Below are 116,229 nucleotides of genomic sequence, written 5' to 3'. Positions count from 1 at the left end.
TGGGACCATACACATATTAGAGACTCACCTTATGTGAGACGACGTCAAAAAGAACCGTTGTATCCACAAAAAAACTTTCAAAAAAGTGAAATTTGATATTTCATTTAGGCTATATTTACAAAGCATTGCATCATGCCTTTAGATACGAGCAATTACTAGTAATGAAATATGATGGCTCATTGGCAAATTCCAATTTGTAAATCTTTCTACAACATAGCAAGGAAATTGATTGGGCCGCTATGATAAGTATTCCCCCTGTCCAATTTTCTTAGCCTATGATTCCCTTTTTTGTTTTGGTGTTCCAAAATGTATGTTGATTTACATTGTTTTTATTTTTATTTTTATTTTTTTTGCCAAGCGGCATACATCAGCGGCAGTTAGAAGTAGTTAGTCAGTTAATTCACAAGGAATTCAAAAGTTGTACCCTTAAACCACAATGTCCTTGACGAAACTCGAATCCATAGCCTTCCAAAGGGAAGTACCGGGAAATACCATAGGTATAATTGTGTACATTTCTGATTTTGCCTTTTCTTTTTAAGTCACAATCACATTGAAATATTATTTTGACATTGTACTAGACGTCATATCAAGAGTATTTTGGGAAATCAAAGTATTATTTATTTATTTTATCCGAAATCAAATTATTCTTAGTTTGTAAGGTTGATGTTCCCTAAGAAGATGGATGCCCCCCAAAAATTGTGGCAGGAAGGGAGTATTTCATTTGGCAAGAGAGGATCTACCGAATCTTTCAAATCTTTCAAGGCTCCAAAAGACATTTGAGGTTTATCTATTGTTCTTGAGAATATTTGCTTTGATACTTGAATTAAGGGCTCTCACAATCTACCCTTATAAGAAGTCCCCTCAGGGCGGTTTGTTTGAGAAAGAAGGAAAGGGGAAGAAGGGAGGGAGTGAGAGAGAGAAGGTAGAACGGTATATCCTCCGATGGTGTTAGGATACACAACAACACATCACAACAACAGAATCCGCATAAGTCTTCATTCATTAGGGTATGGGTGAAGAGAATTTGAAACAGATCTAACCTTTGGCAATATACACAAAGTGACTGTTCCTCATCAGAATATCACTGAAACTGTAACTCTCAATACCTGTTTTACTGCGGAACCATGTCCCCAAATCAAAACCAAAAGACATCAGAGATGGCAGACCTAAAAATCCAATTCAATTTCTGTGCACATTATCATGCTTCCTTCATTTATAGTTCAGAGAATCGGTATGCGCATAGGATACATGACTATCAATACATAAAAATGTTCGTGAAAGAAAATGAACGATTCAGATTTCTGCAAGTATGAATCGTTCATTTTCAAAGAGCGAGTGGTAAGAGACCGGATTAGCCCCCAGACCTTGTGTTCTCAATGCAATGATTTAATGATGGCAAACAAGTAATTTTTCGAACATTACTGGTAGTAGAAGAGTTTTGCGGAAAATGTTCGGAAAGCATAGGTCTCTCTCTCTCTGTTAGGGATTACGGTTGAGATGCCGAACCTTCCCGACGAGATCATCTTCGACATACTCTCTCGACTCCCCGTCGTCTCCCTCTGCAGATTCAGGTGCGTTTCCAAACCATGGCGATCTCTAATCTCCCACCCTCATTTCATCCGAACTCAAATCGCTAACAACAAACACGAGCGTGTGATTCTTCGGCGCGATGACAACCTATACTCCGTGGACTTGGAATCGTCTCAATTTGGTGATAAATCGGTGCAAGCAATCCTGAAAATCCCAACCGAGTACCTAGGTTTCGACGTCTACGGTTCGTGTGATGGCTTGTTATTGATTGGCGATTATTTAGGCGTCCATTACTATTTGGCTAACCCGTCCACTAGAGAATTTAGAAAATTACCGCCATCTCCTTTTAAACTCCACTCTTGGAACTTTCTCAATTTTTACGGGTTTGGTTACGACTCACGGAGCCACGATTTCAAAGTTGTAAGTATTTCTCGTTACAGCAGGGACTCAGCTGATTGCGTAGTCAGTTTATATGCCTTGAGGACCAATTCTTGGAAAAAGATTGAGTACTCTCCTTGTGGCCATTCGGTCATGGGAGATAATTCTGGGGTTCTTGTTAGCGGGGCACTCCACTGGTTTGCGAGAACTAGTATGAGTACGGTTATTCTTGCAGTTGATTTAGCAGTTGAAAAAATTCGCACCATTCCAACTTTGGATTGTACGGGTTTTGATCTTTTTGTTCATGGAGGGTGCCTTTGGGTGAAAGCTAAGTTCTATGATAGTAGTCGTGCAGATTTTTGGGTGATGAAAGAGTATGGTGTTGGTGAATCTTGGACTAAATTTACAGTCACTTACGATAGATTTCATAATTGGAGACCCTTGAGTTCATTAAGCGCTGACCGAGTTTTGTTCCGTGTAAACAACAAAAAGTTGGTTCTCTATGATCCGCAGGAAGAAAAATCCAAGGAGCTAGTGGTTCACGGCCTTCCAATTGATTTTGTTGGAGGAACTTATGTGGAGAGCCTTGTTTCACCCAATGGGCAATGCTAAGAATCACAACAAACTAACTTCTAGATATGGACAGGTACTATGTATGAACTTAGCTGTATTTTTTCATTTCTTCTGGATATGGTCAAGTAATATATATATATTCGTTGAGGACAAATTCTTGGAAAAAGATTGAGAACTTGCCTTATGATCATTCAAGTAATGGACATAAATACGTTTAAGTTAGTGGGGCACACTGCATTGGTTTGCTAGAACTAATACGTTTAAGTTATTGCTGCACTTGATTTAGCAGATGAAGATTTTTGTACTGTGCCATCCGTGGATTGTAAGGGTGACGAACTTACTGTTCTTGGAGGGTGCCTTTGTGTGTGGGTTAAGTGGTGTAATGATTATCAGGCAGATGTTTGGGTGATGAAAGAGTTTGGTGTCAGTGATTCTTGGACTAAATTTATGATCCTTTGTGATAGTTTTCCAGATTCTTGGAAACCCTTGAGTTCATCAAGGACTGGCTGAGTTTTGTTCAAATTACATCGAAAAGTTAGTTGTCTTTGATCGGCATGAGGAAAAATAATAGGCAATGCTAAGAATCACAAAAAACTAACTTCTAGATATGGGCAGGTAATATGTACGAGCTTAGCTGTATGTTTTCATTTTGTTGTGTCTTTGTTGCTCCATTGCTATCTCTTCTTCCTTTCTGATACCACTACCACTATCTGATACAAGTGCAATTTGTCTTGTTTTGAATAGTTGTTTATGTATTTGGCCTATTCATGCTGATTCTTTATGGTGTTTTAAAATAGTGTTAAGTCTTGAAACCATTTGTCAGCCCTTGATTCAATACTCCATTAGAGTAGGATTCCTAAATTCCCTTTTTTTGTTGCTGGATATATTGGGAGCCTTTGGGGCCTGTACATAAGAGATTTGGGGTTAGGTTTGTTTATAATCTTGAGATCCCTAGCTGTCAAGGTGTCTTCAATCACCAGTGATGGAGCGTGGAAGTGGCTTAGGGAGAGGAATGGGGTGACATAGGAAATCATTCACCGTACCCCTGCATCTCTAATGCCAGACATCTCAAAGGAGGACTAGCCAAGAATGATGACTACTCAATCAAGAGAGCTTGGGAGGCTATTAGAAGACCCCATGATATCAAAAAAATGGTTCCCCGTTATTTGGTTTAGGAGACAGGCCGCTAGATGGGCCTTCATTCATTGGATCACAGTCCACTTTGAACTAAATAGTTATGGTAGATTGGCTTGCTCGGGAATTTCCTGTGACCGAGGTTGGTCCTGTCTGATAGAGGAACTGTGGAATCTCATCTGGACTTGTTTTTTGAGCGATCATTCTCAGGTGCTGTGTGGATATTGAAAAGTTATTCCTGCAAAGAATCAAATTACTAGAGACCCCCCTAAGTTTAATTGATGAAATCGATTGTTTTGCCGACACGTAAAGGAGAAAGGTTTCGGGAAAGGTATGGTAAAAGTATTTCCTGTTATCATTATCTACCATACGTGGTGAGAGAGGAAATCAGAGGATCTTTCGGCGTAAATACTTGGATGTTTGTTTGTTTTTTTTTTTGATCCGCTTGGATGTTTGTTTGTTTTTTTTTTGATCCGCTTGGATGTTTGTTAGATAACTTCTAAATTGTTGAGTTCTATTAGAGACACCATTAGTGTGTGGAGAGCTGTGAAGGCAAGCACAGGCAACAGAGCTGGGTTCACCTCCTGTTATCCCGGGGTCTAGTCCTATGTCATCGCTTAGTGTGTTTGGTGTTTCCCGTCTGTGTTGTATATCTTCTGTGTGTTTTGTGGTGGAGTTTTCTCCGATTTCTTACACAGTTGCTGCTTACACTTCACTGATGAATGTGTTTGCTCCCTCCTACTTCCAGTTTGTATTTCCATTGAAATAAACTGACCGTAGGGCTTCGTCCGACTAACTAAGCTTGGTAAGCGTTTGTGCAACTTAGTTGCAACATCGGGAAAGCTCCTTTTACGTTTTGTTTCGTGAGTGAAAGGTTTGTTTGTTCTTAAGTTAATTACCATTATGTGCAAGTTTGCAACTTTAACTGTTGGTGGCTTTTTGTTTCAACATGGGGAGAAGCTGAACCTTTCCTCTTAGATTCTTTTGCCTGGTCATTGGGGGAAGTTTCAATGGAATTTTTAATCGCGTTGTTTGCTTTTACTATTTCTGTCACTTTCCCTTTAGTTTTGGTCCAATGGCAAAGGCTGAGAGCTGATCGCTTTGCTCTTTTCTAACTATGTAGACCGATGAGTAAAGTATTTTATCTGTTGCTCAGTTGTTCACTATATCGTTTTTCTTGAGGCATTTTTTTTTGTGCTGCGTTGTCGTTTGGTATGTAGGTCATATGTTTGGGAACTTTCTCTGAAGCTAGTATAAGATGTATCAAAGAGTGGACGCGGAGTCCCTGCAGTGAGGCTAACTCCCTGCACCTTGCAGCCCCACCCAAACGCCACCGTTCTGTTATGGGGAAATTAATACTCTGTACTTTCTCCCTTTCTCTCTCTCAAGACCCCCTTCCTCCTCTTTTTTTTTTCCTTTTTCTGCTGCAACTTTCCTTCCTCCACGAAAATACATAGAGGAACTAGAACATGACAGTAGTCGTACCCAAAGAGGAACTAGAACAATATGAGTAGAGATTTATTCTGGATCTGATTGAATCCAAAAGAACCTTTCGTTTTGTATTCAGGTTCCTGAACTTCTTAACCTAAATTTATATTGAGAATACAAAACTCCATGGAAATAGGGTTGGATTTCTAGATTATGAATTGTTTCCTTCTCTTTTGAAGTTCTTAGTTACGAGCATTTTTCCATGTAAGATCTGATTTCGAAATTAAAGTCTTCAAAGTAAAACTTTTTTCTATTTTTTTCATTATCAATCCGATTCAGAAATTAAGTCTTCAAGGTAAATTTTCTAGTTTGATGACCAAAATTGATTAGAGATTAGTGGAAAAGCTCGAGTCTGGATTGAGTACCCCTTTTCTGTATTTTATTTCTTGGAGAAGAAAACAAAGAAGAGGGTACAAGGGGGTTCATGTGTTTTCTATATAGCATTCTTAAATTACCCAAAACGGTGGAGTTTTGGTGGGGCTGCAAGGTGCAGCAAGTTAGCCTCACTATAGGGACTCCGCGTCCAGACAAAGTACTATGTTCATGTTCTAATTGTATGGTATTTGTACATTCTGCAGCATGAGCTATGGTGCTTGGGGTAAAATGTGCCTCCGGTTTCAAGGATCAATTATTTAACCGTTCTACCAAAACTGATTGCTCGTGGAGAGAGAGAAAGAGACATGGAGAGTTGTGGGTTGCAGCTGAATAGAAATGAAAAAGTGAGAGTTGTGCAAATGTTAGTTTGGATTTACTCTGTACAAGAATTTGTTTCAAGTCGGTATCTCATATTGGTTTTTTGTTTTAGAAGGGACTGTTAATTGACCTGCATATTGAACGCCATCTCCCTCTCGTCTTATCAAATGTGTGTGGATTATAGCTTCGTCATTGTATTTTGCTACTTTTGATTAGCGAAAATGATCAACAAACTAGAAAATGTTTCTCCCTTATGCAGTTTGCAAATAGTACTAGAAATGCTTAGCGAAAATGATCAACAAACTAGAAAATGTTTCTCCCTTATGCAGTTTGCAAATAGTACTAGAAATGCTCTAATCCCACCAGAAAACCTCGAGAATCAAGAGCAGACCCCATACCCGGTTATCATGGCTCATGCGCATTATGACAAACATAGCATATCGTTGTAGACAATCATCGATTGTATGAAATCCAGATGAAAACATGTTTCAAAGGAACGAGGCACCAAAAATCGAAGCATACCAAAACATTGTTGGAACCAAAAAAACGTATCTAAAAATCCTCATGTGAAGGAACAGAAATGACTTCTTAAATCAAAAAGACATTTCTTTTGGGGTTGTGATTTTGCCACATCCTTTTTTGATAATGTCACACCCTGCAAGTATATTTTTTTGGTGCAAAAATACACTTGCAGGGTGTGGTAGTATCAAAAAATGGTGTGGCAATATCAATTCCCTTTCTTTTGGGAGGAAAAAGACATTTAACTCTCTCAGCTGCAGAAAAACTTTCAAGATCAAACACAACGGCCGCATTGGAGGCTACTTTCATAAGGCATCCTGAACAGAGAGCAATGCATGTGTGAGAAAATGCATCAACTTTATTCCAAAATGATGTAACTTTTCTTATACCTGTTATCAAATGAAGCTTCAATGTCTGAAATAGACCTGTCAATGGACCGGATCCGATCCGAATCCAATCTGAAAAATCTGATCCGAATCCAATAACGTCGATCTAATAATCCGAATCCGGTAATCCAAATACGGATCGGATTCGAATCAGATTAAATCCGTTATCAATCCGAATCCGAACTTTATTTTTTCAATTTTTTTTAAAAAAACAGTAAATTTTTTATTTTGAAAAAAAAATGTTTAAGAAGTTGTATTTTTATTTTAAATTTTTAAAAAAAAATTTCGAAAATATTTATTTTTAAAAAAAAATTTGTATGTTTTTGAAATTTTTTTTTTTTTTGCTAAAATTTTTGAAGTACAAGAGTTTTCGGATTGGATCCGGCTTTTCCAGATTCGGATTACCACTATCGTATTCAAATTTTATCGGATTCGGGTCTTTTTGGATTCGGATCGAGTTCTGATCTTATCATATTCGGATCTGCATCCGGATCAGGCCCATTGACAGGCCTAGTCCGAGGGTTTTGGCTTTGGGCCTTTAATTTCTACTGGGAACAAAATTCACAATGATATCTCTAACAAAAGACACAGCAGAAATATAGCTTACTGTAAACTCGAACACTTGTTTAATTGTACTCTTCGCATCCGAAAGGGCGACATCTGCTTCAGTTGATTCCTTTTGAATTCATAAAAGCAAAAAAAAAAAGCAGACTTTTTTATTTTTTGGCTTATTCGGTCAAAAACATTAAAGAGAGGGAAGGTGGATGGATAAATTACCTTGTGCCAGAGACTTAATTTCACCGGTGACAAGTATAGTTGCTGGACATGATTTTGTCCTTTTGCATGACTCGTGAGGCAAATCTTGAAATGGAAGCAAACGGAACCTCGCAGCACGATACTCGGGGATCGGTATTTGCAACAAAGGTGGGTTTTCCGGCGGGCTGGGAATCCCATCTTTGTTAAAAGCAAGAAATTTTGTGATACAAAATTGGACAAACTTACATCCATTTCATCTAGTCTTAACATCTTCAACCTCCACTTGTTGCAAGTGTTGATGACAATGGATATATATTGCAAAAGTTCTACTAATATTTAAGGCTCTTGTGATTCTACTTGCTGGATGTCGATGGCTCCATAATAAGATGTTTACTTCAATAAATCAGGTGCAACTTTCAAAGAAAGAAGAGCGCTGATTACTAAACCCTCTCGGATGCTTGGGCTGCGTTGAAAGGGCTCAACCGAAGAGTTGGTTTCATGTTTTGCCTCATGATTCTTGTGCTTGTGAACTGGATGCCTCATGAATCTGTTTATAATGTTCACAATAACCGTCATCAGCAATTTGTTATTTTGAACATAAACAAATTCTTTGTCGCACTATTCTGGAATATCAGCATTCAGTTCACAAGAATTATAAGGCAAAACATAAAATCAACTCGGCTGAGCCCTTTCAATGCACCCCGAGCATCCGAGAGCGTTGAGTCTAGCGCTCTTCTATTCTTGAAAGTTTCCACCTGATTTGAAATAATTAATGAAGGGCTAACCTCAACTATATAAAACGAAAAAGGAAAACAGCAATAGCCTTTTTAGAATCTGTGAACAGATTGAAGCCTTAAAGGCAGAGGAAAAGGTATGGTCAGGTGTGGATTATTCAAAGAGAACAAAGACTGAGTGAAATCTAAGGTTTGCGCGGTGGTATATATATATGCATTACACCTATGATGTATAAATAATTTGTTAGGGTGAGATTCTAATATTGTGGAGAAAATTAAGGTGACCAAATCTCACAAGATTACTACTAATTAATCCCAATAGTTTGTTAGGGTGAGATTCTAATATTGTGGAGAAGATTAAGGAGACCAATTCTCACAAGATTACCACTAATCCCACGGTGTACTTGGGTATTCTATGATGAGGAGCACACCTAGTTTAAGGGGGAGGAAGCTACTAAAGACTATTACTGGCAGTTAAATGTTATTCTAAGAAAAATACTAATAAATGTGACGTTGGCGGCGGGGCGGACCTAATGAGGGGCACGTGACCCACTCATTTTTTCCGACTTTGTACATATAGAAATTTTAGAATTCACCTCAGGTCTCGTGTAAATGATCGCAATCGCTCATTTATAGAGGACAATGTTTAAGCCTTATTTGAAAAACATCAGCTTAATCAGATATCGCTAAGTGTTTGATCCATTCATTCAACTTTCAATACAGAAGTTAGGACTACGAATTCTGAATGAATAATCAAGCACTCATCGGTATTCGATAGAAATAGTTTTTTTACAAGAAAAGCTAAGAATTTGTTCTTTACAATATGAACGTCTAGGATCATTTGTGTGGGACTCAAAGTGAACCCGCACATTGCATTTGTACACTTTTAGTCTCCGAAATTTGTATGCGTAGAGTTATTACTAGGAAAATAGATGATGAACACGTGATAATTTTTCTTTAACAAATAAAGTCGAGGTGTACAAATTTGCTCAAGTAACAGGCCAATTGAAATAGACATATAAACTTTAAACGTTATTAGTTTATCACGAATGCTAAGATTATTTTAGTGTGATTTTGCTTAATTGCAACTCACATATATTTTACGGTTACAACAAAATTGGCGCTCTCACAAAGTCAAATTCCTGGATCTGCCATTATATGATTCAGACCCCATTACCCTAAAGTAGTACTGTACTAGCACAAATATGGTTCCCAAAAACATACCTAGACACTGCTTTGTTATATGTTTTTAGCAAGTGAAAGTGTGAAACCATATCTCATCTCTTCTTCGATTGTCCTTTCTCAAGAGAAGTCTGGCAGCAAATTTGCAGCCTATGTGGTAAATACATGTAAGGTGCAGCATTCTTGGGATATTCCAATTTGGCAAATCTTTCTGCAACATAATAAGGAAAACTGCTTGGGTAGCTATGATATAGTACTCCATCCGTCCAATTTTTTTAGCCCATGATTCCATTTCTTGGTGTTCCAAAATGTATGTCCATTTTGTCTATATTTATTTTTTTAGCTAAACAATATATATCAGTGGATGTTAGGGGATAGTTGGTAAGTTAGTGCACAAGGGTTCCAAAGGCTTTCCATAGTCCTAAACTACAACGCCCCTGACGAACTCAAACCCGTAGCCCAAGGGAAAAACCAGAAAATACCATGAGTATAATTGAGTACATTTCTTATTTTGCCTTTTCTTTTTAAGTCACCATCAACATTGGAATATTATTTTGACATCTTACTAGATGTCAAATTAGGAGTATTTTGGAAAATCAAATTGTTTTTAGTTTGTAACGTTGATGTTCCATAAAAAGCTGGATTCCCCCAAAAGCCCAAACATTATGGCAGGAAGGGACTACTACATTTGGCAAGAGAGCATCAATCGAATCTTTCAAATCTTTCAAGGCATCCAAAAGGCATATCTCTATTGTTCTTGAGAACATTTGCTCTGATACTTGAATTAAGGGCTCTCAATCTACCCTTATGAACAGTCCCCTCGTGGATATCCAGATTAAAATATATATCTTTCACGACCTAGAAACCAAAGCATACCAAAAAATTGTTTGCACCAAAAAATGTAACGAAAAATCCTCATGTGAAGGGACAGAAATGAACAATGTTCGATTTCCGTAAGCACACATTTCCCTCCCAAGTACCTTAAGATAGAGTAGATTATGTTTAACGAATGACAAAATACATAAATAGAAGGAACATAAATGACTTCTAATACTCGTTGTTGGCTTTGGGCCTTTAGTACGTGCTTGCATCAACGCCGTTCATGTAATTAATTTCAAAAATTTAGAACACAGATCCACCAATTTGTAATCGCTTGAAAAAGTTTGCATGTGATAGGAATTTCTGATTGAATAATAGTAGTAGTAATTCTAAATAATACTATATTCATCAATCATATTCAAGAAATAAATGGATAGAAGAAGGAATAGAAAAGCTCGTGGGGGTGGTCGAGGCAGCGCTCTCCTTAGGAATGATATACCTCATTTTCCCCCGTGTTGAATGGTACTCCTTTCCCAAGATACAACGATCTTCGAGTTTTCTTTTGTACAGTGAAGCAATTACACAAACCAAATATAGTTTTGCCGCATCCAAATAATTAGAGGTGGTAAATGGGCGGATTGAAACAGGTCATGGATTGAATATGGGTCTATAGTATGAAGGTTGAAACGGTTCAGGTCAAATATGGGACGGGTCATACTCAAAATCGACCCGACCCGACCCGACCTTTTTTTGAAGGTGATATTTAGCTGTTACTTGTTAGACTTTGTTTCTTTTCGTTTTCGGATAATCATATTGGGCTACCTTATAACATACTTTGGGGGCCCGACAGTTTAAAATCTGCAAGTCGTTCCCAGGTGAAGTCTACGACTTGATAGCCCTCAAAGGCCCATTTCTATTCCAATTTTGGACCACATTATTGTTCATTTTGGTCCACAGCGGGTTCAGAGGCTGTCCATAGCCCTGAACTCCAAATCGCCCCTCGCGAGGCTCGAACATGCCTGCACTAAGGGAGACGTATCAACTGAGTTAACATATTAATACCCTACTAATCTCCGCTGATGTATATAATATTGGCAAAAAAAAGAAGAACACAATCAAGTACAACAAAATTTTTTTAAAGAAAACCAATAATCGTAGGCAATTAGAAAGGAGAATTTAATTGTCAAACAATGAAGACACGAAGGATGAGATCTACAAAACTAGAGCCAATCACAATTGATTCCATTCAAACAAAAAATTCAAACAGAAGAAACATGATAGGTGGAGCACGAAAATTTCTAACTAAGAAAAGTGATAATTTTTGTTTTTTTGTTTGGGTAAAAAACCGCTATGATTGAGGTGGGGCAGGGCAGGTTGAATTGACATCTCTACCTTTGTTTTTGCCATGTCGTTCCTTATTTGTTTACTTGTGCAGGAGCACGGTGGTAGAACGTAAAACTTGTCTTTGGTGTTATAAGTGTCCTGATGTAGGCCGTGCCCGTTCGCGTGGCTATCAACATTGGGCTGTTTATTCTCTCCCATTTGCTGGCGTCTTGGGAGCCCACTAGGGCGGAAAAAGATCACTATAGCGAAATCTGGAGAGGATTGTGGGCGGCTTACATCATCAACACAGTCGTGAAGCTTTAAGGCTAAGAAGGAGGAGGTTCAGCTTGTTGCTCCACCGAATGATAACTAGGGCAAGAGCCGCCGTTTTCCGCAACATGAAATGTCCTCTCCAGATTTCGCTATAGTGATCTTTTTCCGCCCTAGTGGGCTCACTAGACGCCAGCAAATGGGAGAGGATGAACAGCCCAATGTTGATAGCTATGAGAACGGCCAACATGATCAGGACACTGATGACACCAAAGACAAGTTCCGCGTTCCACCACCGTGCTCCTGCACAGGTAAGTAAATAAGGCACGACATGGCAAAAACAAGAGCAATATGGGACAGAGGTAGAGACGGCAATTCAACCCGCCCTGCCCCCGCCTCAATCATAGCAGTTTTAATTTCTGCGTGTATGCAACATTATATTTATATAGGAATTAATTATGATGTAAGTTTGTTGGGGGTGAGATTCTAATATTGTGGAGAAAATTAAGGAGGCCAAGTCTCACAAGGTTACCACTAATCCCACGGTGTATAAAACGTCAACAACAAGCAACGTACCCATGCTATGCATGGGAGTTTAACATAGGTCTCTGGCTCTCTCTCTCTGCGCTAGCGATTAGGGTTGAGATGCCGAACCTTCCGGACGAGATCGTCTCCGACATACTCTCTCGACTCCCCGTCGTCTCCCTCTGCAGATTCAGGTGCGTTTCCAAACCATGGCGATCTCTAATCTCCCACCCTCATTTCATCCGAACACATCTCGCTAACAAAAAACATGAGCGTGTGATTTTTCGGTACGGTGACAACCTGTACTCCGAGGACTTCGAGTCGTTTCAATTTGGTGACGAATCGGTGCGAGCACACTTCAAATTGCCAACCGAGGAAGGCCAACATTTCTACAAAATCTACGGTTCGTGTGATGGCTTGTTGTTGATTGGCCTTTGGGTGCGCGATGATGAATGGGAATATATCTGTTACTATTTGGTTAACCCGTCTACTAGAGAATTTAGAAAATTACCGCCATGTCCTTCTGCATTCAACGGCAACCCTTGGAAATGTTTCGATGGTTATGGGTTTGGTTATGACTCACAGAGCGACGATTTCAAAGTTGTATGTATTTCTCATCACCAGGAGTCCGGTGATAAAGAAGCCAGTTTACATGACTTGAGGACCAGTTCTTGGAAAAAGATTGAGAACTCTCCGTGCGATCATTCAGGTGTTGGACACGTATCTGGGGTTCTTGTTAGAGGGGCACTCCACTGGATTGGGAGAACTAGTACGAGTAACGTTATTGTTGCACTTGATTTAGCAGATGAAAAATATCGTACCATTCCTACTTTGGATTGTATGGGCGATCAACTTGTTCTTCTTGGAGGGTGCCTTTGTGTGTCTGGTAAGTGGTATGATCATAATCATGCGGATTTTTGGGTGATGAAAGAGTATGGTGTCGATGAATCTTGGACTAAATTTACAGTCACTTATGAAGGGTTTAATGATTATTGGAAACACTTGAGTTCATCAAGGGCTGACCGAGTTTTGTTCCAAGTACACAACAAAAAGTTTGTTCTCTTTGATCCGCAGGAAGGAAAATCCAAGGAGCTAGTGGTTCACGGCCTTCCAATTAGTTTTGCAGCAGGAACTTATGTGGAGAGCCTTGTTTCACCCAATAGGCATTGGCATTGCTAAGAATCACAACAAACGTACATCTAGATATGGACAGGTAATATGTATGAACTTAGCTTTATTTTTTCATTTCTTCTAGATATGGACATGTAATATATATATTCCTTGAGGGCAAATTCTTGGAAAAAGATTGAGAACTCGCCTTATGATTCAAGTATTGGACATAAATCTGGGGTTCTTGTTAGTGGGGCACTCCACTGGTTTGCTAGAACTAGTACGAGTTATTGTTGCACTTGATTTAGCAGATGAAAAATTTCGTACCGTGCCATCTATGGATTGTATGGTTGACTTACTTACTGTTCTTGGAGGGTGCCTTTGTGTGTGGGTTAAGTGGCACAATGATTATCAGGGAGATGTGTATGTATTTTGCCTATTCATGCTGATTCTTTATGGTATTTTAAAATAGTGTTAAGTCTTAAAATCATTTGTCAGCCCTTGATTCAATACTCCATAAGAATTCCTAAATCCCCCTTCTTCTTTTCTTTTCTTTTCTTTTTTTATTTGTGGCTGGATATATTGGGAGCCTTTGGGGCCTGTACATAAGAGATTTGGGCTTACGTTTGTTTATAATCTTGAGATCTCTAGCTGTCAAGGTGTCTTCAATCACCAGTGATGGAGGGTGGAAGTGGCTTAGGGAGAGGAATGGGGTGACATAGGAATCATTCACCATACCTGCATATGTAATGCCAGACATCTCAAAGGAGGACTAGCCAAGAATGACAGACTAGTCAATCAAGAGAGCTTGGGAGGCTATTAGAAGACCCCATGATATCAAAAAAATGGCACCCCGTTGTTTGGTTCAGGAGACATGTCCCTAGATCATTCTTCATTCATTGGATCAGATGACCTTTCGACGTAAATGCTTGGATGTTTGTTAGATAACTTCAAAATTGTTGAGTTCTATTAGCGACACCATTAGTGCATGTAAGATGTGAAGGCTAGCACAGGCAACAGAGTTGGGTTTACCTCCTGCTATCCCGGGGCCTAGTCCTATGTCGTCTCTCAGTGTGTTTGGTGTTTCCAGTCTGTGGTGTATATCTTCTGTGGGTTTTGTGGTGTAGAGTTTTCTCCTAATTCTTACACAGTTGCTGCATACACTTCACTGACGAATGTGTTTTCTCCTTCCTACTTCCAATTTATATTTCCATTGAATTAACCGACCATAGGGCTTCGTCCGACTAACTAAGCTGGGTAAGTGTTTGTGCAACTTAGTTGAGACATTGGAAAAGCTCCTTTTACGTTTTGTTTCATCGTAAGTTAATTACCATATTGTGCAAGTTTGCAACTTAACCTTTCAACCTGGTGGCTTTTTGATTCAACTTGGGGTGAAGCTGAACATTTCCTCTTATGTACTTCACTGATAAAATTTTTAATCGCGTTATTAGCTTTACTATTTTCGTCACCTTTCCCTTTAGTTTTGGTCCAATGGCAAAGGCTGATCGCTGATCGCTTTGCTCTTTCTAACTACGTAGACCAATGAGTAAAGTATTGAATCCGTTGCTCAGTTGTTCACTATATATCTTTTCTCTTGAGGCATTTTTTTTTGTGCTGTGTTGTCATTTTTTATGTAGGTCAGATGTTCGGAAACTTTTTCTGAAGGTAGTATAAGATGTATCAAAGAATATGCTAATGTTCTAGTTGTTTCGTTTTCTTAGGTACATTCTGCAGAATGAGCTATGGTGCCTGGAGTAAAATCTGCCTCCGGTTTCAAGTATCAAAATTATTTAACCGTTCTACCAAAAACTGATTGCTCGTGGAGAGAGAGAGAGAGAGAGAGAGAGATTGATGGGTTGCGGCTGAATAGAAATGAAAAAGGGAGAGTAGTGCAAATGTTAGTTTGAATTTACTCTGTATAAGAATTTGTTTAAAGTCAGTATCTTATATTGCTTTTACCGTTAATGGTCCTGGATGTGGAACGCAATCACCCTTTCTGCTTATCTAATGTATGCGGATTATAGCTTCATCGTTGTATTTTGCTACTTTTGATGGGATTTCACGGTGTCTCTTTAATTTTTCTGATTTGAATCTCGGTGTCACTAAAGGACTTTTGGTCTTCTATCTTTGACTTGTGCCGCTATATTCTGAAAATTGAAAGATTTGATCAAATACCTACATTTATTTGATTGATATAATTTTTTACAAGCCAATCAAAAAAGTATTGTAAAATATTAAACTGTTTAAATTATCTATAAGAGACCTTGGATGAGCCCCACAGCCGATCTTTGCACCAATGGTGAACAAATCATCGGGGGATTCGGTAACATTTCGCATTGTTTATTTTTGAAATGGAATTCTCAATCACAATAAACAATTTAGGGTAAAATACTGTTTACCCCCTCTAACTATAGGTCAGACACACTTTACCCCCTCTAACTATAGGTCAGAAACCCTTGAGTTCATCAAGGGCTGGCCAAGTATTGTTCGAAGTAAACTACAAAAAGTTAGTTCTCTTTGATCCGCAAGAGGAAAAATCCAAGGAGCTAGTGGTTCACGGCCTTCCAATGTATTTTGTAGCAGGAACTTATGTGGAGAGCCTTGTTTCACCCGAGAGGCAATGCTAAGGTGGTGTTCCAAATCTACAGTAAAAAGAACTTTTGAAAAAAGAAGGTTTTTCAAATTCAAATATAATGAAAATGAAAAATAATTTTTAAATTTTTTTTGCATCGTTTAAAAGATCTCGATGAGATCTATCAAACATGATCCATATTGGTAGAAAAATTATTTGCGTGAACACATGATTTTTAAGCTTGAAAAACCTTCTTTTTTCAAAAGTTCCTTTTACTGTGGATTTGGAACACCCTCTAAGAATCACAACAAACTAACTTCTAGATATGGACAGGTAATATGTACGAACTTAGCTGTATTTTTTCATTTCTTCTAGATATGTACAGGTAATATATATATTGCTTGAGGACAAATTCTTGGAAAAAAGATTGAGAACTCGCCTTATTAGCATTCAAGTATTGGACATAAATCTGGGGTTCTTGTTAGTGGGGCACTGCACTGGTTCACTAGAACTAGTACGTTTAAGTTATTGTTGCACTTGATTTAGCAGATGAAAAATTTTGTACTGTGCCATCTATGGATTGTATGGGTCTTAGTAACATGATCCTTCTATAATGGGTGCGCTCCCTAGATGGGTGCTCGAATCAGCGCTCCCAAGATTAGTGCTTGAGGGGAGCGCGCTCCTAACTAAGATGAGAAATTATCAGGCCGAGCAGTTATTCTCTTATTTTTTAGGGAGTTATGCCAGTTGTGGAAATAAGATTATGAGAATCATATTAGTCAAGAAGTTTGTTTTGCAAATTGAGAATATAAAACTTCAAATAATTACACTTTAAGATCGAAATTTTTTCCAGTAAGTATCACTTTTCCTTTAATGTTTAAGTATTTAAAAATATTATATATACACATTGTTATATAATTCATATACGCTCCTTAGGTGCTCCCAATCTTAGGAGCTTCTAGGTGCCTCTGCTCTACCGCACCCGCTTTGTGCTACTAAGGTATGGGTGAAGAACTTACTGTTCTTGGAGGGTGCCTTTGTGTCTGGGTTTAGCGGTATAATGATTATCATGCAGATGTTTGGGTGATGAAAGAGTATGGTGTCAGTGATTCTTGGACTAAATTAATGGTCACTTGTAATAGTTTTCGTGATTCTTGGAAACCCTTGAGTTCTCCAAGGACTGGCAGAGTTTTGTTCAGAGTACATCAAAAAGTTAGATGTCTTCAATCGGCATGAGGAAAAATCCAAGGAGCTAGTGGTTCACGGCCTTCCAACTGATTTTGAAATAGGAACTTATGTGGAAAGCCTTGTTTCCCCCAATAGGCATTTTCTAAGAATCACAAAAAACTAACTTCTAGATATGGGCAGGTAATATGTACGAATATAGTTGTATGTTTTCATTTTGTTGTGTATTTGTTGCTCCATTGCTATCTCTTCTTCCTTTCTGATACGACAATCTGATGCAAGTGCAATTTGTCTTGTTTTGTATAGCTGTTTATGTATTTTGCCTATTCATGCTGATTCTTTATGGTGTTTTAAAATAGTGTTGAGTCTTAAAACCATTTGTCAGTCTTTGATTCAATACTCCATAAGAGTAGGATTCCTAAATCCCCTTTTTTTGTGGCTGGATATATTGGGAGCCTTTGGGGCATGTACATAAGAGATTTGGGGTTAGGTTTGTATATAATCTTCAGATCCCTAGGCCCTAGCTGTCAAGTTGTCTTCAATCACCAGTGATGGAGGGTGTAAGTGGCTTAGGGAGGGGAATGGGGTGACATAGGAAATCATTCACCATATCCCCCCTGCATGTGTAATGCCAGACATCTCGAAGGAGGACTAGCCAAGAATGGCAACTACTCAATCAAGAGAGCTTGGGTGGCTATTAGAAGACCCCATGATATCAAAAAGATGGCACCCCATTGTTTGGTTTAGGAGACGGGTCCCTAGATAGGCCTTCATTCATTGGATAACAGTCAACTTTGAACTAAATAGTTATGGTAGACTGGCTAGCTCGGGAATTTCCTGTGACCAAGGTTGGTCCTGTCTGATAGAGGAACTTTGGAATCTCATCAGCACTTGTTTTTTGAGTGACCATTCTCAGGTGCTGTGTGGATATTGAAAAGTTATTCCTGCAAAGAATCAGATCCCTCCCACCCCGCCCACACCATCACCGCGCTCCCCCCCCCCCCCCCCCCCCCCCCCCCCCCCGAAGTTTAAATGATGAAATGGATTGTTTTGCTGACATGTAAACGGGAAAGGTCTGAGGAAAGCTATGATGAAAGTATTTCTTCTTGTTATTCTACGATACGTGGTGTGAGAGGAAATCAAAGGACCTTTCGGTGTAAATGGTTGGATGTTTGTTAGATAACTTCAAAATTGAGTTCTATTAGTGAAACCATTAGTGCGTGGAGAGCTGTGAAGGCTAGCACAGGCAACAGAGTTGGGTTTACCTCCTGCTCTGGGCCTAGTCCTATGTCGTCTCCTAGCGTGTTTGGTGTTTCCCGTCTGTCATGTATATCTTCTGGGTGTTTTGTTGTGGAGTTTTCTCCAATTTCTTACCCTGTTGCTGCTTACACTTCACTGATGAATGTGTTTTCTCCTTCCCACTTCCAGTTTATATTTCCATCGAAATAAACTGACCATAGGGCTTTGTCCGACTAACTAAGCTGGGCAAGCGTTGGTGCAACTTAGTCCAGACATTTCCTGAGTGAAAGGTTGTTTCTTCTTAAGTTAATTACTATGTTGTGCAAGTTTGCAACTTAACCTTTCAACCTGGTGGCTTTTTGTTTCGACTTGGGGTGAAGCTGAACCTGTCCTCTTAGATTCTTTTGCCTGGACATTTGGGGTAGTTTCAATGATATTTGTAATCCCGTTGTTAGCTTTACTATTTCTGTCACCTTTCCCTTTAGTTTTGGTCCAATGGCAAAGGCTGAGAGCCGATCACTTTGCTCTTTCTAACTATGTAGACCAATGAGTAAAGTATTGTATCTGTTGCTCGGTTGTTCACCATTTCGTTTACTTGAGTCATTTTTTTTGTGCTGCGTTGTCATTTGCTATGTAGGTCAAATGTTCGGAAATAAGCAACGCCTCCGAGCTGAACAGTTTCGATCATAGGGTTCCCACATTTCAACATCCCGTCCAAAGGTGCAAATGTGGATCACTCGCCCAAAAAAACCACCACACTAAATGTATAGACGCGAACCCCCCTCGTTACCGTGCGTGCAAATTTCGATTTGAAATAATGCATGCACCAAACGGAAAAGAAACCAGTGGGTTGTAAATGGGTGTTCACGGGCGTCGGGGCAAGTGCTTGGTCTCGATGAGTAGGAGGCCACTACGGTTGCTCGATTTTGGCACCTTTTTCATCTTCGAGTAGTGGGTATTGAAAGTGTTCAAGTAACTACTCCATGTAAAACAATCACATACATCCATGAACAAGTTCCCTATGCCCCACCAATCAAATTGCAGCACCTTAGGAGAATAGGTAGTTGGCAGTGCGTCGAATTTCGCGAAGGTACCAATTTAGCATTTTTCTTGCGAAAAGAAACTTCGAGGTGGAAATTTGAAACATTCTCCATAAAAGAAAAGCAATCATCAAGACATCAAGCTAAGCCCTTTTTTATCAAAGAATATGTTTATGTTCTAATTGTATCGTTTTTGTATGTACATTCTGCAGGATGAGCTATGTTGCTTGGAGTAAAACGTACCTCCGGTTTCAAGGATCAGAATTATTTAACCGTTCTACCAAAACTGATCTCTCATTGAGAGAGAGAGAGAGAGTTGTGGGTTGCAGCTTAATAGAAATGAAGAAGGGAGAGTAGTGCAGAACTGCAAAATGCTAGTTTGAATTTATATACTCTTTATAAGAATCTGTTTCAAGTACGTATCTCATATTGCTTTTGTTTTAGAAGGAACCGTTAATGGTCCTGGATATTGAACGCCATCACCCTAGCTATCTTCGTATCTAATGTATGTGGATTATAACTTCATCATTGTAGGCTCCGTTCTGGAAATTAAAAAAAGCTCTTATTTATTTAAGAAGGCAATTTCAAGCTCAAAAATTATAAATTTATTGAAATTTAAAAATATGCAATATGGATCTTGTTGAAAAGATCTCATTGAGATCTTTTATAAGCTGCAAAAAAAAATTGAAAAATTATTTTTCATTTTTATTATTTTTGAGCTTGAAAATATGAAATAAGCTGTTTATTTTTTAAGAAGGTTTTTAGAACGGAGACTTAAGTATTTTGCTACTTTTTGATGGGATTTCAAGCTCCGTTTGATAACAGTGATAGATAGTTGAGATTCGTAAGGAGATAAGATTAGGATTGCGATTGGTAATGAGAAGAGATTGATAATGAGATTAGATTAGTGATGAGTATGTTTGTTTAAGATGGAATTAGATGATGAGATTATTAGTCCACAAGCCCTTATTCACCTCAGAATACAACAATACCCCCTAATACCAAGTGGGAGAGACCTCTACTGATACCCCCTAATGGCCAGCTCCAAAACCCATTGGATTGTTAGTCCACACCTCTTTTTGATTACCAAACAAGTTATTGTGAAACTCATGAGATTGGTATTCCAATCCCAAGGCCTTGTATGATTATCGAACGAGGCCAGGCCTCAGGGCGCCTCCTTAAGTAGTCTGATTTGAATCTAGGTGACGCGAAGGGACTTTTGGTTTTTATCTTTGGCTTGCACCGTTATATTTTGAATGAAAATTGAAAGATTTGATCATGCTCCTGCATTTATTCTATTGAGTTGATTTTTTACGTGTCAATCAAAAAATTATTTAAAATATTGATGAATGGTTCAAATTATCCATATGAGACTCGGGGTGATTCCCATAACTGATCTTTGTACCATTGGTGCGCAAATCATAGGTAGATTCAGTACCTTTAGCATTTTGCCCAATGTTGTGAATTTTGTTCCGTACCGGCCGGTAAGTTCCGTACCGGATATGAACCGGTACACAGAAGTTGGTATTCTGTACCCCTCCAAATACCGGTTGTACCGGGCATATTGGTTGGGACAAATTTTTTTTGTATATATATTTTCTTTCGCTTAAAAAATGCTTAAATTTTAAGATAATTCAACAAAATTTGAAGTCTATAGTATGTTAATCATCTTAATTTCTTATTAAGACTAATTTTAAGGTAAAGGTATATCAAAGTGTTAGAACTGTTTTACACCTCTATTTTGAGTTTTTTTGTACATACCATCCCAAGAAAAGAATGGTACGCTTGCAGGTAGGGGTGGCAAACGGGCGGGTTTGGGTTAAATTGGGTAAGTTGTTAGTGGGTTGGGTCTTTAATGGGTCATTGACCCATTTAGACCCATTAACTATGAGTCTAATTACCCATACCCAACCCGACCCATTTATTTTAAAGCAAACCCGACCTGCCCATTAACCCAATTACATATATACTAAAAATTATGATCAAAAAATTAGAAAAGTAAAAAAAAATTATGATCGAAACTCATAAATTTTTTCAAAAAGACGAGAATAAGTAATTTTTTTTGTCTTATTGATTTTTTTTTGTTTTTATTCAAAAAATTATAAGTTTCGATCAAATTTTTTTACTTTTCCGATTCCTCTCATCAAAACAAATTAATAAGTCACAAAAGTTTGACACAAAACAAAAAAAAATTTGAATGACAAAAAAATAAGTCAATTTTTTAATCCAAACCCTTTGCGGGACTACCATGAGAGAAATTTATTCACGGCGGAGCACAATTTCAAAGGTCCATTCGCGCAATTAATGGATGAGATGTTATTTTGCTACCGGTCACAATTGATTTTTAATTCGGACCATTCAAAATATTTTTGGACGCGTGCGATTTAGTACAAAACAATTGAATAAAAAAGAGAGAGAAAGCCATGCTCCTGGGTGGAATGGGGTGGGGCGGGGGGAGAGAAAGAGAGGGGAGAGAGAGAGAGAGAGAGAGAGAGAGAGGCAGGGAGGGAGGGGGCGGTACTCCTCGGGAAATACTTTCATTGCCCAATTGCCCCAATTGCAAGGGAAGGGGTGGGGTGGGGTGGGGTGGGAGAAAGAGAGGAGAGAGAGAGAGAGGAAGGGGGCCGTACTCCTGTGGAAATACTTTGATTGCCCAATTGCAAAAGAGACAGAATTTGGTGGGTTACTTTTATTGCTTATTGGGTCATTTAAGTTAACCCAATTGATGCCCAATTATGACCCAACTAATAATGGGTTAGCTAGGTTTGAACTCATTCTTACCCAACTAATAAATGGGTTGGGTTGGATTTATTTTTAGTTGATGGGTCTGAATTTGTTAATGGATCTGGATTCAATTTGTCACCCCTACTTGCAGGTATGAAATTGATAACTTTGATTTCGCCTTTTGTATTGTTATTTTCTTAATGGAAAATTCTCTGAAGGTCAAAATATGTTTTTTTTGAACTATTCAGGTCAAACTAGTAATAAAAAAAAAATTACTCGTACCTTTCGAACATCGACCATTAATCCACTGTTTGAAGAAAAGTTTTGCAGAAAACATTTTGGACCACAAACATAGTACTCCTTCCGTCCCTTTTTAAGTGTCCTGTTTCGTAACTCCAACTTATTAAAAAGACATCATCATTACACTTTTCACATCAACTTTTTCCTCCATTTTTCTTACTTACCCATCATCATTACACTTTTACTCACTAACTTTTCAAAATAAAATCTACTTTTAAGGACAAAATAGACAATACATCAACTTTTACCCCCCTAACTTTACAAAATTGACACTTATTAAGGGACGATCCGAAATGAAATACTGAACACAAAAAAAGAGACGGATGGAATATAAACAAACATGCGACACATGTCCATTCCTTATTTCCCCTTAAGAGCATCTCCAAATTCCAATAGACTCAAACCAATACTAAGCAAAATGACTAGAAAAAGTGCAATTTTTTACTTTAACTAGCACCTAAATGTTTGTATTACCCACCAGCCTAGTTTTTTTAAGCTAGTCAAATCCCATTAATATTATTATATTAACATATATACGCAAAAATATATTTTCTACACACAAAATATATACATAATATGTATTGAAGAAGAACCCAGATCCACAAAAGCTCTATCTCTGGCACTGTCATCCCCAATCTCCATAGCAACCACCACCATCCACCATACCCACCTCTTCCTCTCTCTCGTACCAGACCCATTCCAACTTTTTTTCGCTGCCGGCGTCGTTGAGTTGTTTCCTTAGCCGTCGAGTTTGATTCCGGAGTCCGTCGTCGAATTTAATTTTGCCTCCGCCGCCGTCGTGGAGTTGGATTTTCTCATTGCTGCTGTAGCCAAGTTTGATTTTTCCGTCGTCGAGATCGATTTAATTATTCGGAGATCTGAAACAAGTCTCCTTTGTCTTCTTCCTCCCGAAAAGCTGCAACGAAAATATAAAATAATGTTGGCTAGTGAACAAGTACCTCGCTGGTACACGAGAGGAGCTGTAGTAATATTCTAAGAGGCGACCCTCTTGGTTAGGCTGCTGGAACTTGATTTTGTGGTTCAACCTATTCAAAATAGCTAAAAAGAGGGTTTTGTTTAGTCTATGAGAGATGCTCTCAGCCTTACTTACCCCAGTTGGGGGTGTTCAGACAAATAAGCCATTTTGGCTTATTTTTTGTTTTTATTCAAATTTTTTTCGTATCACTTGGCTTATTATCATTTTTTTTTGGGGATTATTGCATCCTCACGACAAGAGGAATCTAAAAAGTAAAAAATTTTGACCGAAATCCAATTTTTTTTGAATAAAGACGAAAGTAAATCAATAAGCTAATTTTTTCGTCTTTATTCAAAAAAAATTGAATTTCGGTCAATTTTTTTTACTTTTTAGATTCCTCTTGTCGTAAGGATGCAATAATTCCCAAAAAAAATGATAATAAGCCAAGTGATACGAAAAAAATTTGAATAAGGACAAAAAATAAGCCACTGTGGCTTATTTGTCCGAACGGGGCCTTAAACTCTAATTCCTTTTCTGATAAAAAAAAAAAACTCTAATTCCTTTCCTTTTTTTTATTTTATTTTATCCGCAACTCCTTTCCTATTCCCTTCTACGGTTTCCCCCCTTCCTAGAAACTACTCCCCTGTGGCACTCCTCTATTTTGCACCGTTTTTTTCTTTCTCTGCACTAACCATACTATAAACATAGTATAGACAAACATTAAGACCAAAAAACATAGAATTTGAAAAATCAAAGTGATAAGTTAGATTGGTACATCACAAAAGGACACATGAAGTTTGCCCACTTTTGGTAATTAGCGTAATAATAAAGATCATAGCCACTATATTAACTTTTAATCTTGACAGCCCTGTCGATCACCAAAAAAGAAGAAGATCATAACCATTGCATTAACTTCTAATCTTGACAGCCCTATCGATCACAAAAGAAAAATTGATCATAACCACTACATTCACTTCTAATCTTGACAGCCTTGCCGATGACAAAATAAAATTTCATCATAACCACTACATTCATTTCTAATCTTGACAGTCCTGTCGATCACAAAAATAAAAAATAAAAGGGAAAGCTATTGAACCAAAAGTCATCATTCAGTGATTGTGACAATGAAGCCTACAAAATGGGGTGGAACTACAATTAAAGTTGATCGAGATTTAGAATTATATATAAACTTGAAACATGTTAGTGCTGCCCAAATTCCTGCAGTAATTCAGTCATGCTAGTAGGGACGGCTTGAGATGATTGGGTGGGCTGGAAAGGTTGGTTAAGCATCCGACGAATTGCCGGAACACCCATGCTAGTTGAGGAGATGCAAGCTTCATAAAATGAAGTTAGAGTACAAAAGTGCATATTATAACTGGCGTTTCACAAATTAAATTGATAACAAATTGCCTAGTTTAAGAACAGTATACCTGTGACACTTGTGAAAATGGACTCGATAAATTCTTCTCGTAAGGAAAGTCGATCTATATGAGCACCAAAAGTGACACCAGGGAAACCCATTGTAGCTTCCTGATGCAAGTTTTCAAGTATTAGGACACAACAAATTAAAATAGTGGACAAAATACTAAATTATGTCAACTAAGTAAGAACAAAAATTAAATAACAGAGATCAAAATATAAACTTCTACCTGGCTGAAATGTGAAGGCGGATGTAATCCACTTTGTTGAATGGCTTGTAGTTCTCTTTGTTGAATGGGATTATCCATGGAGTTCAAATTATATACTGGAGTTCTTTTAGACTTAATGGCCCTTTCAAGAGCATTTCTTGCCTTTCGCTAGACCTTCCAGTAGCTCTCTCTTTAACTTTCGACCCTATAACTCTTTTCTCAATTCCTTCACCAAGGGTAGCTTCATTCTCCAGAGATGCACTATTATCGGCATTCAAGGTTCCATGAAAACTTTCTCCGGTCAAACTTGCATCCACTTCTTCCGCAACTTTTTTAAGACAATCCAAAGCAATATTATAAGTTTCCTCTGTTTCCGCAGCTCTTGTTGCCAATTGGGTACACAAGCGACACAACTCCTTGTATCGTCTTCCCATCATTGCCTTTGGATCTTCTATCAAGCTTGTCCATGCACAAGTAGTTGTACTCCCTGATTTTGCATTCTTTGTCCACCTTTTCAATATGTATTTCTCCGGAATTCTCATAACGTGGTTTGAGGAAAGAACTTTAAGTGCATGTGAACATAACAATCCTACAAACTTAAATTTCTTACAGCTACACAACGCCATATCTGTTGATGAGTCGTATGTAACAAGATGGTGTTGATCCTCCTTGCCATAAGGACTGATATCATATTCAGTTATTATTCCACTCTCACCAAGTTTGTTCAAGTTACAATCATGACCCTTGCTTAGCTCCTTCTGAAATAATACAAACACTTTTGGGGTGTACATGCTGCATGCTTCAACATTTCTACCGGAATAGGACAAAGATAGAGTACTTTGAGTTGCTCTAAAATCAGCTTTTATAAATACTCCAAAACACCGCCGGTATCGCCTATCTTCATCTGCATAGTTCACTTAGAACGCAAGTAATTTTTATAATCTTGAGGGAATAAACCCAAGATTCTCTCGCCCACCAACTTGTCTAGCCATAAACTCAATTGTTGCCTTTGGAGCTATCCCACAGTCATTTGCCATATCTGCTATAGCTGCTTGGGCAACACCAAGCTTCCTATGAGACTTGTGTAAATGAGTCTTACTTGAAATACAAACCGTGTCAATGCAAAAGCCTTAGGTAATATCAGCATTATAACTCTGCCACATTTGTCAATTCCACATGTAGGGGTCTTTTTGCACCTAAGTTCTGTTTTTCACAGGTTTTCCCGTGTCAAAACTGTGAGCACGGATGTGTAACGCTTTGTACAGGGCCGGCTCAACCCCAAGGCTCAAGAGGTTTGGGCTTTGGGCATCCCAAAATGGGCAAATTTTAGGGGCATTCCTAATTTTGCTATTTGGGCTTGAGTAGAAGTCTTTTTGGGCTCAAAAGAAGGAAAAAAATGGCCCATTCTAAATTAAATCAGCTAGCAGTCCACACAAATCAAATGAGGCCCAAAAAAGCACATGGTGGCATTTTTGCAAATAATTGATCCAAATGGTCCATTAAATTAAAACACTCCTCAGCTTTCTCACCTCTTACATTTACGTTTTGTTGCCCCAACACAAAAGAAAAAAAAAATGAAGAAAAGAAGAAAGATGAACGATTCGAAATTTCGAAAACCAAAATCGGCATCCAGTTGAAATTGTTGAATCACAAGGAGAATCCAAACCATAGAATCGAACACTGCAGCAACTTCGTCCCCCACGGTCCCACCTATCGCCAGCTTCGACAACGAACAGGTTACAGGTACGGAGGTACCTCTCTCTCTCTCTCTCTCTTAAATATGCACACGAAGTGGGTGCCGGAGTCCGGAGGCCCGAAGAAGAAGGGGAGGCCCAAATGCTGAATACCTTGGAGGAGGAATCAGGAATGGGTTGTTTGTTTACTGGTTGAGATTAGGGGTTTTAAAATTTGTTAGGACTTTTGAAAAAATTTACACCGCCAAATCAGGACGGCAGGACCACATAAGTTTAAGCATTTAAGCAGTATATTCTTCAGCCTCTCACCATCGATGAATCGTAGTTCTTCAAAAGTTCAGGTTTTTTTAATTTTATAGGCAGGACCGCAGGACCACATAAAATTTGTTAGGGCTCTTTTAATATTGCTTATGAGAAGTGAGACTTTCTTTAATTAATAATTTTATAGGCTTTTTTTTTATTTCTAAGTTCAATTGAGTAGTGATAGTCATACTAGGGCATTTTTTTATTCTCCACTTGATTTATGTTTAAGCTTATTGGAAATTGAAATGCAGGACCAGTATATACACTACACATTGCGGAGTCTTAGAGTATCTCTCTCCCATTCGCTTGCGACTTGTGAGGCTTCAAATCGGTAAGTATTCTCTTCTTATGCAGAGCCTTGGCTGGTGGTGCTTAGATTTGTGCTGATTTAGTTGACATTAGTTGGGGTGCTTAAATTTAAAAATATGTATTTAGTTGAGATAATATGTATTTACCTATTTGGAAACTTTGTATTTTGTGTTCGTATATAATGATTAGTAGAACTTTATATTGATTTGGCTTTTTCGTATTGTGATTGTTGCTGTAAAAATTGTTAAGCATTAACTCTTTAAGGACACACTTTTTTTTATTGGCCTTGGGCACCCCAAACCCTTGGGCCGGCCCTGGCTTTGTAGCATCTTCGGTACGTGATATATGGCTCGCTTCTGGAAATGATGGTGGTGTATAGGTTGGATCGAGTTTTCATTTCTGGAAGCGTAAAAATAGTACTAGTATGTATGCAAGGAATGTTGTAACATTGTGTATTTGCTGTACATATGAACTTTGCTATTGAGTATGCACGAGGGAGGAACGAAGGGCAATGAACAGTGGCGGATCCAGAAATCTCATACAGATGGGTCACCTTTCAAGCATGTTTTGAGTAAAAATACTTAGTAATGAATAACTTTTAAGAAAAAATTAATGGATTATTTGTGTTTTTGTATTTATATTTTATTATATCTTATATTTAGTTGTGTAATAGGTGCATAGGTATTTGTGGCTTTGTGGTACTATTACTACATAAGCCCTTGTTGGGCAGGATTCAACTCTTATAATTGGAAGTTTTGAAGAATTTTTTGTTCTTAAAGCATTTAAGCACAATTTAAAAAAAAAAAAAAAAAAAAACAATCCTGAATGACACTAGAAGGATTTGAACCTACACCACTTACCTTGAGGCACGAGAACTTACCACTAGTACAAGAGTACCACATTTGCTATACTTCAGGAAATTTTATACATGTTACTTATATTTTTTTTGTAAAAAAAATTACTACATTACGACAACTTCAGGTGGGTCACTTGACCCACCTGTTCCTTTACTAGATCCGCCCCTGGCAATGAACCAGTGTGTTATTAGCACTGCATGTAATGGTATTATAGTAGATGGTAAATCTATGGAGAAATGTATGTTGTGGCTGTATTTAGATCAAGGTTTTGAATCCCATTGCGTACTAGCCAATATGTATTGGTATTGACCAAATTCGGTACCCTACATCTCTAATTTCGTTCCAGCTCAAATACTAGTCGGTGCCCGACGTTACCAGCCGATACCTATTGGTACTGTTAATATTGGACAATATCAGTCAATACCAGACAGTACCAGACTACTTTTAGATTTATTTTTCTCTTCTAGAACCAATCAATACCGGACTGCTTCTGAATTTATTTTTTCTTTTTAATAGTTGTAATGGTAATACTACATAAATTCTTTGGTGAGGAAAATACCACTAATAGCAAAAGATCCGAAAAAGGTACCAATACCAGTAGGAACATCGATACTCTTGCCGGTACATATTTAGAATCTTGATTAGATCAAGAATTAGTGGACAAATTTAACAAGATGAAGAAGAATGATCTGAAAAGCACATACTACTATATTCAAAAAAAAATGAACTTTTTCCCCTTTCCCATCCCAACTTTCTAAACAAGTTTTAATACAACTTTGTAACGTAATTGGAGGAACATCCAGTCATAAGATTGGATCAATCTAGTTAAGATGATCCGTTATTTCAATAGTGGTTTTTCACATATTTTACTGTATTTATGCCAACGAAATATGAAAAACAAGAGTTTTTTTTTTTTAACGAATTTATTCTAATTTAAGACAAATATGTTGACAACGATGATCTTTGTGGGAGCAGCAGTAACTGGGCTTTGCCTTTGCCGGAGCCACTGAAGACGACGGCGACACAGTAGCTTTGAAAGCGGGGGAAGACCGAGGCTGTTGGAGATGCTCTTGCAATTACGAGGGCGGTGGAGCTCGCCCAAAACACACACACACACACACACACTCTCTGTCTCTCTCTCTCTCGAACCAAAAGAAGAAAAGGAGGGGGTTCGGCCATTGCCGACTCTGAGCTAAGCCGAATAAGGCGGCGGACTTAAGCCCCTGAAATTTGGCGGAAAATTAGGGCCCCTAGACCTAGGTACGTAATATATACTTAATCAGTGGCTTCCAATAACCAAAGGAGATAACTAGCCAATTGGTAAGTTTGGGTTTTGAAATCCAACAGATTCAAGGTTCAATTCTTAGCCCAACCAGCTCTTAACTTTTTTTCCCCTTCTTTTGTTTTCCTTGAGGTTTTTTTAAATTTTTTTTAAAGAAAAATAGGGCCCTGTTTTACAAGTTCGACTTAGGCCCCAAGAATCTCTAGGCCGGCCCTGGGTTCGGCTCCTGTCCAGTGTGGTCCATTTGATGGTTGGGATCAACTCTACCAAAATTAAAGCTCTAGATCTTGCCATGTCAAGCCCCCATTTTGTTGCTCTCTAAAGAAACGGAAGATCCAAACGGAAGTCTTGACGTTAACTCTGCAAAATCCTAAAGAAAAAAACTCCCACTCAAGCACGTGTCTTCTCACATAGGAGTACTTTCATGGCACAGACTCATTTTAATTTAAAAGTCCAGCCAAACTGATATTCTGGGTTCTTGAAATTCTTTATTTTGTGTGTTTTGCTCATTTTTTTAAATTTTTGTTAGATTTGCATAATTTTTTTGGATTAATCATCTATCTCGAGAGTCTAAAAAGTACTCCCTACATTTCTAAATGAGAGACTATTTTCGACACATGTGATGCTCAAAAAAATCGTTTGTATCTCACAATTTGTGATATTTTAAATTTTGGGAATTTTTGGGCTTTTGTTCTTATTTTAAAAAAATTCGCGTTTATTAGTTTTGAGCCTAACTTTTGTGATTTTCTGATTCGTCTAGTCAAAAAAAATCAGAAAAGTAAAAAATTATGATGTCTACCTAAAAGGCTCAAAAGCCGATTTTTTAGACTTTATCTTGGATATATTTCAAAAAATATTTGGGTAAAAGTCATAATTTTTTACTTTTCTGTTCGTCTAGACGAGATGAATCAGAAAAGTAAAAAGGTTCCTCGCAAAACTAGCAAACCCCAAAAAAATTTGAATAAGTACAAAAAAGAAAAAAAAACCCAAAAATCTCTTAGTGGAACGCTACTCTAACCAATTTCACCTCTATGAATCCAGAAATAATACTTACCGATATATGTTTAAAGTGATTTTTTACCGAACCCCATAAAATAATATTTTAAAAAATCTATGAATAATTAACACTATATAACGTGGTGGCAATATTTTCGCAAAAAAGCTTCCAAAGTGGGCTAATCTAAATACACGTCGTCTATATTTTAAGGAGGAGAGGGGGAGGGATTGGGAGATGCTGCCAAGCAGAGGTGCTTGGCAGCGGTGCCGAGCGCATCTCGGCCGTCCAAAAGTGTTTTGGATGGCCCGGATGTAAAGGTACCGAACGGATTTAAAAAAAAAGAAAAAGAAAAGGAAAAAGATGTTTCGATTCGGGCCGTTGATTCCGAGATGAACGGCCGGATTGGCCGCTCGGCACCCGCTCGGCAGGGGTGCCGCTCGGCAGGGTCCCCGGGTCCGAGGGGGAGACGTAATGATTTGGTTCACGTTTACACCCTAGCCCGCCACGTAGCCCACAAAGTCCAATAAGTCAAATGACCACTCTACCCAACCCACCAAGAACAATATCCCGGCAACTTAGGGCAAAATCGTCCAAATTCACCAAAAATTGGCTAGCGAAAGAATTGCAAAAGTTGTTCTTCTTTATAGGAGATAGGAGAAGAGGAGAGGAGAGGAGAGAGAGAGAAGAGGAGAGGAGAGAGAGAGAGAAGAGAAGAGGAGGAGGAGGAGGAGAGATAAAGAAGAATGATCTGAAAAGCACATACTACCATATTCAAAAAACAATTGAACTTTTTCCCCTTTCCCATCCCAACTTTCTAAACAAGTTTTAATACAACTTTGTAACGTAATTGGACGAACATCCAGTCATAAGATTGGACCAATCTAGTTAAGATGATCCGTTAATTCAAAAGTGGTATTTCACATATTTTTACTGTATTTATGCTAACGAAATATGAAAAACAAGTGTTTTTTTTTTTTTTAACGAATTTATTCTAATTTAAGACAAATATGTTGAAAACTGTGAAATCATGTGTATGTAATTACGATCATATTTGTCCTAACTGCATGATTTTCCACAAACTAATACAGGTTTAGAGCTTTCAAATTGGAGCCCATGAGTTAGGTTTTACCGGATAATGATCACGATGTTCTTTTGCTTTCCTCAAAATAGTGGGGGAGAGATGGTTTTGTACTTACAAGGAGGCGGGGGGGCTGCCCCAAGGGGGCAGCAGCGTGCTGCTGTCCCGGCTTTCCGGGCCCGCTCCGGTCTCGCTCTAATGATCTGAAACGTTCACTTTGTAGAGCTCGTCGAGTAGAATAACTATGCAAAAAATTAGCTTAATTGGATATCATTAAGTACCTGATCGGAGCCCATATAACTCTCGGTCCATGGGTTACAGTGGATTTGATCCAGTGTTTCGGATCCATTCTTTTTAAGATAAAAAGATTCCGATCAGGCACTTAATGATATCCAATTAAGCTGATTTTTTGCATAGTTATTCTACTCGACGAGCTCTACAAAGTGAACGTTTCAGATCATTGGAGCGAGACCGGAGCGGGCCCGAAAAACCGGGACAGCAGCCCCCCGCCTCCGTACTTACAATGAGTGGTAGTCCAGTTGGTATATAAGGGAGCTCGTACTTGATTCATAAGATCGTGGTTTCAAACACGAGCAAATTAACGAAACAACGAGACTCCAATTAATCATGAGAGACTGGGGTCTTATGTTAATTGATTAGGGAAAAAGATTGTAATATTTGTAAGGTAATTGGGCAAGGTATAACAAGCTCTTGAAAAAATTCAAACCAAATAAAGTATATCATCGCTTGGAAAAATTTAACAAAATATCCAAAATACGTAGAGCTATCCTAGGGGCAATTTCCAACTCGCGGTGAGGTTAGTTGATCCCACTTGTCATAGTGCACAACAGCACAAGTATAACCCTTGTGAAGAATCCCTTTAACAGAAGTTTAAAAAAAAAAAAAAATCCCATTAACTAATTTTTTTACTTACAATTTGAATTAAGTTTTATATTTATCTAAATTTGTATATAAAAATTGAGAATTAAAATGTTCGATAATTAAAACTTTATGGATCCATAGTATATTTTTGAAAACGTTTTAAATATTTTAACACCGAAAAATCCATAACAAATATAGTATGAAGAAAGATCAAAATGATTATAATAAAATAGGAAATTCAATTTTATATCAAACTTTCAAGCAGATGCAATATTTTTTTCCCCAAGAATCATCAAAATACTTTTGTAATTTTAATAATAACTTGAAACTCATAATTCACAATACAAAATGTGAAATAATTTCACATTCCCTTTGTATCCCTTTCCAGTTTCCATTCTTTTTTTTCCGTATTTATCCATGTGAAATTATCAAATTGCCCCTAGTATTTACAAAGTGAAAGTAAAAGCAAATATTACCAATTTCACGTGAATACTGACGAAAAAAGAATGCATGAGAATAAGAGAATAGTGTGAAAATTACAGTCCTTAAGAATAGAGGTGTCAAATGGTGCCGGCACGGCCCGTTTAACTTCGTGCTAACCATGCTTCGTGCCGTGTCGTACCGTGCCGGCCCGTTTACTTTATTTACTTAAATCGTGTCGTGTCGTGCCGTGCCATGCCGGCTCGTTTGTGTAAATCATGTCGTGCTGTGCCGTGCCATTTGCCAATCGTGTCGTGCTGTGCCGGCCCGTTTCTGAAATCGTGTCGTGTCGTGCCGGCCCATTTTCTTAAATCGTGTCGTATCGTGCCAGTCCGTTTTCTTAAATCGTGTCGTGTCGTGCCGGCCCGTGTTCTTAAATCGTGTCGTGTCGTGCCGTGCCGTTTTCAATCGTGTCAAGATGTGCCGGCCCATTTACTTAATCGTATCGTATCGTGTCGGATCGGGCCGGGCCGTGCCGTTTTAAGTCGTGTCGTTTTAGTCTGCCCTAACGTGTGTGGGTTGACTTAAGGCATAACTAATCTTGCATCAGATATGCAACCATTGTATACATTTGGTATTTGGGCATATTGGAAACTCAGCGACATTGGGCAAGGATAGAGAGATCCTTGTATTCACTGCATCCTCATAAAAAACAAGAGATGAGTGTGTGTGTTTGAGAGAGAGAAAGAGAGCAAAGTTGCTATTCAACTTCGGTTGCCCCTTCTTTTTCTTTTTTTTCTTTGAACGTCCTCTCTTTTTCCTCACTTTTCCAGCTTCCTACTTAATAAATCTCAGACAACTTTTTCGTTAGTATACAAGCGAGTTTGGTAAAGGGCTCAATCAATCTGCAGTTGCGCTTTCAATTCTTATTGTCGCACATTTGAATAGTTTGAGGTGTTTTCTTCAAAATGCTTTTACCGTTTTACGCTCCTGCTAGTGCACAAGAATTATGTTAGGCAAAAGGTCTACACTCGGTCTCAGAATATCATAATCACTCTGTAACTTGCAGAAGAGAAAAATGAGACGACAATTCACAATGAAAGGAGAAAAATAACAATGGACGCTGCATTTTCATATACCATGGCACGCCAAAAAAATTTAACAATTAAAAAAATAACATATTACAACCCCTAATTAAAAAAAAATTCTTGGTCTTAATGAAGTAAAATTTAACAATTAAAAAAACAACATATTACAAATGGTCCTATTGTTCTAGTCCAAGCTGTCCAGCTAACCCTTATATATATATTAGTGTATGCTCGTGCCTGAAGGCACGGCGCTACGTATTATGAACCCAACCTAAATGACTACCCTTCTCTATTATTAACCACCTCTACCAGTGAACCCGACTTTTCCGGAAAGAATATAAGGCTCTGAGTTTTCCTACGGGGCTAAGGCCGAGTTTTCTCTTTTAGCCCCGTAGCGAAACTAAGCTTAATACTATCTAATCAATCAAGCAGTGATTCATATCACACCCATGTACAATATAATTCGCCCAACAACCAAAGATAAGGAGAAAAATGACAACTCGACCACATTTTAGAAAATAAAACACATATTATTGTTATTCATCAACTCAACGAAAAACACAGGTAAGGAAATTGTATTTCAGTAATCTTGCCACTTGTACATTAAACTACTACCTGGAAACACACACACTAAAAAAAAAGACAAATAAGTAAGCATCTTCCTTTAAACAAACGTGATTCTAGAGTAAAATTCAACAAAGCATAAACCATTTTATCTAGCAAATTGTCCGTCCTAACCAATGACCTTCTCTACTATGACAACCCATGTTAACCTAACTCGCCTTGCGTAAAAAAATACTAACTCTAATTTACTCAGCCAAATAGATGCAGCAATGCTATAGCTTGGAGTAGAACCAAGCTAATTGTCATAGACTTGTTGAAGAAATGCAAATGCAACCTGTTCCATTTCCTTTTAAAGTTTCACTGCACATCGTTAGCCAGTTAGAGCTTCCAACCCATGGAAGCTTAGTCCTGAATATACCATCTTCCAAGAAAAATACCCAAATGTGAACAAAATTGAAGAAAATAACCAAACGTGTCGAGTACTCTCTATAACTCTGTGCAAGTGGGCGGTGGAGCCCATAGGATTAGTTAAGGTGCGCGAAAATTGGCACGAACATCTGAATTATCAAAAAGGAAGCACGTTTCAGGAAAATAAAAAGGTTTTGGGTGGAATTTTGATCAGAATTGCAACTATATTGATCATAATTTAGCAAATCAAAATCTGACCAACAACCAGTCTCACACAAATTCCTCATAATAAGTAGTAAAGCCTTCATTGTGGATAAGCAAGATTTGTATCAACAAAGAACTGGAAGACATATACAACTATATAGGTCATACACCAAGCCACACACATTTAGGAATATAAAAATCAATATCATCGCAAAGCAAACCACTAATTCAATTGACAACAATACCGTCATGACCAAAGAAAAGCCTCCAAAAACAATAGTAATCATGGTCATAATGCATCAATGCCCCCATGCTAGCACCAAACTCCGAGTGTAAAGCACTTTTGTAATGAAGAATTCGTGACCTGTGTGGTTACTCCTAGCTAGTCACCAACCTGCTAATTAGAATAACAATAGCAGCACTTAAGCACTTAAGATTGCACTGGTATTGATCACAACCGACACCAAATGCACCCAACCACATTGCACTTGTATTGATCACCATCGACCAATCCGACGCGACCATACAGTAAATCTGACTCACAACTTTAAAAAAAAAAAAAAAACTCAAGTAAATATCAAAGAAGTCCATCCATTCAAGAATAACATGGACTTCGATGAGGAAATTCTAGACTTCCTGCACTCTTTTCCTCTTTGCCAACATTTGTTAATTGGGGTTCACGTGAATAAATGCTAGACTTCTGCACTCTTTTCCTCTGTTTGTCGGCATCCAAGGCCTTTGTAAGGTTAAACTCCAATTCTTTTTAGAAATTTCACAAACATCCAGTTTTCTGTATTAAACACTATGTTCGCAGTTGATGCCAAAATGGTTTCAAGTTTCAACACAAATACATACTTCAATCGCCTATTAGAAGCCTCATTAGTTTAATTAGTTTAGTACCCACTCATACAACTCTAACTTCCATGCTAGTTCTTTCGAGTTCTAGTTCAATTGTAGCAATTTGACAATAGATCCAAAAATGATTTCCAAATCAGGTGTCTAAGGTTGAGGGCTGTCATGGCCTTCAAAGGATCCCACTTCACTGTTAGATCATCAAGATGACAGATTGCACAACGCATCCTACTAGTGTTTGATGAAAAAACATCCTAAGAAACCTATTGAAGAAATCTAACCATCAAAAACCACATAGAAATATCTGCATTTGGTGCTTAAAAACCAAATTCAAGAGGTACCGAGTGAAATAGATCCGTAAAATGCAGGAAAACCCCAAGGAAAATAAAATTAGAGAAAGCAATAAAAGAAGAGAACCAGAAATTTCTTACCTTCCTATTTTCTTTGCACTACTTTTATGCATGACGTGCGTACCTAGAAAAAGGAAGGGAAAAATCACCTTCATCAACGCACAGAGTTTAGTGAAAAAGTAGACAACAATAATTTTTTAGAAACCAAAAAATAGATAAGAAAAAATGAATTAAGGGGGGAAATGCAAGGTAAACTTTTATCGGTGACACTGCATTTCCTATAGTCCTTGCAATTTGCATCAAAGACTTATCTAAATCTCTAGATAGATCCCCTCGAAGACCTGAGGACAAAAGCGATAAATAAGGGTAAGAAGTTGAAAATGAACAGATAGATCATCACGATGTAATGCAATTTAATACAGTAAATCTGTAAATAAGTGTTGACAATTGGCTCACTTTGTCACAGAAACATGTTCGATTCAAGTTGCCAACCAAGCATTATAAGTAGTGACATTGCACCAAAAAGACAACAGAATTTCAATTAAGGCATCATGATTAACAAATATCTGTAAACCAACCCAGCTTAATTTGGAGCATAACTAATAAAGATAAAATTTTCGAAGCAAAAAAGTTATCCAAAGGGTGGAAACATTAATGATTACCCCTTCACCACGGATGTAACCGCCACGGATCTGTTTGTCACAGCAGATGGCTTTGATGAAATTATCCCCAATACTGCATCCCTAAAAAATATCACCATTGGAGCTGCAATTCAGGAAAAAAAAACAAATTTGTAGACAAACATACAAAGAATGATGTTGGTGACATTAAAGTTAAAACAAAAGCAAACTAAAAAAATTAGAAGTTTAAAACTAAAAAAGAAAAAACAATTATACCTTTAGATCCCAAAGAGCCTTCTTGCAGCCTAGATCACTATATTGAAGGTGAAAAAACACGACTAATTAGAGACACACGATTGGAAACACCAAATACGACATTTTAGAAGAAAGGTTACAGAAATAGCTGGTTTCAAACCAACCCAAACTTATGCACTGCATTGTTCCTTGACTGTCCAACCAGACATAGAGAGCAACATGGGTAATATAAAGGCCGAGATTGTGTGTAATATATAACCGACCTAGAGAGCCTTTCCACTTGTATGAGGCATTTTCACAAACACATTAAATACAAACACAGATAAAAGAACCGAGGGCTGTGATTCTTGCCATCTAAATGGATAAAATACCGACAACACACACACACACAGAAAGGGGTACCGGTTCTTATCGCCGCTGATCGTTGCTGGAACTGCAGCTTAGGGCAGAAACGGACCTTTCATTCACCAAACGCCATGGGTTGAGATTTCTTGTCGAGAAGAGGGATTGAGGAGATCTGGTTTGAATCGGTTATCTAGAATAGGAGTAGTTTCCATGGTGGAACCAGTGAGGGAAAGACGTGGGAGGAGAGAGAGAGAGAGAGAGAGAGAGAGAGAGAGAGAGAGAAGACATGGGGGTGTGAGGAACTGCCGTGTGTTCATGAGCGCCAAAATTGGAGAGGTCAAATCCATCTCAGCCGTTGCTCAATCTGGCTTTTAATATCAGCTCTTGATAAAAGAACGTATCTTTCTGTGATTTTGGAAAAATCTTCCCGTGATTTCGGGAAAAAAAAAACGTACAGTATTTGTTACCATACTTGTAGCCGCAGATGTAGAAGTATAATAAATCTTCTTGTTGTGATTTCGGAAACATCTTGCTATGATTTTTGGAAGTAGGAGTATCCTTTCTAGATATACTTCTAGCCTTACTATACGTTAATCTCAACCGTTGATTTCGGAAACATCCCATATTAAGGAAACATGTAGGAGTAAAATTTAAAAGGAATGTTGAATGGAGGGCGGAGATTTATGTAGAAGGAAGGGATAAATCTGGAGCGTTGGTTGTCTTTTAGATTCAAACACAACTCTGTTTTATTATATATATATATATATCTATATATATATATATACATACATACAGTCGGGTTCCGGTGAGGGATCCCGCATTTTTTTAAAATGCGAGACTCCCCTTCCCGATTGAATTTCGATGATCCGAGCCGCTCAAAGTGATCAGAACGTGATTTTAAGGGTCCCCGCAAGAAATCAGCAAAAAAGATGACCGGGAAGGGCTTCATCCGAGCAGTTTTCATTGAACGGTTCAAAAAAAACTGCTCGGATGAAGCCCTTCCCAGTCATTTTTTTTGCTGATTTCTCGCGGGGACCCTTAAAATCACGTTCTGCACACATTGAACGGTTCGGATTTTCAAAATTTGATCGGAAAATGAAAGTCCCGCATTTTAACAAAGTGAGGGATCCCTCACTTGATAATTTGTGTGTATGTATGTGTGTGTGTGTATATATATATATAATTTTTTTTTTCCCTTATTTCTATTATGTATTTTTTTCCTTTTTGTTTGACAATTTTTTTTATTTCTTGTTAGATTTGGGGTAAATAATATATGACTTTTGCACATTTCCTTTCATATTAAATTATTCTTGCACCATAAATATTTTGATAAATTTTTTTAATTTTACTTGTTATCTTGTATTGTAATATTAAATTTGCAAACCAAAGGTCCAAAGCCTATTTAATTTTACTAACAAAAACAAAACAAATATTTTTACCGAATAAAATTTGATAGTTTTTTAAAAGTGAAAAAATAATTTTTTAAAAACATGATTTTTTAATAAATTATTATTTTTAAAAAATTAAATATCTTAGTTGTTTATCTTTAAAAAAGGGTAAACAAATATTTTTTACAGAATAGAAATTGTTTAATTTTTTTAAAATTAAAAAATAAGAAGCCATTTGGCTTATTTAATTTTTTTTTCCGTGCCCTTTCGTGCACATGTCGTGCCAGATCGTGCCCATGCCTTGCTAGAACCGTGTCGTGCCGTGCCGTTTCTGTCTATTTTTCGTGCTCGTGCCCGTGTCATGCCCGTCTTACGACCGTGTCGTGCCGTGGCGTGCCATGCTAACTTTTGTGCCGTGTCCGTGCTGTGCCGCCCACTTCCGTGCCCGTGCCGTGCCCCGGGCCCACTACAATCGTGCTGTGTCGTGCCGTGCTGCCCTGTGCCGTGCCGTGCCGGCACAGCCCATTTGACACCTCTAATTAAGAATGTGTGTTTTTATCTCGGCCATGGGTGTAATCAAGCCCAAAATTCAAAAAATGAGCAGAGCTTTTAACTAGCTGAACCTCTCGCGAGCTGAGCTTGACTAATTTACTCCTCGAATCTATATAAATGAACCCAGATTTTTAATGTTGATCTCGGCTCGTTTAACAAATGAACCAGAAACTTGAGTTCGAACTCGGCTGGATCACTAAATGGTTCGGGCCGAGGCATGAGCTGCTTATTTGTTTGCAGCCCTAAATTCTCGGCCTTCCAAAAATCATTAAGGGGGTGTTTCCGATGGTGAAAAAATTTGTAAATTCTTAGTTGTGATTGAAAAGTTGTTAGATATTTTCGATAGTGAATAAGTTGTTAAGAACCTTCTAATTGTCTAAATGAACGGCTCGGATGATGACCGCTTCATGGCCCAATTCGAAACTAGTGGGCCCATTCTGATTCGGAAAGTAATAAATCGGACCTTACCACCCACCGCCACATCTTTCTTATTTAAATGACTCCCTTCCAGAATATTCTTAAATCTACGGAGTATAAATTAACATTTCCCGTCGCTTTCCCCTTTCTCTCTCTATCCTCAAATCATCTCTCTCTCTCTCTCTCCTCGGGTTAGGGTTTTCAAGCAGCGAAACCAGAAACCATGTCGACCCGAAAGAAGATCGTCCTGAAATCCTCCGACGGGGAGACCTTCGAGGTCGAGGAGACCGTGGCCCTGGAGTCCCAGACCATCAAGCACATGATCGAGGACGACTGCGCGGACAACACCATCCCCCTCCCCAACGTCACCAGCAAGATCCTCGCCAAGGTCATCGAGTACTGCAGGAAGCACGTCGAGGCCTCTGGCGCCGGCAAGGCCGCCGACGACGTCGACAAGGACGCGGCCGACGAGGAGGCTCTCAAGAAGTGGGACGCCAAGTTCGTCGAAGTCGACCAGGGCGTGCTCTTCGATCTCATCTTGGTTTGATCTCTGTGCCTTTTTTTTTTTTTTAACGATTTCTCTGGATTTTTGATGTTATATTGCAGTGTTCTGAAAGTCGGTCTAGTTGGCGCTAGGTGGGTTTCTAACGCCTAGATTAAAATTGTCTGAGTAGTTGGTTTTTCGATGTTTTGTTAGTTTGATCATGTGGTTTATTTCGATTTGCGGTGCGGAGAGTATGCCTCCATCCCCCCCACACCCAGTTTTTGTGACGGATTTGTTATGTTGAGCATGTATTTATTGTGTATTTCTATTTGTGTACTCTGGCTCTCTGAGGGTGATTAGACAAGTTGTTTCTGCTATTTGGACTATTAGTTGATGTTGTGAGGAGAATGACCTGTCTCGAAATCCCTGTTTTTGTGGTTTAGTCTGTTTGGTCGGTTTAGATGAATAGGGAAACTTGGGCTGAATGTAGATTGTTCCAAGAATTGTCTGCTGTTATTTAGGAATTTTGGAATGGTTTTTCCGTTAGTAGATAATAATTGCAAGCAGTAGAAGAGTTTTGTTTAGAGAACCAAGTATATTATAATGGGTTTTAAACGTTCATCAGTTTGTTAGAGAACCAAGTATTGTAAAATTCCAAATTCGCATTGAGGCTTTCTGGTTTCTTGGTCAAGGAAAGAGAGCAAGAGCCCTCAGCTTATTCATGCAAAACACGATTGTTATATGTTTTTTTTTTCTATTCAAGCCTTAATAATGGATTGAGGTTTGGTTTTCTTTAAATTATTTGATTATGCCATAATTATAATTAAGATCAAACGATTTAGAACACATTTTGGGTTCCGCTTCTTAAAATATGGTCCGACTCTTTTTTACGAGCAACTGTAGTATACATATCGAATCAGGATATGCGATTGTTGGAGACGTCATTGCATAAGTGGAATTTCAATTTAAAAATGATACAGGGTGGGATATGTTTAGTTTTTGGAAGGAGACGATACGGATGATAAGATACACGCATACACATGCCGTATCATAAGGTTTTACTGACTTATCATGCTGGGATAATTTGGACTAAATCAGGTAATATTTTAAATTGTGTACTAAACTGCTCTGTCTACTGAGCAAAATCATTTGGATGTAGTTCTGGTTTCTGGGAAGGCTTAAGAACTGTATCTGATGATTTTCTAGACCTTAAGCGCTTGATCACCTAATGCGCTCTATGTTTTCTTTTGCTTGTGGTATGGATGCCTCCATTTGTTTTTGTTATTGTTTTTTTTTTTTTTTGGTTTTGTTACATTTTCTGCTTCTGTTTCAACTCTGAATTTTTTTTGTGGGATCAAGTATTGTCTAGAATCAATAGGAGCAATGTTTAATTAAATTTACCACAATATTTTGTGACCGAGTATGATGTTCTATTTTTGGTAGCTTACTAGAAACAGTTGAAGAGGTTTGTATTCATGATTGTTACCTTGTTGTGCACATTCTTATTATTGAACTGATATCATTAGTTTTTTCTATTCTTGTTTGTGGATATGAGATATGGGGTTGGGATGTCTATAAGCCGACTGGGGGGAAATGAGACACTGTATAGGCGATACTTTGTCATCTGCAGGAACTATTACCCTGTATAGCTGTTCTTTGTATTGCGTAAAAGTGTTTCTGGAAAGAGTTAAGAAATGAATTTTGGTCCTCATGAACAACTTGCGTCGGGATGTTGATGCAGAGCATTAGCACATACTTTTATGAAGCATGTGTTGCTGGTGTCAGTACACGTTTGTTTTTCTAGGCATCCCAAATCAGTAGTCTGTATCCAGTGAATGTGTATGAGTCCTACACATCTGTGCATACGAGCAAGTTTGTTTTATGCACTAACACATAGCTGTTCTAAAAGCGTTTCAGTGAATGTGTATGAGTCCCACGACTCCCATCTAGCTGCATGAATGTGCTTTATTTGACGATTTTCTGTGGATGAGAGTTCAGCCGTATAATGTTAAGCTGCCTCTTGTCGCATTTACATGCATGCATGTCTATCTGTGTATGTAAGTAAGACTACTTATTTTCTCATATACTTTAGCTTGTTATATTTTTTCTTTACAGGCGGCTAATTATCTGAACATCAAGAGCCTGCTAGATTTGACATGCCAGACGGTGGCGGACATGATCAAGGGAAAGACTCCAGAGGAAATCCGCAAGACCTTTAACATCAAGAATGATTTCACTCCGGAGGAAGAAGAGGAGGTTCGCAGGGAGAATGCTTGGGCATTCGAGTGAAACACCAAATGGGTTGGGCAAAAATGTTAGTATCAGAGGAAATGCATTGAAGTGAAACACCAAATGGGTTAGGCAAATATGTTAGTGTCAGAGGATTTCCTTCTTTTTGAAAGCTGCTTCGTACACATTTTGTTTATGTTAGTAAATATGTGTATGGGATAACAATTCTGAACCATCTGTTTTCTTATGAAGTTGAACCGCTTGTTATCTTTCCATTGGCCGTGGAGTTAAGATTCTTAAATTGTTTAGATGTTTTGCACTTTTCTCTTCAGTTAATTACTGATATGCTTGCTCTCCCTTGTGTGCGCGAGCCCCCCAAAAAAGAAACCGAATAGATTAGTGAGCATAATGGGGACTGAAAAAAGAAACGAAATGGGTCGTCAACAGGTCTTTGGCGGCAGATAACTTGGCAACCAGTCTGCTTCTCTCTTCCTCCCACTTGAGCTGATCCCTCTTCGTTTTCTCTCAATGTTTTTCTTCGTTAACTTCACCCATTGTTCGGTTATCTCGAGCTTTTCCCATGAAATATGTCAAGCAGGATCATGTATCTTGGAGTAATTTATTCAATGCTCCGAGTATCGCGTGGATTTGGCTACATGGTACTCTAGCGACAATAATGCGGTAGGAATATTTATTATTCACTCTTGTTGGCTGATTGAGAGTTTGGTGGCAATTTCCTACTTGCGGAGAGTACATGTCTCGGTGCCACATGAAGTACCCATTAATTGTCCTGTATCTTGGTACTATATATTCATCTATATTTTGCTTCCGGTTTCTGCAATTTCATTCCTCGTAGAACTCGCTTCTGCGAATGGATGTTAAATGGACCAAATAGCCAGAGCTACCAGAAGTTCGTTCAAGATCGGTTCATCCAAGAAGTAAGCCAAAGTCGGATACATGTTTTGGGGTCGTTAAGTTTGCAAATTAATCTCGCGCAACTTATTTCAAACACTTTTATAAAACTCAGATGAGTTTTAAAGCCAAGCTTAACCAGCCTTGTTTGTTTGGTTCGTTTGTAGACCCTATCTCTGACTCTTGTTTAGCTTCCAGTGTCTTCAATTCTTCCCCCCTTTCATGTACATTTTTTTCCGCTTCTTCCTACAAGCTGCTTTCGCTCGATTGAGACGTCCACAAACCGGACAAACCAAGCAACACAATTATCATGAAAATAAATAAAAACTTAGATATTAACGACTACAACCATCCTAAAAAAAAGAAGAAGCTGTCCTATAATTAAATTGAGCAGAACAAGCTTGACCAAAAAAATTGAGCAGAACAAGAAGATGCAAAAAGGTAGTAAGCAACTAATTAAGAATGAAAATTACTAATTATTAAGGTTAAAAATCATCTGAACCATGAAGAAGCTCTCTGTAGATTTCAGATGATGCCCTAGCAGCACCAAGCTCTTTCATCAGTTGGCTTCTCTCTTCCTCCCATCCATGGCACTTATCAATGCACTTTTGAAGTAGGATTTCGTACTTGGCATGGTATTTAGCTTCCAAGCTCTGAAATTCTTCACTAGTACAACTCCTCCTCCTCCTTAATTCTTCCTTTGATTCCTTCAAACTAACTTCGAGTTTAGCTTTCTGTTGTCCGGTAAACTCCTCGTCTATTATGTCGTTCCTTTCTTCTTTTGCTTGCACTTCTTCCTTTGATTCCTTCGAGCTAAGATCAAGTTTAGCTTCCTGTTGTTCGGTATTTTCCTTGTCTATTTTGTTGTTCCTTTCGTCTTTTGCTTGGAGTGCAGCTCCGAGTACTGCAGCTCCGATAGGCATCACTGAAATCGCGCCTCCGGCAAGGCTCCCAAATCTTAAAGTTTCAATGATTGCAACCCCGATAGCTATCACTAATGTCGCGGATCCGATTACTGCAACTTCACTTGCATTTGCATCAATCCGATCGTTAGCCATCTACACAAAGAATAAACTTTCAAACACAATTATTGGAGAAAAGTACAGAAGCACCACAATGATTTTTCCATTTGCATGTGTAATCGTAGTGTTAACTATGGATAAATAATGGGTTAGAGCAGCAAAATAAGAACAGACCACATACACATCAAACCACAATCAACCCATAAACAGGGCTAGATGAAAGAACAGAACTACATACATACAAGCAAGCCACAAGACAGATTTCTTTTTGTTTCTTTTACTGCAACATAAAATTCTTGGGCTGCATCATGCAGGGCATTTAGGCTCTCACTTTTTCATAAGTTTCAAACAGAGCATTTAGTCTCTCTCTCTCTTGCACTCTTTGTCTGCCTCTCAGATACACGATCTCACACACGGACGCACACACACGCTCTATATACACCGTCAACCATACATTACTAAAAACAACTCTTCTATTATGATATCTATTACTTGGTTACCACTCCACTTGCTGCAATATATCACTACATTTTTTGTTATCCCAAAATGTATGTCCATTTTTACTTTTCAATGGACATGATGGAGTGCATTTTTTATGTTGCCCTTTCTTTTGACTTCATTCAAGATGTTAAAAAGATAAAAAAGAGAGGACTTCATTCAATATACTACTCTCTCCGTCTCTTTTTAAGTGTCCTGCTTCGTAACTCCAACTTATTAAAAAGACATCATCATTACACCTTTCACATCAACTTTTTCCTCCACTTTTCCTACTTACCCATCATCATTACATTTTTATTCACTAACTTTTCAAAATAAAATCTATTTTTAGGGACAAAATAGACAATACACCAACTTTTACCTTCCTAACTTTACAAAATGGACACTTATTAAGGGACAGCCCAAAATGGAATACTGGACACAAAAAAGGGACGGAGGGAGTATCAAATAAGGTACTTTGGGAAATTAAATTATGTTTCATTTGTAATGATGATGCTTCTTGAAGAGTTGGATTCTTCAAAAAGCCCAAACATTGTGGGACGGAGGAAGTATGACCAACAATTGTCCTAACCCAGTTTATCCGACGGCCTCTTATTTTGCTTAGAAAAAATTGCCATATCACTGTAATCTTGTCTTTGTCGTCCTCGTATTCGGTTTTCAAATCTGTGCTTCATAGCCAGATTTGGGCATACGCCAAGGAACGTGTATGCTTGTGTATATAGGGTTTTGATGCATGTACGTACCTGTAGAAGTGAGGAGAAGAGCGCAATGAGGTAGAGAGAGTTGGAGAGAATAAGAAGGCTGACGGCTATAAACAAGATGCTGCCCCAGACGTTTGGGGGAAACCGGTAGAACGATAACACTAGAAAGGCTGCAGCGCCTCGTTCGATCCAGAAAGCTAGGCACACAAGGTTTTCGGTGAGTCCTTGAGATTTGTTACTATCATTCCCTACAGAAGGAGGAGGAGGAGACTCTACTCTATCTACCTGCTCCTTCGCCATTGATGCTCACCCAAATCAAAAGAGAGAGAGAGAGAGAGAGAGAGAGAGAGAGAGAGAGAGAGAAGGTTGTTGCGGGTGTGTATATGTAACACAGGGAGAGAGGAATGTATATTGGAGCTAATTTCCGTTACTAGTAAGGAAACCGTTATGGGGAATATACAGAGATTCCATTTAAGAGTTTTAACCCACGAAAAACGGAGTAATGCCTGGAAATAAAACCTTTAGAACATGATTCTATGAAATATTATTCAATTTTCCTGGGACACATTCACGTAGTATTGTCTAGGCCACTTTTGCGCCACGCATTTGGCGTGGGTCCACGACAACTGTGTAAGTTCCACTCAGTATATGATAAAAAATGGATTCAGGGCACCATGCGGTGATATCCGATGAGTGCCGACTAATCTCACTAATTAATTCCAAAGTCAAAAACTTATTCAACTGTCAGGAAGAGAAACAAGTAACTGAAATAAAACTTAATTAAAAAGCTAGTAATTAATCAAAAACTGAATAATCTCGTGAGATCAGTGAATGTGTATGAGTCCCACGACTCCCATCTAGCTGCATGAATGGGCTTTATTTGACGATTTTCTGTGGATGAGAGTTCAGCCATATAATGTTAAGCTGCCCCTCTTGTCGCATTTACATGTGCGTCTGTCTGCGCATTTACAAGCGAGTCTGTCTGTGCATTTACAGGCGGCAAATTATCTGAACATCAAGAGCCCGCTGGATTCGACATGTCAGATGGTGGCGGACATAATCAAGGGAAAGAGTCCAGAGGAAATCCGCAAGACGTTTAACATCAAGAACGATTTCACTCCGGAGGAAGAAGAGGAGGTTCGCAGGGAGAATGCTTGGGCATTTGAGTGAAACACCAAAAGGGATTGGCAAAATGTTACGATGATTGATGAGTACGTTTTTGGACACTAATAACCGAGCATGGAGAAGCAGCCATGCGTAGCTAATAATTGCTCGGTCTTACTACTCTGGTCGGCCAGTGAGGCTTGCTCGAAATGGCACGATGTCTGTTCGGAAGCGCTTGCTAGGTCGAGTATCTTTGTTTCGAAACTCGAGCATCATGGGAGGCAGTTGTAACTCCCCCCGACTCCTTGACTAACGGTTCACAAGTCACAGGGCACACAGCTCTCACCCACTCATGGAGTAACCGCTGTCCACGATGAGGCAACCGCCATCCACTCCCACGATCTAAGTCCATGATCTCAGGGATTATCTGACACCGTAAATTGGCCTATAAATATCAATGATAACGAGAAGGAAAGGTATGTGCTCTGTTCTTTTCTCACTTTACTATTCTCAAACACCGCTGTAACTTACCATTGGAGGGTCCAGGACTTGTTTTGCAGAACTCTTCGAAGATGGAGCTTATATTGACCGACCAGATTTTAACGCCAACAGTTTGGCAGTGTCTGTGGAAAATAACAATTTAAACTATTTGAGATTGAAACCATGGTCAACACGCATGGTTAATCTTAGAACATGTGTACTTCTTTCATTAAATAAATTAACCTTTAGGGTCTGATTGGATCCGTCGAGGGCAGATGACTCTTGCGCCCGGATGAGAGAAGCGGGGCCACCCTTTACCTTGGTTTGGATCAATCAAAACTCACCCTGACAAAGTCGTCCCCTGATAAACTTATTCGAATGAAGCTAGGCACAAGCGGATGAATTTAGGATGGCTTTCGACCAGTCCATAAATTATTCGGGCTAATCCAAGTGTTTTTTTGACCAAAACATCCTTCTTCATCCCCTCCCGGCCCCCAACATAGACCACCACTGCAAAACCAGAACCACCACATCCAATGGCGGATTTAAAGTAAGACCAGTGGGGGCACGGGCACTGCATTTTTGAATTATTTCATTTTTATCCCTAACTTATAATGGTCATGACATTCGTATCCTAAAAAATTATACAAATTTCTCTTTTATATCACTTATATCCCTATCTTTGTCAACTTTCAAAAAAGTTTTTTTTTTTTAACTTATTCGTTTTACATAAAGACCTGTTACCTATATATGCATTGTAGTAAATTTTACGTTTTAACTTCATTTTTTATAGATAATTGTTGTTCATTGTGAGTAAAAGAAAGGAAATTGTAAGCATTGAAGCCACTAAAGGGTTTGTCATGCCAATAATTTCATGGTTCGGAATTAGATGATGTATGAACTAGTTGGTCGGAACATCCTGCTATCAAAAGAAAGAAAAAGAAAAAGAAAAAGAAATTCTAAGACCATGTTTAATGGTGTTCCCACCGAGTTATTTTCTGGCTACGCCACTAACTACATCTTCCCCAAAACCAATGTGTGTGTGAGTTAAAGCTATACCTGTTGCCGGAGCTGCTTCATTTAACGGAGCCGGACCAAATCTTTCCCTCCTTTTTGATCCTGGGAAATCAGTGTGTGTGTGTGAGAGAGAGAAGTGGGTGCTAATATTTGGACGAAAAACAAACAAACCAAGTCATATTTAAAAAAAGGAAAGTAATATTAATAGATTTTGGGGGGTTTCATGCCTATTTTTCTAAATATTTGGACGAAAATTAAAAAAATTAAAAATATAATTTGGAATTGCACAAGGACAAAAGAGTCATTTGATAGCTTTTTACATCATGCACCCAACTTATCTCTCATCCAAATATCCAAACTAAAGTCATATTTTATCCTCCCTTTTTAATACATCATCAACTACTACTTTTTTATATTATTTATATCTCCTCTATAAATGGGACCCGGGGACCCTGTCCAGCGGCACCCCTGCCGAGCGGGTGCTGTTTGTGCCACAATTAAGATTTCTATTTTTACCCGTCGATTAGATGACACGTGGCGGGGGTAAATATGAGCAAATGTGAGGATATAATGGACTTAACGTAATGATTCAGCGTGAAGGTGAATCGATGGCGAAACTATAAAAAGTCTTGTCCATCGATTAGCCTCCACGTGGCGTATTCCTGTGGTATTTTGGACCGTCGATCGAGTGACAGATGTCAAATGGACGTGGATCCCATGTTTCCACGATTGAAGAGGATGGAAACCGCAATTAACAGGGCAACTTTCTCAACGTGGGCATGATCGGCAGTTAGAGAAAGTTCTTAATCAGAATTCGAGGGAAAGTTCAACTGCCACTTTGGAGGGAAGTTTTGAATTCAAATGTAATGTGAGGAGGCCTATTTAAGTACAAGTTAATAGCAGTTTCAGGGACACACAAACAACGCCAATCAGGCCTTTATCTTTTCTTTTCTAGGAGTAGAATTAACTTGTAATTGTTCACTCAATCATCTCGATTGATTGTTCTTCTACTTTGAGGGTTAATAAAGTCCATTTTGTTAATCTTCTTTCATACTTCACCCACTTCATTGTTTGTTTCCAAAGAAGTCCTGAAATACGGCAAGGAACCAAACTCCACTTTTCACATCCACATTCCAGCAAGCTTTACGATACAGTTTCCCGTCGATTCTCCGTCGATTGGAAAGAAAACAAGAATTTTTGATAACAGGTGCCGAGCGGCCAATTCGGCCGTTCATCTTGGAATCAACGACCCGGATCGAAACAACTTTTTCCTTTTCCTTTTTTTTTTTTTTTTTACATCAGTTCGGTACCTTTACATCTAGGCTGTCCAAAACACTTTTGAACGGCCGAGATGTGCTCGGCACCCCTGCCAAGCAGGGGTGCTTGGCAGGGTCTCCAGGTCCCTATAAATGTGCAATGGGGTTCGAAAACTGGTGTTATCTGTTTTAATATCTATCTATCTATTCTATTATGTAAAGAGGGAGCACCACTTTGGTGTCTCTCCTGTCATATGTATTTTTTTTTTCTATAAATACCCTCCTAAGAGAAAAACACATAATACAAAATAGTTAATTGTGAGGATATATTAGATATTTTAAGAGAAAAAAATCATCCAAAAACAGTTATCACCCCACTGCATGCACAACTTTCTCTGCTCCCAATTGGTAGGAGAAGTTTTCCTTTTTACCTTACCTCGTTTCTCAATCTCTGCAACTTCTCCGAATTCTTTGTTAACTCTACAACAATGACCTTTCCTTTTTTCACTTTTCGTTTCTTCCCATATTTACACTGTATTAATGGCACACCTGTTACTTCTTTTTTTTTTTTCTACTTCTTTTGCTTTATCACTTTCTTTTTCTACTTCTTTTGCTTTATCTTTGTCAAGTTTCAAATTTTTTTTTATAAAGTTATTTGTTTTACATAAAGTCCTGTTACCCATATATGCATTGAAGTAAAATTTATGTTTTAACTTCACTTTTTTTAGATAATTGTTGTTTATTGTGAGTAAAAGATATATAGGAAATTATAAGCCTTGAAGCCACCAGAGGGTTTGTCATGCCATTAATTTTATGGTCCCAAAATTAGTTGATGTATGAACTAATTGGTCCAAACATCCTACTATCAAAAGAAAGAAAAAGATAAAGAAAAAGAAAATGACCGTATTAATGGTGTCCCCACCAAATTATTATCTGGCTATGCCATTGACCATATCTTTCCCAAAACCAGCGTGTGTGTGAATTAAAGCCATATCTGTTGCTAGAGATGCTCTGGTTGTCAGTGTGTCTATGCGTGTGTGAGAGAGAGAGGGGTGGGTTCTAATATTCGTACGAAAAATAAACAAACCAAGTCATATTAAAAAAAAACAAGTCTTATTAAAAAAAGAAGAAGTCATATTAATATCATGTTTGTTTTGTACAAGTAGGATATGATTAAAACATGGAATTTTCAAAATTGCCCTTCTCCAAATTTTTTTTTTCCAAGCATTACCTGTGTCCAATGGTGACATTTTGGTCAATGTAGAAAAAGGTGCTGGGAGTGGACTAGCAATACCACCTCCCCCAAGGGATTCCTAATACCCACATTTTGGGGGATTCATACTCACATCGGTTTAATAGTCCATTTCAATTTTGTGAAACCAAACATAGTATTAGGAATTCCACTATTTTCATAATCCAATCCCTTCACCCATACCTATTAACAAACGGAGCCTTTATTTCTAAGGTGCAATAATGATGTTTTATTTTACATAAGAAAATGTTCACGAGACATAAGACATCATATCTTGCTTGACGCAGCAAAATTTAAAAAAGATTAGTTAGCGTACTAATCTAAACGAGATAGTAACTCGTAGGAACGAGCAATTTCTTTAATCCACAAGAAAAAAACAAAGTCTGTAATATTATTGATGAAAAAGTGATACAAACATTAAGTTACAACTCTTTTATAAGCCCGAAACCCACGAAACCCTAAAAATAAGTCGAAAAATAAAAAGTCCAAAAAATTGGGGCTTTTTCTAAAATTGAAAACGGGAAAGAAAAACCTGACTTTTTCAAAAAGAACTAATTAATATCGAATTACGGTCTAAGAGTTATTAACGAAACAAAACTTTTATAAAACGGCAAAAAACGTAAATTGAAGGTATAAACGAATGAATTAAGTCGAAAAACACTAGGGCTCATGTTTAAAGACGTGAACTTTGATCGCAGCCCGAAAAATATACTAAGTTTGGGTCCATTCCAAGTACGTCTGAATTTTGCCAAATCAGATAATCTGAAATTAAATACCGTTTGGACTTCCGAGACTTGGCACGGTCTAGCTGGTTATGGAATTGGGCCTCCACGTGTTCTACATCACTGTTGGAGCCTCCGTGAACAAGATGTATGTTCACGGAACTGTTCAATCTCGCGTGCTTATTTCAGTTTTGGACCGTTCAAAACACTTTTGTATGATTGCAATTCACTTTCCCGTAAACTTACTTTACGGAAACTTCCTAACGAAGTTTTCTGACCCTGTTGACTAAAGTAGAACTTTATTTTTGAAAGGACTAAAGTAGAATTGACTGATGACATTTCACAAAATTAATCCACAGACCATGAATGACCATGCTTCAGGCCCCGTTCCAAATTTTTTTTTAAACATAAACAGTTTATTTTATATTTTTAAACTTAAAAATAATATAAATAAAAATAATTTTTTAATTTTTTTTGGTATCGTATAAAAGATTTCATTCAAAATTTTCAAACAAGATCCATACTGAATATTTTTGAATTTCAATAAATACATAATTTTTTAGCTTAAAATTGTCTTTTTAAAAAAGGGAATTGATTTTCGCATTCCAAGATTTACTGCAAGCGCTCCACCTTTTTGTTTTTATACTGTGATGTTGCTGGCAACATCAGTGTGTATTTTGTTTTTACACTGTGATATTGCTGACAACATCACAGTGTAAAAACAAAAAGATGGAACGCCTGCAGTAAATCTTGAAGCGCGAATATCAATTCCTTTTAAAAATAAGGACTTAAAAACCCGTTCGGGAACGAGACCTTAACATTTCTTTCTTATCATCAATTACCATCACATACCACTTCATCTGCTTTTTCTCAGATTTATATATATACATTTGCGAATTGGGTGTCGTTTCTGTTTTCACTCTCAGGAAAATCTCACATAATAGAGGTAATTTACTTGTTTATTTACTTGATCATCTTCCCTCCTCATGCTGCTCTCTTTCTTGCTGTATGTTTATTTACTTGTTTCTTTCCACCTCTAGTAGTGATCATCAATTACCATCACATACTCTGTAATGTTCAGCCACAGAGTGTTTCTTTCTGCTTTCCTTTTATTTTTCTTAAGTATTTTCCTTATTTGTGATGGGAGCACCTTGTTGTATAGTTGCTTATATATACTTCTTTGTCTTGTCCAGCAGCAGGAATATTTGAGTTTTCGACAAGTGAGTGATGGCTAGTACAAGTGCATCAACGTTGATGTTGTCTTCCGGAACCTCAGAACAAAGTGGGGCACATGGGGAAAATTCAAACATGAGCGAAGGGTTAGGGTTTTCAAACACTGAACCAAAAACCATATCAACTCCAAAGAAAATTGTCCTGAAATCCTCCGATGGTGAGACCTTTGAGGTTGAGGAGACCGTGGCCCTAGAATCCCAAACCATCAAGCACATGATCAAGGACGACTGTGCCGACAACACCATCTCCCTCCCCAACGTCAACAGCAAGATCCTCGCCAAGGTCATCGAGTACTGCAGGAAGCACGTCAAGGCCTCCGGCTCCGGCAATGCCAACCACCTCGACAAAGACACGGCCGACGACAAGGCTCTCAAGGAGTGGGACGCGAAGTTCGTCGACGTCGACCAGGGAGTGCTCTTCGATCTCGTCTTGGTTTGATCTCCGTGCCTCTTTTTTTTTTTTTTTTTTTTAACGATTTCTTCAGGTTTTCGATGGTTTATTGCAAACGGTTGATTAGTTGGCACTAGGCGGGGTTCCAATGCCTATATTGAAATTAGCCGAGTAGTTGGTTTTTTGATGTTTTGTTAGTTTGATTGGTGAATAATTTTGTTCATCCTCTTTAAATATTACCCTCTCATTGGTGGAAATTGTGTAGGTTTCACCACAAACTAACCCAATTATTACTAAAAAGTGTATTGATTCCATGGACCTTATATAATTTCCACTAATCACAGATAGAGTAATTTTCATCCCCATTAAAGGTGGGTGAACAAAACTATCCTCGCTTGATATGCCTTCTTTCTAGTTTTTGTGATGGATTTGTTATGTTGATGTTTATTGTGTATTTCTATTTGTGTACTCTGCGGGTGAGTTTTCCATAAAAATTTCGTCTATAGCTTAGGGTCTTTTAGACAAATTATTTCTGCTTAGTTAATATACGTGAGAAGAATGACCTATATCTTGAAATTCATGTTTTTTTTTGAAGTAGAATTATTTTGTTTGGAGAACTAAGTATGGTATAATGGGTTTTGTTCGTTTGTTTGTTTTATTATAGTTTTTTAGGAGAATTTTTTTTTCTTTTTATCTTCTAAATTATGCTCATTTTTCTACTTCGTCTTTGAACTACCAATTTGATGATTTCATCCCTTAACTTTCTGATCGCTCCCTATGTCGTCCAATCGATAATGGCTGGGAACATTTTGGACGGAAAACGTTTCACATACCTATTACGTCCGATCCTATCCCAAATAACAGGGGCAAAAATGTCATTCTAGGTCTCATGAAATATAGGGCCACCCCTAGTACGGCATTTTTCACACCTCCTCTCTATCTCTCCTCTGGTGCGATCAAACTTAGAGTTTGAATCTGGAACAGAAATCAAAGGGGAGCAACGGTTTCGGCAAAATTTGGACAGAGTTTTAAAGATAAACCCAATTGGTTATTTCCCGTCACCACCCCCAATTCCGGCAGCCCCCCTCCATATCCAGCAACCCACTCCATGTTTGGAGCATTTCACATCCTCATCCCAACCGCTTCATGACCATATAATTGACCCTGACTTCGTTGACCCGTCCCCAGTGTACACCGTCCCGTTCAATCTACAGAAGTCTCAATCTTTGAATTTTGTTTGACATTACGACAGCATTGGCCAAGGGTTGTAGCGAACTGGGTTCACAGTTACTCTTTGATTCGGCTTTGTTTTCGGAGCTCGCAGTCGAACAATCTTCTTTTGTTTGTATCAACTAACGAACAAGTGCTTCACGTGGAGCTCTACACCCGAACACTTCAATTCGTCGCAAAGTTTCCTAACAAAGTCCTTATGTTCGTCGTGACTCGTGAGTTTCCGAACAAAAGCCCTATGTTCGGCGCCTGACCTGAGGTCCGAGCATTCTCACTTTGTTCGGTTCTGGTAGCCGAACGTCATAAATCGAAGAAGACAATTTTGTTTGACTATAGGTTTCGTTCTATTCAAATTTCTGAGTTTAATGGTTCTGATTTGCAAGGTTTTGGTTTGTTGATCTTGGTTTCTTCTTAGGTTTTAATTTTTATTTTCTTGGGTTGAATCAAGTTTTAAGATTGAGAATTGAGAGGTTTTTTTTGCGGTGAGGGAGGAGGGTTTCTTGGTTTATAGGTACAAAGGCATTTTTGCCCCTGTTATCAGGGATAGGATTGCACGTGATAGGCATGTGAAAAGTTTTCCATCCAAAATGATCACAGCCGTTATCTATTCGGTGACATAGGTAGCGATCTAAAAGTTGAGGGGATGAAATCTTCAAATTAATTGCTCAAGGACGAAATAGGAAAAATGTGCATTGTTTAGGGGATAAAAGTAAAAAAAAAAAAAACCTCTTTTTAGGATGAAAGATTCTGAGTCTCCCTAGTGGGTTGTATTTGCATTGAGGCTTTTGATTTCTTGGTCAAGGAAAGAGAAGAAGAGCCCTCAGTGTATTCATGCAAGACATGATTGTTATATGTTCATTCTTCTATTCAAGCCCTAATAATTGATTGAGGTTTGTTATTCTTTAAATTGTTTGCATTTGCCATAATTATAATTTAGATCAAATGATTTAGAACGCATTTTGAGTTCCGATTCTTAAATTATGGTCTGAATTTTTTTTACAAGGAGTAACAGTAGGATACCTATCGAATCAGGATATGCGATTGTTGGCTACGTCATTGCATACGTGGAATTTCAATTAAAAAATGATACGGGGTGGGATATGTTTAGTTTTTGGAAGGAGACGATACGGATCGTAAGATACACATGCCGTATCATAAGGTTTTACTGATTATCGATCACGCTGGGATAAGTTGGACTAAATCAGGTAGTCTTTTAAATTGTACACTAAACTGCTTCTGTCTACAGAGCAAAATCATTTGGATGTAGTTCTGGTTTCTGGGAAGGCTTAAGAACTGTATCTGATGATTTTCTAGATCTTAAGCGCTTGATTATCTAATGCGCTCTGTGTTTTCTTTTGCTTGTAGTATGGATACCTCCATTAGTTTTTGTTACTGATTTTTTGTTTTGATGCATTCTCTACTTCTGTTTTAACTCTGAGTTTTTTTATGGGATCAAGTATTGTCCACAATCATCAGAAGCAATGTTCAATTGAAAGAACCACAATGTTTTGTGACTATGATGTTCTCTTTTGGGTCTAGAAACAGTTGAAGAGGTTTGTATTCATGATTTGGTACGTCGTTGTGCACATTCTTATTATTGAACTGATAGCATTAGTTTTATGGGGTTCTATTCTTGTTTTGTGGATATTAGATAATAGATATGGGGTTTGGGTTTTACCATATGCCGGCATGGGGGAAATGAGATACCGTATAGGCGATACTTGGACATCTTTAGGAACTATTACCCTGTATAGCCGTTCTGTGTATTGCGTAAAAGCGTTTCTGGAAAGAGTTAGGAAATAAATTTTGGTCCTCTATGAACAACTTGCGTCGGGATGTTGATGCAGAACATTTGCACATACTTTTATGGAGCATGTGTTGCTGGTGTCAGTGCACATTTGTTTTTCTAGGCATCCCAAATTAGTAGTCTGTTTCTGGTTTGCTTGGTTGACAGTGCACATGGATTTAAATGGTGCTCCTTTTTTATGCACTAACACACAAATGCATTGATGAAATTTGTGTTTCTATAATTATTGATAGCTTTGGAGATTAGGCTATCAATTGGGAGTCTTGGGACGTAACATGGTCTTATGAAATGAAATAGGGAGTGTTGACATTGAGTGCCTGAAATTTGCAGCAAGTGATTGAGTTCTTTAGTTCCTCATGTTGAAGTTATTGAGTCGCTTGGCAGTACCCATTTGGGGAGTGTCCAGTGCCCAGCCCAAGTCATCGGTTTACTTTTTGATAATGGATCAATGGCCATTGTGCTGACTTCTGAAGCTACGTCACTTGCGCAATATTATACCAGTTTCTCCTGAGCTTCAGTGAATGTGTATGAGTCCCACGACTCCCATCTAGCTGCATGAATGGGCTTTATTTGATGATTTTCTGTGGATGAGAGTTCAGCCATATAATGTTAAGCTGCCTCTTGTTGCATTTACATGCATGTCTGTCTGTGTATGTAAGACTACTTATTTTCTCGTATCCTTTGGCTTGTTTAATCTTTCTTTACAGGCGGCACATTATCTTAACATCAAGAGCCTGGTAGATTTGACATGCCAGAGTGTGGCGGACATGATCAAGGGAAAGACTCCAGAGGAAATCCAGAAGACCTTTAACATCAAGGGACATTTCACTCCGGAGGAAGAGGAGGAGGTTCGCAGGGCGAATCCTTGGGCATTTGAGTGAAAACAAAAAGGGATGGGCAATATGTTAGTATCAGAGGATTTCCATCTTTCTGAAAGCTGCTTCGTACGCATTTCGTTTATTTTAGTAGATATATGTGGCGTCTGGGATATAAAAAATCTGAACCATCTGTTTTCGTATTAAGTTGAACCGTGTGTTATCTTTCCATTGGCCGTGGAGTTAAGATTCTTAAATTGTTTAGATGTTTTGCACTTTTCTTCAGTTAATTACTGATAAGTGCTCTCCCTCGTTTGCGCGAGCCCAAAACCAAGTTAAACTATGTTGGGCATTGCTAAAGCCAGTAAATGGGGAATGAGGCAAGCCTCCAATCTTCTGAGAAAAGGCGTCTTTCCCAAGTTCAGGAGTACTATTCCTCGATATTTTGCTTCCGGTTCCTGCAATTTCATTTTTGGTAGTATATGCCTTCCTCCGCGTATGGATGTTAAATAGACCAAATTGCTAGAGCTACCAGAAGTAAGTTCAGGATCGGTTCATCCAAGGAGTAAGCCAAAGTTGGATACATGTTTTGGGTTCGTTCAGTTTGCAAACTAATCTTGAACAACTTATTACTTGTCTTGATGAATTTTTACCGTGGGAAAAACCAAGCTGATAGAGCTAGTTTCGTGAAGCTTGTCCAATGTCGGTTCGGCTAATAACAAACCAATTTCAAACACTAATATAAAACTCAGATGAGTTTTAAAGCCAAGCTTAACCAGCTTTGCTTGTTCGGTTCGTTTATAGGCCCTATCTATGACTCTTGTTTAGCTAATTAGCTTCCAATGTCTTCATAACGCCATCCGGCAACGATTACATCAAAAGACAGGAATGAAACCAAAGCTGCTAACAATTGAAATGAGCGCGGCATGGTAAGGCTTTCAAGGGGCTCTCGGCTCGCAGACACACCTGCCAAAGCAGACCCGACACCTTTGGGGCGGGACTATGAATCCTATCAACGATTAGCAGCAGAGCATCCCTACGGATACCCAGCTCAAACCGTAACACAATCTAGCACATATGTAATCAAGAGAACTAACCAACAAACAAAACCAAAAAAAGAACAAAAAACAGCTAATCTGGGCTCAAATGGTCCACCCAAAACAACCACCGATTCTTCTCACCGTGTTGGATCGGGTTGAACCGAGAACAAACCAGCCGCTTCTTCAGAATGAGAACCAAGCTCCATCGCCGGCCGCCTGCGGTTTAAGAGCTTTATTGCGTTGGAGGGGGCCAAAACCACCCGAGTTCAACCCTTCGTCAAATCTACTCCAGTGGCCACGAATCAGATGGCAGAGGAAGGTAAGTGATGGAGGTGATAGTGGTGAGCAAAGGGCCGAAGGGCGGTATATGGAAAAGGTGGAGAGGATGGACGATGGGTGGAGGGGATGGACGGTGGTGAGGGGCCGCAATCTGGTGGTGGAGTCTAGAGATAGGTCGACGGGAGGTTGAAAAGGGGTGACAGGCTAGTATGGAACCGGGTGGGGGTGAGGCGAGAGGCCGGCAACCCCACCCCCACAACGTCAATCAGAAAAGAAGGGGGGAGAGGAGGTAATGGAGGAAGAGATTTGAGATGGAAAGGTGGGGTATAGAGGGGGGCGGCGACAGAGGAAAGAAGAAAACCTAGGTGAAGAAAAAACTCTCTATTCAAGAGAGAAAAAGAGGAGACGCACTGCTCCTAGATCAAGTTCAGCTTTCGCTTGACTGAATTCCCCTGCTTTTATCTACTAATTTATTTGTGCCTCTGCCTTCCCCTGCTTTTATCTCCCTATATTTTCAGTAGCAATTTGCGAGGATTCGTATATTGTTCGCTCTTTTTCTTTCCACAACACTGTAGAATTATTCTATTCTCATGATGACACCGGCAACAGAGGCTGTGTTTTCTTGTGATTATTAGGAAAGCTTTAGGAGCAGACAAACAAACTGATGCCCTTTAAAATATGAAGACTTGAAGATCGCTGAATCCAACTTTCCAAATGTAAACCATGCCACATCTTCAGCGAGAAACATGTTTGAAAGCATCTTCTTCTTCTTCTTCTTCTTCTTTTAACAGAAAGAGAAGATTTTATTCATCTGGGAGGTGAAAGCCATCAGAAAGTTGAGACGTCTACAGACCGGACAAACCAAGCAACGCAATTATCAAGGAAATAAATAAAAACTTCTACTAAAATGCCAATCCAAAAGTATTCAGCAGTCAAGGAGAGGCACTAGTAACTGAAACAAAACTCAATAAGAAAAACTTAACTAATCACGAAGATGCAAAAAAGTGGTAGTAAGCAACTAATCAAGCATGCAATTAATTATTAAGGTTAAAAATCATCTGAACCATGTAGAAGCTCTCTGTAGATTTCAGATGATGCCCTAGCAGAACCAAGCTCCTTCATCAGTTGGTTTCTCTCTTCCTCCCATCCATGGCACTTATCAAAGTATTTTTGAAGCAGGTTTTCATACTTGGCATGGTATTTAGCTTCCAAGCTCTGAAATTCTTCACTAGGACAGCAACTACTACTACTCCTTACTTCTTCCTTCGAATCCTTCAAACTAGCGTCGAGTTTAGCTTTCTGTTGTTCGGTTAATTCCTCATCTATTTCATTGTTCATTTCATCTTTTGCTTGCACTTCTTCCTTTGATTCCTTCGAGCGAAAATCAAGTTTAACTTCATTTTGTCCGGTATTTTCCTCGTCTATTTGTTTCTTCAATTTGTCTTGTAGTGCGGCTCCGATTACTGCAACCCCAATACGTATCACTGAAATCACGCCTACGATAAGGCTCCCAGATGTTAAAGTTTCAATGATTGCAACACAGGTAGCTATCACTAATGTCACGGCTCCGATTACTGCAACTTCATTTGCATTTCCATCATACCGATTGGCAGCCATCTACATAAATGATAACATTCAAACATAAATTAATGGAGAAAAGTACAGAAGTACCGCAATTATTCTTTCATTTGCACGTGTAATCGTAGTGTCGGATATGGATAAATCACGGGTTAGAGCTGAAAAATAAGAACAGACCATATACACATCAAACTATGTACAAACCATACGCAATCAAGCCACAAATCAAGCCATAAATAGAGCTAGATGGAAGAAAAGAGCTACAAATGTGCATGTGTTTAATTTTACATATACAAGAATGTAACACATTTATCAAGCACAATCTAACAAATGGCAGAGGATTGAAATTTTATATTATGGTTAATTTTGAATACTTGTAGTATTTTCTTTAAATTTGAAAAATTCTAATTTGGGAGTTGTATAAAATTGCCTCATTTGAAAAAGTTCACGTCGGGCCATGGAAAACTCAGAGCTGGCCCTGTTTATAGCTTGACATGCATAAGAATATACTGGATTGGCATGAATATTGCACTCGTACGCTTATGTATATAGGGTTTTGATGCATGCACGTACCGGTAGAAGTGAGGAGAAGAGTGAGATGAGGTAGAGAGAGTTGGAGAGAATAAGATTGCTGACGGCTGTAAACAAGATCCTGCCCCAGACGTTTGGGGAAAACCAGTACAACCGTAACACTAGAAAGGCTGCAACGCCTCGTTCGATCCAGAAAGCTAGACACCCAAGGTTTTCGGCGAATCCTTGAGATTTGTTACTATCATTCCCTACAGAAGGAGGAGGAGGCTCTGCTCTATCTACCTGCTCCTTCGCCATTGATGCTCACCCAAATCAAATGAATGAGAGAGAGAGAGAGAGAGAAGAGTTTGTTGCGGGTGTGTAATGTGTATATGTAACACAGGGAGAGAAGAGATTTTATGGGTATGTATATTGGAGCTAATTTAGGTTACTAGTAAGGAAACAGTGATGGGGAATATACAGAGATTCCATTTAAGAGTTTTGACCCACGAAAAATAGACTAATGCCTGGAATAAAACCTCTAGAACACATTTCTCAAAGAAAAATTATTCAATTCTCTTGGGTCATCATCACGTGGTATTGTCCATGCCGCTTTTGCACCACACATTTAGTCTGGGTCCATGACAAATGTGTAAGTTTCACTCCGATGTGTGGTGAAAAACAAGTCTATATATATGATTTCCACGTGGTGGTGTCCGATGAGCACTAAATAATCTCTTTATTTCCAAAGTCAAAAACTTATTCAACTATCAGGAAGAGCCACAAAAGTAACTGAAATAAAACTTAATAACAATACTTAACATGTACTATTAATTACGATCCCAAATCAGAAAGAGTACACTGCTATGGTTCAATTCAAAAGAGAAAGAAAATGCAAAAAAGTGGCAGTAGTAAGCAACTAAGCAAAGCAAATTATTAAGGCTGATGAAAGATCATGGAGAAGGTCTCCGTAGATTTCCATTGATGCCCTAGCAGCACCTAGATCATGCATCAGCTGGCTTCTCTCTTCCTTCCATCCATGGAATTTATCGAAGCTTTTTCGAAGTCGGTCCACTCTTTTTTTGATCTTGGCAAGGCGCCTTTTTTTTTTATTTTTTATCGGCAAATGTAAATTTTATTAAAAGCAGAAAAAAGAGAAAGGGGGATCCAACAAAGAGTTAGACAATAGGGCAAAGCCTGGAACACCCAAAGGTCTACAAGGGTCCAAAACAGATAAACAATAAAGCCCAACCCTATACCCAAAAAAATACATTGAAAGCCATAACATCTAAATCCGGTCCAACCCTTGGACCGGCCCACCCAAACCATCCCTCAAACCCTAACTATCTTCAACAACCACTGCCGCACAAACCACCAGATCCCAGCCTCGCCGTTAAGCCAAGCCGGCCTCTCCTAGATGTAGAGACCGGTAGCGGAAACCGGCCTACGAAGATGAAAATCGAAGACAGTCAGGCTAAGAGGAGCACACCACCACCACCAACAATCCTCAGCAAGACCCCAACAGCACTAAATCTCAATCAGCAATAGCAAAACCCGAAGCAACGAAATGTTGATCCCTCGCCCGACTGAGAAGCACGGAGTAGCCACTGACCGAACTTCGGCACACAAAGCGACCAAAGCAAATCTGCCATGGGAACCATATCCACCACACCACCACCGGAAAGATACAGTCACCAACTGAAACCTTAACTTTGTCGATCAATTTTTGGACTTTTTGAGAAACCTGCAAAAAAAGATTAGAGGAAACAATCTACTGGACATCACCCAATAAACACCTCCGCACCACCACCCACCAAAACACCGCCACACCCCCGAATCTCCTAGCACCACCCAACACCGCTAGGCTCTCGGAGGAACCAAGGAACCTTCGACCGGAGGCGGAGAGGCGGAAAAAGTAAAGCTTAACCGCCCCACTCTCCCACACAAGGGAGGGCGGTGAAAAACGAACAAACAGAAACGGAGGAAAGAGAGATGGAGAAAAGGTGAAGGTAGAGGAGAGAGATAGAGGGGGGAGGGGCAGATGAATGAGGAAAAGAGGCTCCCGGGGAAGGAGGGAAGGAGGGGCTCCTCCCCCCACCCAGGCGGCGGCACCCAGAAAAAGCCCGAGAGAGAGAGAGAGAGAGAGAGAGAGAGAGAGAGAGAGAGAGAGAGAGAGAGAGAGAGAGAGAGAGAGAGAGAGAGAAGTCTTGGGTTTAATGAAGATTGGGGTAAGTGGAAAAGTTTGCGATTTTCCTTGGCAAGGCGCTTTACTTCCGAAGAATCCGAACTCTATCTACCTGCTCCTTCGCCATTGACCCAAATCAAGTATGAGACAGAGAGAGAGAGAGAGAGAGAGAGAGAGAGAGGAGGTTGTTGCGGGTGTGTATATGTAACACAGGGAGAGAGGAATGCATATTTGAGCTGATTTCCGTTACTAGTAAGGAAACTGTTATGGGGAATATATATACAGTACTAATTAAATGGAGTAATGTCTGGAATAAAACCTTTAAAACACGATTTTAGGAAATATTATTCAATCTTCTTGTGACACCACCACGTAGTATTGTCTAGGCCACTTTTGCGCCGCGCATTTGACGTGGGCCCACGACAATTGTGTAAGTTCCACCCAGTATATGATGGAAAATGGGTTCAGGGCACCGTGTGGTGATATCCGATGAGCGCCGACTAATCTCACTAATTCCAAAGTAAAAAACTTATTCAACAGTCAGGAAGAGAAACAAGTAACTGAAATAAAACTTAATTAAAAAGCTAGTAATTAATAAAAAACTGAATAATCTCGTGAGATCAGTGAATGCGTTTGAGTCCCACGACTCCCATCTAGCTGCATGAATGGGCTTTATTTGACGATTTTCTGTGGATGAGAGTTCAGCCATATAATGTTAAACTGCCCCTCTTGTCGCATTTACATGCACGTCTGTCTGCGCATTTACAGGCGGCAAATTTTCTGAACATCAAGAGCTTGCTAAATTTTACATGTCAGACGGTGGCGGACATGATCAAGGGAAAGAGTCCAGAGGAAATCCGCAAGACGTTTAACATCAAGAACGATTTCACTCTGGAGGAAGAAGAGGAGGTTAGCAGGGAGAATGCTTGGGCGTTTGAGTGAAACACCGAAAGGGATTGGCAATATGTTACGATGATTGATGAGTACGTTTTTGGACACTAATAACCGAGCATGGAGAAGCAGCCATGCGTAGCTAATAATTACTCGGTCCTACTACTCTGGTCGGCCAGTGAGCCTTGCTCGAAATGGCACGATGTCTGTTCGGAAGCGCTTGCTCGGTCGAGTATCTTTGTTTCGCGACTCGAGCATCATGGGAGGCAGTTGTAACTCCCCCCGACTCCTTGACTAACGGTTCACAAGTCACAGGGCACACAGCTCTCACCCACTCGTGGAGTAACTGCCGTCCACGATGAAGCAACCGCCATCCACTCCCACGATCTAAGTCCATGATCTCAGGGATTATCTGACACCGGTAATTCGCCTATAAATATCAATGATAACGAGAAGGAAAGGTATGTGTTCTGTTCTTTTCTCAATTGACAGGGTTTACTTCTCTCGAACACCGCTCTAACTTATCATCGGAGGGTCCACGACTGAAAACAACCAAGACTTGTTTTGCAGAACTCTTTGAAGATGGAGCTTATATTGACCGACCAGATTTTGACTCCAACAAATTGGCAGTGTCTGTGGAAAATAACAAGTTCAACTATTTGAGATTGAAACCATGGTCAATACGCATGGTTAATCTTAGAACATGTGTACTTCTTTCAATAAATAACTTAACATTTAGGGCCCGATTGGATCCGTCGAGAGCAGATGACTCTTGCGCCCGGATGAGAGAAGCAGGGCCCACCCTTTACCTTGGTTTGGATCAACCAAAACTCACCCAGACAAAGTCATCCCCTGATAAACTTATTCGAACGAAGCTAGGCACAGGCGGATGAATTTAGGATGGCTTTCAACCAGTCCATAAATTATTCGGGCTAATCCAAGTGTATTTTTGACCAAAACACCCTTCTTCGTCCCCTACCCGCCCCCAACATAGACCACCACTGCAAAACCAGAACCACCACATCCAATGGCTGATTTAAAGTAGGACCAGTCGGGGCACGGGCAATGCATTTTTGAATTATTTCATTTTTATCCCTAACTTATAATGGTCATGACATTTGTATCCTAAAAAATTATACACATTTCTCTTTTATATCACTTATATCCTTATCTTTGTCAAGTTTCAAAAAAGTTGTTTTTTTTAACTTATTTGTTTTACATAAAGACCTGTTACCTATATATGCATTGTAGTAAATTTTACATTTCAATTTCATTTTTTTAAAGATAATTGTTGTTCATTGTGAGTAAAAGATAGGAAATTGTAAGCCTTGAAGCCACCAGAGGGTTTGTCATGCCATTAATTTCATGGTCCGGAATTCGATGATGTATGAACTAGTTGGTCCGAACATCCTGCTATCAAAAGAATGGAAAAGAAAAAGAAAAAGAAATTGTAAGACCATGGTTAATGTGTCCCCACCAACTTATATTCTGGCTACGCCATTGACCATATCTTTCCGAAAACCAGTGTGTGTGTGTGAGTTAAAGCCATACTTGTTGCTGAAGCTGCTCTAGTTGTCAGTGTGTCTATGCGTGTGTGTGAGAGAGAGAGGTGGGTTCTAATATTCGGACGGAAAACAAACAAATCAAGTCATATTAAAAAAAACCAAGTCATATTAATAGATTTTGGGGGTTTCACGGCTATTTTTCTAAACATTTGGACAAAAATTAAAAAAGCAATATTTTAAAAATATAATTTGGGACTGTACAAAGGCATATGATAGCTTTTTACATCATCCACCCAACTTATCTCTCATCCAAACATCCAAAGTTTAACTATGTCATATTTTATCCCCTTTTTTTAAGAGCTGTGCTACGTGCACAGACTGCTGTGCACAACAGTCTTTTTCTCCCGCCTCGGGTCGCACAAAAATGATCGGAGCCGCTCATGTTGTTCAAAATATATCGTTTAAGATCTCTGTAAAAAATGAGCTTCGTACGATATCGTTTGAGGCGTTAACAAAACACCCAAAATCACTTCAGAATTTAGCTTTTGAAGTGATTTTGGGTGTTTTGTTAACGCCTCAAACGATATCGAACGAAGCTCATTTTTTACAGAGACCTTAAACGATATATTTTGAACAAAATGAGCGGCTCCGATCATCTTTGTGCGACCCGAGGCGGGAGAAAAAGGCTGCTGTGCACGAATCATTTCTGTTTTTTTAATACATTATCCAAACTAGTTACTCCTTTTTTTTATCCCCTCTATAAATGTGCCACCTAAACCTCATCCCAACCTGTTTGGGCAAGTCCAATGGGGTTGAAAAACCGGTGTTATCTATTTTAATATATAAAGGGGGAGCACCACTTTGGTGTCTCCCTTGTCATGTTTTTTCCTTCCCCATAAATATCCTCCTAAGAGAAAAATACACAATACAAAACAATTAATAGTGATAATATTCTATATTATAAAATAGAGCAGTTTTTTACCAAAATGTGTACACATACAAACATAGATTCATCTACAGTCGTTCGATCGTTTTTAGTGATAAGGTTATAGCCGTTGGATTAAAGAAATGAAGGTTTCCTAATTTATTAAGTATTAACCTACATTAAACACACACACACACACACACACTCTCTCTCTCTCTCTCTCTCTCTCTCTCTCTCTCTCTCTCTCTCTCTCTTCATAAATTACTCCTATTAAGGTATTGTATTCAAAACCACCTATTAAGGCATTATTCAAATCTCTCTCTCTCTTCATAAATTACTCCTATTAAGGTATTGTATTCAAAACCACCTATTAAGGCATTATTCAAATGAGCATTATTCAAATGAAAATCAAATTCATATATAACCTTGTACAAAACCGAAATCAAAGCCACCGGGATCACGTACCGAAATCAAAGCCAAACATTCCTTTTCCTATTTCTAGGCTGTCAAACGAACATCACGGAAATCACCGAAGATAGAATTTTCTATACATCGTTCATATGATTTTCTCATTCTTCTTCTTTACTATGCGTTATTGTTTATCACATAGTTGAATTTGTTGGACATGGGTTGGTTTATTGCATGCAAGTTAGTTTTAATTTGCGTGTGGTGATTATTTGAGCCGTATATTGCACGTGAGTTCAATATTTGTTTCTGTGTGCTGATTGTTTGAGGCATGGGCATACGCTAGTATTTGACATTTTAACACAAAGAAACCACCTAAAAACAATTATCACCCCACTACATACACAACTTTCTTTGCTCTTCTCCCCAACTGGTACCAGAAGTTTTCCTTTTTACCTCATTTCTCAATGTCTGCAACTTCTCTGAATTTTTTGTTAACTCTACAACAATTACATTTCCTTCTTCACTTTTCGTTCCTTCCCGTATTTACACTGTATCAATAGCTAGGGCCGTGCTTCATCGCAACCTAACCTCTTAGAAAGGTTCACACCCCAAGCATAGGGCTAGGTCGTTGAAAGTATAATAACCGGTAAGACCAGAATCGTTCCCACAGAGAAATCTTCTTAAGCGAATTCAGATTAGATGTAGCGTAAGAGTTGCGGCGTTCAAGCGGCCAACTTTTGTATTCGATTTGAATGATGATATTTTAACTTGGAATTTAAACTAGATTAGAGATGGTCGAGTCAAAGGGATTGATTTACCCACAACTTAGCCGTCAAATGGTTCCTTCATCTAACTCAAGAGTGGACCGAAACCATCCGGATTCCACTAGAAAAATTAAAAGCTGAAGACTACTTATAACTTAACTCAAAGTTCTGATTCAAATTGAACTCATTTAATGCAGGTGAGAGACGAAAAAGAATCGTTCGCACGCGTAGGATTATCAAGCATGTAGCAAAAGGCGATAAACTTCATGATCAAAGAAGCTATTAACCCCATGATCAATATTAAACATCATGGGTTTAATTCATTCAAAAACCTTGAACTTAAGCCAAAGATAAGAGAAACCATTAAAACCACTAAGTCATAGAGTGAACCTCACCCCATGACCAAACCTGTGAACTTCTTACTCATGGTAAAAAGACTAGAAAAAAAAGAGTTAAGCGTAAAAAACATGATTCACCGATAAACACGAAAATAAACTTGAATTTATAGAAGATCCAAACCACAAAACCAACTTTAATACTCGAGAAATTAACGTAATACAATTGCTTGCTAGTGTTCTTGAAGGAAACAAGAGAAATAAAGCTTGAAACTTACCAAAGGAGCTCTAGGAATTCAAAAGACTTAAAGTATAAAAGATTACATATGTGCCATATATGGCATAAAAGGCTATTTATAAGGCTAAATAATTAGCCCTACAATAGACCAAAAGACCCCCAAAATATTCCAAAAACATGCCTAAAGTAGGCACTTTTCATAAATGGAAGGTTGATACATTCAGCATAAAAGGCTGGTCAAAGGGCATTGGTACCGGTACCTAGAAAATGAGGTATTGCTACTAACTCAACTGTCTCCCATATCAGCAACATGGTACCGGTACCATGTTTTTGAGGTATTGGTACCTTTGCTCCAAAACTGCAGAATGGGTATAGCTTGGCATTTCAGGCCTTGTGGTGTCTCTCACCAATTCTTCAATACTTGATCAACGGGACTTGACAAAAGTATGCCACGTGCCCTTGGTCTCTTGGATACCCTTGAGGGCCATGTTCGATGCATTTGCCTTCTTTCCGAAGCCTTGGCACGCTTCCTAACATTCTTGACCACTGGCCGTCCATTGAATTCACTTCTTGCAACACTGTAAGGCTCCGATGACAATGAAACGCATGCCGCCGGGCACTTGAACACTTGGTTACATCCCAGAACGTCCCTTGGCGTTCAAAACCGCCTTATTAACACATTTTACCTGAAACGCTTACAAAAATACCTTACGTACAATATCGCTATAAAAACTAAATAAACGCAAGTTAAAGCAACATAAAACGAGACTAGTCGCACCAAATATCTACTCCTTCGGTCCCCTTTTTAAAGTCCAGTATTTCATTTTGGATTGTCCTTTAATCAATGTCCATTTTGTAAAGTTAATGGGTAAAAATTGGTACATTTTTCATTTTGCCCCTAAAAGTAGATTCCATTTTAAAAATTAATGAGTAAAAGTGTAATGATGATGTCTCCATAAAAGGTAAATAGGGAAAGTGGAGATAAAAGTTAATATGAAAGGTGTAATGATGATATTTTTTTAATAAATTGGAGTTACTAAGCGGGACATTTAAAAAGTGACGGAGGAAGTACAATATTGGGTGCTCATCAGGCCGGTCTTGGGCTAAAGCTCGAGGTGCCGACGCTTTAGGCCTCCGAAATTTCAGAAAAACAAGGGTCTCATTTTTCCAAAAAAAAAAATCAAATATATTATATTTATATAAATGTTTCGTGTTTCAACATAATGTCAATTCTAGCACAAGTGGTCTATGTGAGGTACGGAAAATTGGGATAGGGTATATCCTTGGTTCAACTCCTAAGGAGGTTTTCTTTTGACAAAGGTTTTTTTCCTTTTTTTTTTTCCTTTTAAGAATAAATAATATACAGCTCTTACATCTTTTGCATTCTTATGGTTAAAGTTAATAACATGATTAGTTAAAAAAATGAAGTATATGAGTGGTATTTCGTTATGTTTGATTTTTTTTAATGGTATAAAATATTTAAAAATTTTATTTTAGTTAAATTACAAAACTAAAATACCATGTTCAATATTTTTACCTTATATTAACCACCTATATTGATTTTTTTTTTTTTATAGAAAACCTAAGGCCTTAATTTTAAAAATCGCTTTAAGTTTCTAAATTTTCAAGGCCGGCCTGTCAATGGCACACCTGTCACTTTCTTTTTCTACTAGTATCACTTTCTTTTTTTACTTCTTTTGCTTTGTAGATAGATGCTTCCTGTTCCTTTTCCTTTTCCATTAAACTGGTATGGGAAAGGCAGGGTAGGGTCGTTTTGTGGATTGGCTTTTGTTTTTTTTTTTTTTGTTTAAAAAAAAAAATTACATTCATGCAATTTTTGCTCACAAATCAAAAAAAATAAAATAAAATAAAACCAACTCCTACATTTACTTATGGCACACGTGATGCATGTGCAAGTCTAATTTTCACAATATTTATGAAAATTTGATCAAACAATAAGTAATATTGTGCAAATTTGATCAAACAATAGGTGATAAGTATTTTTACAAAAATATTGTAAAAATCCGATTGCTCGGCATCTATATCTATAATACGACACCAAATATAGAACTTGAGGCTCCAATGGTGATGGGAAAAGAGTTGGATAATGGCAAAGTTCCATACCTGGTCCCATATTTCGAACCAAGGATGACTATACTCATCCTTGACACCTCATTAATCCCAACTGAAATTTACCAGAAAATAGAGATCGGAAACTACGTGAATTTTGGCGGAACCTTGCCGGAATCTGCAAACCCTCGCCAGAATATGTATCCTCCCAACAAATCATGCTTCGACTCCTCTGTCAATCCAAACCCACATCGCTATCTTCTTATTCATCCAACTACACTTGCTCAACAACCCAACACTCTTCAACTCATCTCTCCGATCCCCAAAACAATCCCAACTCATTCACTCCATTTGGGTTTCCTCTAAATTCCCCAAATCCACTCAAAACCTCAACTGGGTTTCAATTTTCCCACCAATACGGCCAAAAATCACAGTTTCAACGCTTTTGAAAACCCCGTAAACTGGGTTTTCTTATCTGGGTGCTCACTGAATTGGAGAAATCTTGAAAATTGGAAAGGAAATGGAGTTGGGTTTATGAGGGTTCCGAGTTGAGAAATGCTAAGTGCAAAGAAAATAGGCTAAGAAAAGACCTTTAAGTGTACATGAATGGCTCAGATGCACTACACAGTGAATCTGGGCCGTTCATGTACACTTTAAGGGTCTTTTCTTTGCCAATTTTTTTTGTTCCTAACACTCCTCTTCGGAGTTTGGTGGGTTGTGTGATGGAGTTTGGCTCCTCTCCAATCCTAAGGGAATTGGAGGATCCTCAAAGTCCTATTGTTAAGGCGACACATGTCCGCTATAAAATTTGACAGCCAAAATTATTAATGGCCACATAATCCTTGTCATCTAGTGAAACACCAAATAATTTCACTTCCCCTTCATTATTCCTGACAAAATCACCGCCCCTTCCCTCCATTTCCGTCCAACCCTCCACTAGCCATCACCACTCTTTTCCGCCTCTTCCATCCCCTTTTTTCTCCTCCGACAAATCCCTCCCTAATGCCCACTACCCCTTCCCCGCAATAGCCCAACCCTAACTCTCAAATCTTTAATCATCACGGTCAACAAAAACCAATTAGCGGCCATGTTTTCTGGAGGTAAAATTATGAACTACTCATCTCATTCCAAAATGTTTGTCCGATTCGTAAAAGGGGATCTTAAAAATAATACACTTTTTTCAAGAAAAATTTCAATTTTTTTGGACAATATATTTACTCTGTACAGTGAAACCTTTTGATTTGTTTAAGAAGTTAGAATTTTTTTCGAAAAAAAATGTACTAATTTTTAAGTTATTTTATGGATCAAACAAACATTTTGGAATGGATGAAGTACTGATGAAGCAGTAGTTGAAATAGTTGATGCATAAAAAAAATTGTCAATGGCAGAGAGAGAGAGAGAGAGAGAGAGAGAGAGAGAGAGTGTGTGTGTGTGTGTGTGTGTGTGTGTGGGTAGGGATGGCATTCGGGGCGGAAAATGTGTATTCTGTCCCCGATCCCCGAACCCGAACTTCCGCCCATATTTGCCCCGAATGGGGAGGGAAGAATGAAACCATTTCCGAGCCATTCGGATTTCGGGTAACCGAATGGGTAACCGAATCAAGAATGGATGCTCTTAAAGACTTAAATCGGACATCCATGGGTATATAAACATAAATCAAGAATGAAACCAAATAAGAGCAAACAGGAAATGGGTTCTGAGAATCTAAATGTCTATCTCTGTGTAGAGAAAGAGAGAGAGGGAGAGAAAGATTACCTTGGAGAAATGGAGGGTCTTGAATAGAACTAATATGGGTTTCTTGAATGATCGAGCATTCGAGCATCAGAGAGGCGAGAGCTGTTCGTGTTCGAGTCTTCGACGCAAAGAATAACAGGAGCAGGAGGGAGGGAGAGAGAGAGAGAGAGAGAGAGAGAGAGAGAGAGAGAGAGAGAGAGAGAGAGAGAGATCTGAAATCGCCTTCGGCCTTCGCCGCCTCCCTTAGGACCCTCACTGAGAAGTGATAAGTAAAAATAAGACTGAAAAACCCTAAAACGTAAATATATAGGCAGGGGTAATTTTGTAATTTACTAGTTCGATTCGGACCGAAACCCATTCGGGTATCCTTTGTGCCAACCATACCCGTACCCACAGGGAAAATTTTAGTTATGGTTCTGGGATAATTTTGCTTATCGGTTTGGTACCCATCGGTTCGGTTCGAATTGCCATCCCTATATGGGGGGGGATTAATTATGTGTGCTCATCCTCATACCATTTACATAAGTTATCTTCAATGTTATATTCTTAGCTGTAAGATTAGAATTAGAGAATCCTCCAATTCCTCATGAATTGGAGAGGAGTCAAAATGGTTTCTGTAGTGAATCAGATAGAGAGGTAAGAGCATCTGTATTAGAGCAAGTGCATCGGCTTCTGTATTTACTTTTGTGTAGGTAAAAAAGAGAGCTCAACCCAAAAACCCACCTCTACTAGAATAGCAAAAGTACCTAACCAACTAATTTTGCTACAATTCTTAGGTAAATGTATTGAAGGACTGTACATGAGCTTTACTATTTCTTTATTATTCTCTCCCTCCCTCTCTCTCTCTCTCTCTCTCTCTCTCACATCTGACAGATTGAAGCTGTACATCACAAAAGAAAAATGGAAAATAAAGGTAATGATATTTTAATAGAAAATAGGTTAAATAGATAGTATTAGTGTGGTGTTGAAAAAGATGTAAGTAAATAAAAAAAATTGCACTGTTTATTAGCATTTTTATCCAACAACTAGTAAATTTGCTCTCAGGCTTGTTAAAAATCCATGCAAACTAAAGTAGCGAGGGAAATCCAAAAAAACTCCAAAATTTGCTCTGCACCAGACTTGCTATAATGACCCTGCAATATGAAAGAGGAACAATTCCTCGTTTAGTCAGCCGAGGAACTATTCATTAGTCACTCTATATAATACTCCCTACGTCCAAATTCTTTGTCCGGTTCGCAAAATGAAGTGTTAAAAATAATGCAATTTTTTGAAGAAAAAATTCAAACTTTTTTCATAAATTAAAAATCTTCATTGATATCTAGTAACTTGTTGAAAAACTTTTGATTTTTTCTTGCAAAAATTGTTTTATTTTTATGTAACGCCCCGATATTTTAATCGAATATCGGCAGCATTAATTATTATTTTTTGAAAAAGATTTCTTTAGTCAACCAAAAAAACACAGAAGTATCAACATAGGGATTTCTTTATTTCAACTCAAATTGAAAATACAAAACTTTTATTCAAAGGTAAACATTGGTCTGACAAGCATTGAGCCGACTTCTCGTGGAAGATACTGACTCAAAAAAAAATAAAATTATTTAACCTTAATAAAATCTAGCAATTTATTGAAATAACTTCAGAGCGACTCTAGTCTTGATATAGATCCCAAGCATACTCGGTCTCCGCCCATAGTATTCTTCATGTGTCAAACTGCTCCACCATTGAATCTTGCATACTCTGGCAAATTGATCGCCGAAGCAATCGATTTACCAGGATACAAATGTATCCGTGAGTGATAATTCACTCAGTAGAATAATCCTAACCCTACCAACCCCTTACTTTACAGCTAAGCAGTCTTATCACAATTCATATGGAAATAATAGAACGACCAGCATTAAATAAGTAAATCTATTAGCAAGCCTTTAAATTACCTTCTTTTGAATCTCACATTTCATAATTATACCTGCACCATAGTATCCATCGTCTTACGAACTCATATTTAAATATCCTGCTACCTTCAATATCACGAGGTATTAGTAGACTATCCACTCAATTCAGGTCCATCAGGCTGCCCTCAAGATCTTACTAGGCTACCCTCAATACCTGAGGTCCTGTCAGGCTACCCCTGAGGTCCTGCTTGGCCACCCTCACAATTCTAGGTCCATCAGGCTGCCCTCAAGGTCCTGCTAGGCTATCCTCAATACCTGAGGTCCTGCCAGGCTACCCTTGAGGTCCTGCTTGGCCACCCTCATAATTCTAGGTCCATCAGGCTGCCCTCAAGGTCCTGCTAGGCTATCCTCAATACCTGAGGTCCTGCCAGGCAACCTCTGAGGTCCTGCTTGGCCACCCTAGCAACACCGGGTCTTTCAGGCTACCCTCAAGGTCCTACCAGGCTACAACCTTCATCTGTTTTTCCTTTTTCATTAACAATTACAACGTCTGCAAAATTCTCATTTGAAACCACCAAGCGAACCAAGTTCTGATCCAACAAATACAACAATCAAGAATCCATAATAACGTAATCAATAATCATGATACGTTTCTACGTGAAAGCCAACATAACAATTGATATTGTGCAAATAAGTAAAACACATAGCGTTTTATGATTGGGCCGATGCCCTTACGTTATCAAAATGTGAGAGTAATTATTTAAATACGTAAATTATCAATTTTGTAATTTTAACAACACTAATCATGACTTCTTCTTTTTTTTGTTACACCGGTTATAGCTAAAGAAAGTGAATCATGGGCCAAAATATAACTCTTAAAACGCTAGGGGGACGTTGAATGGAATTTTAGTAAAGTTAATCTATTAGTTGGGCCGCAATAACACACTAATGTAATTAGAAGGGTTTAAGTGTGATTTTTCCAAAAGGAATCAAAACCCACTACGTATTACTACTGTTCACGGCAAAAAAAAAAAAAGAAGAGGATCCCGAATTCTGTTCGTGCGACGTCGGGATTAATTCTTCCTACACTGATATGTTAAACACCAATACGCAAACACTAAATATACTTAGGAGAGAGTAGGAGAAGGATTATAATATCTTTAATCCGGACAAGGCGATTCGGTGGAGTTCGGTGGGTTTTCGTTTGGTGGCGAAAGATTGATATTCTAGCAGCAAATTAGGGCTGGAATAATTTGACCAAACATCTGCCGTTTCGGATGATTCTTGTGTCTCTCGCGAAGATCTTGAAACGCTCTACGACTTTCATGAAGAAGTCCAAGCCCGAAAACCACTCTAAGTAGTAGAAAAATGGAAGTTTAGAAGGATCGCTAAATCTGCCTGGAAATCAGAATCCGAGAAAATTTTACCTAACTTTGAATGGCGATAACTCTATCAATTCTTGACTGTTTTGGGCGATTCTTGGGTCGAAATTGAAGCTCTCGACGCCCTCTACAACTTTTGTGAAGAAACTTAGGCCTAAAATCGACAGCAACTACGAGGAAACAGGCCGTGAATAGAGGGACGTGATATGGACGAAAATCGAAAGGGTGTGATCCCTCTTTTCTTTTTCTTTTGTTTTTGTAGAGGACTAGGAGTGTTGTATTGTGAGAGAGGAGAGAGGAATTTATAGAGGAGAAGTATAGAGGTGGTGGAATTCGGTAGGAGAGAGAGATATAGTTTCAATAGAATTCCAATTAGCGTTTAGATACGAAGGATAAGAGATAAATGTATATCTCTAAAGTATAATATGTTTCGAATACGATTTTTTTTTTTGTAATATCAAATATACACATAATAATGTAATTTAATTAATAAATCTAACTGATTATTGAATTAGTTTTAACATTTCAAATTTGTATTAAAAAAAAATAGGGAAAAAATCCGGGTCGTTACATTTTATCCCTCCGTTTTGCGGACCGGACAAAAAATTTGGGATGGAAGGAGTACTGTTATTCTTAGCCCCACCTTCTATTATTATTTTTTTTTATCAAAAGGTCCCCCAATTATTTGCACTGCCTCCCATGTTTAGGAGAAGCCTTACATTACTTTAATAAAGAAAAGAAAAAGCTCCAACCCCTATTATTATATTATATTATTTTAATTAAGAAGAGAACAAGAGTAAAGAGCTTGATTTTTTGTAATTATAAAAAATAACTAGTTAAAATAGAAAAGTAGCATTTGAAGGTTAATTTGGTCCAAAATCAACAGACTGATGTGAACGCTCTAATGAGTTATAATGCGTGTGGTGGTCCCCCTCTGGTCTCTAGTATGGAGAGAGGAGAGGAGAGGAGAGGGAGAGTAAAGTAAAGTAAGGGCCCATTCCACTTTCTTTTTAAGTACACCTTTTCTGTTCTTTTTTTCCAATAAGTAGGGTAATTAATTAATTAATTAAAATTGATCTCTTCCACAATTTATTTTACAGATATTCCTGGTTATTGATTGTTGTACTTTTCTTTTAATTTAACTCTCACATTCGAAAAAAAAATGAAGTGAGTAGTTGAATTGGGGTTGAGAAAATAGGGAAAAATGAGGGGGAAGAAAAGTTAATTAAATTTGAAACTGTTTGGTTGTAAAACTAAGAGAGAGACAATTCCATAAAAAAGTAAGTCTACACACGGATTTGTGCACACAAATCGTGTACAGATTATGGTATGAGGCACACTACGGGTCTTATTTAAACAATTCGAACTTTTCATTAAATATAAAATAAATTTTCAAGTGTTTTTGCAAATATCAGCTTAATCCGATACTCATAAGTACTCGATCAAATTATCTAACTTTTCATTATCTGAAAATCATCATGAAAAGTTAGATGATTGGATCGAAAACATATATCTATCAGATTGAGTTGATTTTTTGAGACAGTCTTTCAAAAAATATTTCATATTTAATTAACGGATCGGATCATTTGTGTGAAATCTTTAGTAGGCCCCACACTGTAATCTGTGCACTATTTGTGTGCAAAAAATTGTGTGTAGCAGCTTAGCCGAAAAAAAAAAAAAACTGTGTAGCAGCGTTGTTCCTAAAATCTCAGCTAGCGTACGTACTCCCAAAGAAACTTCACGCTCTGCTTCTTCAACTCTCTCTCTCTCTCTCTCTCTCTAGCGTACGTACTCCCAAAGAAACTTCACGCTCTGCTTCTTCAACTCTCTCTCTCTCTCTCTCTCTCTCTCTCTCTCTATAGTATGCTTGTGTGACTGTACATATATAAGATTTGGAAAATTGTGATCTCTCTTCCCTGGGTACTCGATTTCAGTTGATCTAGTTTTCTTGCAGAGAAAAGAAGAGTAAAATCTCCATCGGAAGCTGCATATCAGAAAATTTAGACGAAAAAAAATCAGGTATCTTTATTAACTTTCTTCTCTCTTTTTGGATTAGTTCTTGTTTTTGTCTATTCAGTTCTGGTTCTCAAAGGTATGGCTTCTTTTTGGTTCCCTTTTCCATTTGTTCTTTTTTGTTGTGAATCTTTACAGTTTCTTTGGAGGGTGCCTTTCCGCTATATTATTAGACTACACCTTAATGACAATCGTCAAATTATTTTCGTTAAATGGTAGTATTTTAGTTAATAGATGTGAGGGAAAACATGGATTTTAGCCCATTTAGTTTAGCGGAAACGGAAAATAAGAATAATTCAAACTGAAATTCTAGTACGTGGCTTATGTCGTGTGTGCATTTGGGAATTATCTTTGAGTTTACTGCTAGAGTAGTAACTACGCAGATGTGGAAGTCCCTTTGTTTTTTTTTGATCGGTTGTTTGCAAGCTAGGTTTGCGTCATGGAAGTGATCTTGGTAAATAGATGAACGTGTGTCTTGTAGGCCAATTGGTACCGAAAGGCTGTATCCAAGTATAAGGCGGCCGGGTTGTCAAGGCCCCCGAACTTTGTACCTTAGTATCTTTCTTATTCGTGATGGGAGCACCTTGTTGTATAGTTGCTTATATATACTTCTTTGTCTTGTCCAGCAGCAGGAATATTTGAGTTTTCGACAAGTGAGTGATGGCTAGTACAAGTGCATCAGAATTGATGTTGTCTTCTGGAACCTCAGAACAAAGCGGGGCACATGGTGAAAATTCAAACACACCACCTTCACAACAGAGCGGAAACTCCTCGCAAGGTCCTGTGGCTATTCTTTGGGACATTGAGAACTGTCGTGTCCCTCGTGATGTACGCCCAGAAGACGTGGCTGGCAACATCAGGATGGCCGTACGGGTCCATCCGATTATTAAGGGACCTGTTACCTTGTTCTCTGCCTATGGGGATTTTAATGTCTTCTCTAGGAACCTGAGGGAGGGATGCCAAAGAACTGGTGTCAAACTCATAGATGTACCAAATGGGAGAAAAGATGCCGCTGACAAGGCCATATTGATTGATATGTTTCTTTTTGCCCTTGACAACCCTCCACCATCTTCCATCATGCTGATCTCTGGGGATGTTGACTTTGCTCCGGCTCTACACATACTAGGTCAACGCGGCTATACGGTGATTCTTGTCATTCCTTCTGGGGTGGGTGTTTCATCTGCCCTTCGTAATGCAGGTAGGTTTGTGTGGAACTGGCCTAGCGTGGCCGGTGGCGGTGGGGAAGGCTTTGTACCACCCTCCAGGAATCTAATTCGACCGCGCGTAGGTCCTGCCAAGATTGCGGGGCATCTGATGGGGTGCCACATCAATGACAACCCAAATGGTATGAACGAAGGGTTAGGGTTATCAAACACTGAACCAAAAACCATGTCAACTCCAAAGAAAATCGTCCTGAAATCCTCCGACGGTGAGACCTTCGAGGTTGAGGAGACCATGGGCCTGAAATCCCAAACCATCAAGCACATGATCAAGGACAACTGCGCCGACAACACCATCCCCCTCCCCAACGTCAACAGCAAGATCCTCGCCAAGGTCATCGAGTACTGCAGGAAGCACGTCGAGGCCTCTGGCTCCAGCAATGCCAACGACCTCGGCAAGGACGCGGCCGACGACGAGGCTCTCAAGAAGTGGGACAAGGAGTTCGTCAACGTCGACCAGGGCGTGCTCTTCGATCTCATCTTGGTTTGATCTCCGTGCCTTTTTTTTTTTTTAACGATTTCTTCAGGTTTTTGATGGTTTATTGCAGATGGTCGACTATTTGGCACTAGGCGGAGTTCCAACGCCTAGATTAAAATTAGCCGAGTAGTTGGTTTTTCGATGCATTGTTAGTTTGATTGGTGAATGATTTTGTTCACCCTCTTTAAACATTACCCTCTCATTGGTGAAAATTGTGTAGGTCCTATCACAAACTAACCCCCATTATTTTAAAAAAGTGTATTGATTCTGTGGGCCCTATACAATTTCCACTAATCTCAGAGAGAGTAATGTTTACCCTTTTTAAAGGTGGGTGAACAAAACTATCCTCATTTGAATGTGTGTTTTGTTTCGGTTTGTGGTGCGGAGATTACGCCTTCTTTCTAGTTTTTGTGATGGATTTGTTATGTTGATGCATGTATTTATTGTGTATTTCTATTTGTGTACTCTGCGGTGAGTTTCCCATAAAAATTTCGTCTATAGCTTATGGTCTTTTAGACAAGTTATTTCTGCTTAGTTGATATACGTGAGAAGAATGACCTATGTCTTAAAATCCGTGTTTTTTTTAAAGTAGAAATGTTTTGTTTAGAGAGTCGAGTATAATATAATGGGTTTTGTTAGTCAGTTTGTTTTATTATAGACTTATATTTTTTTTTTAATCTTTTAAACTATGCACATTTATCTACTTCATCCCTAAACTACCAATTTAATGATTTTATCCCTTCAACTTCCTGATCGCTAACTATGTCGTTCAATCGATAACGGCTGGGAACATTCTGGACGGAAAACGTTTCACGTAACTATTACGTGCGATCCTATCCCCAATTCCGGCAGCCCCCCTCCATATCCAGCAACCCACTCCATATTTGGAGCATTTCACATCCTCATCCCAACCACTTCATGACCATATAATTGACCCTGACTTCGTTGCCCCGGATTAATCGATTATATAACCCCAATTGACCCGTCCCCAGTGTACACCGTCTCGTTCAATCTACAGAAGTCTCAATCTTTGAATTTTGTTTGACATTACGACAGCATTGGCCAAGGTTTGTAGCGAACTGAATTCACAGCATTGGCCAAGGTTTGATTCGGCTTTGTTTTCGGAGCTCGCGGTCGAACAATCTTCTTTTGTTTGCATATCAACTAACGAACAAGTGCTTCGCGTTTGGAGCTCTACACCTGAACACTTCAATTCGTCGCAAAGTTTCCTAACAAAGTCCTTATGTTCGTCGTGACTCGCGAGTTTCCGAACTAAAGCCCTATGTTCGGCGCCTGACCTGAGGTCCGAGCATTCACTTTGTTCGGTTCTGGTAGCCGAACGTCATAAATCGAAGAAGACAATTTTGATTGACTATAGGTTTCGTTCCATTCAAATTTCTGAGTTTTATGGTTCTGATTTGCAAGGTTTTGGTTTGTTGATCTTGGTTTCTTCTTAGGTTTTAATTTTTATTTTCTTGGGTTGAGTCAAGTTTTAAGATTGAGAATTGAGGGGGTTTTTTTGCGGCGAGGGAGGAGGGTTTTTTGGTTTACAGGTACAACGGCATTTTTGCCCGTTATTAGGGATAGGATCGCACGTGATAGGCACGTGAAACGTTTTCCGTCCAAAATGATCACAACCGTTATCTATTCAAGACATAGGTAGCGATCTAGAAGTTGAAGGGATGAAATCGTCAAATTAGTTGTTCAAGGACGAAGTAGGAAAAATGTGCATTGTTTAGGGGATTAAAAAAAAAAAAAAAACCTATTTTTAGGATGAAAGATTCCAAGTCTCCCTAGTGGGGTGTATTTGCATTGAGGCTTTTGATTTCTTGGTCAAGGAAAGAGAAGAAGAGCCCTTAGTGTATTCATGCAAGACATGATTGTTATATGTTCTTTCTTCTATTCAAGCCCTAATAATGGATTGAGGTTTGTTATTCTTTAAATTGTTTGCATTCACCATCATTATAATTTAGATCAAATGATTTAGAATGCATTTTGGATTCCGCTTCTTAAATTATGGTCTGACTTTTTTTTACAAGGAGTAACCGTAGGATACCTATCGAATCAGGATATGTGATTGTTGGATACGTCATTGCATACGTGGAATTTCAATTAAAAAATTATACGGGGTGGGATATGTTTTGTTTTTGGAAGGAGAAGATACGGATCGTAAGATACACATGCCGTATCATAAGGTTTTACTGATTATCGATCACGCTGGGATAATTTGGACTAAATCAGGTTGTCTTTTAAATTGTATACTAAACTGCTTCTGTCTTCTGAGCAAAATCATTTGGATGTAGTTCTGGTTTCTGGGAAGGCTTAAGAACTGTATCTGATGATTTTCTAGATCTTAAGTGCTTGATTATCTAATGCGTTCTGTGTTTTCTTTTGCTAGTGGTATGGATACCTCCATTAGTTTTTGTTACTGATTTTTTGTTTTGATGCATTCTCTACTTCTGTTTTAACTCTGAGTTTTTTTATGGGATCAAGTATTGTCTACAATCATCAGAAGCAATGTTCAATTATTTTGTGACTATGATGTTCTCTTTTGGGTCTAGAAACAGTTGACGAGGTTTGTATTCATGATTTGCTACGTCGTTGTGCACATTCTTATTATTGAACTGATAGCATTAGTTTTATGGGGTTCTATTCTTGTTTGTGGATATTAGATAAATAGATATGGGGTTTGGGTTTACTATATGCCGGCATGGGGGAAATGAGATACCGTATAGGCGATACTTGGACATCTTTAGGAACTATTACCCTGTATAGCTGTTCTTTGTATTGCGTAAAAGCGTTTCTGGAAAGAGTTAGGAAATGAATTTTGGTCCTCTATGAACAACTTGCGTTGGGATGTTGATACAGAGCATTTGCACATACTTTTATGGAGCATGTGTTGCTGGTGTCAGTACACCTTTGGTTGACAGTACACATGGATTTAAATGATGCTTCTTTTTTATGCACTAACACACAAATTCATTGATGAAATTTGTGTTTCTATAATTATTGATAGCTTTGGAGATTAGGCTATCAATTGGGAGTCTTGGGACGTAACATGGTCTTATGAAATGAAATAGGGAGTGTTGACAGTGAGTGCCTGAAATTTGCAGCAAGTGATTGAGTTCTTTAGTTCCTCATGTTGAAGTTATTGAGTCGCTTGGTAGTACCCATTTGGGGAGTGTCCAGTGCCCAGCCCAAGTCATTGGTTTACTTTTTGACTATGGGTCAATGGCCATTGTGCTGACTTCTGAAGCTACGTCTCTTGCGCAATGTTATGCCAGTTTCTCCTGAGCTTCAGTGAATGTGTATGAGTCCCACGACTCCCATCTAACTGCGTGAATGGGCTTTATTTGATGATTTTCTGTGGATGAGAGTTCAGCCATATAATGTTAAGCTGCCTCTTGTTGCATTTACATGCATGTCTGTCTGTGTATGTAAGACTACTTATTTTCTCGTATCCTTTAGTTTGTTTTATCTTTCTTTACAGGCGGCAGAATATCTTAACATCAAGAGCCTGCAAGATTTGACATGCCAGACTGTGGCGGACATGATCGAGGGAATTACTCCAGAGGAAATCCTTAACAACATGAGCTATTTCACTCCGGAGGAAGAAGAGGTTCGCAGGGAGAATGCTTGGGCATTTGAGTGAAAACAAAAAGGGATGGGCATTATGTTAGTATCAGAGGATTTCCATCTTTTTGAAAGCTGCTTCATACACATTTCGTTTATGTTAGTAGATATATGTGGCGTCTGGGAGATAACAAAACTGTACCATCTGTTTTCTTATGAAGTTGAACTGTGTGTTATCTTTCCATTGGCCGTGGTGTTTGAGATTCTTAAATTGTTTAAATGTTTTGCACTTTTCTTCCGTTAACTACTGATAAGCGCTCTCCCTCGTGTGCGCAAACCCACCAACTTAAATCATGTTGGGCATTGCTAAAGCCAGTAAATGGGAATGGAGCCAGCCTCCAATCTTCCCAAGTCCAATTTTGGAAATGGGAGATCTTTTGGCTCCAATGAACAGAAGTTCTCTGCCTTGCTATATTTAGGAGATAGTGGTCGATATTTAGAATATTTTTAGTAACAAAGATACGAAATAGATTAGTGGGCAAAATGGGGATTGAAAAAAAGACACGAAATGGGTCGTCAACAGGTCAGTGGCAGCAGATAATTTGGCAACCAGTTGGCTTCTCTCTTCCTCCCATTTGAGCTGATCCTCTAGTTTTCTCTCGATGTTTTTTCACCCAGTGATTGGTTTTCTCGAGCTTTCCACATGAAATCTGTCAAGCAGCTGGATCATGTATCTTGGAGTAATTTATTCAACGCTTCCGGAGTATCGGGTAGAGTTGGCTACGTGGTACTCCCAACTATTTACGTAGCGATAAATAATGTGATAGGAATATTATTATGCACTTTTGTTGGTAAAATTATATAATAGTCCGGGAGTATCGCCACGTGATACTCTGGACCACTTTACAACCACACTCTCTTCTTGTAAGGTCTACCACTAAGTGTATGAATCCTATAGAAACGTGTGGTCGTAAAGTGGTTAGTATCATGTGATGGTACTCCCAAACTATTATATAATTACTCCTTTTGTTAGATGATTGAAAGATAAGGAGTGAACACATTGTGTGGTGGTTTCTTATTTGCGGAGAGTACCACGTGTCTTAACACCACATGATACTTCAAAAGTACCCAATAATTGGCCCGTATCTTGGTACTATTCCCCTCTCTCTATATATTTTGCTTCCGGTTTCTGGAATTTCATTCTTTGCAGTACATGCCTTCCTCCGCGAATGAATGTTAAATGGACCAAATTGCTTGAGCTACCAGAAGTTCGCTTAAGATCGGTTCATCCAAGAATTAAGTAAGCCAAAGTTGGATGCATGTTTTGGGTTCGTTAAGTTTGCAAACTAATCTTGAACAAGCAAAGCTGATCGGGCTAGTTTCGTGAAGCTTGTTCAGAGCATCGTTCTGCTAGTAACAAACCAATTTCAAACACTTTAATAAAACTCAGATGAGTTTTAAAGCCAAGCTTAACCAGCTTTGCTTGTTCGGTTCGGTTCGTTTATGGACCCTATCTTTGACTCTTGTGTAGCTTCCAATGTCTTCAATTCTTCCCCCCTTCCATGTATTTTTTTCTCTTCTTCCTACAAGCTAACATCAAGTTCAGTTTTCGCTTGACTGATTTCCTTGTTATCTACTTTACCAGAATCCTGCAAGAACAATACGATCTAAATGTCTTCTCTCCTTTCTATCCATTTATGATTTTATATATTATGATCGATTTCTTTGTTCCTCTGAATTCCCCTGCTTTTATCTCCCTATATTTTCCCTAGAAATTTGCCAGGATTCATGTCTTTTCACTCTTTCCCCCCCCCCCCCCCCCCCCCCTAGAGATTGTATTTTCTTGTTATTATTAGAAAGCTTTAGGAGCGCAGGCGAACAAATTAACTGATATGAGTTGCCTTCAAAATATGAAGAATCGAAGATTGCTGAATCCAACTTTCCAAATAAAAACCATGCCACATTTTCTCATTATTACATGAAATAACCTGGCGAATAAGCATTATGTATTATTGAAATAGAGTCTTTTTATTCTGTTTACATGACGAAGAAATTTACATTCCTTTTGAGACTATATTACTCGTAAACAAACGTGCCATTAGGGAGATCAAAGCAAGAAACATGTTTCCATGATAGCATCTCTCTCTCTCTGTTTTTTTTTACAGAAAGAGAGGACATTTTATTTATCTGGGGGGCGAAAGCCAAAACATCAGAAAGTTGAGACTTCCACAGACCGGACAAACCAAGCAACGCAATTATCATGGAAATAAATAAAAACTTCTACTAAAATGCCAATCCAAAAGTATTCATCAGTCAAGAAGAGCCACTGGCAACTGAAACAAAACTCAATAAGAAAAACTGAACTATTAATTACTACTACCATGCTAAAATAAAAAAACTGTGTCCTTTATTTAAATTGAGCAGAACAAGAAGATGCAAAAAAGTGGTACTTTAGTAAGCAACTAATTAAGCATGCAAATTAATTGTTAAGGTTAAAAATCATCTGAACCATGAAGTAGCTCTCTGTAGATTTCAGATGATGCCCTAGCAGCACCAAGCTCCTTCATCAGTTGGCTTCTCCCTTCCTCCCATCCATGGCACCTATCCAAGTATTTTTGAAGTAGGTTTTCGTACTTGGCATCATATTTAGCTTCCAAGCTCTGGAATTCTTCACTACTACAACTACTCCGCCTCCTTACTTCTTCCTTCGATTCCTTCAAACTAACGTCGAGTTTAGCTTTCTGTTGTCTGGTTAATTCCTCGTCTATTTTCTCGTTCTTTTCATCTTCTTTTGCTTGCACTTCTTCCTTTGATTCCTTCGAGCTAAAATCAAGTTTAGATTCCTGTTGTCCGGTATTTTCCTTTTCTATTTGATTCTTCCTTTCATCTTCCGCTATGAGTGCGGCTCCAAGTACTACAACCCCAATAATTATCACTGAAGTCACGCCTCTGATAAGGCTCCCAGTTCTTAAAGTTTCAATGATTGCAACACAGGTAGCTATCACTAATGTCACGGCTCCGATTACTGCAACTTCTATTGCATTTGCATCATACTGATCGGCAGCCATCTACATAAATGACAAAATTCAAACACAATTATTGGAGAAAAGTACAGAAGTACCACAATTATTCTTTCATTTGCATGTGTAATCGTAGTGTCGGATATGGATAAATAACAGGTTAGAGCGGAAAAATAAGAACAGACCATATACACATCAAACTATGTACAACCTACACGCAATGAAGCCACAAATAATCAAGCCATGAACCGTTAGATAAAAAAACAAACAAAAACTGCTCGGATGAAGATCTTTCCGATCCTTTTTTTTGCTGATTTCTCGCAAATACCTTTCAAATCACGTTCTAAACACATTGATCGGCTCGAATTATCGAAATTCGATCAGGAAAGGGAAGTCCGCATTTTATTAAAATAAGGTAGTTATTACAAGAATGACTCTCTCTCTCTCTCTCTCTCTCTCTCTCTCTCTCTCTCTCTATATATATATATATATATATCAAGCACAATCTGAAAAATGGCACAATCTAAACGGTTTCGAATACTTGTAGCACCTTCTTTAAATTTGAAATTTTTTTTTGAGTTATATAAAATGGCCTCATTTGAAAAAGTTCCCGGTTGGGCCATGGAAATTAAACTCAGAGCCGGTCATGTTTATTTGTATATAGGGTTTTGATGCATGCACGTACGTACCTTTAGAAGTGAGGAGAGCAGTGAGATGAGGTAGAGAGAGTTGGAGAAAATAAGAAGGCCGGCGGCCGCAGACAATTGTCTGGCCCAAACGTCTGGTGGGGGAACCAAATAGATCGACAACACCCACATGGCTGCGGTGCATCGTTCCATCAAGAAAGCTAGAAACACAAGGTGTTCGGCGATTTGTCGAGATTTGTTACTGTCATTCACTACAGGAGGAGGAGGAGGCGGCTCTGCTCTATCTACCTGCTCCTTCGCCATTGATGCTCACGCAAATCAAATATGAGAGAGAGAGAGAGAGAGAGAGAGAGAGAGAGAGAGTAGGTTGTTGCGGGTGTGTATAGCACGGAGAGAAATTGAAGCTAATTTCCGTTACTTTTTTTTTGATTGCCAATTTCCGTTACTAGTAAGGAAACTGTTAGGAGGAATATACAGAGAAAATATAGTAATGTGTTGGAATAAAACCTTTTAAACACAATCCCAAGAAATATTATTCAATCCTCCTGGGAAACAGCCTCGTGGTATTGTCGAAGCCACTTTTGCACTAAACATTTGGCTCGTGTCCATGACAAATGTGTAAGTTCCATACAAATATTGTATGATGAAAAATAGGTTTGGGGCACCACGTGGTGATGTCCGACGAGCACTGAATAATCTCTCTAATTTCAAAGTCAAAAACTTATTCAACGAGCCACAGGTAACTAAATAAAACTTAACTAGTACTATTACCATCCAAATCAGAAGGAGTCTGCTTTAGTTTAATTCAACTGAACAAGAAAATGCAAAAAATGGTATTGTTGAGGCCACTTTTGCACCACATATTTGGTGTCGGTCCACAATAACTATGTAAGTTCCACCCGGCCAATGTATGGTGAAAAATGGGTCTAGGGCTCCACGTTGTTATGTCCGATGAGCACTAAATGATCTCCCTAAATAGAATGTCAAAAACTTACTCAAATGTAAGGAAGAGCTACAAGTAACTTAAATAAAACTTAACTAGTACTATTGCCTTCCCAAAGAAGAAAGAGTTTATTTTAGTTTAATTCAACAGAACAAGAAAATGCCAAAAAGTGGAAGTTAGCAACTAAGCAAGTAAATTATTAAGGCTTATGATGAAGATGCAAATCATGAAGAAGCTCTCTGTAGATCTCCAATGATGCCCTAGCAGCACCGAGCTCATACATCAGCTGGCTTCTCTCTTCCTCCCATCCATGGACAACATCGAGTTTAGCTTTCAGTTGTCCAGTAAATTCCCCATCTGTTTTGTTGTTCATTTCATCATTTGCTTGCACTTCTTCCTCTGATTCTTTCGAGCTAAGATCAAGTTTGGCTTCCTGTTGTCTGGTATTTTCCTCGTCTATTATTTTGTTCCTTCTGTGTTTTGCTCTCAATGATTCCCCGGCTACGTATAATGCAACCCAGAACTCTATCATTGGAATCATGCCCCACATAACGCTCTCATATCTTAAAGTTTCAATGATTCCAACCCCAGTAGCTATCACTAATATCACGGTTCCAAGTACTGCAACTTGAATTGCATTTGCATCATTTCGATCTTTAGCCATCTACATAAAGAATAAAATTCAAACACAACTATTGGAGAAAATTAAGTACAGAAATACCACAATTATTGTTCCATTTGCATGTTTAATCGTAGTGTCGGATATGGATAAATTATGGGTCAGAGCAGAAAAGAAAGAACAGACCATATACACATCAAACTATCAAATTGAACACGTACGTACGCTAGACTGGAAGAACAGAACTACGTACATTTACATACATATGTCTAATTTTATATTATCCAGGAATGTAACACAATCACACTGACAAAATCACACAATATGTATATACATTGTCTACAATGTATACTTTTACTAGAAAAACAAGTCTTAAAATATAGTGCCTACCAATCCACTTGCTGTGATGGTTAGACTTAATCTCACATCGCACTTTATTTTCGGAGGCTTTTTCCTTTTATTTGTGTCATAATTTCACTTTATTTCATTATGATCCATGTGTTTCGGATCCTTTGTTAACCTCTCCACTTGCGAGTCAGGGGTCGCACGTGAGGGAGAGTGTTAGACTTAATCCCACATTGCTCATTTAAGTCACCCAAACTTTGTTAATAAAATCTAGAGGTTACTCCATCCATTGCCAATTGATTTTAGGTTGGAATCCTCCAAAAAAATCTAACATGGTATCAGCGCTAGATTTTGAATGGCCTCACCTCACAGAGATAAGTCTCCGTCGCCTGAGTCAATCATCTAATCTCACCTCATCAATTCATACTCTCCACGTGCATCTAACCTGCATGTGAGGGATCACCCGAGTCAAATCTCCTGATTTTCTCAATTCGTACCTCCACGTGCATTCGGATTGCACATGGGGGGGGAGTGTTAGACTTAATCTCACATCGCTCATTTAAGCCACTCAAATTTGGTTAATATATTCTAAATATTCTAAAGGTTACTCCACCTACTGTCAATTGATTTTAGGTATAATCCTGTCATTGTCGTTCCTCGTATTCCGTTTTCATATTTGTGCTTCATAGCTTGACATGCAAATTGAAGACGTACTTACGCTTATGTATGTATATAGGGTTTTGATGCATGTAGGTATACGTACCATTGGTAGAAGTGGTCTTGAGGAGATGAATGCGATGAGGTAGAGAGAGTTGGAGAAAATAAGAAGGAAGGCGACTAAAACCAAGAAGCTGTCCCAAACGCCTGGGGGAACCCTGTAGAATAACACCAACAAGGTTACGACTCGTTCAATCCAGAACGCATGTCGCTCAATTAGGTTTTCGGCCATTCCTTGAGGTTTGTTCCGACCATTCACTAAAAAAGGTGGAGGCGGCGGCACTGCACTTTCTGCCTGCTCCTTCGCCATTGATGTTCGATCACCCAAATCAAAATATGAGAGAGAGAGAGAGAGAGAGAGAGAGTTAATTTTCTTGTTGAGGGTGCGTATAAGTATAACACGGAGAGAAGAGATTTTATGGATATGCATTGGAGCTAATTTCCGTTGCTGATAAGGAAACCGTTGCTGATAAGGAAACCGTTATGGACAGGGATTCCATTCAAGAGTGTTTTCTTTTCTAGACGATATACATCAGTTCGGGTTAGGGTTAGCACGTCCAGAGGCCCTAGTCTCAAAAGTCCTGGCTTTTGTGGGACTCGAACCATGATTGCCGCCAGGGGAGGGACGGGAGATGAGTTATCAACTCCATGGTTCTCTCCCATTCAAGAGTTTAGACCCATGAAAAATAGAGTCGTGCCTGGATTAAAAAAATTTTAGAAACACAATTCTAAAAATTCACTTTCACCCTTTGTGATTTGGGTCAAATACTTTCCTATGGGTCAAAAGTGTGCACATAATACCTAATTCCATTCATATTAATGTCAGGTGTGACGGGCACACAATTAAAGTGCGATATGCACTCATATTCTCTCTTGATTCATCTTTCTTCATTGAATCCAACTAATCCATCCTTTGTGTCAAAAATTGTACGGAGTATTTAAACCGTTGATGTTGTAGAGTTTGACGAATACTACATTCATATCAAAATTCAAGTCCATTAAAACATGAAAACCTCATGGTCGAATCAAATTTATTATGAAAAAAATTTTGAAATTTAAATTTACCATTTATTTTAACAAGAATTTTATATATATCTGATCGAGTTGTTTTTTTTTTATTTATTTACAGAAATGATCTTTTTTTTTTCATTAATACATGATCTATGAACGGCTCAAATTAGATTTGGGTTAGATTTAAGAGACGTGTGAGATACACCTCCATTAAAATAAATAGACGTAATTGAGTGTTATATACACACTTTTGAATCATATGAGGTATATTCACACAAGACCCAATCCACAGGAAGTCAAAGTAGACTTTGTCCTATTATTAAATCCTCCTAGGACACTGCCACTTTTGCTATACACGTTTAGTATGGGCTCCACGACAATTGTGTAAATTCCACCACAATGTATATGGTGAACAGGCCCAGGGCACCATGTGTCTTATGAGCATTGAATAATTATCTCTCTAAGTCCAAATTCAAATTAAAACTATTCAACTGTCAAAGTAACTTAAAGAAAACGTAATAATGAAAAAAAAAAAAACTTGTACTATTGTACCATCCCAAATCAGAACGAGTAGTTTACTATAGTTCAACTATTCAACATAACAAGTGAAGGCAAAAAAGTGCTAGCTAGTATGTAACTAAGAAAGAAACTAAAATTGGAAAAATGACGGTCAATGATGTGTTTTGATAATTAATATCCGTCAAAGATATTTTCAGCATTAGCAAACATTCTTAGCATATCCTTGGCATGTATTAATTATCAAAACACGTCCTGAACCGTCATTTTCCCCAAAATTTTTTTTTAAGGGTGATGATCATGATGCAAATTAAATCATGGAGAAAGTGCTAGCTCTCTGTAGAATTCCATTCATGCCCTAGCAGCACCCAGCTCATAAATCAGTTGGCTTTCTCGCTTCCTTCAATTCCTTCAAACTACTATTTCGAATTCCCTCAAACTAACTTTGAGTTCCCCTGCTTTTATTCCCCTATATGTCCTTTCACTCTTTCTTTCAGAAAACACTATACTATTCCCTCCGTCTCATATTGAATAACAATTTTTGATATCCGTGTAAATTTCAATTCATTATATCTTTCAATATGGATCTCAAAAAATATGCAATATGAATCTTGTTTGATAGTTCTCGATTAGTTTTATTATACAAAGTTTTCAAACTCATAAAAAATATTATAGATTGAAAGATATAAGTAATGAAAAATAACACGAATTTCAAAAATTGTCATTCTTTTTGGGACAGAAGGAGTATTATTTTATTCTCAAGATGACACCTTCAATAGATCTAGGTTGTGTTTTCTTGTGATTATTAGGAAAGCCTTTTTTTTTTTTAATCAGTAAAAATAAATTTCATTAACTCATAACATGAAATACAGAGATTATAGGAGTTTGGGTACATTAGTCCGACCACCCAAGACCTCTTCTTCTAACCATATAGAAGAAACTGATTTAGGCCCAATAAGTTGAGCTCAAACCTGAAGAAAAAATCCTATAAAACCCAAATACTACTGGCGAGAAGCCAACAGGAGAGAATTGTCTGGCCCAAACGTCTGGTGGGGGAACCCAATAGATCGACAACACCCACATGGCTGCGGTGCATCGTTCCATCAAGAAAGCTAGAAACACAAGGTGTTCGGCGATTTGTCGAGATTTGCTACTGTCATTCACTTCAGGAGGAGGAGGCGGCGGCTCTGCTCTATCTACCTGCTCCTTCGCCATTGATGCTCACGCAAATCAAATATGAGAGAGAGAGAGAGAGAGAGAGAGAGAGAAGGTTGTTGCGGGTGTGTATAGCACGGAGAGAAATTGGAGCTAATTTCCGTTACTTTTTTTTTGATTGCCAATTTCCGTTACTAGTAAGGAAACTGTTGGGGGGAATATACAGAGAAAATATAGTAAAGTGTTGGAATAAAACCTTTAGAACACAATCCCAGGAAATATTATTCAATCCATCCGGGAAACGGCCTTGTGGTATTGTGGAAGCCACTTTTGCACTAAACATTTGGTTTGGGTCCATAACAGATGTGTAAGTTCTACACAAATATTGTATGATGAAAAATGGATTTGGGGCACCACGTGATGGTGTCCAACGAGCACTGAATAATCTCTCTAATTTCAAAGTCAAAAACTTATTCAACGAGCCACAGGTAACTAAATAAAACTTAATAGAAAAACTTAACTAGTACTATTACCATCCAAATCAGAAAGAGTCTACTTTAGTTTAATTCAACAGAACAAGAAAATGGAAAAAATGGTATTGTTGAGGCCACTTTTGCACCACATATTTGGTGTCGGTCCACAATAACAATGTAAGTTTCACCCGGCCAATGTATGATAAAAAATGGGTCTAGGGCTCTACGTTGTTATGTCCGATGAGAACTAAATGATCTCCCTAAATAGAATGTCAAAAACTTACTCAAATGTAGGGTTGCAAACGAGCCGAGCCGAGCCGAGTTTTAACATGTTCGGGCTCGGCTCGCCTTAATTTACCTTGGCTCGAGCTCGGCTCGAGCTCGTGACGAGCTACAGAACTCGAGCTCGAGCTCGGCTCGTTCGGCTCGTTAATGAAACAAATATATATAAATATATATATAAATAAATATAAATATGTAAAAAAAAAAATATAAATATATATATATATATTTAAATATAAATATATATAATATAATTGAGCTCGCGAGCCAATTCGAGCCGAGTTTCGACTAGCTCGAGCTCGGCTCGTTTACGAAACGAGCCCAGGACTCGAGCTCGAGCTCGTTCGTTTGTGTCTCGAACCGAGCCGAGTCGAGCCGTTGTCGAGCCGAGCTCCGAGCCGCTCGCGAGCGGCTTGGATCGTTTGCAGCCCTACTCAAATGTAAGGAAGAGCCACAAGTAACTTAACTAGTACTATTGCCTTCCCAAGGAAGAAAGAGTTTATTTTAGTTTAATTCAACAGAACAAGAAAATGCAAAAAAGTGGAAGTAAGCAACTAAGCAAGCAAATTATTAAGGCTGATGATGATGATGATGCAAATCATGAAGAAGCTCTCTGCATGTAGATCTCCAATGATGCCCTAGCAGCACCGAGCTCGTCCATCAGCTGGCTTCTCTCTTCCTCCCATCCATGGACAACATCGAGTTTAGCTTTCAGTTGTCCGATAAATTCCTCATCTGTTTTGTTGTTCATTTCATCAATTGCTTGCACTTCTTCCTTTAATTCTTTCGAGCTAAGATCAACTTTGGCTTCCTGTTGTCCGGTATTTTCCTCGTCCATATTTCCATTCCTTTTGTATTTTGCATGCAGTGATTCCCCGGCTACGATTAATGCAACCCAGATGGCTATCATTGGAATCATGACTTGCATAGCGCTCCCATATCTAAAAGTTTCAATGATTCCAACCCCGATAGCTATCACTAATGTCGCGGTTCCAAGTACTGCAACTTGAATTGCATTTGCATCATTTTGATCTTTAGCCATCTACATCAAGAATAAAATCCAAACACAATTATTGCAGAAAATTAAGTACAGAAATACCACAATTATTGTTCCATTTTCTTGTACGTGTAATCGTAGTGTCGGATATGGATAATTTATGGGTCAGAGCAGAAAAGAAAGACCAGACCATATACACATCAAACTATATACAACCTATATATACACTATCAAGCCACAATATATCCATAAATAGGGCTAGATGGAAGAACAGAACTACGTACATATATACATAAATATGCTTAATTTTAAGACACATATATCAAGCACAATATAAAAAATGGCGGAGGATTTTTTCAAAATCTAGAATGGAAGTGTGGTGCTGAAGCAATCGCAGGTACATAGTAGTCGTTGAGAATCGCCGGAGAATGGTGCAGTAGAATCGCGAGATTATTGCTCTCTCTCTCTCTCTCTCTCTCTCTCTCTGGCTTTCATATACTTAATTGAGTGTTATTATATGCACACTTTTGAATCATATGAGATATATCCACACAAGACTCAATCCACATGGGGTCAAAGTAAACTTTGCCCTATTATTAAATTCTCTTGGGACACTACCACGTTTGCAATACACGTTTGGTATGGGCTCCACGACAATTGTGTAAATTCCACCACAATGTATATGACGAACAGGGCCCAGGGCACCATGTGTCGTATGAGCATTGAATAATTATCTCTCTAAGTCCAAATTCAAATTAAAACTATTGAACTGTCAAAAGTAACTTAAAAGAAAACGTAATAATGAAAAAAAACTTGTACTATTATACCATCCCAAATCAAAATGAGTAGTTTACTATGATTCAATTACACATCAAAGTGAATCTCAACCACTAGTTGATCTTTTCGGGGTACTTTCGGGATAAATTTTATTTGTCTCTAGCATTTCTGATAATTATTCATCATAACCAGTGAAGGCAAAAAAGTGCTAGTATAACTTTGAGTTCCCCTGCTTTTATTCCCCTATATATATATACTAGAAATTGCCCGTGCCTGAAGGCACGGCTCGAATATGAAATTGATATGATGAAGGATCTGTGTCAATTAAGGCCTCTAAAGTTCCTACCCGATTTGTGTCTATTAAGGCCTTTAAAGTTTCTACCCGAAACAACACATAATCGGCCGAATCTCCATTCCAATTCACTGCAATGGAACAAACACAAAATCATTGCGTAACACCCATGCCAAACGAAGCCATTTAATCCACACCTGTAAAATAAAATCATGAAGATACGGTAGATACCAAATCTTTATTTCAAATGGAATGAGATAACATAACAAATGCAACATCATATTTCAGAATGATTGTAGGACCTGTCTAAAGGCAAGACGTAACATAATTAATTCGAAACCCAACCTAAATTAACTGTGGTGCCATAATATTGACCACCCCTCCAACAATTCTAATTTCTCTAAAAATATTCTATTTCTTGTTAATAAACTTCAAAGAGGGTCTTTCTAACAAATTTCAAAATTTCAGTAAATGAAATTTAGAAGGAAAAAACTAACAGTTTACAAAATAAGCGCAACAGTCAAAACAACAAAAAATGTATAATCAAATGAAATTTCTAATCAAGTTAATTTTTTTTTAGTCTCCAACCTCGCCGGCCGGATCAATGCAGTCGCCCAATGCCACCATCATCTGAGCCCTAATTCCCTCCTACTCCTTCCTACCCGTCATAAACCTCCAAATCCCTTCCCCGCCCATCCTCCTACAGTAAAACCTTAGCTTCATCAACCAGCTCCCTTCAAGTACATCCCTTAGTAAAAGGTTTTATCTAATCTACTGAACAAAGGGAACGTGGCTGCATGAATATAAGGTCCAACTCCAACAACGAATGGGAAGCCCTAGCAATAACACAACAATTGAGACTTCTGATGCTAAGACGATTGTGATCAAGTTATTTATACCTATATACAAAGAGCAAAAAATTGTCTCGTATGTTCTCGTTTATACACGTTCACAATAGACATGCTCAATCGTGTACATGAAGAAAGGAAAAATGTATTACCTTCAGTTATAGCAAGAACCCCAAAAACTGATGACATAGCTGCATGAAAAATAAAAAAACATCAGTATTAGAAGAATCTAGGGCCGTGCGCGGAAGTAGTAGGAAGCTCAGCTTATGAAAGAGATATGTGTCCAAAAATTAGGAGGCAACAACATATAGCTCCTGCTTTATGATCGCACAATGAAGTTCAAAACTAAAGAACACAATACCTTTTGAGCGAGCAAAACTCTAACTTCCTTTTGCTGATCCAAAATTATTTTTGTCTTCAGACCAACACCAACTCACTGTACAATAACACTGACTTTACCCAAGCAGATTAAACTTCTAAGCAAGTATCAATTCTGCATTACTCTTCATCTACCCAACCCATCCGATTAAACAACAAATAGTTTAACACTTTTATCCCTAAGGCTGAAATTACATAGCGTTGGGGTGCATACGGAACTGTCGTTGATGATGGCCGCATCGACGATTGTTGTGAAATCAGTCTCGTTGAAATTGTCTTGAATCAAGTCCCCTTCTTGAGTTTGTGAAGGAGAGAGAAGCTAACCACACTGGATATATATAAGTTGGATAGGAACCCAATCACATTATTTTGCTTAGGGTTTTAAACTAAATAAAAGTAATCACAGAAAACTATGATAGAGAATAAATCAATAAACTCACCTTTTTGGATTTAACACCGCCGCGCCGTCGATCAGAAATCACTAAAAGGTAGAGATATCCAATAGCAGACGATGGTGGTTTGCGGTGGTGTACGATGGTACTGGTGGCAATGGTTGTGGTAACTTCCGAAAGGTGCTGATCGGAGTTTAGTAGTGATGGCGAGCGAGGAGCGGCACTTGAACTTTGAATGATCTGGTTTGAACCAGAGAGAGACGTGGTGATGAGTATTTGGAAAAAGGAAAATCAATTGCAAAAGGTAACAGGGAGAAACATTTCATTTAGGTAATATTCCTAAATGATGAACGATGAACAGAGGATTTATTGGGACTTGGGAGGAAAACTTGTATTTTCATTTAGGTAATATTCCTGATCGAAAAAGTATTTTATAAATCTTCATGCAATTTTTGAAAAAAATTCTATTTCCAAGTTAGTATGCTAATCGAAAATGTATACTGTAAGTTATTAACACGTGGTTTGGCTTCACAATCCGGGTTGGCTAATTTTTTTTTCCTTTACTCAATGTATTTTCGCATTTATCAATTTTGTGTTAATTTTTGTAAATTATTATTAGTTAGTCTCGAATGAAGGAATTGAAAGAGTAAAATTATGATCCACATTTAAATTTTTTGAAAAAGAAAGAAAATTTTGAGTTTGGATCATAATTTTTTACTTTTTTGATTTCTCTCATCGAGACGCACCAATAGTCTACAAATTTGACGCAAAACTAATAGATACAAAAAATAATAATGATGGATGGCATAATTGATATTATAGAAGGTACATATTTTTTCAACGGCTGAGATCTACAGGTAGAAAGGCTAACGACATATTTGGAAAGGATGGTACAAATGCAAAAACATACTTCTAATTACCCGAAATCATAGTTCGGGTAATTGATATTGTAGAAGGTGGAAAAGATTTCGGAGATTGAAAGGAATTTGGAAATATTACCTTTAGAGCCTATAATTAAAGGAATGAATTCAAATACGTGGGATTTAAAATACAATCAGCCGTAAAAATGCAATAAGGAATTAATAGTAGGTTTCCAAATATAATTTTAGCCATACTATCCGTTAATCTCAGCCGTAGAAAAAATGTGTACCGATCCTAGGGTCCAAAATATAGGAGGAAATTTAGGGGATTTGAAAACTTCCTTGTCATATTATATAGATAGATACTACTCCGTTTTAAGGAAACAACGTAATTATCAACTTTAAAAAACAAAGGATGTTTTCTTTTAGTATATGAATCAAAAAAGGTTTGTTTCGTTTTTGAATGTTAAAAAATCAACCTAAAAGGAAATTATTGAGTTGGATGTAGGAAAATTAAATAGGAAAACCTTCTTAAGGAAACAACGTAAAAGCAATTAATTGAAAGGATTTATCGGTCATAAGGTTAGGAGAGTTTATATTAGAAAGTACTCTCTCGATCAAACGGCTACAACTAACATGAAATATTAATCGGACAGTTGTAGAGGGTGCTGGATTTACACGTATAGACAAAAATCGCTCTGTTTTATATATATATATATGTGTGTGTGTGTGTGTGTCCTTTCACTCTTTTTTTAAGAACACTATACTATTATTTTATTCTCACGATGACACCGTCAACAGATCTAGGTTGTGTTTTCTTTTGATTTTGAGGAAAGCTTTTTTTTTTTTTTAATCAGCAAAAATAAATTTCATTAACTCATAACACAAAGTATAGAGATAATAGGAGCTTGGGTACAACGGTCTGACCACCCCACCCAAGACGGCCTCTTCTCCTAACCACAAGGAGGAAACTGATTTAGGCCTAATAGGCTCAGGCTAAACCAGGAGGAAAAACCTTTAAAAAACCCACAAACTATTGGGGAGAAGCCAACAGGACATCTAAAGGGCCAAAGCCCAAACACCTAAAGGGCCAAAACCCAACCACCAAATGGGCAAAAAGCCCAAACCAGCCCAATCTTAACAGCAAACAGCCCAAACACCCAAAACCAAACAGCAAGCAGGCAAACGAACTGATATGCGTTGCCTTCAAACTATGAAGAATCGAAGATCGCTGAATCCAACTTTCCAAATGAAAGCCATGCCACAAGAAGATGCAAAAAAAGTGGTAGTAATTAAGCAACTGATTAAGCATGCAAATTACTAATTATTAAGGTTAAAAATCATCTGAACCATGAAGAAGCTCTCTGTAGATTTCAGATGATGCCCTAGCAGCACCAAGCTCGTTCATCAGTAGGCTTCTCTCTTCCTCCCATCCATGGCGCCCATCAAAGTCTTTTTGGAGTAGGTTTTCGTACTCGGCACGGTACTTAGCTTCCAAGCTCTGAAACTCTTCACTACTACAAGTACTACTAGTCCTTCCTTCTTCCTTCGATTCCTTCAAACTAGCATTGAGTTTAGCTTTCTGTTGTCCGTTAAACTCCTCATCTATGTTGTCGTTCATTTCATCTTTTGCTTGCACTTCTTCCATTGATTCCTTCGAGCTAAAGATCAAGTTTGGCTTCCTGTTGTCCGGTATTTTCCTCGTCCATTTTTTTGTTCCTTTAGTTGTATTTTGCATCCACTGAAACCAAGGCTAGCATTAATGCAACCCCGATAGATATCACTGGAGTCATGATTTTGTTATGGCTCCCATACTTTACAGTTTCTATGATTCCAACCCCGGTAGCTATTACTAATGTCGCAGCTCCAAGTACTGCAACTTGAATTGCATTTGCATCATTTCGATCTTTAGCCATCTACATAAAGAATAAAATTCAAATACTATTATGAGAGAAAATTCAGTACAGAAGTACCACAATTATTGTTCCATTTGCATGTGTAATCGTAGTGTCGGATATGGATAAGTTATGGGGCAGAAAAGAAAGAACAGACCATATACACACCAGACTACATACAACCTATATACATATGTTTAAATCGTGTGTTACATTCCTGGATAATATCAGAACCTCCCATCTTTGGCCTAAAAAACATTCTAGTACTGACTAGTGAGCTTGTTCTTGATCGTAAGACGTACCAAAACCTCCCATCTATGGCCTAAAAAACATTCTAGTACTGACTCGTGAGCTTGTTCTTGATCGTAAGGCGTACCAAAATTGCACAAACGAATCAGATGTCTACAAGAAGTCCACTGGCACGTATGTTTGTGAATCCAATCCACTCACTAGTTTTCTCTCTCTTGATTTTGATGAGGTTTTGGTACTGTCTACTTTTCTTGTTTTATTTTCCTACCCAACACTGGCTATGCTATATGTATGATTATCTTGGAATGGTTTGTACATAGGCTCTACTAACTAAAATAAGAACCTTAGCGGAACGAACGGGTCCTAATTCTCTTGTTTGCTAGAGTTTAGTTGATGTTTTTGGAATAAAAGGCTTCAAATAGCTCACATATGTTGTGTACTGAATTAAAAATCTTCATGTGTCCTGTTTGATTGGAGTCCTATTTGCTTATTTATTTACTTAGAATCTGGTTGAATCTGGACCAATAGTGAATTTATTTCATTTTAGTTGTATATTTGTGAATTTTTTTTTTTTATAATCGGATGTCTGGGACCAGCTTCTTCGTGTTGTTGCATAGGCCAATTTGTCATACATCTTGTAGGGAGTGGGAATTGTAGGAATATATTGGACTAAAAGACTATTGTCTTCTTGCATGAAGCTCCTTTTGTTTTCTCTTTTGATTGGTTAGTAAGTACAGTAAAGCACTTTTCTTGTTCCTGGCTTCATCACCAACTGCTTGATGAATTTTTCACATGTTCTAGTAATGTTTTTTTTTTTTTTTTTTGTGAAACTGTGAAATAAACAAGGTGGCAGAAGATGGATTGAGGTCTAAACCTTCATTTAGGGCCATGTTCAGCTTGCGTAGTTGCTTAAAATCTGATCGAATCTCGACACAACTGTACGTGTCCAGATTTGACCAGATTTTCAGTAACGTACTAAGACGTCAAACTGAGAACCTGCTCTTAGTGATCAACTTGTTAGTTTCTTGATTTCTTTCACTCACTTCAGTATGTCTACATCTTGAATGGTGGTGGTGTTCTTAAATCATAGATTTGAGAAGGATCCAGTGGAGGCCAGTGGGAGAGATTACCACCTAACGGTCATGTTGGTTGAAGGGCACAAATTTAGCTGAATTATAATCTAATCATCTATCCCTATATCGAACTAATTGTATGGAGCAGGCACATAAACCGGGTATAAATGCGGCTTTGTTGTACCGAGTTAGGTGCTACTGGTTAGGACTTTTTTAAGAAACCTGTACCATGCACATTCACAGTTGCAGAAGTAGGATTATTGTACCATAGCGGGTGCCAAAGCAGTGTCCTCTCCCGAGTCCCTCTTCCCCTTCTCCCCGTCGGTATACAGGATAGGAGTCTTTTTATCAGATCATATTGCATCACACAATCCTTCAGACCTTCGAAGAGCAAATAAAAAGTCATGACGTACAGCTAAATCTTTTTCATTGATAAATGCTGCGATTAGGATCTTCTGCGGTTTGATAGATTAGTAGTACTAAAAACGAAGGGCATTTTTGACACATTTGTAGAATACAGTATATGTTAAGTTTGTATCTATTTTGTTATACATGGTAGAGCTACTGTATAGAATTTAATTTCATAAATGTCATTGTGTGCAAGAAATATATACATGTGTTTCTTTAAAAGCAGGTGTACGTGTCATGGCACCCCTGGGGTATATGTAGTTCAGTCTTCATGCTTAAACGTTTCAAGTGAGATTTGTTTTTTATATCTTGGTTGATATTGTAGGTGATGCAATTGACTCATCCCTCAATCACATTAAGTGAGGTCATCCAAAACCTAGCTTGATTACCATGTAAGAATCCTTGGAGCGGTCCAACGGATTTTAAATAGCGGTAGCAAACTGAGTAGCATTAGCGGTATAGGCGTAGGGGGAGTATCGAATGATACGTAGCGGGAATCATGTTTAGCGGTTGTGAATTTTTTAATATCGTTTTTGGTGCCAAAGCACCCTGTAGTAGCAATAGCGGTCACATAGCGACCGTAGTGCTTGTTGAGCGGGCAAAAAATTGGATACAAAGCGATACGTAGCGGGAACTAGCCGATACGTGGATGAATTTTGGGTGGCACAGGTATAGCAGAGTGTAGCAGTACCGGGGGTCCAAAAAAACCACTACGTACGTAGCGGCCTATTTTTAAAACTAACTCCAACCTGAAATCAATTGGCAATACGTATAGTAACATAGGAATTATATTAACCAAGCTTGGGTGACTTAGGTGAGCGACGTAGAATAAAGTCTTAGATGGAAGCAGATCGAAGAGAATTCTTCTTGCATGTATAAGACATTGATTTCTCTTTGAGGTTAGGTTAGTAAACCCTCATGGACTAGATCCTTTTCTTTCTGCCATGAGCTATCTATTTTAAGAAGCTTTTCATTTAACTCTAATTTCATACATCAAATCATTCTGGTTTTGTTTTTCTGCTTTCAATAAGTAAGACTCTGTTTTCATGCACTGAATTCCCCTATTTCTCACAAATGCAGCACAAGAAAATACGGTCGTCTGTTATGCTGGGAGTAGCTCACTCTCTTGCTCATTTCCGAAGCACCGAAAGAACAGAAAAAGCGTATCACTCTCCTGCTCATTCAGAATGTAAGTTCGCTCTTCTGATTACTCACAGAATCAAGTCATGAAACCGCATGCCATTGATCTTGAAGCGGAGCCCTCCTCTGAAAACGACTCGGAAGACATCAGCAGCCAAGTTGCCTCCACAAATTCCATCGCGACTCGGTCAGTTTCTGAACCACTTTCCCTAGACTTAACTCTCACCTTCAATTCCACCATTACCACAGAAGATCTACCGACAAAGGACTCGGCAGGATTTTCGATATCAAGCTATAGAGAAAGTAGCAACGCCAGGGCTTCTTCATCGATTCCACGAGTTTTCCCTTGCAATTTCTGTCACCGGAAGTTCTTCAGCTCACAGGCACTTGGCGGCCATCAGAATGCACACAAGAGAGAGAGAGAGAACCCTAGCAAAACGCACCATGCGAATGGGGGTATTCGCGGAGAGGTATGCCAATTTGGCAACACTGCCTCTCCATGGTTTGGCATTTCGGTCTTTGGGAATCGAAGCGCATTCTTCAGTGCACCAAAGCTTTGTGCCGCCAGTTAGGTCGTTTGAATTTAGAGGAAGTGGGAGGCGTGAACTAGGGCATTCAGGTATGCCTATTTTCCTGGAGGATGATGAGACCGAGCTTATGTGGCTGGGTAGCTTCCGACGACGCCTTATTGCCCATTCCCTCGTGAATTTCTCAGAGGCAACTCCAGCTGCGGACGCAGATGAGCGTGCACCAGATCTCACATTGAGGCTTTAAGAAGAGAAGAAGTCCTCTTCTTTACCTCCTCTGATCTATTTGGTGGTTTGATGTGTATGTCTTGCCATTCTATAAGTTTTCTTGCAAGGATTATTGGGAGCTCCTATGCTTGCTTATGCTATATATTATGCTGTTTATGAGTTATTTTGTTGTAATTGATCTTTCTTTCTTGGCTTTGGCGCATGAAAATTTTACAATTTCATGATACTAGTTGAGGGTAGCCATTGACTTATGAATGCTACGAAGATTTTTTGTTGTTGTTGTTTGGTTAGACAATCAGGGTTGTCTAGGCCAGCTTATGCATACCTTAACTAATCCCCTCCCCGGTCCAGTCAAAGGCAGACCCATCCACGTCCAGTCGAAAGCTACTATGAATTTACTTAAACATATGTTGGATTCTTGGTTGTTAAGGTTGTGAATCCGCCAGCGGATATGCAAAAATGAGTTTTGGAATGAAGAGGACAAACTTCCCCAATTACTAAAAGGTTTTCAAAAACACCATTTCTCGTATAGGTGCTTTGAAAATATGAGTTCATATTAACCCAAGGGATTTGGCAAGTGGGAATTAGAAATGAAATAACATTTCAAACCTTGGTGTCACTTGAGGGTTTGCCCAGTCGTTAATTTTAGAGCCCCGGAATTAGTCGGGGTGGTCAGGGTGCGCTCAAGCTGGTGCGGACATCCGATAATTTAAAAAAAAAAAATGATCTATTAACCATATTTCCATTCAAAGTCAGATTCAATGACCTGAAAGTCAAATTTTTCTACTTCTTGTTAAGTTGTTTACTTGTCATGTTCAAATTATTCAACCCCACATCTTCAAATGCAAAAATGCTAGCGGTACAAGCCGGATGCCAGTCGTCTGATCAGCTACCCAATTGCCGGGTTACTCGCCCAGTGGCCCAAAATCCTACTTAGGTCTGTCTGATCAGCTACCCAATTGCCGGGTTACTTGCTCCGTGGCCTGAAATCCAACTTAGGTTACTCGCTCCGTGGCCAGAAATCCTACTTAGGTCCGTCTGATCAGCTACCCAATTCCCGGGTTACATCTCCGGTCCAGAGGCCTAACGATTCTTGGTAAAATTTGTTGTACCACATAATGTAGAAGAGTTTCCTAACTAGTCTTGATAATAGTTGATGGTCCATGTAACGTTGAATAGTTTCTTGGTGTACCTTCTGGTTTGAGCAGAAAATTTTCAAGTTTGCCTCAAATTTAGGTTGGACATGCTACAAGTAGAATTTCAACTCATAGTGCTTCCAAGAATGAAAGCGATCCCTATAGTTTCAAACTTGAGAACTATTTTGTTCCGGGTTCGGTTACACGGTTCTATGCTTGAAAATCATCCCTATGCCTGTAATATTTAGTTCACCAAGTTGATCCTACGTAAAGGAGCAATCGAAAAACTTCACAAACATACTTCAAGTTTGATGCATTACAACTTGTGTAATGCTACACGCACAAATTAGTCTAGAAACACACCATCAGAAACATACAGATAGTATGAAAACCATCACAATGGTAAAAAAAATACCCATCCACTTATCTGGAAGATGTTGATTTAATGGCTTTGTAATGAAGATAACTACGCCCATAATGCATAAACTTTCCATAAGAATTTGATTATGCTTTTAGACACAGCCAAGAGACCTTTGGCCCAACGTCATCAGGTGTGCACTTAGGTGCCAGGAGAAAAGGGGTCAAGAGTTAACCTCTCTTTCAACGTGCTAATCTAACTATTCTAACAATCCGATTTTCGTGTTAACCTCTCTTTCAATGTGCTAATCTAACTCTTCTAACAATCTGATTTTCGCCTATTAAAAAAACTACATAAAATAAAGATCTCTTATTTATGCTTTTTTGATGTAAATCATTTCTTAACATTTAAGATCAAAGTCTTGGAAGCACGAGCATTACAGAGTCTACTGTGAAAAGAAAACTATCATAAAATACCACTTCCCACATGTTCATAAAGTCATTAACAAGCTTAGAAAGAAACTCTTCTAGTTCCATATAAGAATAATGAGGAAGAGAAACACAAAAAGAACAGAATAAAAAAGATGGTAGAAATCTCATACCAACAAACTTTTGATGAGATGTTGAAAACTCTTTAATTAATACAACCTGCTGCTTCAGTTCACTCTCTCATGCTACTTTCGCCATCTTCCTCATCACTTAAATCAAGATCAGCAAGCAACTCATCCAAAGGCACAGAAGGCAGATCCTCCCCATCAGTCACAGAGGCCATTTCCGATGGCTGGTATTCCTCATTACGATATAGCGATATATTAAACCTCATTTCAGGATTCTCTTCCAAGTCTCTCAAGAACTGTTCGTACTCTGAATCCCTCTTTTCCTCCTCATTTCTTCCTTTGGCTGTAGTATCATCAACTTCCATGCCAAGAGACTTAAGCTTCCATGCACGAGGCTTCCCACGTTTCCTCTGTCGCTTCTCTTCATAGCTCTTTTTCATCAAAATCACATCAGGGACGACCATACCCTTGTACTTGTCGAGTTCAATATCATTACTGTTAGCTCCATACAAGTCAAATCCAAGAGCATAATCCCCAGGGTTTAAAAGATGGCCCAAATGTGTCCTCACATTGAAAATCGTGTCATTTTTTCCAAAATCTGATACACGAGCAACTTGAGCATCAGCTAAAGCATACTTCGACCCACCGACATTAACTTCAGCAGCAACAACCTCCACATCCAATACAATATATTCCACAAGCTGCCTACTAGAAAGCAGAGACTTAAAAGATGTCCGCCAATACTGATCGGCATCCAAGAAACAGTGCCTAAGGGTAAAGGGGTCCAGCAAAGCAATGTTGTTGGTCACTTTTGTGCAAATGACAAGTGGGCCAAGATTTCCCAAACTAATAGCAGCTTTCGGCGGGAGGCAGATCAGATCCTCACGGCATACTGGACAGATTTCAACGGAGAAAGTGAACTTGTAATTGTAGTTATTGCTCTTGGTATCATGAGAAACAAGTTGTTTGTCGTTACGACTCTTAATTGGAGCAACTTTTCCCAGAAACTCCACAAACTTGACAGCATGACTACGATTCCCGAAAAAGAAATCTATTCCCTGATCCATTTGCTTGATTCTTATGGCTCTGACTGCAGCATCGTGCCTAAGAATAAGCTGCTCCAAATAGAAGAAAGTCCGCCTGTGAGAAACATGTTGCCGCAGTTGTACAGCAGCCACCCACTGGTCAGGGTTAGCTTGGACCCTAGTACAAGATTCACACATTTGGTCCTGAACAACGTACTCAACCGTATAAGTCTGTTCAAGTATTGCTCCATTGAGGACCTCTTTCTGAACTTTAAGCTTGACTTTAATCCTCTTAGAGTGAGGTTCAGTCCAAATGAATTCGGCATGTACTAGCCTTACTTTGTTCAAGTTCTTCAATCTCTTCACGCAGAACGTCAAGAGCTCCTTCGATTCTAGTTGGGCTCTAATCCAAGTTCTTGGCGGCTGCAAGTAGGTGTCACACTCTGGGCAATGGATTATAATGACATTTTTCTGTAAACCTTCTGTGATGTCAACTTCAGAACGCAAGCACTTCACGCACATATTGGCAGCATTTGGTGCTATCGGAATACCACATTTGCAACATAGAACACTACCGATGGTTTGATGAACCACGAACATACCTGCTTCCTCGGCCATGGCTGTTTACCAAAGCATCCAAGAGAAAATTTAAGAGCAAATAGCTTCAGATTCGAAAGTGACTACATACATACCAAAAAAGATAGAATCCATATTTTTTCTTATCTCATGGTATGAGTTAACTGAAAACCAGTCCTTCAACGGTTCAACCCAATTACAAGCTGAAGTAAAAATTAAAATGGTACATGTGTGTCCACAGGATTTTCATGAAACACGATCAAATGAAATCTCAAAAACCAACACTTCCTCAATTATCATAAGCAAGTACCATTATCATAATCATTACTGCCATAAAAGGACAGGAAGCAATAAACTTCCTTCGTTCTACCATATTTTGATTTCACACCCACTTAAACTCCAGCCAAAAAATACGAAAGTGGATGCAGTGAAGGCTCATGAAATGAGGTTAACGGGGGTGTCCCCATTCCTCATCAACAGCTCTCAAAAACCAACACTTCCTCAATTATCATAAGTACCATTATCATAATCATTACTGCCATAACTGGCCAAGGAGACTTCATTCTACCATATTTTGATTTCACATCCACTTAAACTCCAGCAAAAAAAATACGAAAGCGGATGCAGTGAAGGCTCGTGAAATGAGGTTAACGGGGGTGTCCCCATTCCTCATTAACGGGCTCTCAAAAACCAACACTTGCTCAATTATCATAAGCAAGTACCATTATCATAATCATTACTGCCATAACAGGACAAGGAGTAATAAACTAACTTCATTCTGCCATATTTTGATTTCACATCCACTTAAACTCCACCAAAAAAATACGAAATAAGTAGTACCTGCTTTTGATTAAAAAAGAAAGTACATGAAGACGAAGAAATAACATCAAGAATTATCGTAATGAAACAACAAAGTGAAGCTAAATTGGAACAAGCAAATAGCGCCCTATGCCCAAAATCAATAAAAAATAATAATAATAATTACAATCTAGTTTAGCCCTAAATTTTGCAGCGTATCATGCTCATGATGTTTTAACCTTCAATAGGACTAGTTCAGCTGAAAGACATGATTTTCAAACTAAAATGACTTATGTTACATGGACTCGGGTGCAAGTATCAGGTGCGGGTGCAAGTCCAAGCCAGTGTTTTAAATGGCGAAAGGCACACCGAGGCACAACAGTCCCCTAGGGCTTTAGCGCAAGGCGCAGCGCGCACTTTATTGACGCGAAGCGCAATTTATTTTTTCTTCACAACGAGGCAAATTTTATTTGAACAAATTTTCAACACAAACAAACACTTGTAGAAAAAATACTTCCAACCAGGGTCCTTTTTGTTATGATTTTCAGATGTCATCTACAATTCACAAGAAGAAAAAATACCATAAACAAAAAGAAATTAGTATTGGGCAGATTGGCAGAAAAATTACCATGAACTCTTTGTTACAATGTTACTCTTTTTACTGGTTGGTTTATAAGGCATTTTTTTTCAAGTTCCAACTCATACGTTGATCAAAAAACAAAACAAGAAGTTCCAAATCCAACTCATACATATCGGTATAAAGAAATGGACGAGAAGAAGAAGAACAAAAGACAGAAGCTCCAACATGTAACAGCAGAAGATACCTCTGTTCTGGACAGAGTCGGTTGACAGAGAAGAAGAAAGAAAGAAGGAGGAGGAGGAGGAGGTTACCTGGAAGAAAGGAGGAGGAGGAGTCGCCTACGAGAAGAAGAAAGAAAGAAGGAGGAGCTGAGATTGACTAGGGCTGAGATCTCATTGACTGAAGCTGTCGCTGATCTCTTCTTCTTTTTTATCCGCTGCTGCTATGATCGATTAGGGCTGAGATTGACTTAAAAAAAACAATTATTCAGTGCATCGCAATCGACTTATGTATGGGTGAGAACCGTCAGATCCGTTTTTTGGCTCATAGACGAAAGGCATCGCCTCAGCGCCTTTCGTGCGCCTTTGGGTTCCGCACCATAGTCCACATTTTCGAAGCGCATTCCTTGCGCTGCGCTGCTCCTCGCGCCATAGTGCGCTCTTCTCACGCCTTTTAAAACACTGGTGTGACCTTCCTAAACTTAAATCTTAGGACACATGGATATGTGTCCCCAACTTGGGTACGGGTACGGGGACACGTCTTGAACTCTTGTTTGTATTATACATACATTACATAATTTTCTCAGATTATGTACCGTAAACTATGTTTACAAATGTGTTTAAACAAGAAATGGTTCAAAAAATTATGTTTTTACTATTTCCCTATTTCCTGTCTATGTGAAATACTCGAATTATCGCTTTCTAGCTAATATGATATTCATTTTCTGTAAGTATCTTAACAAGTAGAGGATCCAAGTGTCCAAAAGGAAACAGGTGTCGGACACATCGACACGGATATTTGAGCCAAAATAAAAAATCCATATAACATAACTTATTACAGCAACAGCTTGTCCCCAAATTTCATGAAGTTCAATTCTATCAATAAGGAATTCTCACGTATTCATCAAATAAACCCCCAGAGAGCCCGAATAAATATCAAAATATCAGATACTCACGTAATTGAACATAAAGGCCTAAACACCAACTATCAAGTATTCTTGTTCTTCAATACTGAGGGCAAGATAAATAACCATGGTGTCAGCACAATTAAAGAGTAAAGAACTAGACAAACCAAAAAAAACCTTAATTTTCCCAACAAAACCTTAATAAACCACTTCTGATTTTGCCAAAATGACATCGGATTCTTTAACTAAGCAAGCATCCACATATCCATACAACAATTGAAAACTTGTGTTTCTGTTAAGGAACAACACAAAAACCCTTAAGAGAGAATACAAAACTCACCACGTGGACACATTAAATCAGATACTCGGACACTAGCAGAAAAAAAAAATTGCTAAATCAGATTAAAAAGCAAATCTCCAATACGGATTTCAAGACACTAGAGAAGTCTAACTCAAAACCCTAGCTAAGACCGTAAATACCGTAAATACGGAAAACAAAGGAATCAACACTCACCAACGGTGTTGAATCTGGGATGGCGAGACTTGCAGTGGAGGGTGGCGGCGCTACTGGTGGAAGATGGTGGAGTCAGTAGGAGATGGCGGAGCAAGGGGTGTGTGTGTGTGTGTGTGTGTGTGTGAGAGAGAGAGAGAGAGAGAGAGAGAGAGAGAGTCTGTCTAGGCTCGCTTTGGTCGCGGCAGGGGATGAGAGGGAAAATGAAGGAGGTAGGTTATTAGGTTAGGGCAACCGCCTCTATTGGGTTCGAACCGGTTCTCGTGAAGAAAAAACCGTTCTTTGAAGAACGGTTTTAATAGAAATTCTTTTTTCAATTAAAACAAATGCTTGCGGTTCAAAAAAAAATTAAAACAAATGCTTTTGTTTTTTGTAGGTGGTTTTTGGAATGTTACTAAAACAAATGCTTTTCAATTTATTTATTGTGCTTTCCAAATCCCTTACAACCTCTTGCTAAAAGTTTGTTTGATCATTTCATCCCAAATGCAATTACTCCATTATATTAAAGTTTTCTAAATTTTAGTTTTTTTCTAAACATATTATTTTGATATCCAGTCTATATGTTTTTACTTTCTCAATTATTATCATCGAATAAATTATTTCTCCAAAAACTTGGTAAAAATCAACAAAAATCATTTTCTCATCTTTTCAAAATTAAATCCTTTGACATCCCAAACTCAACCATCACTTGAAACGAAATTATTTCTATTTTAACTCGTTATCTTGTGAATTTTCGATGTACCAAAAAAAGATATAGAAAATTAGAGGCCCGTCCTACTGTTTAGCTTTGGTTTCGTCACAACTTTGAAAATTGTTGCCAAACCTAGATAAACTTTGTTATGTTGCGTAATGACTTTTTTGCCCCTGAAAACTATGCGAATTGTGAACTATGTAAATCGTGTATGCATAAGTGATTCGAGGGATATTTTTGTTCAAAAATAATGGGTAGTGACTAATTGACTATATCGGGTAGCGATAAGATTATGAGAGTGGACTAATTTGGGCCCAAGCCTAATTTACGGAGCGGCTTATAAAAGCGGTGAGGCGTGGCAACGGGGCAGTACTCGTTCTCATTACTAGGGCTGCAAACGAGCCTATCCGAGCCGAGTTTTAGAGTGTTCGAGCTCGGCTCGGCAAAAATTTAGTTGGCTCGAGCTCAGCTCGAGCTCGTGACGAGCTGCAGGACTCGAGCTCGAGCTCGGCTCGATAGGTATTTACGGAGCTCGAGCTCGGCTCGTTTATGAAACAAATATATATAAATATATATATAAATAAATATAAATATGTAAATATATATATATATATATATATATATATATAAATATATTATATAATCGAGCTCGCGAGCCAATTCGAGCCGAGTTTCGACTAGCTCGAGCTCGGCTCGTTTATGAAACGAGCCCAGGACTCGAGCTCGAGCTCGGCTCGTTTTTGTCTTGAACCGAGCCGAGCCGAGCCGTTATCGAGCTGAGCTCCGAGCCGCTCGCGAGCGGCTTGGATCGTTTGCAGCCCTACTCATCACGGGTTAAATTTGGCTCCATAACCGGCTTACCATTTTGCATTGGGCCGTTCTCTGACGAGCTAAAATGGGCTGAACGACCAGGCACAATCTCAGCAACTCGGATTGCACAGCAGCTCCAGTGTCCACGTCTCTCTCTCTCTCTCTCTCTCTGAACTGCTCTCTGGTTCTCCCTCTCGCGGATTGGAAAGGGTTTTCAGGATCTGGGTTTCACCACACCAAGGAAGAGGTATTCGATTACCCTCTCAACTATTATAACTATAAGTATTTCTTCTGCCGATCTTGCTCGTCCAACTTTCTTTGGTTTCCAAGAAGAACACCAGAAAAGGGATAGTAATTATAAATTTTGCATCTTTACATCGTTTCCTGATTGGTACCAACGAAAATGGAGAGCTATCAGCTCCTCCAAGCTGGAGAATTCAACAAGCCACTCGTCTTTTAGGGAGGCTTTTTTTTTTTTTTTTTCCGGTTGATATTAGCTCTTGTGCATAACCAATTTTCAGTAACTAAACTAAGTACAACTGCGAAATGAGTAAAGTTTTGGGTGAACTTTTGGTTGTTTCAGATGCTACTGAGTGTAACTTGATATCCCCAGACATGTCATGGTCCAAGGTTTTCAGATTGCCACAATTTTCCAAGAATTTGCATCAATCATATAATGGGTTCAGGTAAACTTCACTTTTACGAAATTTTAATGCTACTATTTTCCTTCACAAGTAGTTTAAGACATGCTTTGGCATTTTTTTGAGCTTGTTTGTTTAGAGTTTGTTCAAATGATAAAATGATTTACAGGTGCTCACTTGAAGCTCCGGGGCTAAATTTTGTGGGAACTAACGGTGCTAGAAATGGGTGGGGTTTCGGTTCCGAATATCGGGGGTTTATGACAAGATGTGAAATACGTACGGGGTCATTGAGTAGATGTGGCAGGTTTTTGGCTCCGAGAACTCCATGCTTGGACAAACCGCGCCAATATGCAACTCATTCTTCAAGAGAACAGAAATCAAATAAGATGCTTATCTATCTGACGGGATTGGTTTTTGCGATGGTGGGGTGTAGTTATGCTGCCGTTCCTCTGTACAGAAGATTCTGCCAAGCTACTGGCTATGGGGGTACTGTGCAGCGGCGCGAGGTGGGACCGAATCTCATGTCTTATTGTGTAGAACTTTTTCGTAATCTTTTGTTGATCTTAGTAAATTTTCCTACTATGCTTTAGAGTGTTGAAGAAAAGATTGCTCGGCATGCTCAAGATGGAACAGTCACCACCAGGTGTGATTTGTACCTTCTAAATAATGCAGCTATTCAAAATCTTTACTCAACATTGTAAAATAGTGATGTTCAAACCTTTTCCTTTTGTGTTGGTAAGAAGCAAATTCTACAGGGTGTGATTACAATTTTGCCTTTTTTGCACCCCAGGGGACACCCTAGTGGCTTAGACCTTATTGGCTTGATAAAAAGACTCAATTTCTTGTCTTCTTAATTACCCATCCGGAAGAATATGTTTTACAGTGATACCGTTATTATTTTTAATTGAACATAGCATGTTTCTCTTTCTTTGTTACACTTCACTTACATAGCGTGGATGCTGCAAGAGGACGAAAGTTTGGCATATACTGTAGCAGGAGAAACAAGCTGCACATTTTCTTCCAATCCAATATGCTCTGTAGTGATTCACTATAACGATCAAATTCCTGAGCCCGCTCCTGCCTCTTTTGACTTTGCTTCTAAATACTTACTCATCTCGGATTACTTTTGGTCTAGGATTGAAGAACCACTACATAAACTGTGCGAACCCCATAGTTACTCTGCCTTTTGTTGTCAGGGAGTAGAGTTCTCTATGCTGGAAACTTTGTTTAAACCAAGAAATTGAAGAGACTTGACTAATTTAGCACTATGAATGGTTCTGGAACATCTTAGTTGTTGATTCAAGTCAGACTAGTCTGCATGTTTTTCCAAGATGATAGACGATTAGTTTTTTCTATTATTGTCTGCACTTGTTTTCATGAAGTTCATTGTTTCTTGTTTACAGGGAGGTTGTGGTGCAGTTCAATGCTGACGTGGCTGACGGAATGCCATGGAAGTTTATTCCCACCCAACGTGAGGTTCTCTAATTTATAATGTGTGTGCTATATGTGCATTGGATATACCTACATGGGATTATGTACATGTATCAAGAGCCATACATGCTTCCTGGTGTTGATATGTGATTCCTGGGATGTATCTATAGGTACGGGTTAGGCCAGGAGAAAGTGCGCTTGCATTTTACACTGCTGAGAATCAAAGTTCAATGCCTATAACTGGTGTATCTACGTACAATGTTACCCCAATGAAGGTACAACTTCTCATTAGGCTTATACAAAACCTGTTGAATCAGTTCAGTTAAAATATTCTAGCATCAAGCTCAGATTTGGTGGTTGAGTTCCGAAGAATGTATAAAATGAGGTTCCAAGTCTCTTTAAAGAAGAAAATAACTATACTGAAGTTTTTTATGATATTTCTTTCTTCATCGTTTCTCTAGGTTCTTCATAACTTGGGCTCCAGACAATATTCTAAAACAATGAATTAATCACCGACTAAGTGGCCATTAATCGCTGGCGGGGCCTATCCGATTAGGTCCGACCAACGATTAATCGCCGATTACTAATGAATATGCACCGATTAATCGCTCGAAGGTGGCCGACCGCCCGACAAGCACCTAGCGACTTCTAGAACATTGCCTCCAGGGCTCATGGTTTTAAACTTTTAGTGCCATCTTGCTCGATATGAAATGTTAATCTTCATGAAGGACACCTATAAACTCTCTTTGAGTATAACTTACTTTGATAAACGAATTCAATTTGTCCAGATTCCAGTAACTCCTAAGAAAGGAAGTGATTAGATTGTGATGCTTTTCAGGCCGCAGTGTACTTTAATAAGATCCAGTGCTTCTGCTTCGAGGAGCAACGACTTCTTCCTGGAGAGCAGATTGATATGCCGGTGAGTAACATACTCCTTTTTTTGAGCAACGTTTTCCAAAAATGCCCCTTTGCTGTTTATTTAATGATTTTCATTTACAGGTATTCTTTTATATAGACCCTGAGTTTGAAACAGATCCTAAAATGGATGGTATCAACAACTTGATCTTGTCCTATACCTTTTTCAAGGTTTCTGAAGAATAGAGGACTACTGCCCCCAATATTAACATCTGCGTATGTACCTCTAATAAGATTTGGCTTTTGTAACAATATTCTCTCATTTTTATTCTTGATAGTTTAGTCAACAGAATTTTTTTGAGGAACTGTTGATGTGAAGTGAGGCGGAAGCGCTTTTTGACTTGTGAATTTGTTCGAGGACATGGAAAAGAATGAGCTAATGGCTAGCCGCAATAAATTTTCCAATTCCAGTGTGTTTAAAATGTTGCAGATTTTCAGTCTTACAATTGATTGCATAATTTAGCTTGGCATTCCATTGTTTGTCTCTCATGTGCTCGCCAAAATTTGGATTTCGATGTGTTGGGAATGTTGTTAGGGGTTGGTGGTGTTGGACATTCTTATAAAGTAGAACGTTCATTTTGTAACACTCTAGCGATGTTTTTGGAAAACCGTGAAAAAAATGGAAACATGTACTACTTGTACAGAAAAGGAATACAGGTTTTGAAAAATTGTCATTGCCATATGACCTGATAAATTTACATACTTGAGACTTCAAAGCCAAAAGAGAGTCACTTCCAATAATGTGATACGGCAAATCAGAAGTGCGGCTGCTGTGCCATTTCTCTGCTTTCATTTCACGCTTTTTCTCTCCTTAATTTAGATCCAAACATGCGTGTATAACGATATTGTTGGTGACTCTATTTTTAATCAAAAAGAAACTTATACTCCGTATGTTGTAGGATCACATAGCTTTCATGTTGGTCAAGGGATGCCCATATTTTTTTTTTTTTGAACAGCGAAAAGGGTTATTGCCCATGATTTAACGAGCTATCCACGAACGGTATGTCCTAATCTTAGATTCATGAAGGCAAAATGCATGAAAATAGAATAAAGTGAAAGAAGTTGCGGATAAAAAATAAAAAAAAGTGAAAGAAGTTGTATACAATTATTTGCAGGTTAATTTTTCAATTATGATTAACTAAATGACATGCCCCTATTTCATTTCAAAAATGAAATGCTACCTTCCCAGCTGATAAAAGGTTTTCGGTGAAATTGGTGTATAACAAGTGGGAGCAATTGGGCCACTCAGGGAATCCGGTGATGAAAGCAATCTGGAAAAATATTAGCCCCCCCTAAGGTGGAAGTCTTCTATTGGATGGCTCTTCAAAATAGAGTAGTTACAAGATTAGTGCTTCTTCATAGACATCTGCTCCAAGAGGGCCAATCGACTGTTTGCCCTCTGTGGTTGGCAATCAGAGACACCGCAACATCTATTCTTACATTGCCCTTTTTTTTGGAATGTTTGGTTGTTGATTCTAGACTGGTGGCATGTCAATTGGGTGTGCTCTGCATCTTTGTTAGATCTTTTTACCTGGTGGTGTGATAGAGGATTCAGAAACTTAGAGAAGTATTTATGGGAAACAACATTCTTTGCTACTCTTTGGTCCTTATGGCCGGTGAGGAATGACTTTGTCTTCAACAATGCATCATGGAGAGTAGAGGATGTTGGGGAGCTGATCAAAACCAGAGTAGCTATGTGGATTAAGTCGAAGTTCGATTTTAACGGTGCATATTGTGGAGGAGTTTAAGGTATTCCTAGATGGAATGAGAAAGGTGAAAGTGTAACTGGTTTTTTCGTGAGGAGTGGCTCAGTCCAACCTTCTGTTGGATGGGCATTGGTTATTCTGTCCTTTCCTTTTCTCATTGTATCCTAAACGCCTAAGCGTTGTAGTGTCCCCCTCAATGTACCCCTTTCGAGTTTATAAAAAGTTTCTTTAGCCGAGCAAAAAAAAAAATTGTAAATACTCCCTCCATCTCAATTTGTTTGTCCCTTTTTTGACTTATACATGTCCCAAATTGATTGTCCAATTTCAAAATCAATGGATTAGATTATGTAAATTTGCAAATCAATGGATCAGATTTGGTTTCCTTAATAAGTTAGAAATTCGAGATTAGACGAACAATTAGGGACGATGGGAGTAATTAATAAAGTATAATGTATATAACTCATGATTTAGCCACTTATGAATTAGGACATTATTCATTGGAGAGTTTCAAATGGTAAGTGGTGGCTATTTTTTGCATTAGACATCTCATTTCGCCAGTATGATAAAATTGTTGTAATATTTAAAATAATAAATTAAGAATGAAATTATATACAAAATGTATTGAAGTGATTAAACAAAAAACAATTTAAGAACACAAAATAAGAAAAATACAAAAATCTGAAAAGAAAAAAAAAAACCACTCAATGGGGGCGCATGCCCCCATTCGTCCCCAAGTGGCGGAGCCACTGCTCTTTCCTACTCAAGCCCCCCTCTCTCTCCTCTTTTCCTCTACTCAGATGTGAACCGTCCAAAACACTTTTCGGCAGTTAGATGCATTATCGGGTACCACATGTACAATACACTATTTGCATCCAAAAATTTCTCGTCACGAAGAGATGCGTTGGGAGTAATTTCCTTCACGAAACCATTCTGGGCAATATATTGATTATTGGTCATTGGGATTCCTTTAATCGTTTAGATTCGCTAAACTTATAGGGTGGTTATGGAACTTGGGGAAGGAAAATGAAATGAAGGGACAATAATGAAAGAGGAAAATTAGTGAGGCAGTTAAGAAGAAATTGAATGAAAAATTATACCTATTTTTTAAACGTTCGCTTTTAGAGTAATACTAGGAATAAGGAAACACGATTAGTCTAGAATCCAATTGTGATCACCATGGTCATGTCCAGAGATGTCGTGAACTGTATTTTAAAATTGTCTATTTCTAAATTCTATTGATTTTTTAAAATTTTCTTGTTGCACTCTCTTTAATTTAAAAAGATCATTATGCATCATCACCTGAGCCGGTCCCGAGTAAGTCCCACAAGTCTCCAAGCTTGGGCAACTTTCATCATGGGACCAAAAAAAAAAATTGTAAACCCAAAAAAATTAAACACCTCAATAGTGGGTGAGCAATGAAGTTTAGGGTTGGGACTTGGACAACTCAAACATTGAGGCCAAC

The 116,229-nt window shown here is 38.5% G+C and overlaps 11 protein-coding genes, 1 long non-coding RNA gene, 1 other non-coding gene and 1 pseudogene across 31 annotated transcripts; 7 read left to right on the top strand and 7 right to left on the bottom strand.

Annotated features, from left to right (window-relative positions):
* Positions 1-1,107: 1,107 nt before the first annotated feature.
* Positions 1,108-1,215, bottom strand: LOC131328134 (small nucleolar RNA snoR100). The gene has a single exon (XR_009200414.1). It is a non-coding gene; the product is annotated as a small nucleolar RNA snoR100 (small nucleolar RNA).
* Positions 1,216-1,409: 194 nt separating this feature from the next.
* LOC131326729 (F-box protein CPR1-like) lies at positions 1,410-19,772 on the top strand. 11 transcript variants are annotated; one of them, XR_009200092.1, is made up of 3 exons: positions 1,498-3,096; positions 4,364-4,420; positions 5,682-5,983. XR_009200092.1 is itself a non-coding variant. In XM_058359593.1 (2 exons), exon 1 carries the CDS (start codon positions 1,498-1,500, stop codon positions 2,518-2,520), a length of 1,023 nt encoding a protein of 340 aa, XP_058215576.1. In that variant the 5' UTR covers positions 1,410-1,497; the 3' UTR covers positions 2,521-2,554; positions 15,142-15,239. The 11 variants fall into 11 exon arrangements, 6 of the variants coding, with proteins under 6 accessions (XP_058215576.1, XP_058215573.1, XP_058215574.1 ...); XR_009200095.1 differs by lacking the exons at positions 1,498-3,096; positions 4,364-4,420; positions 5,682-5,983 and adding exons at positions 12,346-13,196; positions 13,385-13,523; positions 15,155-15,445; XR_009200096.1 differs by lacking the exons at positions 1,498-3,096; positions 4,364-4,420; positions 5,682-5,983 and adding exons at positions 12,347-13,196; positions 13,385-13,523; positions 19,669-19,772.
* A 5,416-nt stretch (positions 19,773-25,188) lies between these two features.
* Positions 25,189-26,231, bottom strand: LOC131327505 (protein FAR1-RELATED SEQUENCE 9-like). Its single transcript, XM_058360667.1, has 3 exons — positions 26,197-26,231; positions 26,061-26,155; positions 25,189-25,988 (listed from the first exon to the last, which is right to left on the bottom strand). The coding sequence occupies exons 1-3, from the start codon at positions 26,229-26,231 to the stop codon at positions 25,189-25,191; spliced, it is 930 nt and encodes a 309-aa protein (XP_058216650.1).
* A 313-nt stretch (positions 26,232-26,544) lies between these two features.
* Positions 26,545-27,595, top strand: LOC131327504 (uncharacterized). The gene is made up of 3 exons (XM_058360666.1): positions 26,545-26,578; positions 26,650-26,827; positions 27,333-27,595. The coding sequence occupies exons 1-3, from the start codon at positions 26,545-26,547 to the stop codon at positions 27,466-27,468; spliced, it is 348 nt and encodes a 115-aa protein (XP_058216649.1). The 3' UTR covers positions 27,469-27,595.
* Positions 27,596-40,030: 12,435 nt separating this feature from the next.
* On the top strand, positions 40,031-46,980 carry LOC131327272 (SKP1-like protein 1A). Of its 2 annotated transcripts, none has more exons than XM_058360345.1 (2): positions 40,031-40,490; positions 42,549-42,970. In XM_058360345.1, exons 1-2 carry the CDS (start codon positions 40,173-40,175, stop codon positions 42,720-42,722), a joined length of 492 nt encoding a protein of 163 aa, XP_058216328.1. In that variant the 5' UTR covers positions 40,031-40,172; the 3' UTR covers positions 42,723-42,970. The 2 variants fall into 2 exon arrangements, with proteins under 2 accessions (XP_058216328.1, XP_058216329.1); XM_058360346.1 differs by lacking the exon at positions 42,549-42,970 and adding an exon at positions 46,792-46,980 and having other exon boundaries at positions 40,064-40,490.
* On the bottom strand, positions 43,968-46,311 carry LOC131327270 (uncharacterized). Its single transcript, XM_058360340.1, has 2 exons — positions 45,838-46,311; positions 43,968-44,632 (listed from the first exon to the last, which is right to left on the bottom strand). The coding sequence occupies exons 1-2, from the start codon at positions 46,093-46,095 to the stop codon at positions 44,060-44,062; spliced, it is 831 nt and encodes a 276-aa protein (XP_058216323.1). The 5' UTR covers positions 46,096-46,311; the 3' UTR covers positions 43,968-44,059.
* A 5,454-nt stretch (positions 46,981-52,434) lies between the features above and the next one.
* On the top strand, positions 52,435-63,678 carry LOC131327271 (SKP1-like protein 1A). Of its 4 annotated transcripts, none has more exons than XM_058360341.1 (3): positions 52,435-52,572; positions 52,820-53,291; positions 56,994-57,365. In XM_058360341.1, the coding sequence occupies exons 2-3, from the start codon at positions 52,854-52,856 to the stop codon at positions 57,165-57,167; spliced, it is 612 nt and encodes a 203-aa protein (XP_058216324.1). In that variant the 5' UTR covers positions 52,435-52,572; positions 52,820-52,853; the 3' UTR covers positions 57,168-57,365. The 4 variants fall into 4 exon arrangements, with proteins under 4 accessions (XP_058216324.1, XP_058216326.1, XP_058216327.1 ...); XM_058360343.1 differs by having other exon boundaries at positions 52,470-52,572; positions 52,823-53,291; XM_058360344.1 differs by lacking the exon at positions 56,994-57,365 and adding an exon at positions 63,462-63,678 and having other exon boundaries at positions 52,546-52,572; positions 52,817-53,291.
* Positions 63,679-67,722: 4,044 nt separating this feature from the next.
* Positions 67,723-70,398, bottom strand: LOC131327274 (uncharacterized). The gene is made up of 2 exons (XR_009200253.1): positions 69,884-70,398; positions 67,723-68,445 (listed from the first exon to the last, which is right to left on the bottom strand). It is a non-coding gene; the product is annotated as an uncharacterized LOC131327274 (long non-coding RNA).
* A 6,165-nt stretch (positions 70,399-76,563) lies between these two features.
* Positions 76,564-82,362, top strand: LOC131327269 (uncharacterized). 2 transcript variants are annotated; one of them, XM_058360338.1, is made up of 3 exons: positions 76,564-76,853; positions 77,474-78,551; positions 82,036-82,362. In XM_058360338.1, exons 2-3 carry the CDS (start codon positions 77,508-77,510, stop codon positions 82,195-82,197), a joined length of 1,206 nt encoding a protein of 401 aa, XP_058216321.1. In that variant the 5' UTR covers positions 76,564-76,853; positions 77,474-77,507; the 3' UTR covers positions 82,198-82,362. The 2 variants fall into 2 exon arrangements, with proteins under 2 accessions (XP_058216321.1, XP_058216322.1); XM_058360339.1 differs by having other exon boundaries at positions 76,567-76,853; positions 77,477-78,551.
* Positions 82,363-84,522: 2,160 nt separating this feature from the next.
* On the bottom strand, positions 84,523-86,108 carry LOC131326952 (uncharacterized). The gene is made up of 2 exons (XM_058359874.1): positions 85,828-86,108; positions 84,523-85,186 (listed from the first exon to the last, which is right to left on the bottom strand). The coding sequence occupies exons 1-2, from the start codon at positions 86,086-86,088 to the stop codon at positions 84,611-84,613; spliced, it is 837 nt and encodes a 278-aa protein (XP_058215857.1). The 5' UTR covers positions 86,089-86,108; the 3' UTR covers positions 84,523-84,610.
* Positions 86,109-86,592: 484 nt separating this feature from the next.
* LOC131327044 (uncharacterized) lies at positions 86,593-88,778 on the bottom strand. Its single transcript, XM_058360018.1, has 2 exons — positions 88,456-88,778; positions 86,593-87,392 (listed from the first exon to the last, which is right to left on the bottom strand). The coding sequence occupies exons 1-2, from the start codon at positions 88,717-88,719 to the stop codon at positions 86,928-86,930; spliced, it is 729 nt and encodes a 242-aa protein (XP_058216001.1). The 5' UTR covers positions 88,720-88,778; the 3' UTR covers positions 86,593-86,927.
* Positions 88,779-97,930: 9,152 nt separating this feature from the next.
* Positions 97,931-108,782, bottom strand: LOC131327038 (uncharacterized). Of its 3 annotated transcripts, XR_009200159.1 has the most exons (3): positions 108,577-108,754; positions 104,006-105,605; positions 97,931-98,306 (listed from the first exon to the last, which is right to left on the bottom strand). XR_009200159.1 is itself a non-coding variant. In XM_058360004.1 (2 exons), the coding sequence occupies exon 2, from the start codon at positions 105,601-105,603 to the stop codon at positions 104,065-104,067; it is 1,539 nt and encodes a 512-aa protein (XP_058215987.1). In that variant the 5' UTR covers positions 105,604-105,605; positions 108,577-108,782; the 3' UTR covers positions 103,851-104,064. The 3 variants fall into 3 exon arrangements, 2 of the variants coding, with proteins under 2 accessions (XP_058215987.1, XP_058215988.1); XM_058360004.1 differs by lacking the exon at positions 97,931-98,306 and having other exon boundaries at positions 103,851-105,605; positions 108,577-108,782; XM_058360005.1 differs by lacking the exon at positions 97,931-98,306 and having other exon boundaries at positions 103,851-105,605; positions 107,251-108,757.
* LOC131327045 (zinc finger protein 4-like) lies at positions 100,454-102,102 on the top strand (annotated as a pseudogene).
* Positions 108,783-110,111: 1,329 nt separating the features above from the next.
* LOC131327043 (cytochrome c oxidase assembly protein COX11, mitochondrial-like) lies at positions 110,112-113,483 on the top strand. 2 transcript variants are annotated; one of them, XM_058360016.1, is made up of 8 exons: positions 110,113-110,321; positions 110,658-110,760; positions 110,885-111,221; positions 111,306-111,358; positions 112,119-112,191; positions 112,317-112,421; positions 112,985-113,065; positions 113,146-113,483. In XM_058360016.1, the coding sequence occupies exons 2-8, from the start codon at positions 110,690-110,692 to the stop codon at positions 113,245-113,247; spliced, it is 822 nt and encodes a 273-aa protein (XP_058215999.1). In that variant the 5' UTR covers positions 110,113-110,321; positions 110,658-110,689; the 3' UTR covers positions 113,248-113,483. The 2 variants fall into 2 exon arrangements, with proteins under 2 accessions (XP_058216000.1, XP_058215999.1); XM_058360017.1 differs by lacking the exon at positions 113,146-113,483 and having other exon boundaries at positions 110,112-110,321; positions 112,935-113,068.
* The last annotated feature ends 2,746 nt before the right edge of the window (positions 113,484-116,229 follow it).

Source organism: Rhododendron vialii, chromosome 5a, assembly GCF_030253575.1.
Source record: "Rhododendron vialii isolate Sample 1 chromosome 5a, ASM3025357v1".
In the NCBI taxonomy this organism is placed as follows: domain Eukaryota; kingdom Viridiplantae; phylum Streptophyta; class Magnoliopsida; order Ericales; family Ericaceae; genus Rhododendron; species Rhododendron vialii.
Note: the sequence above shows the minus strand (reverse complement) of the source record. Positions and strands in the feature narration are given on the sequence as shown.

Excerpts from the sequence above, each read along its gene's own strand:
- LOC131326729 (XM_058359589.1), top strand. The coding sequence starts at position 12,431 with ATGCCGAACCTTCCGGACGAGATCGTCTCCGACATACTCTCTCGACTC.
- LOC131327505 (XM_058360667.1), bottom strand. The coding sequence starts at position 26,231 with ATGCTGATATTACCTAAGGCTTTTGCATTGACACG. Across the intron at positions 26,156-26,196 it reads AAGGCTTTTGCATTGACACG|GAAGCTTGGTGTTGCCCAAG; the intron begins GTTTGTATTTCA and ends CAAGTCTCATAG. Across the intron at positions 25,989-26,060 it reads GTTTATGGCTAGACAAGTTG|ATGAAGATAGGCGATACCGG; the intron begins GTGGGCGAGAGA and ends TGAACTATGCAG.
- LOC131327504 (XM_058360666.1), top strand. The coding sequence starts at position 26,545 with ATGGTGGCATTTTTGCAAATAATTGATCCAAATG. Across the intron at positions 26,579-26,649 it reads GCAAATAATTGATCCAAATG|AAAAAAAAAATGAAGAAAAG; the intron begins GTCCATTAAATT and ends CCAACACAAAAG. Across the intron at positions 26,828-27,332 it reads CGACAACGAACAGGTTACAG|GACCAGTATATACACTACAC; the intron begins GTACGGAGGTAC and ends ATTGAAATGCAG.
- LOC131327272 (XM_058360346.1), top strand. The coding sequence starts at position 40,173 with ATGTCGACCCGAAAGAAGATCGTCCTGAAATCCTCCGACGGGGAGACC. Across the intron at positions 40,491-46,791 it reads TGCTCTTCGATCTCATCTTG|GCGGCAAATTATCTGAACAT; the intron begins GTTTGATCTCTG and ends GTGCATTTACAG.
- LOC131327270 (XM_058360340.1), bottom strand. The coding sequence starts at position 46,095 with ATGGCGAAGGAGCAGGTAGATAGAGTAGAGTCTCCTCCTCCTCCTTCT. Across the intron at positions 44,633-45,837 it reads TCTTCTCCTCACTTCTACAG|ATGGCTAACGATCGGATTGA; the intron begins GTACGTACATGC and ends TTCTTTGTGTAG.
- LOC131327271 (XM_058360344.1), top strand. The coding sequence starts at position 52,854 with ATGGCTAGTACAAGTGCATCAACGTTGATGTTGTCTTCCGGAACCTCA. Across the intron at positions 53,292-63,461 it reads TGCTCTTCGATCTCGTCTTG|GCGGCAAATTTTCTGAACAT; the intron begins GTTTGATCTCCG and ends GCGCATTTACAG.
- LOC131327269 (XM_058360338.1), top strand. The coding sequence starts at position 77,508 with ATGGCTAGTACAAGTGCATCAGAATTGATGTTGTCTTCTGGAACCTCA. Across the intron at positions 78,552-82,035 it reads TGCTCTTCGATCTCATCTTG|GCGGCAGAATATCTTAACAT; the intron begins GTTTGATCTCCG and ends CTTTCTTTACAG.
- LOC131326952 (XM_058359874.1), bottom strand. The coding sequence starts at position 86,088 with ATGGCGAAGGAGCAGGTAGATAGAGCAGAGCCGCCTCCTCCTCCTCCT. Across the intron at positions 85,187-85,827 it reads TGCTCTCCTCACTTCTAAAG|ATGGCTGCCGATCAGTATGA; the intron begins GTACGTACGTGC and ends TCATTTATGTAG.
- LOC131327044 (XM_058360018.1), bottom strand. The coding sequence starts at position 88,719 with ATGGCGAAGGAGCAGGCAGAAAGTGCAGTGCCGCCGCCTCCACCTTTT. Across the intron at positions 87,393-88,455 it reads CAAGACCACTTCTACCAATG|ATGGCTAAAGATCGAAATGA; the intron begins GTACGTATACCT and ends TTCTTTATGTAG.
- LOC131327038 (XM_058360004.1), bottom strand. The coding sequence starts at position 105,603 with ATGGCCGAGGAAGCAGGTATGTTCGTGGTTCATCAAACCATCGGTAGT.
- LOC131327043 (XM_058360016.1), top strand. The coding sequence starts at position 110,690 with ATGTCATGGTCCAAGGTTTTCAGATTGCCACAATTTTCCAAGAATTTG. Across the intron at positions 111,222-111,305 it reads GTACTGTGCAGCGGCGCGAG|AGTGTTGAAGAAAAGATTGC; the intron begins GTGGGACCGAAT and ends ACTATGCTTTAG. Across the intron at positions 112,192-112,316 it reads TTATTCCCACCCAACGTGAG|GTACGGGTTAGGCCAGGAGA; the intron begins GTTCTCTAATTT and ends ATGTATCTATAG.